The sequence below is a fragment of the Symsagittifera roscoffensis genome, chromosome 10 (assembly GCF_963678635.1).
Source record: "Symsagittifera roscoffensis chromosome 10, txSymRosc1.1, whole genome shotgun sequence".
Classification (NCBI taxonomy): Eukaryota; Metazoa; Xenacoelomorpha; order Acoela; family Convolutidae; genus Symsagittifera; species Symsagittifera roscoffensis.
Window position 1 is genome coordinate 45,215,826 of NC_087071.1, and position 133,076 is coordinate 45,348,901.

Sequence of the window (133,076 nt, forward strand, 5' to 3'; positions counted from 1 at the left end):
TTTTACAAAAAACAATCACAGGTGAGCTATCATCTAAAATTTGAGCTTAGGACAACTATACTTTTCGACTGATATAAAAAATTTGTGTCAAAAAATTCTAGTTAAGCAGTCGAAAAAAGACGGAATAAAAAACCCGGGTTGACCAAAAAAGCTAGTCATACATTTTTCACATATGGAAAAGTGCCATTCACAGTCAAACACTTTTCATGCAATTCCATAAGTACAGAAAATTGCATGAAAAGTCTATGATTACTGATTTCTCATATCTGGAAATTTTAAGACTAGCATTTTTCCATAAACCAAAAAAGAATTGTGTCGCCTATGGCTGAACAAAAGTGACAAAAACAATGGTTTACTGAAATCTAGAGTCACCAAAGATTTGATCGTCATGCATTTACAATGCACTGGAAACAACCTGAACCGTCTAAGAGTTGTCTTAAACAAATGATATACTGAAAATATCAAACTTCTAAATTTTGGCAAAAGTTTTCAAAGATGACCATTTTTGAAGTTTGAAGTTTGCTTTATTGAGAGATTGATCAAGGCATTAAAAAAAACAAGCCACATAAAATAAATAGGGGTTTTGAGCTTTTTAAAAAAAACTATGCGCAAAAAATGGAAAAAATCCAATGCACAGGACTACATGTGCACACACAAAAAAAAATTTAACATGCAAAAAAAAAATTTTGGAAAATGTTTGCTTGACCACAAAATTTTGAGCTTGAAAAAAATACAAAGAAATATGGTTATTTTCAAAAATACTTGGCAACATTTCTGTTGTCGTCATCAAAAAAAACCTGTTGTTGCCATCATGTATGGAAATTGTATGATAAGCTTTTTTTTTACACAAAATTTAATACATTGATTTTTATGTCCAAACAAAAAAAGTTCTTTAAAAAAATGATGACACCATTTTAGCAAAATAGATGAAATTTGTATTTTAGTATTTTTTCAGAGTAGTATTTTTTCATAGAATTAGTTTATGGAATTGCATGACCAGCATTTTTGGTCTATGGAGATCAACCCGGGAAACCACCCCGAGCACAACTAATTCGATTTTTTTTTGGAGGATTGATAGAGGAGCTGATCAAAATGGTGTAGGCTAAAAGCATTTCAACAATTACGCTTCTTCGGGAAAAATTGTTTTTAAATGGTTCTTTAACAGACAAGAAAACTGAATCCAAACCTATAGCTTTGAAGAAACAGCAAACCGTACAGCTAATTTTTCTCCAAGCAATATGCTATAGACTTGCTTTCAACTTAATCGATATGTTTGTTGAACGACTTGATATCGGTTCACAATCAATTTTACCTGTCAATCGGTTGGCTATAAATTTGGTGTCTATTTTTAAATGATTGGCTTTTGTTTGGCGATCATTTTTTTCTCGATTTGCCACTGTTTGTTAAGCGCTTGTCTTACAATAGTTGGTGTGAGAAAAAAAAGTCGAATGCGCAACCCCTTTTTAAAAAAAACTCTGAAGAAAAACAGAAAAAATAGCTGAAATTCTTTTTTCAGACTCCAGAATCCAGAGTTCTGCCCGCTCATCTTCTGTGTAGATTTTTTGTTTCAAATCAAGGCAAAACTTTTGTTTAAGCATTTCTTATAAGACTTGTACGTCACCGGCAAATCACTGTATCCATAAACCGATATATCAAAAGCCCTGAAAAATATTTTCAATTCTCGTAAAAATTTATTGTTCCGAATTTTTTTATGTCATTCAAAAGGTATTGTTGTCCTGAGCTTAAATTTGAAAAGAATCTTTATCTGTGATCATTTTTCGTAGAGTCATGAGGGTTTCAAGATTGCCATTTTGGCCATTTTGACTAACTTGGGATAATTAACAAGCGATATCATTCGCGCTTTTAACGCGTAAGCGGAGATTTAATCCGTCTTATAAATCGTTCCAAATTGGTTGAACGAAGCTTATTTACCATAATTGATTTGTTAAAAGTAACAAGATCTCTCATTTTGCCCGCTCATCTTCTGTGTAGATTTTTTGTTTCAAATCAAGGCAAAACTTTCGTTTAAGCATTTCTTATAAGACTTGTACGTCACCGGCAAATCACTGTATCCATAAACCGATATATCAAAAGCCCCGAAAAAAAATTTTCAATTCTCACAAAGATTTATTGTTCCGAATTTTTTAATATCATTCAAAAGGTATTGTTGTCCTGAGCTTAAATTTGAAAAGAATCTTTACCTGTGATCGTTTTGCGTAGAGTCATGAGTGTTTAAAGATTGCCATTTTGGCCATTTTGACCAATTTGGAACAATTAACGCGCGATATCATTCGCGCTTTTAACGCGTAAGCGGAGATTTAATCCGTCTTATAAATCGTTCCAAATTGGTTGAACGAAGCTTATTTACCATAATTGATTTGTTAAAAGTACTAAGATCTCTCATTTTGCCCGCTCATCTTCTGTGTAGATTTTTTGTTTCAAATCAAGGCAAAACTTTCGTTTAAGCATTTCTTATAAGACTTGTACGTCACCGGCAAATCACTGTATCCATAAACCGATATATCAAAAGCCCCGAAAAATATTTTCAATTCTCGTAAAAATTTATTGTTCCGAATTTTTTTATATCATTCAAAAGGTATTGTTGTCTTGAGCTTAAATTTGAAAAGAATCTTTATCTGTGATCATTTTTCGTAGAGTCATGAGGGTTTAAAGATTGCCATTTTGGCCATTTTGACTAACTTGGGATAATTCACAAGCGATATCATTCGCGCTTTTAACGCGTAAGCGGAGATTTAATCCGTCTTATAAATCGTTCCAAATTGGTTGAACGAAGCTTATTTACCATAATTGATTTGTTAAAAGTACTAAGATCTCTCATTTTGCCCGCTCATCTTCTGTGTAGATTTTTTGTTTCAAATCAAGGCAAAACTTTCGTTTAAGCATTTCTTATAAGACTTGTACGTCACCGGCAAATCACTGTATCCATAAACCGATATATCAAAAGCCCCGAAAAATATTTTCAATTCTCGTAAAAATTTATTGTTCCGAATTTTTTTATATCATTCAAAAGGTATTGTTGTCTTGAGCTTAAATTTGAAAAGAATCTTTATCTGTGATCATTTTTCGTAGAGTCATGAGGGTTTAAAGATTGCCATTTTGGCCATTTTGACTAACTTGGGATAATTCACAAGCGATATCATTCGCGCTTTTAACGCGTAAGCGGAGATTTAATCCGTCTTATAAATCGTTCCAAATTGGTTGAACGAAGCTTATTTACCATAATTGATTTGTTAAAAGTAACAAGAACTCTCATTTTGCCCGCTCATCTTCTGTGTAGATTTTTTGTTTCAAATCAAGGCAAAACTTTCGTTTAAGCATTTCTTTACAAACTGAGAAAATTAAAAATTTGAAATGTGGAGAAAAAAGTGAAGCTCTTTTCCACCCCCCCCCCCCCACCCCCCCCCCACCCCTTCTTTCAATATACCAATTTTAATGTTAGTTTAATGTGTTATTACGGCTAAATCTGTGATATTATGATGCAAAGCATGAATAGAAAAATCTGTTTAAAGTTGTCAGTTTGTTCACCATGCCAAATTTCAAGGCATTATGACATTGTTAACTAAGCTTTTCAAAACTGAATTTGAAAGAAATCGAACTGGAAAAGAACCAAAAGTGGAAAAAAAGCCAAGAGATATTTTTATTTGCTAATCTGACTCGTCTTTTTTGCTGCAGTTTAGAATATCAAAAGTCACTTTTACAGACACTTTTGTGAATCCAAAATCAGAAAAAAATCAAAGGGGGATTGAAAAAGAGAAATGGTTTCTGCAAGTTTTCCTATCACGCTTAATCTTCAAAGAGAAGAGCAGCTATCCTTGGCTGAATTATTTAATTCAGAAAATGAAACAGTTCTATGAACTCAGTTATGCTTTCAAAAAACGAAACAGGGGCTTGGAATGTTTGAACTAAGAAGCGTTTTGTAAAAAACAAGGAATCATTAAAGGAAAACGGGCTTTCAGAAGCAAACAGCGCTCGAACTTAAAGTTTCTGAAAAAAAAGCTTTGAAAGGAAAGTTCATTTTAAAAACATAAAACGGCTCTTGACATGAAAGTTAAAGTCAAAAAAATCAGATCAGTTACAAATAAAAATTCAATTTCAAAATTAAACAGTCTTTAAAGTGAAAATTTAATTTTTTAATGAAACTGCTCAGGAAATGAAAGTCAGTTTTAAGAACATAAAACGGCCTTTTATATGAAAGTAAGTTTCCTGAAAAAAATTTGCTTTCAAGAGTAATGGTTTTCAAAACATAAAATGATTTTTTTCATGAACAAAACGACAAAATTTCCTTAAAAAAGCCTTGAAATAATTAAACTCTTTTTAATCGCATTTTCAAGATTAATGGTTTTCAGAACATAAAATGATTTTTTTTCATGAACAAAACGACAAAATTTCCTTAAAAATGCCTTGAAAAAATTAAACTCTTTTTAATCACGTTTGTAAACACGTTTTAATCTCATGAATTGATGACTTGGTTGTACAGGAAATACCGAGTCAAAAATTTGTAATTTTTATTTTAAGGGTGATATGCTTCGAATTTAATCATTTGAAACTGATGCTTAAAGACTTCGCATCATAAGTGCCTTCAAAAAATAACCTTAAACTGCTGGCTAAAAAAAATTGGGTGGTGTTAATTTTTAAAGTTCATTTAAAGTCAGAATCTCTGAGAGCGTTTTTAAGCCTTTTGTTTACTTAGGTACTTAAGTTCAAAAACTAATTGCAATTTTTACCAATAAGTATAAAAAATCAGCAGCAAAATTTGAGTTGTATAGAGAATAAACTGACCAGAGGTTATGATAACATTGTGCTCCATTTAAAAATAGAAACAAAAACTTTTGGTAATCGTATTTTTGTTGACTCATACTTGTTCGTGAATTGGTCTTTTAACGAGAGAAGCTTTTTTTTGCAACTCAAGGTCGATTGAGACTTTTTTTGTGCTCGTAAAGTTCACGTGGTACTTTTTTGCTGCCAAAATAATGGTAGCGTTTTGTTGGAATTGAAACTTGAGGCGAAGTGAGGGTTCATTGTCACACACTGTCATTGACCTGTCAGTTGATTGAAAACATTGTAGGACAATCTCAAAGGGAAAGCCTTAACTTTACCATTATCCCTATGCTTAGTGCTTTGTCTTGGGGTTCTTGCGAAAATAAGTAGGATTGAAATGCTCTTCGAAAGAAAAAAGTAGTCTATTTAGCATAAAGCTAAGTAATAAATGGATCAAATAGTACGCCACAAATTTACTTAGAATAACTATCGAACTCTCCCAAATTGGTCAAATTGGCAATCTGTAAACCCCCATAATTTTACAAAAAACAATCACAGGTGAGCTATCATCTAAAATTTGAGCTTAGGACAACTATACTTTTCGACTGATATAAAAAATTTGTGTCAAAAAATTCTAGTTAAGCAGTCGAAAAAAGACGGAATAAAAAACCCGGGTTGACCAAAAAAGCTAGTCATACATTTTTCACATATGGAAAAGTGCCATTCACAGTCAAACACTTTTCATGCAATTCCATAAGTACAGAAAATTGCATGAAAAGTCTATGATTACTGATTTCTCATATCTGGAAATTTTAAGACTAGCATTTTTCCATAAACCAAAAAAGAATTGTGTCGCCTATGGCTGAACAAAAGTGACAAAAACAATGGTTTACTGAAATCTAGAGTCACCAAAGATTTGATCGTCATGCATTTACAATGCACTGGAAACAACCTGAACCGTCTAAGAGTTGTCTTAAACAAATGATATACTGAAAATATCAAACTTCTAAATTTTGGCAAAAGTTTTCAAAGATGACCATTTTTGAAGTTTGAAGTTTGCTTTATTGAGAGATTGATCAAGGCATTAAAAAAAACAAGCCACATAAAATAAATAGGGGTTTTGAGCTTTTTAAAAAAAACTATGCGCAAAAAATGGAAAAAATCCAATGCACAGGACTACATGTGCACACACAAAAAAAAATTTAACATGCAAAAAAAAAATTTTGGAAAATGTTTGCTTGACCACAAAATTTTGAGCTTGAAAAAAATACAAAGAAATATGGTTATTTTCAAAAATACTTGGCAACATTTCTGTTGTCGTCATCAAAAAAAACCTGTTGTTGCCATCATGTATGGAAATTGTATGATAAGCTTTTTTTTTACACAAAATTTAATACATTGATTTTTATGTCCAAACAAAAAAAGTTCTTTAAAAAAATGATGACACCATTTTAGCAAAATAGATGAAATTTGTATTTTAGTATTTTTTCAGAGTAGTATTTTTTCATAGAATTAGTTTATGGAATTGCATGACCAGCATTTTTGGTCTATGGAGATCAACCCGGGAAACCACCCCGAGCACAACTAATTCGATTTTTTTTTGGAGGATTGATAGAGGAGCTGATCAAAATGGTGTAGGCTAAAAGCATTTCAACAATTACGCTTCTTCGGGAAAAATTGTTTTTAAATGGTTCTTTAACAGACAAGAAAACTGAATCCAAACCTATAGCTTTGAAGAAACAGCAAATCGTACAGCTAATTTTTCTCCAAGCAATATGCTATAGACTTGCTTTCAACTTAATCGATATGTTTGTTGAACGACTTGATATCGGTTCACAATCAATTTTACCTGTCAATCGGTTGGCTATAAATTTGGTGTCTATTTTTAAATGATTGGCTTTTGTTTGGCGATCATTTTTTTCTCGATTTGCCACTGTTTGTTAAGCGCTTGTCTTACAATAGTTGGTGTGAGAAAAAAAAGTCGAATGCGCAACCCCTTTTTAAAAAAAACTCTGAAGAAAAACAGAAAAAATAGCTGAAATTCTTTTTTCAGACTCCAGAATCCAGAGTTCTGCCCGCTCATCTTCTGTGTAGATTTTTTGTTTCAAATCAAGGCAAAACTTTTGTTTAAGCATTTCTTATAAGACTTGTACGTCACCGGCAAATCACTGTATCCATAAACCGATATATCAAAAGCCCTGAAAAATATTTTCAATTCTCGTAAAAATTTATTGTTCCGAATTTTTTTATGTCATTCAAAAGGTATTGTTGTCCTGAGCTTAAATTTGAAAAGAATCTTTATCTGTGATCATTTTTCGTAGAGTCATGAGGGTTTCAAGATTGCCATTTTGGCCATTTTGACTAACTTGGGATAATTAACAAGCGATATCATTCGCGCTTTTAACGCGTAAGCGGAGATTTAATCCGTCTTATAAATCGTTCCAAATTGGTTGAACGAAGCTTATTTACCATAATTGATTTGTTAAAAGTAACAAGATCTCTCATTTTGCCCGCTCATCTTCTGTGTAGATTTTTTGTTTCAAATCAAGGCAAAACTTTCGTTTAAGCATTTCTTATAAGACTTGTACGTCACCGGCAAATCACTGTATCCATAAACCGATATATCAAAAGCCCCGAAAAAAATTTTCAATTCTCACAAAGATTTATTGTTCCGAATTTTTTAATATCATTCAAAAGGTATTGTTGTCCTGAGCTTAAATTTGAAAAGAATCTTTACCTGTGATCGTTTTGCGTAGAGTCATGAGTGTTTAAAGATTGCCATTTTGGCCATTTTGACCAATTTGGAACAATTAACGCGCGATATCATTCGCGCTTTTAACGCGTAAGCGGAGATTTAATCCGTCTTATAAATCGTTCCAAATTGGTTGAACGAAGCTTATTTACCATAATTGATTTGTTAAAAGTACTAAGATCTCTCATTTTGCCCGCTCATCTTCTGTGTAGATTTTTTGTTTCAAATCAAGGCAAAACTTTCGTTTAAGCATTTCTTATAAGACTTGTACGTCACCGGCAAATCACTGTATCCATAAACCGATATATCAAAAGCCCCGAAAAATATTTTCAATTCTCGTAAAAATTTATTGTTCCGAATTTTTTTATATCATTCAAAAGGTATTGTTGTCTTGAGCTTAAATTTGAAAAGAATCTTTATCTGTGATCATTTTTCGTAGAGTCATGAGGGTTTAAAGATTGCCATTTTGGCCATTTTGACTAACTTGGGATAATTCACAAGCGATATCATTCGCGCTTTTAACGCGTAAGCGGAGATTTAATCCGTCTTATAAATCGTTCCAAATTGGTTGAACGAAGCTTATTTACCATAATTGATTTGTTAAAAGTAACAAGATCTCTCATTTTGCCCGCTCATCTTCTGTGTAGATTTTTTGTTTCAAATCAAGGCAAAACTTTCGTTTAAGCATTTCTTATAAGACTTGTACGTCACCGGCAAATCACTGTATCCATAAACCGATATATCAAAAGCCCCGAAAAATATTTTCAATTCTCGTAAAAATTTATTGTTCTGAATTTTTTATATCATTCAAAAGGTATTGTTGTCTTGAGCTTAAATTTGAAAAGAATCTTTATCTGTGATCATTTTTCGTAGAGTCATGAGGGTTTAAAGATTGCCATTTTGGCCATTTTGACCAACTTGGGACAATTAACAAGCGATATCATTCGCGCTTTTAACGCGTAAGCGGAGATTTAATCCGTCTTATAAATCGTTCCAAATTGGTTGAACGAAGCTTATTTAACATAATTGATTTGTTAAAAGTAACAAGATCTCTCATTTTGCCCGCTCATCTTCTGTGTAGATTTTTTGTTTCAAATCAAGGCAAAACTTTTGTTTAAGCATTTCTTATAAGACTTGTACGTCACCGGCAAATCACTGTATCCATAAACCGATATATCAAACGCCCCGAAAAAAATTTTCAATTCTCGCAAAGATTTATTGTTCCGAATTTTTTTATATCATTCGAAAGGTATTGTTGTCCTGAGCTTAAATTTGAAAAAATCTTTACCTGTGATCGTTTTTCGTAGAGTCATGAGTGTTTAAAGATTGCCATTTTGGCCATTTTGACCAATTTGGGACAATTAACGCGCGATATCATTCGCGCTTTTAACGCGTAAGCGGAGATTTAATCCGTCTTATAAATCGTTCCAAATTGGTTGAACGAAGCTTATTTACCATAATTGATTTGTTAAAATTAACAAAATCTCTCATTTTGCCCGCTCATCTTCTGTGTAAATTTTTTGTTTCAAATCAAGGCAAAACTTTCGTTTAAGCATTTCTTATAAGACTTGTACGTCACCGGCAAATCACTGTATCCATAAACCGATATATCAAAAGCCCCGAAAAATATTTTCAATTCTCGCAAAGATTTTTTGTTCCAAGTTTTTTTATATCATTCAAAAGGTATTGTTGTCCTGAGCTTAAAAAAGAATCTTTACCTGTGATCATTTTTCGTAGAGTCATGAGGGTTTAAAGATTGCCATTTTGGCCATTTTGACCAATTTGGGACAATTAACGCGCGATATCATTCGCGCTTTTAACGCGTAAGCGGAGATTTAATCCGTCTTATAAATCGTTCCAAATTGGTTGAACGAAGCTTATTCACCATAATTGATTTGTTAAAATTAACAAAATCTCTCATTTTGCCCGCTCATCTTCTGTGTAAATTTTTTGTTTCAAATCAAGGCAAAACTTTCGTTTAAGCATTTCTTATAAAACTTGTACGTCACCGGCAAATCACTGTATCCATAAACCGATATATCAAAAGCCCCGAAAAAAATTTTCAATTCTCGCAAAGATTTTTTGTTCCAAAGTTTTTTATATCATTCAAAAGGTATTGTTGTCCTGAGCTTAAATTTGAAAAGAATCTTTACCTGTGATCATTTTTCGTAGAGTCATGAGGGTTTAAAGATTGCCATTTTGGCCATTTTGACCAATTTGGGACAATTAACGCGCGATATCATTCGCGCTTTTAACGCGTAAGCGGAGATTTAATCCGTCTTATAAATCGTTCCAAATTGGTTGAACGAAGCTTATTTACCATAATTGATTTGTTAAAATTAACAAAATCTCTCATTTTGCCCGCTCATCTTCTGTGTAAATTTTTTGTTTCAAATCAAGGCAAAACTTTCGTTTAAGCATTTCTTATAAGACTTGTACGTCACCGGCAAATCACTGTATCCATAAACCGATATATCAAAAGCCCCGAAAAATATTTTCAATTCTCGCAAAGATTTATTGTTCCGAATTTTTTATATCATTCAAAAGGTATTGTTGTCCTGAGCTTAAATTTGAAAAGAATCTTTATCTGTGATCATTTTTCGTAGAGTCATGAGGGTTTAAAGATTGCCATTTTGGCCATTTTGACCAATTTGGGACAATTAACGCGCGATATCATTCGCGCTTTTAACGCGTAAGCGGAGATTTAGTCCGTCTTATAAATCGTTCCAAATTGGTTGAACGAAGCTTATTTACCATAATTGATTTGTTAAAAGTAACAAAATCTCTCGTTTTGCCCGCTCATCTTCTGTGTAGATTTTTTGTTTCAAATCAAGGCAAAACTTTCGTTGAAGCATTTCTTATAAGACTTGTACGTCACCGGCAAATCACTGTATCCATAAACCGATATATCAAAAGCCCCGAAAAATATTTTCAATTCTCGCAAAGATTTATTGTTCCGAATTTTTTTATATCATTCAAAGGTATTGTTGTCCTGAGCTTAAATTTGAAAAGAATCTTTACCTGTGATCATTTTTCGTAGAGTCATGAGGGTTTAAAGGTTGCCATTTTGGCCATTTTGACCAATTTGGGACAATTAACGAGCGATATCATTCGCGCTTTTAACGCGTAAGCGGAGATTTAATCCGTCTTATAAATCGTTCCAAAGTGGTTGCACGAAGCTTATTTACTATAATTGAAGTGTTAAAAGTAACAAAATCTCTCATTTTGTACTTTCTATGGCGTGTGGGGGGATGATTTTCATTAAAATTTTCGAATTTTAGAAGAAAAAAAATTTCGTTTTATTTTATTTCATTTCATTTTTTCATGCTTTTACTGCTGCTCCATAAACCTTAAAAGGCAGTCGGAACATTCAGGGCTTCGCCCTGATACGAGCAGTCTTGTTCGTCTTTGAAATGAATCAGTTTTTTAAACCTCATGAAAGTATGTGAACTAAAGTGTGAAATATGATTTAGACCCTTCCAAGATGTGAAAATCTACACTCCTTTTGACTTCGACGTCAAATCGTACAACGAACTGCACAAAACACTTCTTCAAACTCGCAACAAAATGTATGGACCCACAACAGGCTCATTCTCTCAATCTGCAGGCTACAAAAAGGGCTACTATCATTCAAAAGGTATTGTTGTCCTGAGCTTAAATTTGAAAAGAAACTTTACCTGTGATCATTTTTCGTAGAGTCATGAGGGTTTAAAGATTGCTATTTTGGCCATTTTGACCAATTTGGGACAATTAACGCGCGATATAATTCGCGCTATTAACGCGTGAGCGGAGATTTAATCCGTCTTATAAATCGTTCCAAATTGGTTGAAAGAAGCTTATTTGCCATAATTGATTAGTTACAAGGAGCGAATTCTATCCTTTTGTACTTTATATGGCGTGTGGGGGTTGATTTTTATATAAAAAAAATTCAAATTTTAGAAGGAAAAAATTTTCATTTTGTTTTATTACATTTAACTTTTTAATGTTATTACTGCCTCATAAACCTTAAAAGGCAGTCGGAACATTCAGGGCTTCGCCCTGATACGAGCAGTCTTGTTTAAAAGTTTATTTCTAATAAGCATGAAATCATTTCATTTAAGGTCAACCAGCCAAAATGTTAGAGTTATACTTTGCCACTTAATACACTCCGGTTGTTAATGAGTCTAAGAGCATGCTTGTTTAAAAACCTACTTTTTTGTGACAAACATGTAAATTTGTTCACATAATCCATAGGTTAAAGAATAGTATATGCTTTTTGATAAATGTTTACAAATCAACTAACAAGATTAATTCAACCCAGTCTGGCCTCGGATGCTTACATGTTTTTTCAGTTGTGGTTTATTCAATTATGCTAATTTTACTCGGTTCAGAAGTGATTCACAAGAAGTAACCCTCTTCTAATTTGATTAGACAGTATACTCTATGTATTATGATTTTGAATTATGTATTGATTAGGATGACTAAAAAATTCTTGATTGGAATTATCTCATAAAATGATTTCAACCAAAGATTTCGCTTCAGATTTTGGCTAAAAACAGCAATGACAATATTGGGGAAAAGCACGAAATAATTAAGTTTTATTTTTAGGACAAAACCATTAAATGAAGGCGCCGACCAGACCAATGATTAAAAAATTATTGCGTTTTTGGAGGCAGCAAATAAGACTGCCGGTTAAAGACTATATTTAGTTCCGAATTAATTTGTTTCCCGACCTCAAACCAATTATGTTTTGCTTTGTAAAAGTTCAAGTCAAATTGAAATGGCGCCAACTCCTGAATTTTTTCATTTAAAAGTCTAAAAATTAAGAACTAACCCCGTATTGGAGGCTATATCAAGAAAAAAGAAGTAGTTTATAATCTATAGATAATGTTTCAATTCTTCACAATGTTTTCAGAAAATGTTTATCAAAAAATTTCAATGCATTTTAAAAACGACATGATACTACTTTGATTTGAAAATCCAATCAAAATGATCGCCTGCTTCTAAATTAGTGTCGAAAACATAGGTTTTAAAGCTGATGCACTTTGTGAGCTCAGGTGTAATAACGGTCAAGGACCAGTTGCCTTATAACTATTTATCTACTGCTGTTATTAAAAAATAATACTTCACTTTACTTTAAAAGAAAAATGACTGCAGGGAAAAAGCCTGACTTTCCCATCTGATTTATTTATGCCTGAAAAAAATTGTTGGTTAAAAAACAAAAATTTCAAAAAAAAATTTAATTAAAATTTTTTAAACTTTTTTTACCACACGCAAAATACAAATGATATATTTTGAGTATTTTAACACCACATTTGACTTTATTAGCTTGCCTCAATTCAATTTGGATCGTTTTCAACCCAGACCAATTCATCGCCTTCACAAAACATATGCATTGTAAAAAAAGTAATTTCGGGCGCATTAGTAATCCCAAATTGGCTTCAAAAATAGGAGCTGTTTTCAAGCCGCAAAGACTGCACTTTATTAAAGACGGAATATTAATGCTAATTAAAAACTTCAAAAAGAAACTCAACTGCATCAAGAAACTGCGTCTACAATTTCATGATATATTCAGTGACTTAAAACACTGTACTGACATAGGGACGAAAATTGTTTGGAATAAGATAGTCTCATCGGTCCACACGTCCATTTTCAAAACCACTGGCAAATAAGAAGATAACGTCGTCTGAAATTTCTCAGGCGGCGAGGAGACGGAAAAAAGAGAGAATGTATTGAAAAAAACAAGACTGCTCCTATCAGGGCGAAGCCCTGATGTTCTCAATGTCTTTTGAGGTTTATGGAGCAGTAAAAACAAAAAAAATTAAATGTAATAAAATAAAATGAAATTTCTTTTTTCTAAAATTTGAAATTTTCTATAAAAATTAACTCCCCACACGCAAGATAAAGTACAAAAGGATAGATTTCGCTCCTTGTAACAAATCAATTATGGCGAATAATCTCCCTTCAACCAATTTGGAACTAATTATATGATTAAATTCCCGCTTACGCGTTAATGGCGCGAATTATATCGCGCGTTAATTGTCCCAAATTGGCCAAAATGGCAAACTTTAAACCCCATAGCTTTACGAAAAATGGTCACAGGTGAAATATCTTTTTAAATTTAAGCTCAGGACAACAATAGCTTTCAAATGATGTGAAAAAAATTCCGTCAAAAATGGCTAGTTAAAAAGTCGAAATTTGTCTGAAGAAAAAAAAACCCACCCGAGCACAAATATTCCGTTACTTTCGTATCGAAAGTCGGAACAAGAACATCTAAAACTGCTGCTTAGGTTGAACTGATCTATAATCTGATCCATTGAATTGATTCAAAACCCAGCATGAATTTGTACCTAAATTAAAAAGATCACAAATGTAGTAGATCGACATTAAGTATAATTAAAATATAGGTTTTATGTTTCTACAATCTCCTCATTGACAATGTTTTAAAAATTTTTGACAATAAAATTTCTCAAGAGCGGGGGCGGATCTAGGATTTTAATGAGGGGTAGGGAGGATTTTCTAAAACATTTGAGCACTCGCAGAACACCAAAAAGACCCTATTTTGACCAAAAATTTTGCGCCGCAAGCAAATACGTGAAAAAACAGTTAAAAAAAAAACGTTATTGAGCAATTTTTGGAAAATTTTGACCAAGAAAAAACTGTTTTTTGGCCTGCGCTCTCATTCAAAATTGGTATATATTGGCGCCAAGGCACGTTACAAAAGTTTTATGGTTGATCCGCCTAAAATGAATGTGATAAAATAAAACCAAACTTAGTGCTGTAACGGGTGGTTTCATTAGGTTACGCACGTAGGCCAAAAAATATTAAAAAAACTGTTTACTTCATATAAAATTTGTCATTAAAATCGGAGTTTGTGAGCTTATTCTTCTAGTAAAGCCGTTAGTGTGAGGGAAAAGTAGAAAGAAAAATTATTTCGAGCTGACATTTATGAGGTTCTCAAAAAAATTTAGTTAAAACTTTGGCATCAAAAATCTAGAGAGAGGACTTAGTAGAACCATTCAATTGAATACGCTTGATTGCACCTTGACTATCAAAAAAATATAACTCTGTTTAATTGGTTTTTTTTATTATCTGAAAAAAAAGAAGTTCTTTAAGAACGATTTGTTTTTTCCGCGCATGTTTTCTCCGCCCGAAATTTATGTTAAAACAAAAAACTCTGAACTTCTTGCTTTGGATTTTCATTTGCAAAAAAATTGCTGCTCTTTACGAGAAATTCTAAAACAAAACAATTGACTACATAAAAATCAACCTGGGTCCAAATTTGTTATGATTGCCCATAAATTCATTGGGTCTTGTCTAATTATAGTGAAGAAAAATGAATATCACCTGATACTTTGTTCTTCAATTCCATCTGACACCCTCGTTATGATTTTATGATCTATCAGTTATCTCAACTACTGTTATTTTATGGATAATATTGGATTATAATTGGTTCTCGTGGCAAAAATGATGCCATTATAAACTATTCTATTTGCAATATGTGACTACGCAATCGATGGATATCCTTTGTAATGCAATTCTTTCTAATAATCTTAATCGATTATCATCCAACAATTTTCATCAAAAAGAGTAACAAAACTGCTCATATCAGGGCGAAGCCCTGAATGTTCCGACTGCTTTTGAACGTCTATGGAGCAGTAAAAACATAAAAAAATTGAATGTTTTAAAATTAAATGAAACATTTTTTTCTCTAAATTTGTGTTTTTTTTGAAAAAACCCCCACCCGCCATATAAAGTACAAAAGGATAAATTTTGCTACTTTTAACAAATCAATTATGGCAAATAAGCTTCTTTCAACCAATTTGGGAAGATATATAAGACGGATTAAATCTCCGCTTACGCGTTAATAGCGCGAAACATTGCGCGTGTTAATTGTCCCAAATTGGACAAAATGGCGATCGTTAAACCTCCATAACTGTACAAAAAATGATCACAGGTAAAATCTTCTTTCAAATTTAAGCTCAGGACAACAATATTTTTGATTGTTATTTAAAAATGTGTCAAAAATGTCTAGTTAAAAAGTCGAAGTTATCTGTAGAAAAATCGGAACAATTGTTCCAACGAAAGTCGGAACAATAATGTATTTTTGTATGTACAAAATTTTTGTCTGTACTTAGTTAAGGTTGGAAAGTATTTTGTCAAATTTTTGTCTTAGTTATGGCCCACTCACATTCGTATATTTTTTGCCAAACGGTAGTTTTAAAAATATTAACAGTCTCCCAAGTGTTCAATTTGACGTTGACTGTTTTCATTTTTCAAAGTTAGCACCTTCCCCAAACTTAAACCCTCTCCTGGAACACGTACGCCCCACCACCCCAAACGCACAATAACCCCACCTTTCACTCAATTATACCCCAACGTCCCCTTTACACATACTTACCCCTTTAACACAAATGAAAGGTTATAAAGGGGAAGGGACCGGGGTTGGGGTTTTGGGGTTAGGTGGAGAGGGGTACGCGTGAGAAAGAAATAATTAGGTCAATTTGTCTGGCTCACCTTATTTTGAATTACTTTTGTATTAAATTAGAATATTTTTTTCATGCTTTGCTTTACTAGAAACTCCGTACATAACCCTCAATGATTGTACCAAATGGGCAAGTTTCAACATTCGTAGTTTGTGAAAAATTACCAGGGATAAAACAGTTTTTAATTTTTCTTTTCAGCACGTCAAGTCAAAATCCAATATCAATGTCTTTAAACTTTCCGTCGAAAAACGCTAAAAACAAAGCCGACATTTGTCTGGTGAAAAAACCGCTCAGAGCACAAATAATTCAAAAATGGGATTAACAAAGTGTATATATTAACAACGAGCAACAAAGTGAAAATCTAATTTTTAAAAGATTTATACGAATCAAGTCAAGCGTGTTTATTCAATTTTTTCAATTTTTTTAATCTTCACGTTTTTAGTTATGATGCAATTAAGTATTTGAAAAAATTCAAAACCTCTAGACAGTTTTTAAAAAATCTGAAGAACTGTAATTATTTTTAATAATTTTCCAAAACATTTCACTAGCGAAAAAAACTCAAAGTTTTTAAAATCTGTTATAATAACTACTTCGGCTAGAAAAATGTGCTCGAATACTCCAAACAAAATTTTCATGAATACTTTTTGTTGCGAAAAAATTAGAATGCATAACCATTAATTGAAAAATGTTATAATTGAGGTAAAACTTCTTATTTTTCTGTACCTTGGTTGCTTCAGCAAACTTGACCTTTGAAAGCAATGTCAATTTGAATTTAACATTAAAATTGTACAGAAAACATTGACGTCTACAGAAACCATGTAACCTAAAATCAATTTTCATATTTTTGCTTTTTACAATTATTATTATTTTTAATGGGCTAAAAGCTACAACCAAACTTCCTGCTTTTTTCAATTAAAATCAATACCAATCCCAAAAAAAATTGTTTGCTTTCACGAAAAAAGTGTTTCAAACTAATGGAAGAGACGTAAGTAAATAACCAATCAACAAAATTTTGAATTTTGTTAAGGCCAAATTTTAGGTAACAGGAAGCTGTCAAATGTAACATCTATTTTTATGCAGAGATTCAGTCTGTACTTTCAATACTTACTTGCTGAATTTTTTGAGTTCAAATAAAACAGTCAAAGTATGAACCAACTAACAAAAACGCAAACTATAGGAATGAGTTAAAAAATTATGTCATATGAAGGAGATTTCCAAGTCTTTTGTATCAAATACATAAGTTTTACATAACTACAATCATAACTATTACGTATTATCCGCTAGCTTATATGGTAACTGGTTTATGCTTCGTCTAGTTTATATACCAACTGTTTTTCTTGAACAGTTTAGAAATTTTAAATTAGATTTAGTTTCAGCTGACATGATCCGATTTTTTTTTCTCAGTTAAAACATTTGAAGCGACCAAAAAATGAGACCATTTTCTTAATGGAATTTTCTGCTTGACCACTATACAGACTCTATTTTTTCAATTTAGGCAGCTTTCGAGTTTTTGAAGAAATAAAAAAGGGGTGTCGTTTTAGGGCAATTTTGGAGTGTTTTGATCCAGAAGAAGAGACACTTTGGGTGGCCAGGGGTTGAAGCTGCAAAATTGTAAGAGAAATTTTTAATCAAAAAATGCAGTTTTTCTGTACAACGAAATCGTTATAAAGTATAAAGAAGTGTTTTTGGAAACAATTGATTATAATGACCTTAAATCCATGGAGTGTTCCAAAATTACCACAATGATCAGTTAACTGGAGGCAAAAAAAATCTGTGAAACCAATATCTAACTATAAAAATTTGATAAGTGCATAACAGAACGCAATAAGATTTCCGCACTGATTTTTGTTTCGGTGATTGTAAAAAATTTTATAGTTAAATATTTCTGTTATTCACAAAATAAATTAGGTATCTACGATTAAAAATCTGATTGTTGCAAGCCTTTATTTGAGTTGGTATGAAAAATACGCCGACTTAAAAATTCATAAGTTTATGAATTTTACAAAAAAAAATAAAGACAGGAAGACTAAAAGTTAGGAGGTTAACACTTTTTGAGGTTTTCTGAGGCGGTTTCGATTTTTGAGTTTTTGAGTTCAGTCTTGCTACAAAAAAAATTAATACTTTTTTTGAAGAAAACAAAGGGGGAAATCTTGCAATAAGATCCCGCGCAAGATTTTCACAAATTAAAACTGTTCAAAGAAAAAATTTTGTTTTCCAAAACAATGTCAAAGTTCGATTTTTGATAATTTTGCGAAAAATTTAGAGCAAGCAATTAGTTAGCAAGAAAAGTTATGAAGACCTCTGCTCCTTGTACAATATCTTAGTTAACATAATTTCGAAAAAACTTTTGCAGTGCGCGGCAACATATTTATATTACCAAAACTAAGACTAAAACTACTCCCTATCATGTTCAAAGCGCCCCGCTCCATCCCCCGGTCAAAATACGGTCTTGCTAATATTTTGGGAGAATTCGGAGCTCCGCAAATCATTTTTTTGACATAAAATCTAGCCCCCCTCCCCCTCCAAAAATTTTAGATCTGCATTTGGCTGGAATAGTACAGAATGCATTGGGCTTTCTGGAAAATGGTCCAATAACAAATAGAACCCTTTAGATATAAGAAGATTATGATCGTTTTTTATTCGATTATAATGGTTTTTCATTCTCTCGTCAATTTTTGTTCAACAAGATGACGAGATTGTGTTTCTTTTTTCCGCTTAAATCTTTTGAATTTTTTCCGCATACTTTCGAAAATTTTATACAACATTTTTGAATGAGAAACCACAAAAATTTTTCCTAGCTGAATTTTTCCTGGGTGTAAATACTCCTAGGTGATGTTCGGCTGTGTCATCTCGTTTTAACCAAAATTGAACTTTAAAATCGCTCTGGTTTTTTGTTATATTATCCCTAATCTGCTTTGCTTTCGAATAGATATTTTCGCATGAATATTTTAAACTTAAACACAATTTCTTGAAATACTTTTAATTCAAACTAGTATTTTACCTAAACTTCAAGTAATCATGATAGCCGTTTGCGGTTATGCATAGATTAAGGGTTCTACCTTCATTCATTTTTGCTTTCTTCTGAGGCTTCTCGGTTTTAAGTGAAATTTATTCTTACTTCATATAAAAGAGTTTAACCATCACAGATCACAGAAATCTAAATCAAAACTGAAAGTGAAACGGTTGTTAAGATCTCCTTTTGTCATTGCCCCCTTTCAGAATAAAATATTTCTTTCAATTGACTCAATTCAAAAGAAGCAGAGGCTTAGTGGGATATATATGGGCTATGTGACACATTTAATGAAGTCGCGGCAACAAAACAATGAAATATATTGGGTTTTTTGAAGACTACCTTCACTTCAAAATGTTGGAAACTCCAACATAAAAGTGGCTGCCAATTTAGGGATTAAAACGGTTTTGAATTAAAAGAAGAAAAAATTGAACGGAGTTAATTTCACCCTGTCAGATTTATATCAGTTTATTTCAAGTGGAAACCCCGATTTTGACTAAAACAACACTGGGTCTGATAAAAGGATCCGTTCAATTTTTCATCCAATTCGGGTTTATTAAACAAAAAAAACTGTCGATACAAGAAGCTGAAAATTAAGCCTACATATATTGCAGCTTGTTAGCAAAAAAACTCCCCAAGTAAAATTTATAATTTCTTGTTTCGCTCCATTTTTGTAGCTCTAGAAAAAAAAGAACTCGAGCACATGGTTTTAAGAAAAAGTACCGGTTAAGAGGGATAATTTTTTGAACGGTTTTATAGTTTTATTAAGTTCAAAATTAACTACAAGTTTTATACGGTTGTATGACAGCAATGGGCTCTATTCTCAACTGGGTTTGACAGAGACAAGAAAAAAGGAAGCCAGTTTTAGAAACAATTTACGTAATGAGTACTTCGTCCTATACAGATTTTGATAGATAATGTCATTTTAAGGGCAACCCATTTCTGTGATAGGCCAAATAATGTCATCAAGTTTCAAGTTTATGCCCCAAGAAACTTGTTAAAACGAAAACTTTCAAAAACCCTAAATTCTCCCAAGACTTTCAGACGGCTTTTGACATGGCAAGATTTTGTATGTTTTAATCTAATTGGCAGAAAACCTCTCGATCTCTCAAAGGAAAAATTAATATTTCAAGAAATATTGATTTTGTTAACTTAAAATGCGCAACTGAATATCCTATTAAAAGTTGGATTCTTTTTTTTCTAAAATTTAAGAAGTCAAAACTTGCAAAATAAATTTTTCAATGAAAAGTATAACCATTTGAGACCAATTTCACGCTTGATTTGTAGAGCTGCAGTTTAATTTTCATCTACCGCAATAAACTTCGCAGACCTCATTTCTAGATTTAATTCAGGAGTGGTTCAATTTCAGGATGATTGAGATAGTGATTTATGAAAAAGGTGAAATATTGATCTTTTCGTTTGATTTTACTGACGTTTAAATCTGGAGGGATTGAAAAACGTGATGTTATTATGGAGTTTTATGGGGTTCCGCCCTTAAGCGTGAAATCATAGATCAAATGGCGTTCTTCAGGAAATGAACTTTGAATCTCAAACAAAATTGGTGTGAAAAGAAAATACAATTTCCATTTTTATTCCTTCCCTATTTTTTCAAAGAGATTTTATCTTATTTGTTTAGATTATTAGAAGTGTTTAATATGCTCGGTGTAACATTTTTTGGGGAAATTCTGTTATTTCAAGAGTAATTGAGGCAAGTAGTTGTAAAGATAAAGAAAAAAGAAAGTTACTTTTTGAACTTAATTCAGCAAAAAGTCAAACAAACATACATCACTATTTGACGTATGGCAAATTGACTTGACTGCCAAATATAGGAAAACCTTTCAGATATTATTTATGAAAAGCAAATTTTTTTTTAATTGTTCTAAGGACAACTCCTGTTTCATTTTTCTGCATTGCAGGTGTGTAGGCGGCGTCCAAATAAAAAAACTTATCCTAATTCAACTCTCATTGATCGCAAGATTATATCTTATAATTGGCGCTATAAGATTATAATGAAATTGGCAATTATAAGATATATTCTGCTTGTTGAAGGGTGGAGTGGGAGAGGTTTTCTAAGTAATCGTTTTTAATGCGACCATTTCACGAAATGAAAGAAGGGAACTATGACGTGGGGTAAGTTTTTTTCCTCCCAGTTTTGGCCTATCAAAGAAAACTCAACCTGAGTGGTAACTCAAATTGAATCCTTATCGGTCTTAATTTGGAATCCAAAAATAAATTCAAGAAAATATCTCAGTGTTGTCAGAAACAGCCCTCTACTTTTTCGTTTTTCAATTAAGACATCGCAAAAGATAGGAATGGCACACATAATTCTCATAGTAAGACTCTTGTGGTTTTTATATTAATTACACTAATTATACCTTTCGTTTTGCAGGTTTTTACCTGACTCTTTTTTTGAATTTATGAACTTGTGTGCAATTTCGACGCTATAATCGCAGCAACCGGTTAATTTTTTCTTCTTTTAAAAATGGTTTTTAGCCTTTTTTAAAATTTATAACAGCTGCGAAAAAAAATTGGAAATATTTATGACTTTTTGGCTTGCTTGTTTGTTTGGCTGCTTGACATCGATTTTTTTTTTCGGCTTTTGAAAACTACTGAATTTTTAATTTATCGTCATTGTTGACAATCCAATCTAAAAACGGTCAGTTGTACTCAGTTTTGTTTCATCTTTATTTCATCATCCAGAAAATCGGATGCAGCTGTGTAATTTTACAAATCTTGATTTGGGTCAGTCAGAAAGTAATCGCCATTCGTCTGGGCGCTTTTTTGTTTTTTTTTGATACTTATGCCTAACTCATTCTATCATGAAAGGGCGACTAATGGCATGTTTATTGTTTACATATAAGGTCTAATCGACTTCTACATAAAAAAAACGACATTCTTGGTCACGACATATTTATTGTTCCAAACATTTGAAAAATTTGTAGGAAACTTAAATTTAGTGCTTTAATTTTTTTTGTTCTCCACGCAAAATCAGGTACCAAAAATAATCATCGGAATAGGTCGATTATCAGTTTATGGACAGTCGAAACATTAAAAGGTGTTGCCCCAATACGAGCAGTGTTGTTGTTTAGAATTTTGAAGAAAGTAAGGAGTTCATGTGCTCGGGATTGTTTTTTTTTCTGAGCACTTCTCAAAATATTTCCTTCGGGGGATCGCTCCATGGATCTTCGTGTTCCGAGAAAGGGCGCGCTCATAATCAGCTGTGAAACGCAAACTAATAGACTAACGTGACTAGAATTACACTAATTGGTCTCCTTAATTCCATACACGATTCTTATTATTCAGCTTAAAATACATAGTTTGTCAAAACTTCCTTAAGCAAAAAATATTCGAGACAAATTTATGGACAGACGCAACATTCAGGCGTTGCCCTGATTTGAGCAGTTTTGCTTAAATAGACGTCAGATTTTTACAAAAATAGCGAGATTTTATTTTCTCATAAAAATATATCATGACCGCTATTTGATATGCCATTATAAGTCATAAAACCTCGTCTTTTGGAACACTTTAATTAGTTGGCATTCAGTTCAACTATAGTTTATAACCGCTGTGACCGGTCTTAGTATTTTACGACCAGAAATCGTGATTTTTACTTTGAAAACAAGATTAAGCGAATCAAAATAAGCTCAACATTTATGAGCAAAAATCTTCAAAATCTTCAGTTGTAAAGGGACACGTTAAGTCAGGCTGATAAATTGAGAGTATATTTGTTTGAAACTTTTTCCATTGACCAGTAGATAATCTGATAAAAGGAAGTCTATGGTACTCTTTCAGATATTGCAACTTTAATAACGCTGGTTTATGGTACAAAAAGCATTAATGTATGATTAGGTAATTTCTGATTCTAGAGAAGATGTAGGCTCTTTTCCACTCTGCTACATGTTTCAATTTTTTTCTTAGTTGTAATACGCGTGATTGGCGCTAAAAACGTGATGTTACGCTGTAAGGTATGAAAAACAAATTTGTTCACAAAAAATTAGAATCTCGTTCAGTTTTGAAATCATTATTTTACTTTGTAAAGCAAATTTTTTTACCTTTTGAAACGTTTTGTTTGCCTAGAAAAGTGTTTGCAATAATTGAGCAAATTTTTTCCAACATTCAAGTAAATTTCTTGTTGTTTTATTTAAATATGAATGAATTTGACACCTATCTGTCATTTTTTTTTGTTGCTGAACACGGTCAATCTACTGTAACTTAGCATGTAATATCTCCGTTTAACAGTGGTATAATTAAGTGCAAGCTAGCGAAAACAAAAACTTTTTTCAAGTCAAACAAGAATAGCACTTTCATCTGTTGAAGAAAAGAATAACTCAATTAATCTGGTAAAGCTAATGAACTTTCATACGCCTTCGTACTGAGAGGCATCGCGAGGGACCATCGACTATGAAAGCTCAAAGTCAAGTTATTGACAACCGCCCGTCCTGGTTAAAGCCAGCTGAAAACGGATCTGATGATCCAATTCTGATCTCCGAGGCAGTTGTAAGTTTACTGAAAGGTCATTTTGTGAACTTTTGTACTTTACTGCCAGGAAACAATTTATTGTGATTATTATGATTATTAAGCCCTTCGGTATTAATAAAATAAACAACAGAAGAACATAAAGAAATAAATAAAAATTTCTCACCAAAAACATTTTTCGATAGTTTGGTTTTAGGGTTTTCTTTGTAATTTTTAGTAGCTTTTGAAAGGCATGGAAACAAAAAAAAATCCAGCTTTAAAACCCATAATTTGGATTGAGATGAACTGACTTAGTTTTATAAGTAGCTCTTAGAAAATCAAGTGTTATATAATATAGCACCAGCAAAAATAACAAAACAAAATCCAAAAAAAACTACAGATATGTGAAAATTCAGATAAGAAAAAAAAATCAAATTTTCAAAAAAAAACTATTCATATTCATGAAAGCGTTTTTTTCTTCAGTTCTACCTGGGTAGCGAGAACTTAATGAAGATCATCTTCAAAATAGCCTAATTTGGCTCACATAAAAAATAAGAAGATGTGAAATATCCTCTAATTTGCTCATCTAGTCAAACTAACTGTACTGTGGACCGCGGGAAAAAATTCCGAAAAAGTTTCATTTGTACTAAAATAGCTTTTTGTAGTGAAAACTTTAGAACCCAATTCACGTTTTAAGGGCTCAAACCAACAAAATCTGCAAAACCCTCGTTTTAATAAAATTGGAGTGGTTCCAAGGCCTGGTGTTGATGTGGGAAAAACAACCGTCAATCATAGAAATATAACTTGACAGTTTTTTGGAATCACTTTTAAAATTATTCTGCGGAATGGAGCAAAAGCATTCTATTCAAATATTGCTCTAAACAGTTTGGAACAATCAAAGCTCAGAAAAAAAAATAAAGACGGTAAAACAAGTCAGGTTGTTTCCCAATTTCCGACTTCAGCGGAATATTTTACAAAAAAAAGCATTATAGCCACATGAAGCATCAATTCCCGTACCCAACGGAGGGTTTTTTTAAGATAGAAAATTTATAAAGATTAACTAGCCTAGTTTTCTCTGTTTTTCTGTGTAGGAGTGATCTATATCTGTTCTATATTAGAAACAAACAGTTTCTGGAAAGAAATAACCAGAAATCAGTTTACTGCTCAAGCGCAGCGAGATAAACATGCTTCGAGTATACACAATAACAGTGGCAATAAAATGCAAATTAATACTTGTGATAACTATCAATCTTCATCTTGCCTGTAATCTAGAAGTGAGACCTCATCGAATTGAACGAATCTCTCGAATGAAATTGATACTGCGAAAACAAAAACTGAAAAAAAAATTTAAAAGATTTTTACAATGAAAAATGAAATATCTTTCGATACAGACACGTTTTATCAAAACAATTTTGATTACTGCATCACAAAAGTTTTTGATAATTTAAGAACAACAAATTTGAACATTAAAAACTGTTTTCTCTTAAAAAAAGTATTGTTTCTTGAAAAACAGTTCTATTAAAATGCGTTTCTCTGAGCATCCAAAAATTAAACAAAATGTGAATAAAAATTTGTTGTGCGCGCAGTAAATTGATATCGATGTATCGGTAATTGAAGATATCAGTAAATCGAATTATGATATAATTACGTAACATTTAATTAACTTTTATTTTTAACCAGTTGTGTCATTTTAAGTTCTAACTCAGCTTAGAATAAACAAAGAATGACTGCAATATTTCAAATCATTAACTGTGTAATTAACGTACAACAATGTTGCACGTAATTCCTGCCAAATTTAACTAAAAGCTATCAATAGCATTAATTACAGTGGCAAATTATCCCGCACTACAAAACCTTTTCAAAATGAAACAAGACTGCTCGTATCAGGGAGAAGCCCTGAATGTTCCGACTGCCTTTTAAGACTTATGAAGCAAAAATAACTTTAAAAAATTAATTGAAATAAAATAAAATGTAATTTTTTTTTAATTTGAATTTTTTTAAATGAAAATCATCCCCCCACACGCCATATAAAGTACAAAAGGATAGATTTCGTTCCTTGAAACAAACCAATTATGGTAAATAAGCTTCTTTCAACCAATTTGGAACGATATCTAAGACGGATTGAATCTCGGCTTACGCGTTAATAGCTCGAATTATATCGCGCGTTAATTGTCCCAAATTGGTCAAAATGGCCGAAATGGCAACCTTTAAACCCCCATAACTTTACGAAAAATGATCACAGGTGAAATATCTTTTCAAATTTAAGCCCAGGACAACAATACCTTTTGAGTGATAAAAAAAAAATTCCGTCAAAAATGGCTAGTTAAAAAGTCGAAATTTGTCTGAAGAAAAAAAAACCCACCCCGAGCACAAATATTCCGTTACTTTCGTATCGAAAGTCGGAACAACAAGACTGCTCGTATCAGGGAAGCCCCAAATGTTCCGACTGCCCTTTAAGGTTTATGGAGCAGTACTAACATTTAAAAAATCAATGAAATAAAACAAAATGAAATAAAAAATTTCTAAAATTTAAATTTTTTATGAAAATCATCCCCCCACACGCCATATAAACTACAAAAGAATAGATTTCGCTCCTTGTAACAAACCAATTATGGCAAAAAAGCTTCTTTTAACCAATTTGGAACGATTTCTAAGACTGATTAAATCTCCGCTCACGCGTTAATAGCGCGAATTATATCGCGCGTTAATTGTCCCAAATTGGCCAAAATGGCAATCTTTGAACCCGCATAACTTTACAAAAAGTGATGACAGGTGAAATATCTTTTCAAATTTGAGCTCAGGACAACAATACTTTTCGAATGACATGAAAAATTCCGTCAAAAATTGCTAGTTAAAAAGTCGAAATTTGTCTGAAGAAAAAAAAACCCACCCCGAGCACAAATATTCCGTTACTTTCGTATCGAAAGTCGGAACAATGACGCAAGCTAATTGGTCTTATTAACTTCATTTTTGACTCAAAATTTGAAATCTAAAATTTGATATTATCAGCGTAAAAGCAGTTGAAGGGCATTCGGATCATTCAGGGCTCTGACTTGATACAAGCAGCCTTGTTTTCGCTTAGTTGAGAATATTTAATAACCATTAAATTAACCAAATTAGGGAAATTAATACGAGTGGTATTACTTCACCAGTTGTCTAGTCAAGCACATAAAATCGAGGGAAGATAGTCTGATTCAATATCACTTCAAATTGAATTGAATGGCTGTCTTGTCCAATTATTATGCATAAAAATTCATGTTTTGCACTTGACATTGCATTTGAGGGGCTTTACGATAACAAAGTTTATTTCGAAATTTTTATCAACCTTTTTTTAATCAAAAGTTTCATTTTTGCGCTAATATATGAATTACCGATTAAAGAGTTTAAGAATACAAAAAATTAATACATAAGAGATTGATTAATCCAAGCTACCGTTGGCGTCAAGGCAAAGGTTTTTTATTTGGCGTATTTTAGACTCTTTTGCGTATTTTTTAGAATGCCAATCGGTCTGATTTGTTTGCGTTATTGACTTTTGCAGGTGACTGAAATAGCGATTTATCAATAAAATTTGTTTTTCTACCCCTTTTTCACTCTGCGGTGATCAACATGCATCCCAAAGTTTGACATCCATCAATTTTATTTGATTTTGATTGAAGGGTTCATTTGAGAGCTGTCTATCAAATCTGAAAGAAAATATTATGTTCACTGAAAACACAAAAAGAGCATTTTTTGCGCTCTCCGGAACACTGAGGTTTTTTTTGTTTTTTTTTCGGAAAGTTAAATAAAAAAATCTTCGACATGCCATGATTCACCAAAACGTTAATTTAAAACTTTTCCGACTTTAGTTGACATACTAATCTGCAGGTTTTTCTTCAGTTTCGATTCTTTTCAGTTCTTTTGAAATGGAATAACACAAAACAACAGGGAAAAAGTAAAAACCTAATAGCAACAAGACTGCTCGTATCAGGGCGAAGCCCTGAATGTTCCGACTGCCTTTTAAGGTTTATGGAGCAGTAATAACATTAAAAAATTAAATGTAAGAAAAAATAAAATGACTTTTTTTTTCTAAAATTTGAAATTTTTTATGAAAATCATCCCCCCACACGCCATACAAAGTACAAAAGGATAGATTTTGCTCCTTGTAACAAATCAATTATGGCAAGTAAGCTTCTTCAACCACCAACTTGGAACGATTTCTAAGGCTGATTAAATCTCGGCTTACGCTTTAATAGCGCGAAATATATCGCGCGTTAACTGTCCCAAATTGATCGAAATGGCAATGTTTAAACCCCCATAACTTTACGAAAAATAATCACAGGTAAAATATCTTTTCAAATTTGAGCTCAGGACAACAATACCTTTCGAATGATATAAAAAATTACCGTCAAAAATGGCTAAATAAAAAGTCGAAATTTGTCTGAAGAAAAAAAACCCGCCCCGAGCACAAATATTCCGTTACTTTCGTGTCGAAGGTCGGAACAATAAGTTTTTTCTACCGATTGAAAAATCAAACTCAGTGTGACCAATTTTGTTCTTCAACTGATTCGTGCTAATAGTTATTAATGGTTAATTGTTGAGTCAAGTTGAAACCCGAACGTCTAACTTCAAAAAAGAAGTTAATCTTTTTAAGCACTTTTTAAACTTCAATTAAATAAACAAAAGAGCAACCATGTAACTAAAACAAGTCAAAAAATAAATTGAGTACATTAGATAATTAGATTTTGTATTCGTCAAAATTGTATTCACTAGTTTGTTTCAACGGTTACTTGCTACTTTACGGATCAATTTTTATAATGCTTTTGTTTCCGGGCAGTTAATTGACCATGAAGCGCCAGGCATAATTGAAATCAAGCGTAATCTAACGGGTATGTTTTTTCAAGCTGATTTTTCTTGATCTTTTGAGTTCTTTCAGCTATTTTAGTCAAGTGATGGTCCATAAAATTGCAATGCTTATATTGTTTTTGAAATAAATCACTCAACTTGAAAAAAGGGGATACTCAATATTAGTGTGAAAGAACAAATGTTCGCTTAATCCCAATATACCCCGAGCTAAATATCAAACAATTATAGACCCAATTTAGTAGAAATTTGTTGAAAGGGTTGGGAAATTTCACTTTTGACACGCAAGACCAATGAATCCCACTATAATATCTGATTCTTTTTGAATCCACCCACCTTTGAGTTTCAAGTTTGAATTTTTTTTCTGTTGTCAGAATGCCACAAAAAACTTTTCATCGAGAGCAAACTAACTTGTGATAACAAAATTGTTCTCAATATTTACCAAAAAAAACACGCACGAATACAAAGCTCCCCTCCATTTAATAGTCGGAACAATTAGCACTAGAGCTTCTTTTGTAGTGAAAAGTTTGACTAACTCTTTTGGATAAAAGTTTGACTTTTTTAATCTACTTTCAATCCGCCCCTTTCATGAAAATACGGCTACAATAGGCTACCTTTTTAGGCGGAAAAAAGGCCGATTGATTTTCTTGCTTCTGGTTTTTAATTTGAAATCAGATTAAACCCGGTATTAAACCCGGAAGTGCCATTAAACTGAATTGGAGTGATTTGTCATCTCTATCATTTCGCCCAAATGTTAAAAATAATAAAAATAATTTTAATTACTTATAACTTTGAAAATTCAGATTTCATTGCTAGTGGTACTGATTGTTACACTTTGTTCTGATGGTCGAAGAAAGTGCGTAAAAGTATACACGCTCGGGGTGGTTCTTTATTTTTCCAGACCAATTTCGATGATCAAAGAACAACTTTGACAGGTTAATACTTTTAAAGCGTAAAGACTATCAATACCCTTAGGTCAATCTTTGAAATTGTTGAATTAGGCCATTTTCTAAGATTTGACCAATTTATGTCAAATTTATGACTATATTTATTTGTCTATAATACCGGCCAGGTATATACAAATTATCTGCTCTTTGATAACCACTTGAATTTATTTGAAAAAGGCTGTAAGCATTCCCTTAAAGTTCCTTAATTAGTTACAAAGTACAATCACTTAAATCATGATTTGTTTGTGCTGGGGTGGAAAAAAAACAAAATTATTCAAAAATTTCAGAAAAATTCAACTTTTACAATGCACAATTTACAATGCATGGAAACCGGAACGTTCACGGCGTTGTCAAAAAACAAAACTGTCATATGGCAGAGACAACAATGTATTTCAGATGGTATACATATTTTTTGTCAAACGTTTCAAATATTTTATCTAAGAACTACATATATCTTTCAGCAAAAGATGCTTTTTCTAAGATAAAAAAAGCTCATTATCATTTTGCCGTACTATACAAACAAGACTACTCGTATATCGAAGCGAAGCCTTGAAAGTTTCGGCTGCACTTTGAAGCCGTTTCTTTCTTTTTTAACACATTACACGCTAAGTGTTTTTTTGAACCCCCGGTCACTCAACCATGGAGGAAGCGAAATGTCATCCCTTTCGCCGTAGCCAATCATGCCTTGAGGAGGCGGATGAAACTGGGAACCACGATTGACACTCTATGTATAGTCCAACGAGGTGTATTTTAGCGTCTCGTTTCCTACTAAGAGGGCCAGATGATTTTAGTTCAACTTTAAACGGCTTAATCCGTCGCTTACGCCAGTTATATGAAGCCAAAATATCATGAATTGGCCTTATTAGAAGAATTGTGCACCGTAAATTTACGAACAATACCACAGCTGAGTTTTTTAATGAGTTTGAGCTCGGGACAACAATATATTTCAGATAGTATACATATTTTTTGTCAAACGTTTAGTTAAAAGAAGTTAACAAAACAATTAAAAAACAACCACAAGCATAAATATACCACCCTATAACAAAACTAAAACATCGAAGGTAGCTATATCACGACAAAACACAGAAAATATCGACTGCCACACATTCGTTATTAAATCATTTTTTAATAAGAAACTCTTTAAAAAAAAAGTTTTGAAAAAGCCAAGTATGAAAATTGAAGTAGTAAGACATTAATACAAACAATTAGCTTGCATCAAATCAATTCAGAACAACTTTGTAGTGCAGATAAAAATTGCTTCGTATAATTAATTCGTGTATTGTTTTCTGGATCATAAACAATATCTTCAAAGAGCGCATGCATTAATTCAGAGCATGGTCAAATGGACTTTTTTTCAAATTCTCAAAACGATAGAGAAAACAAGACTGCTCGTATCAGGGGGAAGCCCTGAATATTCCGACTGCATTCTAAGGTCTATGGAGCAGTAATAACATGAAAAAAAAATTAAATATAAAAAAATTGATTTTTTTCAAAATTGAGATTTTTTGTGGAAATCATCCCCCACATGCCATATAAGTTCAACATGATAGATTTAGCTCCTAGTAACAAGCCAATTAAGGCAAATAAGCTTCCTTCGACCAATTTGCAACGATTTGTAAGCCGGATTTATCGAGCGTTAATTGTCCCAAATTGGCCAAAATGCCAATCTTTAAACCCCCATAACTTTACGAAATATGATCACAGGTAAAATATTTCTTCAATTTAAAGCTCAAGACAACAATAACTGTCGAATGATATAAAAACAATTTCATCAAAATTGGCTAGTTAAAAAATCGAAAGTTGAAAAAATCGAAAAAACCCACCCCGAGCACAAATTTTCCGTTACTTTCGTTACGAAAGTCGGAACAATAATCGGAGATAAAACAGGGTATCCAGAACCCCGCTTTTCTGACCTGAGCAGATCACGTATACCAGCATCGGTCCGCCTACACTACATTTCACTATTCCTGCTAAATACTCATAAACGTAATAAACTTACACCGACTTGTCTTAAACGTGATAAATTTACATCGACAAATTATTGTTTTTTTTTGCTACACAAAACGCTTCTATCACATTAAAAACATCCTCTGTCGATTCATTTAGAAAAAATTATTTCTACAAAAAAGATCATACTCGATTTGTGATGGGTTATAAGAATACTACTTCTTAAGCAAAATCAGCTTTAAATCGATCGTAATCGCAATTAACTGATTATTCCCGGGTTGAAACCACATTAAAAACTAGCAATAAAAACTTGACAAAACTGTTCGTATATCATGGCAAAGCCTTGTATGTTCCGACTGCCCCTTAATCTATGTCGAATCGATTTTGAGAAAACAAATTATTCAAAAACTATAATTTGTTGACCATATCAAAGATCAAGTGTTAAAATTTGAGTCGTACGAAATTAATACGATCGAATAGCTAGCCTCAATTTGAAACGATTTTGTTGTGCGGGATAGTTCGCCACGCATAAATAATTCACGTTACGCTCCAGCAAAATGAATAAATTTTACAAAGCGGGCATAAATTAGTCCAAAACATGGTCAATTTGGTAATTTTCAAACCCCCAGAACCCTACAAAAAATAATTGGAGATAACAATTGACTGAAAAAAAAACCATACCGAGCATAAATAAACAATAAAGTCGGAACAATAAAAACAGCGATCGTTGCTGATGAATAGTTTATGTTCATTGGCACAAAAGCAAAATTATCGATGAAAAGTCGCTAGTTTTCAATTTTTAGCGATGAAAGGACAATAACTAAACTATCAAAATAAGCAACAACATTAAACACAACAGCTACATCTGCGCTACGCCGGCTTTATCTAGATAGATTTAGTAGTGGTTATAAACTCACACTTTTATTTGAAAACTGCAAGAATGAGTTTTTTCGGAATCTTTACTGGACAAGCTCTGAGATATTCTCTATGAATCTCCAAGTTTTACATGAATCAGGGCTGGAAAATAGTGATCACTGGGATACTACCAAAAAAGCGATAGTTAACGGCGGGACTTCTACCCGGGCCATCATTTTTCTTAAATAAATCTAATATTTTAAACACAGTTCAGTATATTCAACAGTTGAACGTGGCATTCGCTAAACGAACGTTGTTGTAGGTATTTCATTTTCTATAAGCTGCCATTATTATATATTCCCATGCCACATTATGACTCAATCCTCAATCACCATTTTTCCTCTTCCGCACCCATTACTGAAGTGTCAGTTTAGCAATGGTACTTAACAAGATCAGCTTCTCAAACTCCTGAATGCTATCAAAAGGACGTTTGGGCATTTGGCCATTTGGAGACGTAACGTAGCCCTCAGCGAAAAAAGATACCCCCCTCCCCCATAATAGTAAAGTCCTAGAATGGGGGTTATGATTGTTTATTACTGGAAAAGACACGAACCTTGTTGTTTAAAAACAGATCAACCATTTTTGGCTGCTCTTTCTCCCACCCCCCCCCCCCTCCTGCAATTTTTTCATAGTTTCAACTTTACATCAGGAAGTCCAATTGTCATCCCCGAGGTCCAATGATTGTCAAACCTTCGTTCTTTGTTTTCAAAAAAACAAACAGGAATGCCCGTATCAGGGCGAAGCCCTGAATGTTGCGACTGCCTTTTAAGGTGTATGGAGCAGTAATAACATTTAAAAAAAATAAATTTAAAAAAAGTAAAATGAAAAATTTTTTTTCTAAAATTTGAGTTTTTTTTTAAATCATCCCCCCACACACCCTCAGAAGTACAAAAGGATAGATTTCGCTCCTTGTAACAAATCAATTATGGCAAATCAGCTTCTTTCAACCAATTTGGAACAATTTCTAAGACAGATTAAATCTCCGCTTACGCGTTACGAGCGCGAAATATATCGCGCGTTAATTGTCCCAAATTGGGCAAAATGGCAATCTTTAAACCCCCATAACATTAACGAAAAATGATCGCAGGTGAAATATTTTTTCAAATTTAAGCTCAAGACAACAATATTTTTTGAATGATATAAAAAATTCCGTCAAAAATGGCTAGTTAAAAAGTCGAAACTTGTCTGAAGAAAAAAAAATCCACTCCGAGCACAAATATTCCGTTACTTTCGTATCGAAATTCGGAACAAAAAAACATCGTCAGACCAATGAAAAGTTTCTTAGTGTTGCTGTCTTTTAAGCAATCTTATTGATCTCGATATGTTTCCCAGTTAGTTTAGCCGAGCTTATTTTTGAAGCAGGCTTTGGAACAGGTTAAATATAGAACCAAGCTACTTGTAGCAGACTGCCCGCAGACGTGTCTGAAGTTAATTTGGCCAACTAATTTTGATATAATTCAAAAAAGAGATAAAATTTTCCCTCGGAAGAGAGAGTAAACAGCGGACATCGTCTTCAAAATTCAATTAAATAATTGAAATAGACCGTCGCGACACTGTCATTTCAGTTCCGGACACAGACTTCAAAGACAATGAAATTGAGAGCCGTCTGATGATTGCAACTTGGTCTGATATGCAATTGTCTCGTTTTTGATTACAATTTAATGGTCATTCAGTATGTTAATGCTTTATCCGCGTCCAGACAATTCAGCCAGAGACTATTCAGCCGATTTGAAATTCAGACATTTCAGCCAAAAGTATGCAGACAATTCAGCCAGAGACAATTCAGCCAATAATAGTCACCGCCGCAGTCGCGCCAACGTGTTGCGAGCTTGCCAACATAGGGTAGGACTCTATACGAAATTTAGAGCCGGTTATTGCCGCGAAGCGGCGACGCGCGCATAGCGCGCTCACCGGCGACCTTAAACCGAGAAATATCTCCAACTCCGATTTTTTTTTCGAATCTAGTGTTTTGTATAACTGGCTGAATTGTCTGAATTTCAAATTGGCTGAATTGTCTTTGGCCGAATTGTCTGTGCGCTGTTCTATCACCCAGTTGCTACAAGTACAATAGTTTTTCCTACAAAAGTTTGATTGAAAACGGATTAATTTTACTGTTAAAACAAAAAATATATCTAGATTTTTGCAACAAAGAGCGGATTTGAAATCGATCTGCCAATTATCTTTGGGGAAAAACGCTTTTTATGCTTCTTGCTTGCCAAAATTGGAAAAAAAGCGGATAACTGTTAGTAATATCTCATTAAAAAGAAAAAAATCTAATTTTATCTTCATTAAGAGGCTAATTTCTTTCAACTAATCTCTTTCAGCTTTCAACTAATCGAGCTGAATTTCCTGCAAAATGTCAAAGTTAATCTTGAATCTTAAAAAAATCAGATGCATGAAACATTCACTGCAAACTGTGCAAAGTCTTCATGGTTAAATAATCACGTTTTGTTTCCTGTGGCTTAAAAAAACTCATTCAAAATTGAGCAGAGTCGGCAAAAATCAAACGGAGAAGGAAATTTATAAATCGAGACTTGTTCCTTTTAAAATTTGCTCAAAATGATTGTTTCACAGAATTTCTTTCCTCGCTTATCTGTTGATTGTGAAATATTTATGAATTCACAAGAAGCAACTACAGAATTGGTAATTGGTGAAAAGGTTAGCCGTTCGTTTGAAATTGAAAAGCTGTGATAGTGAAATTATTATCTTCAATCAAATTGTATTTCACGCCCTTTCAAAAGTATAAGCGACAATTTTTTATCAGACGAGAAAAACGGCCTTCAAAAGTATTAGGATTTGACCCCCTGACCGCTCTTAGAGTGGTAATTTTGTTACTTATTTATGAAATCCGTTTTCGGTTGGCCTATTTCAAGTTTTTAGGATGGCTTCTTTGGTGCCAATATAAATTAAACCTAAGAGAAACGCAACCCGTTCGAAAAAAAAACATGCACTGCTTACTTAAATCACAGGCTCACTAAAAATTTCGATTCCTTTTTAAAAGTCTGCCCTCCAATGGAGAAAATCCTAGATCCGCCCTGATAAAAGTGGCAAAAATTTCCTTCAAAAATCATCAAATCAAAAAAATGATACCAGTGGTTGCTAAAATTTTTTCCATACGTATGAATTTCACTGAGCAATTTTTTCCCATACCTTTTTTATAATTGTTATATATGAGTATTCCAAAAAAAGTCGATGTCACAATTCTCATAAAAAACTTCATTTTCAGTTTCTTTTTAGATCGGATTTTGAGTGGAACACTGTTTCAAACAAACTTGCATACATCTGTCATAGATGTCTATAACATGGACATACGTTGCATCTAGTATATTGATTGAAAAGGTTATTAACCTCTTGAAGAAACGGGATAATAAATTACAGAGTTGACTTCCATTCAGATATATGGGACACTTTCTTCTCTCAGAAATCATTAGGTTATTAAAAAATCGATAACTTCGGTTTCTAGCATGGGCATTGTTAACTTGCAGAATACCTTCTAAAAAAGTACTCAAATTAGTTTGAGTACCTTCTTAATTTTAGAACTTCTTTTGAAAAGCAGCTCATCTTTGTTGTCATATGTAATTATTTCATCAAAAGCAGTTATTGCCCGCAGTTGATGAAATTGTTAAAATCACTCAAGCAAATTTGGCTTTGAAAGCGTTTTTTAGTGTCTCTCTCAAAACCAAGTTGCAAAGTCATTTTAGTAGCTTTGTTGTTTGTTAGGGTCTATCGGACTTCTCGATTATAACTTTTGTCTAGCAGTTATTCCTCAAACAAAAAAAAATCAGGGCTCAGTAAATAAGTCCATAAAATCAGTGGCTTTAATCTTAAAAAGTTGAATTTTTAAACATTTTTTTTGAGATTCGCCGGGAATACTAATCTCTTGAAACTAAACTCCACATGACACCATGATTTTTTAATCTATCTCTGGAAAGCTTCTTCTTTGAACATCATCACTGATAGATTTTTTTGGATGTCAAATGTTTTTTTTTGTTGAAGACAAACAAATATAAATTAACTCGAGTACATATTTTGGAGCTTTTGCAAAATTTAAATGAAAAATTTCTACGATATCTTTTTTAACTGGGTAGCAGTGTTTGGTAACTTTTCGAGATTATTGAATCTTTTTTTATAATTCAAACCAGGGGCGGATCTAGGATTTTCTCGAGGGGGTGGGGCGGATTTTCAAAAAAAATTTGTCGATCGACCTTTTTTTTAGGTCGACCAAATTGATTTTTCGAGCTCTCTCAAAGCAGTAAAAAGACGCTGGTTTGGCCAAACTTTCTGCGGCGCAGGCAGAATTTTGAAAAAAAAACAGGCCGAAAAATTCGTTTTTAGGCAGTTTTTGGAAAAGTTTGACCAAAAAATCGCGTTTTTTCGGCGCGCGCCTTTAGCAAAAATTTTGAGTACGTCTCCAAAAGTGGATATCTCAAAGTAGTACAAAGGGGGGACCCTTTGGGTCGGCAGACAGTCGAATCCCTGAGGGGGGCGTCCCTGATTCAAACTAGATTGTTTGTTTTCTTAGATTTCATGTTACTGCTGTGATGCTACATTTTGATATAATCAGAAATTGGATAGAAATAGTTTTAGCGTCAGCTTTTTTGGTTGCCAATTTATACGCTATTTAATTTAATTACCATGTTTTTTCATTTGTCGCCTTTTAGAGGAGAAACGTTAAATGAATTGATACGACAATTAATATTGACAACACATTGCAGAGACAGACCAGTCAGCAAACAAATGTCAGAATAGTCCGATCATTTCTTTGATTAGTTTGATCATTACAAAGCATACTAGTTCAGTTTAAAAAGCTATACTTTTTTGCCTAATTGCATGTTACCTGATGCAAGTAACAGAATCTTGTCTAGTTATGGCTTCTTTGATATTGCACTACTGTAGGGTGATCTCCGAATAATTTTCTTTTTTTTAAATTTTGTTTGATAGAAAAACTTATTTAAAAAATGGGTTTTGCTCTGTTGTTTCATATCTTTTTCTGGCTTATTATCAAGTAACTGAGGTGTTTTCTCCAAAAAAAATGGAAAAAATGCTTATACTTTTGAAGAATAACTACTTAAAATGCTTTTGTTTGGGCAATTTTTCCCCAGAGAAAATTCAATTTTTTAAACTTTGGTGGGAAAGTTTTCCAACAAAAAGATATTTTCTTTTTTTGTCTCTGTTTTTTTTCAAATTTATAAATTTTTATTCAAAAGCGTCATCTGATACCTTAAAACGCAGGGAGTAAATTCAAGGGCTCAAACTGATATGAGCAGTTTTGCTTGAAGTTAAAAAGACAATGCATGTTCTGATTTTAATCATAGGTATCATGTTTGAAAACAATTAAAATGGAATTAAAAACAATTTTTTTGGGAGTTTTTAGTCGTTGTTGGCTGACGAACAATACTGCCACTCAGAAAAACTTTGATTTAAAAATTTTATAAGGCTACTTTTTCATTTTTTTTCAAATCGCAACTTGATGTTTGTTCTGGTTTCTTTTTGAGGAAATTGTCTATGAAATAGTTTCAATTTTTAGTAACAGCAGATGCAGAGCAACAAATGGTAGTTTATATAGTTTCATTTCGGGCGGGGAAAATAATACGTGTTGTAGAAAAATGAGTAAAAACGCTTTTATTAATTTAACTACTATTTGAAGTGCTTCTTGTGTCAACGAAATCGGAAAATAGAGCTAGAAAGAGCCATTTAAATGGCAGTAATTAATGGAACCGGCAGATTAGTGGAAATATTTAAGTTGTTTTATAAGCACAAGACAAATTTTGTAAAAAGAAAAATGTTTTCGTCTCACTCATTGATAAATTTTAGCATTTAAGATAGAATGTTTCTTTGGATTTGAAACTTGAAAAAAAAAATCTAGAAGTTTATAAGCGATATTGCATCATGGTATTTTCATGTTAGTTTATGGATTCAACCGTTTGTATTTGAAAACTCCCAGATACAAAGGATCCAACAACAGTCTTAGACCCAGAAAAATAATTTGTGTTATTTTTATGAGTAAATTTGTAGAGCCAGTAAGCACTTATTTAAGAGCTCAATGTTTAAAAATATACAAAAAATATTCAGTAAAAAAACTTGGATTTAAATGATTTTGCAAAACTAGAATAACCAATCTTATAGAAATTCAAATTTGTAATTTTGACATAAAAAAACGTTCTTTCATGACTACCCGGGTTGACTAAAAATGCTTATCATACAATTCACATAAATGGGAAATTTCTTTTCATTTCATTCCATACAATTCCATACGTACAGAAAATTGTATGAAATCGTTATAATAAACACTTTCCCATAAATGGAAATTGTATGATAGGTGTTTTTTCCAAAAACCAAAAAGTTGTTTGTTTCTAATTTTATTTTCTAAAAAATTTTGGGTTCTGTTTGCAACTGAACACAAGTGACAAAGACCTTCGTTACTCAAAGAACCAAAAGTTGGACGGTCTTGCATTTACAATACATAGAAAAATATCTGAATTGTCTTCAATCTGTCTTTCACAAACGATACAACAAAAGTAACAAGCTTTTAATTTTGGCAAAATTTTTCAATGATGATTATTCGAAGTTTTTGAATTTTCAAACAATGAGACAATGATTAAGGCATACATAAACACGCCATACAAAAAAAATAGGATTTTTCAGCAGTTAAAAAAAATTAAGTGAAAAGAAAAAAAACAGTATTATCGTATCCAGGACTACATTATGCACATGGAAAATTTTCGGAAAATGTTTGTTTGCGTACGAAATTCAATTTGCGGTTGAAAATAAAACCAAAAAATTTTTGGGGCAAATTTTCAAAATTACTTTTGTCGTCATCAAACAAATGCCAGTCATACAATTTCCATATATGGAAATTGTATGGTAAGCATTTTCTCCATACACTTGATGTATGGGTTTATATGATAATGATTTTTGTTATATGGAATTTTATGACCAGCATTTTTAGTGTATGGAGGTCAACTCGGGTAATAACAGAATTTTTTTGCGTTTTAGAATTTCCACTCTCTTTGAACTGTATCTATCAATTATAGAGCAAAATCAAGATCTAATGCGAAGCAAACTTAAGAAATTATCATATTTTTTGTGGTATTAAAAAACTTTACAACTGTAGCATAAAAAACACGTACTAAAAATAGTCTAAGATTGAAAAAAGCAATGAATGGATTTATACCAAACATAGAACAACAAAAAAATCTGAATAATAAAACTAAAAGTTAGTCAGACTTCTGAATAATTGAAATAAAAATTGAAAAAACCAAAACAAAAAACAGAGTTTTTATCTTATATAGGATAGTAATCAATCTGAAAACAAAACTAAACATTAATTGGAAATCTGAATAATGCGATGTTTTTCTGATATAATTAGAAAAGTTCAAAAAAATTGCATATTTTGAAAATCGAATTGAAATTTTTAAAATGTTTTGCAGTTGATTTTATTTCTACTGGCTGTTTAAGATTAAGTCATTTTTCTCACTAACTATTTGAATTGAGATGATTAAATTTGAAAACAACGTTTAAAAAAGAGCTCAAGAGTTTGTTCAGGTTGAAGAAAATCTTTTTCTTGAAAAACTGAATTTCTAATGCATAGTTTCGCAAGCAATTGGAAATCTTTGTTTTTGGGGAATTTCAAAATCGTAGAAAAGACAATAGTTTGTTGTGGTTCTGCAAATTAAATGTTTCGCGCCGTTTTCGTAACTGACTGCCGGGTACAAACTTTGATATTTAAAGTTAATTTAGTTCTGATAAATGATTATTTTCATAAGCTTTCACATAATTTCCATGAAATGTGAGATGCTCTCTTTTTTGTTTTTAGTGTTCTGATCTGTTATCACTGTTGAAAGAAAAACATAGTAGCCTAAGTTTTCAGCTGTTAACTTTATGCTAACATTAAAATTTCCTTACGCCAGGTTACTTACTATTTTGGTAAGTTCTTTTTTACTATTAGTAACTGTCTTAAGCGACATATATATGATTCAATTTACAAAATAACTTACTCGATTGTAGCAACAATTGTTGCTACAATCGAGTAAGTTATTTTGTAAATTGAATCATATATATGTCGCTTAAGACAGTTACTAATAGTAAAAAAGAACTTACCAAAATAGTAAGTAACCTGGCGTAAGGAAATTTTAATGTTAGCATAAAGTTAACAGCTGAAAACTTAGGCTACTATGTTTTTCTTTCAACAGTGATAACAGATCAGAACACTAAAAACAAAAAAGAGAGCATCTCACATTTCATGGAAATTATGTGAAAGCTTATGAAAATAATCATTTATCAGAACTAAATTAACTTTAAATATCAAAGTTTGTACCCGGCAGTCAGTTACGAAAACGGCGCGAAACATTTAATTTGCAGAACCACAACAAACTATTGTCTTTTCTACGATTTTGAAATTCCCCAAAAACAAAGATTTCCATTGCTTGCGAAACTATGCATTAGAAATTCAGTTTTTCAAGAAAAAGATTTTCTTCAACCGAGTAATCAATCATTCTACTGGCGTTTTTATTAATTGAAACACGAAAAATTTTCAAAAAAAATACACGTCGTCAATTTCTGCGTACCCTATTAAGCAAAAATAACAAAATCACAGTATAGGTGAGGTCAAAATGGCTAAAACGTTTCTCTGATACAAGCAGTTTGGCTCTTGTAACTTCTAATTTTAAGAATACTTGATTGAACAATTACTTTAGATGGTTTCACTCGAAGTCACAAATTGTTTTATAAAATGGGCATACAACTTTACCTCAATGTAATTAGCGTACGTTTCAGAAACGTCTGTGAGGATTCTGTACAAATAACATTACATTTTGCACAACATAAATGTTTCAATCCTTCCTGAGTTTTGTTTTCCTGTCGCTGAAAACAAAAACTAAATTTTGTTTCTGCTCTATTTCAATTTTAAAATCAAATTCTCGGCCAGGTTTTTGAGCTCTAGAAAAGCATATTGTGTAGAAAAAAAAACAGAATAACTCAAGTTATAAGTTATATTGTTCCTAACGAAAACATATGGACTGACCAGATCCAAGCACAGAAACCCGCACTGAACATATTCATTAAAATCAGATATGACTTTCTATAATTTTTGGGTTTTTTCAGGTATGTCACAGATCCGACGCATGTCTACTGTTAAGCATGCGCATGTCTTAAACAGTCCTGCAGTAGGTTCGATAATTTTTTGCCAAAATCTTATCAAACTGAAATCAAAGTTGATCCAGATCTGATTCATTTCTAATTCAGACCAGCCTCAAACCTGCTGAGACCTAGAAAAAATAATTTCTGACAATAAAACACATTCATTCTTATTTAAAAGAGTATGTGAAAAGTTTCAAAAATGATATTTTGGTCAATGTTTTTGTTCAGATTTTTGAAAAAAGTGACGACGTTTTTGTTTTTGCTCGGCGTGATTTAATAAGATTCTTATATTATGGTGGAAGTTGAAAACTTAAGTGAGAGTTTCAATCATTTCAAAATAAATCGAGGCAAGCGATATGCTCTATTTCTTTATTATGCAAAAAGAAATTTATAAACTATCAGCTAAAATAGCGTAGGGAATTCAACCAAAAAAGTTGATTGAACTGAAACAATTTCTCTACTGAATTGATTTACAGACTGATCTGATTGTGTCTCTAATGTCAGCAAAAGTTAAAAACTTTCATTTGTTTTTTTTTCTATTTGGTGAGAAGCTATTCAATTGGTTATAGAGCCACAAGATTTGGTTGATGAAAGCAAAAATTTTTGATAAACAAAATGAAATTCTGATAAAACTTCAATCTGAAATGTCAAACCTGCTAAATAAATCTGAAAAGCAAGGAAAAGTGAGGAGAGATCAGAGGCGCGCCTCGAACCACCTACCTTTCGACTGAGAGACATGGATAATACTCGGCTACTTGCCTGCAATATTAGAAAAAAACTTAACAACCCAAAATTTAGTTTAAAAAAGTCATACCTGGTGGTTCAAAGTCTTCGTCTTGCTCTTCAATTGTAGTCGAAGTTACTGGAATATTACTCGTAATGTACAAGCTTTTAATTGAATATAAGCAAACTAAAACTGAAACTATTATCAGCCCAGTATAAAAAAGAGCAATCACGCCACTGACTATTGCGTTGATCCAGGTTGAATTGTTTCTAGAACTTTCTAGAATTGGCGACTCTTTTTCCGGTTCTGTCGAATTGACGAAACTTTTTCGACGCTCAGAAAAATCCGACGACATAATCAAACGACGATCAGCTGAACTTGTCGGAGTATCGACGAGCGAACTAGATTCGGTCAGGTGATGTAGTTGCAAAGTGTCTGGCTTCAGACTGTCTGCTTTGGTGCCGCTGTTGTCCATATCTAAACTTCTGTCACACAACTCGAGGAAACGTGCTCAAAAATAAATCATACGGCAGAAAGATAAATTAAATAAAAATAGCGATTTTTATAGAAAAATAAAAACAACATTAAAAGACTTTATTGCTATTCAAGATGTAGCAATAATTAGAGTCCGTTTTTTATTATAATAAGCTAAAACGAAAGAAAATTTTTGCTTATCGATTTTTTTATACTATCTAAATTACGATATGATTTCGAAAAGATAATTTAAAAGTCAACGCACACTTTGTTAACTATGGTTATCGAGGGTTGAAAGTTTCCCCGTTGAAGGCGAAGTTGCAATACGATTTCGAAACTCAAAGTTAGTGTTCTAAAAATAGGAAACTTTATCCCAGGAAAAAGTATAACAAATTTGACCAAAAACGTTGTGATAAATGACGGAATAGATTAAATTTGTATCAAAGTTGTTGTTGCTTGAAGTTCTAAGAAGAGAAATTATGACGAGAAAAAGTATAAACAGGGAAATGGGTCGTAATTTATAATCAAATAATAATTGAGAATTACTTCATTGCCAGGTAAAACTAATGAATGTTGGTTAGTAATTTGACATCTGATTGAAATTTTTTCATTTGCAATTGCAATTCAGGCCGGCAACAAGAAATATTAAAAAACGGTCTGCACCAATAATAAAATTTTCAGCTAATTTTTTTCCTTTTTTTTGCGAAAGGGGTAAAAATATATGTTCCTACTGCAATTTGATAGAATGAAAAGAGTAATAAAAAAGAAGCGACGTGAAATTTATTTTTTTAACGAGTGAACAAAAATTTCACTTTTGCTTCGCTGTTTTTTTCCGGTTAAATTACAAAGTAAACACCATTGAATACATAATGTATTAAGTAGACGCTCTTTGAAGCTCGGAGTAGAAAATATTACCACAATTACCTGCCAAGATTTGCTTTAAAAGCTACTAACTTGTAATTTTCAGCTTTAAAAAATGACATTACGTGATTTTTCAGCAAATAGTATATCACCTAATCCTTTTAGCCAATGAAATTTTGCATAAAATAAAACAAAATAAAATCCTTCAAACTATCTTCGAATTAATTGATTTTTCATATGTTTAGCAGATCAATATCTCTAAAATTTCCAGAACAAAATTTCCTATCTCGGGATCAGAAAACATAGACCACCAAAAATTTATTGAAGCTCTTGAAAGAGATTTCATTGGGCAAGTTTTAAATTTTGTATATTTAATTTAGATAGAAGTGTGTTGTTCAAATTGGATTGAAAAATTATTTGTTTGATATCAAAACGATAAAAACTCAGCTGATAATTTTGAAATTTATAGAAAACTAAGTTGCTTAAAATTGTGCGACGACAGAATTTTAACTGTTTGTTTTGTTTAGCTTTGTTTAGGGGTTGATAAATGTTTCTGCTTACGGGACAGTCTGCTTAGAGGGCTATCTGTTTACTTATGTGTAACTGTTTTGCATTTGGAAATGGATAGCTCATAATTGGTGGCTATAAATCTGAACCTTCTGAAAGAGACACAAAATTTGTTTATAAATAAACTCACTTGACCATTCCAGGCTTTATAAATTCCCCGGATTTTTTCCAAATATCTATCCGGAAAACCAAAGTTAAACCAATTTTTAATAGTGACAGTGAACTTCAAGGAGAGCTTAGACCCCTGGGTCTTAAAGTTTAGCAGAGTTAGTATTCTTGTAAATTTCCGAATCCAAAAAGCCAAGTGAACTTGTGACTATGAAAGTCGCAAGATTAAGGATAAAAATAACTGGAAGCCGATGACCCTCCTATTATAAAAGGCTAATCTTAGTAAGTCCATTTGCATACAGACCCCGATATCCTATACTCTTTGGTCATAAAAAAAATAGTTAAAAATTGTATTCAATTCTTAGTGTTTTCTTTGATAAAAAAGTAAAACAGTCAAAAGCTTGCAAACCAAACAAAAATATTATGAAAACTGCTTTTTGTTTTTTTTGAGAGGCATGACAAAAATCCTACAAAAATTTGCGGTAAATTGATGAAATCGAGGGAAACCTAAAAAGACTGGAACAAGTGTTCACAAAAACGCTTCAAAACTTGAAATAAAACATGAAAAGGATTGAAAAAACCGACATGTAACAACTGTGCTTTTTTTGTTAACTTTTGTAAATAGAGTCAAAAAACCTGTGCTTTGACATTAGTTTTGGACGAAAGCGGAAATAGACACCGACAAATTTTTCAGTTCAGTTTCAAGTATCATATTTTTTCTATTTTCTGTCTACTTTGCGGCCTTTTTAGACGCCAATCTGACCAATGTGGCCACTGTGACTTCAAAAGCCGGTCTAAAGATGAAGCAAAAAAACAGTATTAGGAATTATTATATTTTAGCTTTTCGTCTCTTTTTGGCAGATTTATGAGGCTTTTTGTCGGAAGTTTCGGATTCAGATCAAATATTCATAAGGGAAAATTAGTATGCAAGCTATTCAGCTTTTTATCAGAGAAAAACTAACTGCTGTAAACTGCTTAGAAAAACATATACTTTTATTGGATTTTTTTTCAACTTAGAGTTTTTGCTTCACCTGCAGGAAACGAGCACGGATCATGGTGCGCTTCGAACTACCGATTGTTAGACTTAGAGGCAAAGATATTAGCCACTTCTCCAGCGTTTGTCTCCCAATTGGTTCCGGTACTTGAAGGGCTGAAATAAGTAAAGTTTGTTACAGTTAAAACAAATAGATTGAAACTTCAAACAAGACTAATCGTATCAGGGCGAAGCCCTGAATGTTCCGACTGTCTTTAAGTTTTATGTAGCAGTAATAACATAAACAACATAAAAATAAATGAAATAAAATTAAAAGAAATTTTTTTTCTCTGAAATTTGAAATTTTTTTTCTATGAAAATCATCCCCCACACGCCATATTAAGTACAAAACAATAGATTTCGCTACTTGTAACCAATCAATTATGGCAAATAAGCTTCTTTAAACCAGTTTTGAACAATTTCTAAGACGGATTAAATCTCCGCTTACGCGTTAATAGCGCGAATTATATCGCGCGTTAATTGTCCCAAATTGGGCAAAATGGCAATCTTTAAACCCCCATAGCTTTCCGAAAAATGGTCACAGGTGAAATATTTTTTGAAATTTAAGCTCAGGACAACTATACCTTTTGAATGATATAAAAAAATTCTGTCAAAAATGGCTAGTTAAAAATTCGAAATTTGTCTGAAGAAAAAAAACCCACCCCGAGCACAAATATTCCATTACTTTCGTACCGAAAGTCGGAACAAAAAATTAGTTATTAACCAACTTTAAAGTACACGTTCAGCATTATGGTCAGCCATCTTTTATGTGTCTGGTTCAAAACCTTGTTTAAATTCTAGTTTTGCCAGACCACCTCAAACCTATACTTGGCGTGCTTCAAAGGAGTGAAAATATAAGAAGAATTTATCAACAATTAACTATGCTGCACAACTTTTTATGAACCTGGAACTCTATTTCCATTTCATTGGCAAACTTTTGAGTCATATAGTTGCTATTTTGAAAAAGTACACACTTCTAACCGAGATGTGTACTGGAACCTCAATAGAGTTCTAGACAATAACTGAGTTGCAGATATATCATACACAGTCAAACTTAAATCTAGTTAAAATTAAATAATCTTAATCTTCAGAAAAGCTCAAACTCAAAGCTTACTACCAGTCAATATGTCTGAAAAATTTTAATTGAGTGAAATTTAGAGGGCAAAAAACGTAATTCATGGCACACAGAAAGGAACTTTTCTGGATGCAATGAGTTCAAATCGATCAAGGTTAGGTAGTCTGTACAATTTGCGTCTGTAGGTTATTGAAATTCAGAGACCAGTTTTTAAACTTTTTCCAAAATATAAGTCGATTTCACTTGCAAAGTTTCCGTGGATTCCGCGCACAAATACCTGTAACGATACATTTGTCGGCACATTAGTTTTTATCGCGGAATCCGCAACGAGCTAGTATAGCTAGCTAATCCGCATTCCGCGAATGTAATGGACTCTGCAAATTATGAGCGTACTCGCAAGTTTGAGCGAATTTCGCATTACTGTAGCGTATAAGGAATTATGTAATAATGATGTAAGCCGATTCCACTGTAAGCCGATTCCGCAAACTTGTATTTTATAATGTAATGAATCTATATTTTTACTTTGTGGATTCAAAAACATTGTTTTCGATTCCACAAATTTTTTAACAGGATCCACAAAATTACCTGTTTTGGAGCAACTTTGATTAATGAAATGTTTTAGCTTTTTAGGGAATCCAAAACAACAAAGAAGACCAGATAAAAATGGCAATGTTTTCGGATACCCCAACAAATATGTTTTCGGCCTGTTGCGAAAACCACTAGCAACTCAAAAATTATACAATTTGGCTTCTTAATGTACTTGTGCCAGCAGCACCGAAATTTTCCGATTACATTGGTTGAAAAAAAAAGATCAAAATAAGTAACGATTTCGATTTTTTTTTCTGAGAAGTCAAATAAAATAAAAAACTCACAACTGATTGGTAAGCAATAGCGTATATACACTTGGAGATCAGTCGTGAGTCAAAAAATTTAACAATTTTTAATTAAACTACTTAAAAAAAAGTTTTCTCGACACTGAAAAACACAAAAATCATCTTCTTTTTTAATAAAAAGTGCTTGAGGTTGAGGCTAAGTCAAATCAATCAACTGAAGCGATTATTCATAAAAGAACAACATAAATCACAAATATACAGGTATTTACAAAATTTTTTGCTTACTGATGTTTGTCCATTTTTTGGTTAGATACAGATAATTAAACAGATAACTGTTTTCTTTTCTCCAACAGGCTCGGGCTCCTCGAAGTCTAGTACAGTACGGACCGAGTGATTATTTACATCTTCATATCGATTATTTTCAGCAATGATAGTCAGCTGGGCCTTTTCTGTCGGTTTATCACAGTCTTGTAGGTTTTCGCTTCAAGAGTTGATCTACAGAAAACTCCGACCGTCGTAGCTGCGAACTGGGTGATTGAGCCATCTAAAAAAGAAGAACAAACCACGCCAAAAATAAGAACAAAAAAGAACACTATAAAAATCAGAAAAACTATAGCAAGTATAAGGCTTATACGACGCCTTCGGCATATACGAATGTTAAAGACCATGTGCGCTTTTCAGAATGATAAAATACGCGAGATGATCTTCACAAAAGAAAAATACCGCTTCATTCACAAAATTTTGAAAAGTGCGAGTCATTCAACTTCATAATATGAAATTTGCAAAACCCGCTTATTTATTTTTTTTGTTGTTTTTGTGTTGCTCATAATTACAACAAGAAACCAGCACATGCCAGCTTTTGTCACAAAAACTATACTAAGGAAGCTGACCGTGGTTTAACCATTTAGTTTGCGTTCTTAATTGCAATAGCTCTTTGTAACAGCAATAAAAAACTCGAACACACAAATTAAACAGACACATACCATTTTCAATCAAGGTCATTTACAGTGAACTAGTTTCTGTTATTTTGAAACGATTATGACCAAGTAAACTATTTAGGTATTTTTAATCGCTTGAGAAACCATGAACTCTAAGAATTAATAAATGATTTTTTTGAGAATTGGTAAAATCTCAATTCTCCAATTGTTTTAAGACAAATTATTTATAAATTCCCAGAGCACTGATGTTTCATCATTCCTTATCTTGTTAGCCTGCTAGTTTGTGTTTTGACTAAATTAAGATTGAACAAACTATTGATGATTTTTAAAAAATTTTCTATGCTAAGATTTCCACGAGATTACGATTTTCGACAAGAAGAAAAAAAAGTGTATCAAAATTGTTTAGCTGAAATTTTAAGTCTAACATCAATGTTCTTTTTTGTTGCTGCGGGCTCCCCACGAAAAGAAAAAATAAGCCCTAAAATATATATGAGTCGAGAGGCAAAAAATTCACAAAATGTAAAATAGCTTCAAAAATGGGCATTTTGATAGTGAAGGAGTCATTCTAACTTGATTTTGATTTTATACGCATTGAAGTCGTTTTTAACCCTTCATAAATTCCCCGAAACATTACATTGTACTAATCTCCGACTCTGCAGAAAAAGCAATTTTTTTTCTGTAACATTCACCCGGAAAATACGGCGGAAAACGTAACTTAACCCCATAGCAGTTGGTTAGCGTCAAATTTAAATTTCATCCGTTCTCATCCGTCTCTAATAAAGACAATTCAAGGTAATCCTTTTTAAGTTGAATCAAAGAAAATCTGTCTGTTTAAAGGCTAGCAGCTGAACGATACAGCTTAACTGGTTGCTTGCAAAAATAACTAGCTTATGGCTGGATGTCAGTATTCTCAGACTACGAGGTCACTTCTAAGAACAGGACTAGTTCGTTATCATTAATATGTTCTTGTCGAGCAAAGATATGCCATATTTTTTGGAGATGGATTATTCTTAATTCCTCACATCCTGAAAAGGAAAGTGGATGGCGCTCAAAAAAAGCTAAAAATCCGAACAACTAAAAAATTTTTAACTCCTCACATCCTAAAAATGAAAGAGGATAATGCTCAAATGAAGCCGATGAGCTAAAAGTTATTTCAGTTCTAGAATAAGGTCCAGCGATAGACCCTTCCTGTTTTGTGAAAGATCTTTTATGCCAACAAACCTAAAAATCATACGGTAAATCATCAACTTTTTTCTTAGACGTTAAGAGTCAGTCAGATCAATTAGCTTGTTGCTCTGACATGAATTTCTTTTGAGTTTCTACCCGTTTGTATGAAATTGGTATCATAAAGATTCGTACTTAGTCTGGGCATTATTTTTTCTTCTAATACGGAATAGTTGGGCTCGGTTTCTCTTTGTTCAAAAAAGTTTGGCTAATTAGCTAATTTTTGAGGAAATTAAAAAAACTAATTTGAATGATTGTGATGTCCGTGAGTTAACAGCATTCAAAAAAATTTCACCTGTGGTTATTTTTTTGAAAGTTATGAGGTTTTGATTTTGAGACTACTTCGCGCAGTTAACGATTACTTTGCAGGCAATTCCAAAAAAAAATCAGGTAAATTTATTGCTCACATAATGGGTTACCAAATAAAAACCACTCCTCGAACTTGACATTACAGGTGATGATTTGCAAAAAAAACTATTCATTTTGCATTACAGTTTTTAAATCAAAAACTGCTTGTCATCTTTTTTTCCTTCCTAACTTTTTATTAAATTTTTTCTCAGAAATTTTTATCGCGAATATTGGAGGAAAAAAGTCACGATATCTGTGGTTTTTATAGTCTGTACTGTTACAATTTTGTTTTTAAACTAATTTAAGGCAACTTTTAGTTCGAATCATGAAAAAATAATTCAATGAAAAGTTCTATTCCGCGGGTAACTACAGTAATTAGCACGCAATTTTTGAGGAATTCAGAAAAAACTAGTTGAATGATTTTGATGCCCGTGAGCTTAAAGCATTCAAAAAAAATATTTCAACTGTGGTTAATTTTTGAAAATCTAAGAGGTTTTGATTTTGAGACTACTTCGCCCAGTTAACGATTACTTTGCAGGCAATTCCAAAAAAAATCAGGAAAAATTTTTGCTCAAATAACGGGTTACCAAATAAAAAACACTCCTCGAACTTGACATTACAGGTGATGATTTGCAAAAAACTATTAATTTTGAACTACACAATTTTTTTTATTCTAAATATACTTTCATCTTTTTTTCCTTCCTAACTTTTTATTAAATTTTTTCTCAGAAATTTTTATCGCGAATATTGGAGGAAAAAAGTCACGATATCTGTGGTTTTTATAGTCTGTACTGTTACAATTTTGTTTTTAAACTAATTTAAGGCAACTTTTAGTTCGAATCATGAAAAAATAATTCAATGAAAAGTTCTATTCCGCGGGTAACTACAGTAATTAGCACGCAATTTTTGAGGAATTCAGAAAAAACTAGTTGAATGATTTTGATGCCCGTGAGCTTAAAGCATTCAAAAAAAAATATTTCAACTGTGGTTAATTTTTGAAAATCTAAGAGGTTTTGATTTTGAGACTACTTCGCCCAGTTAACGATTACTTTGCAGGCAATTCCAAAAAAAAGCAAGGAAAAATTTTTGCTCAAATAACGGGTTACCAAATAAAAAACACTCCTCGAACTTGACATTACAGGTGATGATTTGCAAAAAACTATTAATTTTGAACTACACATTTTTTTTATTCTAAATATACTTTTCATCTTTTTTCCTTCCTAACTTTTTATCAAATTTTTTCTCAGAAATTTTTATCGCGAATATTTGAGGAAAAAAGTCACGACATCTGTGGTTTTTATAGTCTGTACCGTTACAATTTTGTTTTTAAATTAATTTAAGGCAAGCTTTAGCTCGAATCATGAAAAAAATAATTCAAAGAAAAGTTCTCTTCCGCAGGTAACTACAGTTTAATGCCAAAGGACAACCTATACAAGTTTCCAAGCACTTGTACGCTTATCGAACGTTCATCATCACCATTTTTTTCCAAAATAACCGGTTGTTGAATCGAAAAAGGATGGTTGACCGAGCAAAAAGTTGATGAAATTCCCGATGTCCGTTGTTTTGGCGAGACTGTTATGATGTTTGATTTCTAGAACTTTTTTGATGAAAATATTCCGGTGGAATAAAGAAAGTCGTTCAAAATCTGCTGCAGTTCGAAGTTTTTTCATAGAAAAACACAAGGAGAAAACTTATAGAATATTGTCAGTTCATTCCTTTGATGTATTATAATGAAACTTCAATTAGCAAATCTTTAGAATTTGAACTGTAAAATTTTCGCGTTTACAAAATGTACAAGCTCCAGTTATAATATTGAAAACAAAATTAAGAAAACTTAAACCTCGTTTAGAAAAAAAAGGTTTTTTTTTAAGAGAAGAAAAAAAAGATTTTTAAGTTTAATTTTTCAAGTAAATCATTTTCAGCTAGCTGTATAACAGTTGTGGTCCAGTATCTACACTCGTTAATCAAATTACACATCCCAACTTTGTTTACTTTTTGAAATTTTTCGAAAAAATAAAAGTTTTGTTACTGTAGCATATAAATAACTTTTGTTTGGCATGGATTTACAAAACAGAACATGTGATGCTTCGCGGCTGATTTTCAACTATTCGATTACAACCAATGGTTTACGTAAAAAGTAGCAGAATACCCATACCGGTTATAAATATTAAACAGTTGAAAAAAATCTAGCACCGTCAAAATTTTAAGTTTACAAGAAAAAGTGCTTTTAATTCAACCTTTAATTCAACCTTTCATTTTCAATATAAATCCTTGTTGAATCAAAAAAGGATGGTTGAACCAGTGAAAAGTTGATAAAATTCCCGATGTCCTTTTTTTGACGAGACTGTTATGATGTTTGAATTCTAGATCTTTTTTGATGAAAAATTTCCGGTGGAATAAAGTTCAACGGGTTGGTTGACTTGTTCAACGACATGGTTGAAAAATTTCCGGTGGAATAAAGTTCAAACTAAGTTCAACCTTCATCTCAAATTTGATTACTCTAAAGTTTTCAGCAAGAGTGATTGGCTCTTTCGACCCACCACCTTTGAATTTCAATATTAAAATACTACTTAAGAATTGTCATTATGTAAAAAAATTTGCCAACGCGAACAAACTAACTATTGTGAACATATTTATTCTTCATACCTTACATAGTAACATCAAACTTTCAGCCATCATTACACGTAGGAGAATCATTGAAACAAAAAACTTGAAATGGGAGTGGAAAACAGAAAAGAGCCCATTAATTATACAAAGCCATATTTAGAAAAAAAACATGAATCAAATTAATCAAAAAAATGCACATGCTCAACTCTCAAAAAAGAACTGCATATTAGGCGTAGAAAACATGTTTTTTATCCCTTCTCGGCCCTTTTAAAAATAGTTGGATCATTTTTGTAAGCTCAAATAAATTACAACACTCCCCTTTTTCATCTGCACATTCAAGTAACTTTTTATGGTCGAGTGAGACCACACACATACATGCATACGCAAATGTCTATTTTTTTTAAATATAGTTGATTTTTGAAAAATGATAACAATCAAAGCGAGTGTTTTTTTTCTCACGATCCCAATAACTATAAACACTTTGGATCTCTTTTCAGTCTGCTTGCGATCGGCCCTTATAGCTTCTCAGTTCTGGTTGCCAAGTTTCCTTAAAGAACACCCTTTTAGGGGCAGATTTAGGGGGAGACCTCTCAGCGGTTGGACCCCCTGCCGACCCAAAGGGTGCCCCCTTTTGTACTATTTTGAGATATCCATATCTGGTGACGGACCCTAAAATTTTTCTAAAGGCGCCTTCGGCACCAATATATATTAACTTTGAGGGGAGCGCGCGCCGAAAAAGCGTAATTTTTTAATCAAAATTTTCCACAAAATGCCTAAAAATGCCTTTTTTTGGCCAGTTTTTTTTGCCTGAGGTGCAGAAAATTTGACCAAAACAGGGTCTTTTTGTAATGCTATGGGAGATTTCGAAAATCAATTTGGTCGACCTAAAAAAAAGGTCGACAACAAAATTTTCGAAATCTTTTTAGAAATTCCCCTCCCCCCTCGAGAAAATTCTAGATCTGCACCTGCTCTATTTAATTTTTTTCACAGAAATAATTGACGACTGGTTAAACAAAGCTCTTAAAGCAAAAACAACAAAGCTCAGTTCATTTTTTCTCTCAACCTGCCCAAAAAAAGTTGGCTGACTTACTCCAATTGTATTCAACATTGATTTGCGGACCAACAAAGCCTTGAAAATCATATTTTGTTTTTGTAATTAACCTTGTAAAAACACTCGCTACCTTACAAAAATCATTGTTAGAGAGAAGTGAAAAAGAAAAAGAAACCGAAATTATTAATTTGTATTTTTGATAGATCAGCGCCAGCCAAATTGGAAAAAAAAATTTAATCGAAATGATACTTAAATTTTTTTAATATAGACTTTTTAGTTATACTCTTATAGGTCACTGACAAGTTTGCTCCACATTTATAACGAATATATGACCCGATCACTCCCCTTAGAGACCTCCTTAGAGACCTCCTATTGATATTTTTTACAACCTCCAATTCACCCTTTCAACTGTGAAGATTTTTATTTTCCAAATGCATCATCTCATCCTTCTCCATACCCTCAAGAAAACTCTCCATACCCTCAAGAGTAAGATCTGCCCTTATTCTAAAATTACCTTTTGGGGCGTTTTTTTTTCCGATCGTTTCTCTACAATTTAGATCCAGCATATTTTTATACAACATTTTAGAATTATTTTCAATCTCATAGACAGATGGATGTCCCAAATAGGATAGCTGGATAAACAAAAACGCCATCCATTGTTCAATTTATCCTATCAAAAGTGACATGATACTGCCATTTCTAGATTGAAAATTGAATAATACCTTCATTTTTTTCACACATTGTACTCAAAACTGCTACATTTTGCAATGTTCTTTTTGATAAACTCCTGAAAGTTTTGATATGATTTTTCGAAATTGAAAAGTTGTGCCTGACGAAGTAGTTACTGAAAGAAAAAGATAAACAGGTAGTATCCAGAAGCTGAGAATTGGCTGAACTATTGATATACACAAGCTTAGGTAAAACTTTATATTAATTGGCTTTGAAATTATTTTTTGTTAAACATTTTGACCCAAAAATTTGGTTCTCTCGTTTTTAGATTTTTGACTAGCTTTTATAGAAAAATTTGTCTCTAAAAACATGTCAGTGCTCTAGGATCAATAAAACTTGCGAACCTTAGTGCCGATATACATTTAATAGATATGCATTTATTAGATGTTATCATAAGTCAAAATTAAAGTTGTTAGAACACTTCGTCCAAAAAAAAACAAAAACCAAAAACCAATTCTCAATTAATATGAAAAAATTATAAAAACATCCGTATTAACAGCTGTTCTGAATTGAAATCAGAAACACAATTCTTAAACTTTTACCTTATGCTAGCTTGAAGTTATGTGTTTGCTCGGTTGATAAAATATCACCAAAAGCAAACATTACGGCTTATGTTGTCTCTTTCTGATTGGTTTAACCAACAGATAGAATGTTGAAAATATGAAAATCTACGGTGTATAAGCCAAGCGAAAATATACCAAATCATAATCAGATACTCACAACCACTCTCATACTGAGACTCCCAACCATCCTAATCATCACAATCTCAAATCTCCATCTCGATAACTATCAATCTAAACCCCAACTTCCCTTGATATACAAATGATGTGTGTCCTCTATATTTGAAATAATATACCTATTTACGAGTGAAAGAAACTTTGTCTGTTGAATAAGAATAGGAAAGTCTTAGCAACATTCAGAAAGACCCCTTGTTCTAACTAGCTGCGATTTGGTCGATCGCAAAAAGTTAAGTCAAGTTAGTTTGGAATACAGCTTTTGAAGAAATAAATTTTTAAGACAGACCTTGTTTTTGGTTGTACGACTCAATTTTGCTAAGTTTAGGTGAGTATTTGACCAGGCCATTGTTCGCAAATAAGAGATGAATGATGGCTGTGACATCATATTTTGAAACGCAAAAAACACCTCTTATTTGTTTTAAAAGAATGTTCTGTATCGCGCGTTGATTATTCCAAACTCGCGAAATAAGCAATTTTTCAACAAACCTAAACATGGGAAAAATATCAGAGGCACTTTTTTTCAAGCTCAAGACAGCAATGTTTTTCAGATGCCATGAAAGCAGTCCGTCAAAAAAGCTGAAAAAAAAATAAAGTCAAAAATTGACTATTCAAAAAAATACACGCCAAACACATTATAATCCGCATTTTCCTCGAAAACCAGAACAAAAAAAAAGAGTTTTTTTGGTTTACTCCGAACATCAAACAAAACAATTCGGAAAGCACTATAATCAAAAATTCGAATGAAAAGAAATTGTTAATGGTATTTTGAAACATCTGTACTTTAAAAACTGTTTTAGATCAATTGAGGTTTTTATGATTGAGTAGAACTGCATATGACATCAAACTGAAAATAACTTGCTGATTTGTTTATGAATTTACCAAAACTATGGACGTGTTAATTGAAAGTTGAATATTCACATTTTGACTAGCGTCCTTTCACCTTTCGTTGTCATTATTCTGTTGCTACTTATTTTAGCAAAAAAATATACAAAAGCCAAATGGACCGCAAATTTAGTTATTTGAATCTAATTTTGATTGAAAGTGGTTTGTATTAGTTTAATTTGAGTTAGTTTAATTTGAGTTTAATTTGAGTTTGCTCTTATTAGTTAAGCTGAAAAACGCAAACAAAAGCTTTCAACACTATTCCAATCAATTTCAATTTCACATTACTAACTTTTTCATTTTCGAATTGAATATACTCATACACAAGTCTACGGAAAACTCTATAGAAATCTGTGATACATAGAATTAGTTCTTTCATTTTAGGTTTTTGTGCCTATTTTTATGAAGTTGTTTTTAGTAAAAAACTATCAGAAAAAATTGTGGTGCATTAAAAACTACGATAATGCAAAATTTAGTACGGCAGATTTACATTTACTAGTAGTAATCATTTGCCAAAATAACAGTGGTCGAAACAATTTTGAAAACAAAGATCGGCTCTTTTTCAGTTATCCCACCCCCCACCTCACGCCAGCTTCAACTTATTAGTGAAACGAGTGGTTTTATGAGGTTGAGTATGAAAATCAAATTTGTTTTTCGTGGTCTTATTAGTCTGTATGTAAATTTTCATAACAATCGGACAATGTAGTCAACAAATTTACATGTAAAAATTTGCAGGTGGGGGGGAAAGGAAAAAGAGCCCAAAGATCAATTGTAATAAAAACTAAAATTCAATTCCCGGGTTGAACAAAAGTGACTATATTAAAAATTTTCATATCAAAATTTTTAAACAATTTTACAAAATTGAACATTAGGCTCTAAGAATGTTTAAAATATTGGGTATTTTCTTAACAGAAAAGTGTAAGATTATAAAATTTCCTATATTTTCTTTTTAAGTTTTTGAAAAATTCTTGCTGTCATTCTTAACTTTTTTGAACTAGTTTTTTTGTCAATTTCTAAAACTCCTGTCAATATTCACCTGAATGTCACACACAACACGTCCACAAAACACTTTGATATTATTAGCAGAAGATTTTTTTTGATGTCTCCAAAATTTTCACGTATAATTAAATACGAATATTCTAATTTACTACGATAAGGCTTAATACGTATAACTAGGAGATTCAATGAAAAAACAATAAATTTTTGCTTGAAAGAATAAAAAAAAACATTGTAAGTTTTTTATATGCATGAGTTTGGAACAAAAACAAATTGTTTCTAAAAACGACTTTTACCTTTTATTACTGCATAAATTCAGATTCAAAGCAATTTTGGCTTTGTTCTTGATTTTTAGGGAAAAAAAAAGTTTTCATAAAAGAAAGATCTCCTAAAATTTTTTGTATAAGAAAGTTGTAAGATAGTGGAAATTCCCTACAAATTTTATGAGAAAGTCTAACACATGGTATTTTTTGTGGAATGATCAGCCGGGAATCTCAATTAACTTTGAAACATAATGAAAACATCTTATAAGACAGCTTTTCAAGAAAAAAGGATTTCAGAAAGTTCTTTGTTTAGGCAGTACGATAGCGTGTGACTCAGTTTTGACTTTTATTAGGTTTTGGTTCCGTTAGTTTTCACAACTGATAGAAGTTGGATGAAGTGTATCAGTTAACTTCACATAAGCTTCAAACTTACGATGTACAGAAGGATCTTAAAAGTTTAAAAATGAAGCTGAAATACGTTTGATATGGTCTAGTTAGTCTGCATGCCAATTTTTGTAACAATCGGACAACGTGATCAGAAAGTTTACAATATAATTTTGTAGAAGGGGGAAAGTAAAAAGCGAAGTTTTCAATTTTTAAAATTAAGCGTTTCACGAAATAATATGGAGTAAAAAAACGGATGCTTTGTAGATGGCACAGAATGTGCCCGCCACTTTTATTGGAGATGAAATTCAAACAAAAGAATGTTGAACAAAGTTGAAGTCATAACAAAAAAATGTTTTAGGCTTCAGTATTTTATGTAAAAAAAAGAAAAAGCTTGGAATGAAGCAAGTTCGCACTAAGAGAACCGTGATTGATGCTCCGATTAAGAAAGACCAATTTTCTCTCTCTAAATGTAGCCCCCAGTAATTTATAGCCCCCCATTAGATAGGATAAGCCACATAAAACGAATAAACTTGCCCAAAAGAATAGTTTGTCCATGTTTATCTATTTGCTCATAATTCGTACAGCACTTTTAATTCAACGCTAAGAGAAAAATTTTTGATGCGTTTTGTATTAAAGCACTTATGATTGATAATACAATTGTTAATTCAAAATCTGTATTGTTAATTTTTTATTATGATGATGGGATAAATTGTGTAAATTCCCAGCAATAAATTTTCAAAAAAATTATGATTTGAGAAAAAAAATTGTTCTACAGCTTTTCAGCCTTGTTAAAATTGCTTAAATCAGACAATTTTTTGTTCGTTTTCTGTCGTTTTTCGGTTTGATTCAACCGATAAAAAGCAAGTGGACCTTCCATGCTTTGGGTTTTGTAAAAAAAAACTGATATTTGCATCGATCACTTTCCTCTGAAAACCTTCAATTCATATTGGGTAAAAAATAAAATGTATCAACACTATAAGGTAAATTATGATAAAAACTTGAAGTGGCATTTAACTTTTTGTTTGGTATCGTTTTGTTGGGATCTAAGAACAACCCACTCGGGTCCATAAATCAGAAAATTATACAATTTCTCACAATTTTGCACGGTTTGCAGGATTTTTCAAAACTATCGAACCACCTTCAGAACACAAGTTGAACTTGCCAAAAACACTTGAAAAGCACTTGTGAAAACAGATTTATATCAATGCGTTTCTATAAGTTATATTCATGCGTTTATATGCGTTTCTATAAATTTAAATCAGTTATATTCATTGCGTGTGAACTGAATGAAAAACGCAAACCATAATTTTTATATTGAAAAAACTACAATTAACATTCTTTGATTGCTAATGAGTTTAAGTCCGGGGTGGCTCGCTCATAGAGTAATTTCAGATAAAGTACATCGTCTGTTCGTCACGCTATCTTATTTTCGGCCGGATAGATTCGTGCAACTTCTTAGTCTAATACGAATCTTGATCTTACTCTTATATATCTTAGTTTCAATAGATCTATTGTAAATGGTATTTTCGAGTTAGATATCAGGAACTGTTTTGAAGGAGAACGACTGTCTTTAAATTATATTTATTTTGTTCTGTTGCTGAAACTATCAATAATTTCAGCTTTACAAAAATTTGTAAGTGTTAGTTATGGATCATGATTGGTTAGTTAGAAATTTTTTATGGAGATAGTTATCAATAATGTAATTGGAAAGAAATACTAGTTTTAAACTGGTTCCACTATGCGACGGTAAAATTTTTTCATTGTAAAACGTCCATTGCTATAAAAATAGCAAAGCTTCAACATGGATAGGTTCTTTAAGAAACACAAAATGTTGTTGTTTAAATCATAACAAATATTTTAAGTTGTTATTACCTTGAACACATTGTTTTTCACGGCATGAAATTATGAATAACTCAAAAAAAATGTTTAAGTGCACATAGTTTTTGCAATTTGTGTGGTAAAACAACTAGCGTCAAACCATTCTCGTGTCTGGGAATTTTATGACTACCTTCTTCCATAATGTAGTTGTATGGCCACATATTGCAATTGTATGACTCGCATTGTTAGCATGCTAAAGGAGAGTGTTTGTTTGTTTGTTTGCAAGGTAACCTAGATTCATTTTTCCTCACAATAAGAACTCAAAATGTGTCTTTTGTCCGAATAAGTATTTTTTTGACTAAATGTGGTTGAAAAAATTGTTTATGAAAATTAACAGGTCATAAACAACTACAAAAAGGCTACGACTATTAAATATCCTAAACTAATAGCATGTCATAATGGCGTTAAATTTTTGGAAGGTAAACAGCCAATGTAATATATATGACTGAGTTTCTTGACTGGTTTTCTTAGTTTTAGGCTATCAAACCCGAGGAACGCTTTTTCCAGACTAGGTCCGTGGTATAATTCGAGTCCAATTCGACTCTGGGGCAGAACCCATGAAAGCATATATGAAGGAGGCTTAAGCATAGTGGTAATGCGTTCCCCTTGTAAACATGGGATCGTGTAATCTGTAATTTGATCGTGTAGCGCCTGACGTAACCCTGCCATAGCATTGAAAGAGTGTGAGGATGAGCTCATCCAGTTGACCATTAGTTTCAGGTCTAACACAGCCTGACAGATATCAACTGCAGCAGTGATACCACGTAAGAAGTTCTAGAAGCAAAAAAAACGACCTTGAGTCGCAAAAAAGAGCTTCGCTCAACGGAATAATTAAGGCTGGAATTTGGGGAAGAAAACTGGCTATGTTTAGACATGTGAGTATCCTTTCATAGATCCTCTGCAAATCGCAGAAGCCACAATTAATAATTCATATTATAGACACAGATTGCAATCCGGGCAGCCAAAAATGTCATGAATTTTTTTGTCGAAACTCGTAACTAACTACTGCTTACACCTGGTTTAAAACAGGCATTATTGAACTTAAATTAAACTCAATGTTTATAAATTTCACATGCGGTAACCATAATTGCACTTTTGTTGATATCAATAAATTTAATAGCATGCGATTAAAATTCTTTTTGAAAATGATTAGCATTCGAATATTTAGTAACAAAATTAATTTAAAATGGCAAAAGTTTGAACCGATGCATTTTTTAAAACAACATTCTTCTATAGCGTTTTTCAAGTGTTACGATTTAAATTTTTTTCGAACAATGCTCAAAGACAAGCCAATCTGCATTTGATTCCAACGCAAATTTCACTTTTTGATGCTCATTTACGTTCAAAAAAAGGTCGGTTGTCAAACTTTTGAAATGATTTTCTTAAATTAATTTTAAGTTCAATGTGAAAGGATGAGATTGTTTTGACTCCGATTGAGTTTGATGCTCAATTCTGTGAGTTTTGCACGGTTTGCATTGTTGCACGGATGCACTTGCACGGCTGACAGCACTGTGAGTTTAGCTGTACATGTTGAGTTGCACCCACTGAAAAAAAAAACAAGTTGCAAAACCAAAAAGAAAGGATAATATCTGAGCTCAGAATAAGTTCCGCAGTCAAAAATTACAATGATGAATGATGATTATAATCATCTGGATTTTCGAAATGTTTAGTTAAATTGACATACGGCATATCAGTTTTCCTTAATTATTTTTGGACAACTTTTTTAAGCTTTCAATAATTTAGTGAAAGTTAATGAAAATAATTCGATTTGAAAAAATTAAATGACATAAAAAAAATCAGATAAAGTTGGTACTTACATGTTTCAAGTCGACTTCACCTTTGCCTTTCCCATTTTTGTTTGCATCAAATCGCTCTAAGCAAACAAGCTCAGTTTCATCAAGAAATTTTATCTTTTAATCATTTCAGCTACAATTGAATCGTTCTAGAAGCATAAAAAACATAATGACATAGATTTTTTTCCACTATAGCCCCCACTCAGAAATTATATTTGACTGTTCCAACTATTTTACAAGAAAATGGCGGAATATTTGTGACCGATTTTTTTTTCTACAGAAAAAGTCCGACTTTCAAACTAGCATTTTTGACGGATTTTTTAGAAATGCTTCTAAAAGTATTGTTGCCAAGAGCTCAAAATTCAAAAGATGTTTCATATTTGATTACTTTTTTTTAAATTATGGGGGTTCAGAGATTGCCAATTTGTTCAATTTGGGAAAATTAACGCGCTATATATTTTGTGCTATCAACGCGTACGAGGAGAATGAATCAGTTGTTTTACAAATCATTCCAAATTGGATTAAGGCATGCTCTTTCTCCTATTCAACACTTTGCTTTATAAAAATCATATCACTTGTACTTTACATAACTTGTGAGGGGATGACTTAAATCGTTTTATAAAATAAACTGCTTTAAATAGAAGACAGCATTTAAACAAGTATTATGATGAATTTTTTCTCATATGCATTGTATTTAGGTAAAATTGAGTTAAAAATTTCGCTTAAAACCGCGTCAGCTCGCAAGAAAAAAGACAAATAGCAAAACTTAAGGAAAGCAACAACTCGCAGGCTTTGCAAACGAAACTAAATTTTAAATATTTCGGATTAAATTGAGTATATTGAGATTTGTCGTTAAATCCAAGTTGAATCACAATGCAAGCTTTGTATTACTTTTGACCCGACTTTCGGGTGCTTTATTTCTGCTGACTAATTTCGACTTTTAACTAGCATTTTTTGACAATTTTATTTTCAATTCAATCCATATAAATTTTTGTCTTGCGCTCAAAAATAAAAAAATATTTCACTTGTGATCAATTTTTGTAAGTTTATGGTGTTTAAAAAATTGCCAGTTTGGGTATTTTGGGATAATTAACGCGCGATACTTTTCATTCTATTAACGTGTGAAAGGGAATTGAACCCATAAAAGAAATTGTTCCAAATTGGATTGAGGCATACTCTTTGGTAAATTTATCAGTTTGCTTTATGCAAAACATATCTTTTTGACGTGTGAGGGCATGATTTTCAAAAAAAACCATCAAATCTAAATTTGAATACTTGAAAGTTTCAATTTTTGAAAATTTCATCAATTAATTCAATTTGGATTACTCCACAGAAAAAATGCATTCGGAACTTTCAAGGCTTTGCCTTGATACGAGTTTTGTTCGTACAGAATCATAACTCATTTTGGAAAGAGTTCTGATTTGGATTTTACGCGTTATATATCGAACAAAGTTAGCTGTTAAATTTCCCAAATTGGCCAAAATGGCAGTTTTTGAACCAAAATTTTGTCGCAATTCGATTTTGGTTTTGAGTTTCGGCTCACTTTACGAATGTTTTTTAAACTGTGAGAGATATTTATATCAAAAACTGTTAAAAAAAAGTCAAAATTGTCTTGAGAAAACAAACATCTTCAAAAGTAAGACCAAAAAAATACATTCCTGAGCCAGGGTCAACATTGCAATGAAATTCAAGTTCAGGAAGAACCTAGCTATAAAATCAAAAAGTTTTCCTTTTCTTTCTGATTTTCTATCACCGTCGTAAAAATTCTTTCTAATTTTCTATACCTTCGTAGTCAAAAAGACTCATTTAATCATGCTGATATGTTTAGAGCATCAGTAATTATTTGAAATAGGCTTTTTCACAAAAATCATACAAAAGGACTCTGAAAAAAGCGAAATTTCTGAATTTAGACAAATCGATGAGCCGTAAGCAAGATTGTGAGGCTCTTTTTCCTTGTCCCACCTGCGAATTTTATCTAGTAAATTAATTTTCACTTAGTCCGATCATAACCATAACAGTCATGTGGACCTCTTGTGCTGCTAGAAACACATTTGGTTGTCGTATCTAAATTTATTAAACCACTCGTTATACCTTGTACAGTGTACGATTATTCCAAAAAATTTATCCTTATTGGAGGTGGGGCAAAAACACTAATTCGTTTAAAATTGAGCGAGTTGAATCGAAAACAGGAAGATGATTTGAATTTTTTCAACTGTCTCTTTCTTGATATGATGATCGACGCGCTAGCGATACGCAGTAGTTTTCGCACGTTTATTATAAGAAAAAAACTAAAATTTTAATTAAAAATTGAAAAAACTAGAAGAAATTGTATCTTTTTCTGGAGCTCACCGAAAGTGGATCTAAGTTTGCATGCAATCATGACGAAGTCGTTGAAGTCTATCTGGTTCTGTCTGTTCGCATATCTGGTCACCACACAAGAGAAGGTCATGCTGTCCAGCGAGTAGCCCAGGTACTTCAGGGCATCCTGAAACACAACAACCAAAACAATTATTATATTTTAAATAACTTTAACTATTAAATGATGTAACAATAGAATTACAGCGCTGTGCATTTATGGATTAAGTTTAGGAGAAGCAATCAGGCTGTGTACTCGATATTTAGAAATTTTGACTATCGAAAAAGAGCTGGTTTAATTCGCAAAATACGAAATTTGATATGAACAAATACCTGGAAATCGTAATTTTTTTTTGAAAATACTCTTTGAAAAAGTAGAAACTTCTTAAAAATGGTAATAATTGTGGTTTCTGTGATCGACAGAGAAATTTTGAAAGGCTGTTCAGCCTGTCTAAGCATAAAATCCATTTCCATGATCATGAAAACAGTACCAAAAAGTGGACAAACCTGCAGCTCAAATGAGGAGAAAGATCCGCTCTTGTCTTGGTCGTATTCTATGAAGACCTTCTTACACATGCAAATGTACACCCACAGCTCAGAGAACTCCTGGAAGCCCAGTTTGCCAGACATGTCACTCTAATTAACATAATCAGCATAATTAGTATTACATAATTGATCTCAAAAAAAGAACAGACTCGATTAATATTTACACAACTCAAAACAGTAAAAAATCCCATCTTGGTAGATAAAAATGACATATGCACAAGTTTTGACAAAAAAACCGCAGTAAGAAAATAGAGTCGCATCTGGCTTTCAAGAGAGATCAGAAAAAAAGTTGAAAAAAAAAACAAATAATAAATTGACTTGTCCAGAAATTGAACTCTCATCAAACAAAACTGACAGAATTTTTGAGGAAACATGCAAAATTCTTGTAGAGAAATAACAAAAAAGACAATTGTCAATTTTATAGTATTTATTGAAGCATACAGTTACACATAAAACAAGGATCGACTGATACTGCGCAATTAGCACAGAATGTTCCCACCATAATATTAAAAAAAAATTCAAATTAGTGTCGCTTATACTGCGTGGTGTGATAAAAGGATTTGTACAAAAAACTAGAACTCAGGCATATTCGATAGTCTTAGTTAAAAAGTCAAGTTGGTCAACAGTTGTTGTAAGAACAATGACTAGAAACACAAAAAAAAACAGAAAATAATCCGAAAAAAAATTTCAAAATTTGAAATTTTTGAAAAGCAAACTGGCGTTAAAAATCTTCAGAACTAACTATACTCGAATAAACTCTAATAAAGTAATCACGGCTTATATTAAACATAATTTGCTATCGTAAGCCAAACGCTACCAAAACAAACTTTACTTGCTCGTTTTGTCCCGCACCGAAGTTTCTTGGATAACAATCGGTGATAATGGAAAAATGTTGAATAAATTGTTGTCTATATAACCGATTATAATGGATTATATTTCGTTCAATAAAATTTTTTTGAAACATTACGAGGTCAAATTGTGTATTTTGTGAACTGTAAGCGATTCCTCTTTTTCTTCTTTTGTTGTTTTAACATATTTGAAGACTTGTCTCTGGAATCCAGAATCATACAAATGCAAAACTGTACGCCTATCCAGTGCACAATTTGGCCTCGTAATGAAAAAAAATACTCGATTATAATCGATTAAAAATGGATTTTATTGCATCGAAATTATTAACAATAAAATTCACATCTAATCAGTTATAATCAATTTTTTTTTTAATTATAAAAGAGACAGGCAATAAAAATGCATTTTAATCGATTACTATCCATAGAACTTCAGTGCTGAATTCTCGAAACTGGGTTTACTTTTTTCAAAAGTTTTTCATGTTGATCGAATCAGGACTGAAAAGTTCTTAGTAAGATATATCACTCGAAATAATCCGATGATTAATTCTGGTGCCTCATTTTGAGTAAAAAACAAAAAAAACTATAACACACCCAAAAACAAACATAATTCATTGACCGGAACAAAAATTTCGTGTTCTGGTTATGGGTAACTTTTGGAATTTCGTAAGTTTTTCCCCACTTGTGCAACAAGGGGGAGATTCGTTACTAGGTACAAAATTCACATATGCTTAACCATTGAGCTAGTTCAAATTAGGGGTGGCAGTTCGTTACTAGCAACCAAAGGGGGTAATCGTGAAATAAATATTCAATTTATGAAATGGTATCGACTGAAATCGTTGTGAGAAATCCATGAAAGAATTATTAATTATGTAATTCCATGAATAAAAAAAACAGTTATGTAATTCAATGAATGAATAAAATAATTATGTAATTCCATGAATGGATGAAACAATTACGTAATTGATTGAATGAATAAAATAATTATGTAATTCCATGGATGAACAAAATAATTATGTAATTGTGTGAATGAATGAATGAATGTGTGTAATAACGTGGTAGTGTATATGGCACTGACGTCATAGATGGCGACCATAGTCCTGCAGGCGTCGATGGAGAAGTTGCCAGTCTTCACTTCCTTCAGAGCATCGGTGGAGTTCATCATCTCTTCCAGCTCGAAAGCATCCACCTCCATGTCCTAAACATATGTTGACAGTTACACTCACAACAACACAGGGAGAAATATTTACCCACACAGATAGACAGTAAGAGTTATAGTTTACTAACCTTAAACTTACTCAGGGGCGGATCTAGGATTTCCTCGAGGGGGGGGGGGGGGTTTCAAAAAATTTTCGAAAATTTTGATGACCCTTTTTTTAGGTCGACCAATTGATTTTCCAAGCTCTCCTAAAGTCGTAAAGCACTAAAAAGACGCAGGCAAAATTTTTTAAAAACAGGTGGAAAAGCCGTTTTTGGGCACTTTTTGGAAATTTTTGACAAAAAAAATCGCTTTTTTTGGCGCGCTCTCCACCCTCAGTATTAGTATATATTGGCGCTCAAGGCGCGTTTAGAAAATTTTTAGGGTCCGTCACCAAACATGGATATTGGAAAATAGTACAAAGGGGGACCCTTTGGGTCGGCAAGGGGTCGAATCCCTGAGAGGTCGAATCCCTTCCGCCCCCCCCCCCCTAAATCAGCCCCTGAACTTACTAATTAAAAAATGAAGACAGTTATTTAAAAATTGTTACCTTCTTTATAAAACCATGAATTTAATAATTTACAACAAAAGTAAAAAAAAACCTTCACAGGAGAATGGCAGAAAAAAATATCATTCAAAAGCTTTACACTAAATGTGTGAAATTGGACAGTTTTGGACAGCTCAGAAGTTTTCAATTGGTGGCATTTTTTTGCAATCGACTTGTCAGCAAAAAAACATAGAATCAGATCTTAGGTAACACTATACACTAGTTTTTATGAAGTTTTTATAAAAGTTTCAAGAACAACAACTTTCTGAAACATTTTCTCCCCTTTGGGCACGGGAGGGGGTCACTTGTGGGGCTGTTGGGGGGATTGACTTGCCTCTCCTGCAATTTGAGCGAACTTCTTCTTCAAATCATCGTATTGTCCCTTCTCAGTCGAGGTCAGAGGCTAAAAAAGTTAATTAAACTAAAATATGGGAAAGCTGGAAGCTGTTATATAGCAAAATGTGGACAAATCAACAGATATACACCTCGTTAGCCAATCAGAATTGAGAAAATAAAAGAATTTGTACGTTTGCTTTCTAATCTTGATTCTGATTGGCTTACGATGTCTATTTTTGACCACACTCCGCTGGAAGCAGTGGCGTCCGCATGAATTATTTGATGTGGACGAGGGGGTGTTTTGTAAACATTTTTCCTAGCCTATTGTTTGGTCTTATTTTTTATGAGCTTTTTTGAAAACTAAAGATGCAATTTTAGTCCTTTCAGCACGCTGTTGGCTGAAACATAAATTTTATTTTTTTGTACAAAACTACCTTCAGTTAATTATACAATTTTCGGTATAACCGTTGATTACAGTGATGTATCTCTTAGTTTATTTTATTGAAACAAACTTAGTAGCTCAAATATTGAATGAACTTTCAAGCTAGCAACACACAAAAAAACAGAAAATCACAAAGTGAAACGAGCTATGCTCAAACGTTTTTTTTATAGCTACTGCAAGCGATTCGTTTGAGCCAATTTTTTACACCTTTTTGAAGGCTTTTTTATCCATTAAAAGACCAAACTGTTATCAAGTGGGACAGCTGCATAATATGTTGATGGTAGGTAGAATAATTGACAGAAGAAAATGATTCGATGGTTTCTACTATAACACTTTTCTTTTTTTTCTACATGGAAAGGAGACTGGTCGATCTATGAAATTCTGCTCACTTTAGTCGAAGCTCGAAGCCGAGCAGCACATAATTGGGTCTGTTCAACGCAATTTTGACGATTCGTTGCAGAATATACTGGCTCATATTAAATTTGAAATTTAGATCTTAGCTAAAAGATAATTTGAAATTAAAATCTAAAAAAGATGGTTTTATAAAAAAAATATGACGTGATTTACGAAACAGCATTTGTGATGTCATCATCATCATTACGCCGAAGTTATTGCCAATCAGCCAAGTCATTGATTCGGGGATATTTTCACGGTCTAAGGACCGAATGGGTGAAGGAACGAAAACAAACAAAGTCGAAAGTCAATTTTCAAAATGAATCAATTGCAGTTCAATTAAGAGGAACTAAATGAAGCAATATTTGGCTTCTTAATAGCGAAACCTTTGAAAAAGTTGTTCCAATTTGCCGGCTGACAGTGACAATTTGAAAAAGTTGCAGATATCTGCCGTTTTAATATATTCGGCCAAAACTAATATCAAGTCCCTGGAAATGTTTACTTTATTTGAGATTTTCATGCTTTCTTTTCAAGCTTAATAATACTGGAATCTTATTGGCTGACTTTTAGTTTCGCCTATTCGTTTTTCCCCTATCAGGGATTGCACCCATTGGTTTGACAACTTCAATTAATTAGTTGTAATAATAGCTGGTTTCCGTTCGAATTCTACCTGTAATACTGTTAACACGGGTTGACCTCCATGGACCGAAAAGGCTAGTCATAAAACTCCATGAACTAAATTTATCAAAAAATTACTAAACATACAATTTTTTTGCATTTTGCTCACATTGAGTCATCGAAATTTAGAAGAATTTTTTCTTGTTTTGGCATATAAGTCGGTGTATTGTCATAAATAAAATTCGATGCAAATAATCGGTGCATATAAGTAGATGTATCGTCATGTTAATCATAAAATTTGTGGAAACTCTATGACTAGCAATTTTTTGACGGCGACAGCAAAATTTTTTTGGAATAGTTTCAGAATTGCCCCAATTTGTTTTTTTTTTAAATTTTGGAAACACAAAAAATGAACTTTTTTCCGTTTCTCTGAATAAAATGTTTCAAAACGCTTGAAACGCCTATTTACTTTGCTTGACACACTTTTCATGCCTTGATCGATGCTTGATCAAATAAAAAAAATTGAACTCATTTTCGAAAACTTTTCACAAAAGTTAAAAGTTTGATACTTTCCTTATATCATTTGTGTGAGACAAATGTAAGACAATTCAGGCCATTTCCAAAACATTCGAGTTGCGAGAGGGTCAGACCTAAGCCGACTCTAATTTTGAGTAACCAAGGTTTTTGTCATTTGTGTTCGGACTCTACTTTTGAGTCACCAAGTTCTTTGTCATATTTGTTCGGCATTTGGTTTAAGGGAAAATGCTTTAATAATTTAGTCATACAATTTCCATATATGAAAAATGATTAACGATAGACCTTTCTTGCAATTTTCTGTACTTATGAAATTGCATGAAAAGTGTATGACTAGCATTTTTCCACATTTGAAAATTTTATGACTTGTATTTTCGGTCAACCCGGAAGTTAGTTTATTCCGCTTGTTTTATCTCAAACTTTTCGGATGTCTTCAAAGTTTTGTGCACCGCATCACTTGCAGCTTTGTCGAACTCAAAAATTGAATAGCAAAGTCCAAAAAAAGGTTTGGATAAAATAAATTGCAAAAACAAAACTTTTATAAGAGTTTCGTACAATTTTTTTTCCATCATTTTCGACCTTTTTTCCTAAATGAATTTAGCACGGGTATTTTAGGTTTAGCTTCAACTCAATCATTTATTGAAATCCAGAAAGAAAAGTTTATTTGTAATTTGGAAAAATTTAAATAAAAATCATGCGCATAGCTGCAAAATTAGTTCGCGTTAAACTGTACAAAAAAAACTCAAATTGAAAAAAAAAAGAACTGAACACGTTTCATTAACCTTCATTACAGTTGTTTCTCTCAGGGGCTGAAAAATATATAAGAAGTTTTGTATTCATAGCATCTTAGCATCATTGACCTTCATTAATGTTGTTTCTCTCAAATACTGAAAAATTCATGGGAAGTTTTGTTTAAATTAGCATCCATTTCAGGTTAACTTTTCAATTATTTTGAAAGTTTTCGACATCTAACCCATATTTCTTTTAATTAAACAGCCTAGACCCATGAGTTAGATTAGCCAATGTTTCAAAATCTATCATTAGCTTCAACCGACAGTAGTTAAGTCCGTGCTCTGAACGTCTGCACTGTTTTTTTCACTTTTGTTAAAATTGATTCTAACTACCCGGGTCGACCAAAACTTCTTATCATACAATTTCCATATAAGAGAAACTTCTTGTCATACAATTTCATACAATTCCATACGTAGAGAAAATTGTATGAAATCTCTATGACAAGCGTTTTTCCATATATGAGAATTGTATGATAGAAGTTTTTCCCATAAACCAAAAAGTTGATTTTTTGTTTCAAAATTCAATTTTTGAAAAAAATTGGGTTATGTTTGTAATCGAACACAAGTGACAAAGACCATGGTTTACTGAAAGCACCAAAGTTTGGACAATAATTTATTTACAATGCATAGAAAACGACCTGAACTGTCTTAGAGCTGTCTTTCACAAATGATATAACGAAAGTAACAAACTTTTAAAATTTGGCAAAATTTTTCAATGAAGATTTTTTTGAAAATTTGAATGTTTAAATTACCAGACATTGATTAAGGCATACATAAACATGCCATGCAAAGGAAATAGGAGTTTTCAGCGTTTTTGAAAAAAAAATAATTAAGCGAAAAGGACAAAAAAACATTAGTGCATCCAGGACTACGTTATGCACACAAAAAGTAAAGTTTTGCATGCAAAAATTTTTTTTTTTAGAAAATGATTGTTTGCGTACAAAAATTGATTTGCGGTTGAAAAAATTTGTTAGTCATAAAGTTTCCATATATGGGAATTTTATGATAAGCATTTTCGGTGTATGGAGGTCAACCAGGGTAGCCCCTAATTGTTCTTACCGTACATGGTCTATGACTCTAACTTTATCGAATAATTTGAATCGAATTAAAAAACTTGGAATGGAAAGAAAATGACAGAATTGCCTAGCTTTTAGGTAGTTTTGAACTGCTTCATGTTTCGTTTAAGATTCAATAGCAAAAATTGGAATGAAAAAAAAATGACAGAATCCAATTATTTTTAGGTAGTTTGAAATTGCTTCATGTTTCGCTTATACTTAATAGGCCGTCGAAATTCACATAACGGGCATAAAATAATGAAGCTCGCAGTTTTTTCCAGGAAATCTTCTTTTTCATGCTAATGACTTGTCTGTGAATTCCAGTTAAACTAAATGCACAATTCTCTGCTCTAACATTTCCAGAACTTGACTTTGTAATGATATAGCCCTCGTATGATATTAGACAAACCTAGTAACCAAAATTATTAGACCCATCAGAACACTGTTGTCATTTTAATTTTATGGGTTTTTATAAATTTCAGGGTAGATAGCTATAACTTAATAGAACCTGAACTTTAAAACTTAGAAGAGCCATAATAGTGTTTTTGTATTCACTGTAACACTCATTTTTTTTCACTTCGCCAGCGTATTCCTATAGCCAAACAAAAAGGAAAAGTGAACTAAATGAGTTTGTACAGATTTTAATGCCCAGTAACCGAACAGAAAGCTATCCCATATCCTAAAAAGACAATTGATTTTTACCTTCAAAGTCTCATTTCCCGATAGCTAAATTGACCATTTGATGATAAAGTCTTTTTATAAATTAAACAAAATTATGGCCAATGGATTCGAAATAAATTAAAATTTTGTTTTTTTTACCTTTGTAGTTGGTTTGTAGTCCGTCGGCTGGTCCAAAGCTCTAAAAAATTTTAAAATTTAAAATTCAAAAGAAAACTAAATATATTCTAAAATTAGGGGTTTCAACTACTGTTCTTAAAATATACATGTTAAACTGGTGGGAAATTGTCTTCTTATTGTAGTTTTTAAAGGAGAGGTACCTGTATTTGATGAGATGAAACTCTCTTTGGGTCACCATCCAGGCAATTATAATAGATTTTAGTTGATGATTTATTGAAGCTGGTAAATTCAAACTTCATTTAAATAAACCTAAATAAAGTCAGGAAGAATATCGAAAATTTGATTTTTTCGAAATTAGCCTTGAAATTATAATTTGAAATCTTGAGGGTGTATTCTTGAATTTTAGCCTTGAAATTCTAATTTGAATTCTTTAGGGTGTATTCTTGTAATATTTGAATTTGAATTTTTCACGAAGCCCACAAATATCGAGCTCGGAGAACTTTGCCAAAGTTGTGCAAGACCTTGCCAACTTGGATACTTTCTTGCGTTCTTGGTAAGTGTTTAAAAACCTACTTTTAAAAAGCTAAGGGACATTTTTTTGTTCTGGAAATCTTTGCTCTTTTTTATTCAATTAGTGTACAAACTGTGATTCAATCTTCTTCTCCGTGTAAATTCTCAACATGAAGTTTCCCTGTTCATTCGCTTCGAAAGTTGATGGCACGATGACGTAATCGCCAGGCTTCAGCTTGTATCTGCCCACAATCTACAGACAAAGAGACAAAAAGACAAAAAGATGCAAAAAAGTCTTACCACTAATATTAATAGATGCAATTTAAAATAATGATTTTTTTTTAAAATTATTGAAGATATTGATCAACTTTTTGTCCAAATGTTAAAAAAAAAACATTTTTCTGGGATTTGCATCAGCAAAAAAGCTGGATGTGGATCTTAAAATTCCTCGGGAGCGTATTATTGGGTTATAGAAAAAAAGGGCTGAAAATTTTGGTCGGCTTCTTTCTAGGTCGAGTAGGTTGGTTATCCGATCTTCGAGAACACTGTGAAGAGCCTACTTTGACAGTCCGTTTTTGGGAATACTTTTTAAAATTTTTACCGTTAAACCTCGTTTTGTTTTTCATTTTTTTAATTGTGTGTTTTGGCCCCGAAAGAGCTTTTTCCAACTGTTTTAATATTGGCTGACCAAAAACGGATGCCAAAAAAACTACCAAACGGCGGACAATTTGGACCCCCCCCCCCCCAGTCCCTCTCTATTTGGGTACTGTTGGGTACCTCTCTGCTGTTGATGTAGGAGGGACTCTTCTCTGTCATCTTGCGGGTGAGGAAGAACTTCTTCTCGAGGTCAGTGCCTGCCACGTACCCACTCTTCTTCTTGTACTCCTCCGAGATCTAATTTCAGTTTCCCTTTTTAAAGTCTACGATTTGTCACTTTTCTTTTAGAAGTACACTTGTATCGTAGATTGCAAAATCAAATTGTTACGAAGTTTTTCCCTCAAATTTATCCCAAGCTTGATAGAAACTTATATATATTTTTTAGTAAAATAGTAATTTTTAGAGCTTGCGTCTCGTAGATGGCAAAACTAATGTTGTGACCATTTTAGACTAAAATTATCGGCCACGAACATTTTGCATTATCATTTAGCATTTTTAAAAAAATTATCGGTGTTTTCAGGATACTTTTAGAGAAGGTGGAATCCCTCATACGCGAAGGACCGAATGCGCGAAAACAAAAATCAGCAAATCAGATTTCAGTAATCTAAAATTTGGAAAGAAAGTAAACATTTCCAGGGACTGAATATTGATATTCGCCGAATATAAAAGGGCAGAAATATGCAAAATTTTCAAATTGTCATTGACCGCCGCCGATTTGGAACAATTTTTATATTTCAAGGGTTTCGGTATGAAAGAAGCAAAGTATTGCTTCATTTAGTTCATTTTAATTGAATGGCAATAGCTTCTTTTTAAATTTTGACTTTCGGCTAATTTTGTTTTCGGTCTTTCGCTCACGAGTTTTTCGCTCATTCGGTCCTTCGCGCATGAGAATAGCCCCCTTTAGAGAAGAGTATTAAGTTGTATTCAGAACTTGCCTCGTAGATGGCGAATCCGATAGTGAGCGGCTTCTTGCCCAGACTGCGTCCAGTTCTAGTACCCTTCTGGTACAGGGCAACTATCAGAGTGCAGCCTTCATCTTTGTCGTCATCATCTGCCTCATCCAGACGCACAAACACCTGGGGGTTCTTGTGGAACGTTTCTAAACAGAGTCATAATTTATTTCAAACAATGTGAATAATAAGTATGTACTATACTTCACCGAACATATGAAATTGAATCTAACTGAAAGTGTGTGAGGGGCTACATATTTACATGTCAATCAATTTAGTTGCTATCCGTTTATTACTTATCTCTGAGAGTTCTCATATTATAATTAAGTATGATTTGGTACCTGCCTGTCAATCAGTCTAGATCTGTCTAGCTGTTATGTGTTGACCTCTAGTTCAGTGTCTTATTTATGCGAACTAGAAATCAGTTGAATTAACACTTAACAGGAACGGTTTAACTATCCCTTGTTATGGCCCGGTCAACAGATGGTGGGGGAAAAACCCCCTTGGAATTGTGGCATTCTGGCCTCCGAATCAGGCGGAACCACAACTCTTATGGGAGCATTGGAAGCAGAGATTTCATTGGGCAATGGTGGCGAAACATGGATTAGTTGCGTCGCAATTTTATTTCCGTCAACATTAACTGAAGCGCAGATCAATGACCTGGGAGAAATTGGTGGCAAACCAAGGGAAGAAGGTGAACGTACATTGATATCGAATCTGTACCTCTGTTTGGGACACGAGGGACAGCGGGCCTTGCATAATCAGCATCCACACTTGAATATGGAAACAATACGATACCCGAGATTTTTGGATACCTGTGTGGCCCTTTTCCAAAAGGAGCGAAATGAGACGTATGAGATGCACCAGATGTTGTCCAGGAAACAAAAGGAGGGAGAAAGTTTGGAATCGTTCTATGCAGAACTCAGCGGAATGGCGGCGAGATGCAATTTGGGTACCCAAGAGCGGAAAATGGTGAGAGACATATTTATATTCAATATGAGGAACAGAGACGCGCAGAACGAGCTGTGTCGGTAAACTAAGACTCCGGAGGAAGCATTAAGAATCGCAATGTCGTATGAAAGAGGAGACAAGTACGCCAAGACCTACAAGGGCGTCGCATCTGGCTCCACGGGAACGGCCTATCCATCGCCAGGGGGTTCTTTGCAGATCAAAACCGAACCAATCAGCAATATTCGTGGATCCAGGGGACGAGGAATGCCAAGGGGATGGGGCCAATACCCAAATCGGGGGGGGGGGGGGGGTCGAACACAAGAGCGAATGCCAGAACGAAGATGTTACAATTGCGATCAGCCAAACTTCACTCCAGAACACCGACAGCGATGCCCAGCAAGAGCCGCCGTCACATGCAACTTTTGCAAAAAGGTCGGGCACTTTGAGAGAACTTGTCGGGGAAAACGACAGTCACGGAGGGGACACAGCCAGTTGGATTAATCCAAGGGGATGAGCCATTTGATGAAGAGGATATTCCCTCGGATGACGTTGGGTCACAAGTTGCGGCCAATTCAGTAGGTTTTGTTAAACGAGAACACCACAGTTGGTCATCGGAGAGTTCAGACGACTACATGGTTATGGCCATTAGACGTAAGAAAGAGACACTATTGAAAGTTGCCGGACCTAAAATATATCTTAATGGACACCCAATGAACATCTGGATCGACAGTGGATCGCTAATTTCCATATTAACACTGGATGACTTGAGGAAAACAGTGGGACGAGCGGGAATCAATTTGAAACAAGATGACATTGAAGACGACGAATTTTGGGACTACAGCAACAATCGGATCAAAATGTTAGGACGAATGTAGCTTGAATTGGCGTCCAACGGCTGGAAGACGAAAGCAGAAGTCCGAGTTATTGGAGGGACCAGACCATCAATCGTGGGACGTGACTTGATGGGGAAACTCGGACTCCATTTGATGCATGGGGGCAGTGATGAACATCTAGGGGACGGAAGACAGTTCATGTGAGAAGGAGTACGTTGGAGAATCGGAGGATGAGAAGAGAAATTTTTCAAAAATCTTGTACCAGTGCAGCAGAAGGGACGGAGAGTGCCGGTAACGCTCCAAGAAAAGGTGGACAAAAAGATTGATAAGCTACTAACTCAGGGACATATAGAAAAGTTGAAAGAATGTTCGGATCGATATTTTGCTTCTCCGATCGTCATCACCGTAAAAAAAGACGGGTCCGTGAAATTAGCGTTGGAATCTCGAGAACTTAATAAACAAGTTCATAAAAACAAATACCAAATGCCAAACATAGAAGAAATTGTAGAGATACAATAGGACAACTTATTTCCTAGAAAAAACAAGGGGAAGTGTATTTTACCACAATGGATCTAACGTACGCGTATGGGCAGCTACCACTTAGTGAGGAAACAAGCGTACATTGCAATTTTTCTTTGGTGGGCGGACGATCGACAGGAACATACCGATTTCGAACAGGATTTTACGGTTTAACGTGCATCGGGTGATGGACTCAATTTTGAACGAATACCCACAAGCGAACGCGTTTATTGATGATATTTTGGTAACAACCAAGGGAACGGAAGTGGAACACATCTGCTCGGTTGAAAAGATACCCAGGAAATTAAATCGCAAAAACATCTCGTTAAAATTACCAAAATGCGAGTTTGCGAAACGAGAATGTGAGTGGCTCGGTCATCGTATAACTGAAACGGGGGTAACGCCTCTTAAACATAAGACATCGCCAATTGACGCATTAACGAATCCTAAAATAGTTACTCAACTGAAATCATTTATGGGCTCAATTCACAGCCTGCATAAATATTTACCAGCTATAGCTGAAATGCCAGCTCCCTTAAGGCCACTTCTCAGCAAGAAGAATGAATATAACTGGACCACGGAATGTGAAAATGCCTTTCAAAGCATTAAATTGGGGGTCGCAAACATTGTTGAACTAAAACATTTTGAAAGTCATAAAGACATTAGAGTTGTCTGCGATGCAAGCCATAATGGCCTTGGAGCAGTTTTGGAGCAGTTGGGTACAGAAGGGTGGCGCCGAATCTCATTCGCATCGCGGTTCTTAAACGCAGCCGAGAAAAAATATTCCACAAACGAGCTCGAAATGCTGGCAGTGGTATAGGGGGCCGAATATTTCAGAAACTACATTTTGAGAAGATCTTTTGCAGTTATCACGGACCATAAGGCCCTTATTTCATTACTTAACGGGAATACAAAGAAAAACAAAACTCTATTTTCAAGATTGACACGTTGGCTAGACAGACTTATTCCATTTGACTTTGTAATAGAACACGTACCGGGCGCAAAAATCGGACTAGCGGGTTATTTTTCAAGACACCATAGCGAACCTCCTAAACCGATAAGTCAGTATGATAACTTGTTCACCGTTGCAAAAATTGCTTCAATTCGAAAATCCCTTGGTTTTACAAACAATTTAAAATCCCTTGGTGAACGAAATCATCAGGCTAATAAAAGAACTGGTTCTAAACAGTCTAGACAGTTCTCATCCAATCAGAATCGAGCACAGAAAACATGCTTACAATCAACGACGGTTGAGGGCGGAAAGTCATGTGTGAAGACATCGACCAATAGGAAGCGAGCAATTTGCATACTGCCTACGTCAACGAAATCCAAGGGACATTCAGTGTGCTCTATATATCGTTCCCTTGGAAGAAGGTTAAATCAGCCTAAACTAAAGAATTTAAATGAAATGGACGTGTAAATAAAATAACTTCTCAAACTAATTCTCAAACTAACTATCCAAATAGATTACATTCGCAAACCAACTCTCCACTTAGATTAGTTGAAAACCTCCTAAGTAGTGATGAAATAACTGTTATTAACCCAGAGATTGTTGCCATTACGAAGAACACACGAGATTCAAAGATTAACACAGTACTTTCTATTCCTTCGAAGTTTCCGGGCGAGCTTTTTCCTACTGTTAACCCTAATCAGCAAGTTATGTCCATCATTCTGCGTGATTGCAAAGTTCTTAAGAAATCCCAAGCGTTACCAGAACCTTTTAATTTGTAATTTGTTGCCTCTAACATACCAGCGGATGTGAATTTACTACGAGTCAAGGAAACATTGGAGAAGAGGGTTATTTTAAGGGAGGAGCTACTGAAGATTGGAAAATACTGGGCCCAATACGCAAACGACTTGTCACTACGACATGATTGTGTTTGGCTAGACGGACGGCTGGTCATTTCCTTGCCGTTACAAGTCCCAATTGAATCAAGAATACACTAGTACCATCATGGAAAACGGAACATGTTTTAAACAGCTTGTGATGTTTGGTACCCCTACATGTACCGGAGTTTGGCAGCAAAGGTCACGTACTGTCAGCAGTGCACGGACGCGGGTAAGAACCTAAAAACGTTGTTACCCAAGGGAGACGTGGGCAAGGTCCGTGAAACAAGGGAACCAAATGAATGTATACAGTTGGATTTCTGGAGGCCAATAAGCTATTTAAATGAAAGTAAAAAATACGTCTTAGTTGCTACGGACCGTTTTTCGAGGTGGCCATCAGCGATGGTTACTACAACCAAAACTTCAGATAAAGTCTTAAAATTTCTCGATAAGTACATAACTCAGCATGGCGTACCTCGGAAAATCCACGTCGATCAGGGATCATGTTTTACATCCAATAAATTTGAAAGATTCTGTAACAACGAGGACATTGAGTTAGTGTACTCCCCAGTGAATGATCATCGGGGTACGGGTTCAGTGGAGAGAACGATAGGAAGTTTAAAGAATTTTGTCCTCACTTATGCATCTGAAAAAGAGCATAAGTCTCTAGAAGTTATGGTCGATAAAGCATTAGGCGCGTTACGGTTTTCCAAAAAAGCAACGACTAAACTAACACTTTTTAAAGCTCACCACGGCCGGCAGGCGAACACCGTGTTACGAAACCTTACGAAAAAACCGAGCCTTAAAAATCTGAATTGGAAGAACGTCTTAAAACAAAAGTGTTTGTGTTTAGACGAAGGTGACCCTGAAATGAGCTCAATCGAATTTCCACAGCACTCAAACTGGGATGTACGATCGGACTTGACATATGCTCCGGCACTAAGGAAGGCACCGCTCATTCTGGACAGCGACCTGCAGATGGAAATAGGCCAAGGGGAGGCATCGGGGGTTGACCCGAAAATCCAAGGGAGTAGAGACGCAGGCGGCTCCAAAATCCAAGGGAGGGGAGGTGGAGACGACCTTTATCAGCGTACCACCAGCAGGACCCTAAACCGGTATAAACTCTTAAAATCTCATGTAATCTCCGAGTCTAAACATGCACTCAAGCTGAAAAACGGATCTGTTCTTAGGAAAAGTGCAGTGGCAGTGAAGCCAAAGATTATTCCCCCAAAGAAACGGAAGCCGGCCACGCTCAAGGAAATGTTATCGAGTGCAAAGAAGGAGGCAATCGAGAGCCCGAAATCTAAGTGGCCAAGACCCAAACGGCAAGTACCTGTAGCCACATTTCAGTCGGACAGTTGAGATAGCGAAGATTACCGGCCACTCAAAATTACCGGCTGTTATGTGTTGACCTCTAGTTCAGTGTCTTATTTATGCGAACTAGAAATCAGTTGAATTAACACTTAACAGGAACGGTTTAACTATCCCTTGTTATGGCCCGGTCAACAGATGGTGGGGGAAAAAACCCCCTTGGAATTGTGGCATTCTGGCCTCCGAATCAGGCGGAACCACAACTCTTATGGGAGCATTGGAAGCAGAGATTTCATTGGGCAATGGTGGCGAAACATGGATTAGTTGCGTCGCAATTTTATTTCCGTCAACATTAACTGAAGCGCAGATCAATGACCTGGGAGAAATTGGTGGCAAACCAAGGGAAGAAGGTGAACGTACATTGATATCGAATCTGTACTTCTGTTTGGGACACGAGGGACAGCGGGCCTTGCATAATCAGCATCCACACTTGAATATGGAAACAATACGATACCCGAGATTTTTGGATACCTGTGTGGCCCTTTTCCAAAAGGAGCGAAATGAGACGTATGAGATGCACCAGATGTTGTCCAGGAAACAAAAGGAGGGAGAAAGTTTGGAATCGTTCTATGCAGAACTCAGCGGAATGGCGGCGAGATGCAATTTGGGTACCCAAGAGCGGAAAATGGTGAGAGACATATTTATATTCAATATGAGGAACAGAGACGCGCAGAACGAGCTGTGTCGGTAAACTAAGACTCCGGAGGAAGCATTAAGAATCGCAATGTCGTATGAAAGAGGAGACAAGTACGCCAAGACCTACAAGGGCGTCGCATCTGGCTCCACGGGAACGGCCTATCCATCGCCAGGGGGTTCTTTGCAGATCAAAACCGAACCAATCAGCAATATTCGTGGATCCAGGGGACGAGGAATGCCAAGGGGATGGGGCCAATACCCAAATCGGGGGGGGGGTCGAACACAAGAGCGAATGACAGAACGGAGATGTTACAATTGCGATCAGCCAAACTTCACTCCAGAACACCGATAGCGATGCCCAGCAAGAGCCGCCGTCACATGCAACTTTTGCAAAAAGGTCGGGCACTTTGAGAGAACTTGTCGGGGAAAACGACAGTCACGGAGGGGACACAGCCAGTTGGATTAATCCAAGGGGATGAGCCATTTGATGAAGAGGATATTCCCTCGGATGACGTTGGGTCACAAGTTGCGGCCAATTCAGTAGGTTTTGTTAAACGAGAACACTACAGTTGGTCATCGGAGAGTTCAGACGACTACATGGTTATGGCCATTAGACGTAAGAAAGAGACACTATTGAAAGTTGCCGGACCTAAAATATATCTTAATGGACACCCAATGAACATCTGGATCGACAGTGGATCGCTAATTTCCATATTAACACTGGATGACTTGAGGAAAACAGTGGGACGAGCGGGAATCAATTTGAAACAAGATGACATTGAAGACGACGAATTTTGGGACTACAGCAACAATCGGATCAAAATGTTAGGACGAATGTAGCTTGAATTGGCGTCCAACGGCTGGAAGACGAAAGCAGAAGTCCGAGTTATTGGAGGGACCAGACCATCAATCGTGGGACGTGACTTGATGGGGAAACTCGGACTCCATTTGATGCATGGGGGCAGTGATGAACATCTAGGGGACGGAAGACAGTTCATGTGAGAAGGAGTACGTTGGAGAATCGGAGGATGAGAAGAGGAATTTTTCAAAAATCTTGTACCAGTGCAGCAGAAGGGACGGAGAGTGCCGGTAACGCTCCAAGAAAAGGTGGACAAAAAGATTGATAAGCTACTAACTCAGGGACATATAGAAAAGTTGAAAGAATGTTCGGATCGATATTTTGCTTCTCCGATCGTCATCACCGTAAAAAAAGACGGGTCCGTGAAATTAGCGTTGGAATCTCGAGAACTTAATAAACAAGTTCATAAAAACAAATACCAAATGCCAAACATAGAAGAAATTGTAGAGATACAATAGGACAACTTATTTCCGAGAAAAAACAAGGGGAAGTGTATTTTACCACAATGGATCTAACGTACGCGTATGGGCAACTACCACTTAGTGAGGAAACAAGCGTACATTGCAATTTTTCTTTGGTGGGCGGACGATCGACAGGAACTTACCGATTTCGAACAGGATTTTACGGTTTAACGTGCATCGGGTGATGGACTCAATTTTGAACGAATACCCACAAGCGAACGCGTTTATTGATGATATTTTGGTAACAACCAAGGGAACGGAAGTGGAACACATCTGCTCGGTTGAAAAGATACCCAGGAAATTAAATCGCAAAAACATCTCGTTAAAATTACCAAAATGCGAGTTTGCGAAACGAGAATGTGAGTGGCTCGGTCATCGTATAACTGAAACGGGGGTAACGCCTCTTAAACATAAGACATCGCCAATTGACGCATTAACGAATCCTAAAATAGTTACTCAATTGAAATCATTTATGGGCTCAATTCACAGCCTGCATAAATATTTACCAGCTATAGCTGAAATGCCAGCTCCCTTAAGGCCACTTCTCAGCAAGAAGAATGAATATAACTGGACCACGGAATGTGAAAATGCCTTTCAAAGCATTAAATTGGGGGTCGCAAACATTGTTGAACTAAAACATTTTGATATTCATAAAGACATTAGAGTTGTCTGCGATGCAAGCCATAATGGCCTTGGAGCAGTTTTGGAGCAGTTGGGTACAGAAGGGTGGCGCCGAATCTCATTCGCATCGCGGTTCTTAAACGCAGCCGAGAAAAAATATTCCACAAACGAGCTCGAAATGCTGGCAGTGGTATAGGGGGCCGAATATTTCAGAAACTACATTTTGAGAAGATCTTTTGCAGTTATCACGGACCATAAGGCCCTTTTTTCATTACTTAACGGGAATACGAAGAAAAACAAAACTCTATTTTCAAGATTGACACGTTGGCTAGACAGACTTATTCCATTTGATTTTGTAATAGAACACAAACCGGGCGCAAAAATCGGACTAGCGGGTTATTTTTCAAGACACCATAGCGAACCTCCTAAACCGATAAGTCAGTATGATAACTTGTTCATCGTTGCAAAAATTGCTTCAATTCGAAAATCCCTTGGTTTTACAAACAATTTAAAATCCCTTGGTGAATGAAATCATCAGGCTAATAAAAGAACTGGTTCTAAACAGTCTAGACAGTTCTCATCCAATCAGAATCGAGCACAGAAAGCATGCTTACAATCAACGACGGTTGAGGGCGGAAAGTCATGTGTGAAGACATCGACCAATAGGAAGCGAGCAATTTGCATACTGCCTACGTCAACGAAATCCAAGGGACATTCAGTGTGCTCTATATATCGTTCCCTTGGAAGAAGGTTAAATCAGCCTAAACTAAAGAATTTAAATAAAATGGACGTGTAAATAAAGTAACTTCTCAAACTAATTCTCAAACTAACTCTCCAAATAGATTACATTCGCAAACCAACTCTCCACTTAGATTAGTTGAAAACCTCCTAAGTAGTGATGAAATAACTGTTATTAACCCAGAGATTGTTGCCATTACGAAGAACACACGAGATTCAAAGATTAACACAGTACTTTCTATTCCTTCGAAGTTTCCGGGCGAGCTTTTTCCTACTGTTAACCCTAATCAGCAAGTTATGTCCATCATTCTGCGTGATTGCAAAGTTCTTAAGAAATCCCAAGCGTTACCAGAACCTTTTAATTTGTAATTTGTTGCCTCTAACATACCAGCGGATGTGAATTTACTACGAGTCAAGGAAACATTGGAGAAGAGGGTTATTTTAAGGGAGGAGCTACTGAAGATTGGAAAATACTGGGCCCAATACGCAAACGACTTGTCACTACGACATGATTGTGTTTGGCTAGACGGACGGCTGGTCATTTCCTTGCCGTTACAAGTCCCAATTGAATCAAGAATACACTAGTATCATCATGGAAAACGGAACATGTTTTAAACAGCTTGTGATGTTTGGTACCCCTACATGTACCGGAGTTTGGCAGCAAAGGCCACGTACTGTCAGCAGTGCACGGACGCGGGTAAGAACCTAAAAACGTTGTTACCCAAGGGAGACGTGGGCAAGGTCCGTGAAACAAGGGAACCAAATGAATGTATACAGTTGGATTTCTGGAGGCCAATAAGCTATTTAAATGAAAGTAAAAAATACGTCTTAGTTGCTACGGACCGTTTTTCGAGGTGGCCATCAGCGATGGTTACTACAAGCAATAATTCAGATAAAGTCTTAAAATTTCTCGATAAGTACATAACTCAGCATGGCGTACCTCGGAAAATCCACGTCGATCAGGGATCATGTTTTACATCCAATAAATTTGAAAGATTCTGTAACAACGAGGACATTGAGTTAGTGTACTCCCCAGTGAATGATCATCGGGGTACGGGTTCAGTGGAGAGAACGATAGGAAGTTTAAAGAATTTTGTCCTCACTTATGCATCTGAAAAAGAGCATAAGTCTCTAGAAGTTATGGTCGATAAAGCATTAGGCGCGTTACGGTTTTCCAAAAAAGCAACGACTAAACTAACACTTTTTGAAGCTCACCACGGCCGGCAGGCGAACACCGTGTTACGAAACCTTACGAAAAAACCGAGCCTTAAAAATCTGAATTGGAAGAACGTCTTAAAACAAAAGTGTTTGTGTTTAGACGAAGGTGACCCTGAAATGAGCTCAATCGAATTTCCACAGCACTCAAACTGGGATGTACGATCGGACGTGACATATGCTCCGGCACTAAGGAAGGCACCGCTCATTCTGGACAGCGACCTGCAGATGGAAATAGGCCAAGGGGAGGCATCGGGGGTTGACCCGAAAATCCAAGGGAGTAGAGACGCAGGCGGCTCCAAAATCCAAGGGAGGGGAGGTGGAGACGACCTTTATCAGCGTACCACCAGCAGGACCCTAAACCGGTATAAACTCTTAAAATCTCATGTAATCTCCGAGTCTAAACATGCACTCAAGCTGAAAAACGGATCTGTTCTTAGGAAAAGTGCAGTGGCAGTGAAGCCAAAGATTATTCCCCCAAAGAAACGGAAGCCGGCCACGCTCAAGGAAATGTTATCGAGTGCAAAGAAGGAGGCAATCGAGAGCCCGAAATCTAAGTGGCCAAGACCCAAACGGCAAGTACCTGTAGCCACATTTCAGTCGGACAGTTGAGATAGCGAAGATTACCGGCCACTCAAAATTACACCAGCTCGGCTACCAGTTGAAGTTATGGCGAGACAAGAGGCGATTGCGGCGGGACAAGGCCCAAGTAGTAAAACTTTAATAGTAGAACATGAAGCAGGTACAAGGGCGAAGCCTAAAGCAACGAACACTAAACAAGCGAAACGAGGGAAGGGGAGTCAGGACAGACCGACCTTAGTTGCCAGAGAATGCCTTGCGAATAGTAGTCAGGAAGAAGAATCGGGCAGTCAAAGTGAAAGCTCGGGAACAAGAAAGAGTACCAGAAGAAGGAAGCCAGTAGATAAAATGGGAGGAATCATGATAGACATTATCCAAGGGGCGGAAAAGAAAGGAAAACATCCAGGGGAAGGAAACAAGTGAACTTTAAACTTAAACTCTTTCAAAACTCTTTACCCAGGGAGAGGGATGGCCATAAGCTTAAAACTCAAAGTTTGTTGTTGATATGTTAGTGCGGCGGCAGGTGTTAATTACTATATTAAATTTAATTACTATGTATTTAAATTTTACATCTGTACGGAAATGTGAGGGGCTACATATTTACATGTCAATCAATTTAGTTGCTATTCATTTATTAGTTATCTCTGAGAGTTCTCATATTATAATTAAGTGTGATTTGGTACCTGCCTGTCAATCAGTCTAGATCTGTCTAGCTGTTATGTGTTGACCTATCCCTTGGTTTTACTATCCTCAACGGTTTTACTATCCCTTGTTAAGTATTTGACGAAGATGTTTCATTTCGCATTGAAGTATAACAGTGTATCTGTTACATCATGTTGAACATATGATTTCGAATATGCGATGGACTCAACGCGCAATGGAATTCGCAGCAAATGGATTGTCGCATCCTTCTTGCACTGAGGGTAGTAGCAGATTTACGGAACTCGCGCCCCTCCCTTCCTTAGGGATTCAACCCCCTGTTTATTTTGCTACTTTTTGACTCCTGTGGTACTTTTTTAAGACCTCTGTTTTGGCTGGCTGACCCTAAAAGTTTCGAAAAGGCTTGCTGACCCTGAGCGTTTTCTAATTTATACTATTTTCGAGGAGTCAAAACTGTCGAGAAAAGTCCTAAAACGCCTTTTTTTTGGCCTGTTGATTTTTAGAAATTTTTGAAAAGGCCGAAACAGGTTCTTTTTAGTGATTTGGGAGAGCTCGAAAAATCAAAGGGTTTCTCGAAACACATGTTTTGAAATATACCTATAAGCAAAGCCTCGAATTCACAATTTTTTAAATTCCACGCATGTAAATTGAATTCTAGCCATTATTCTAGGCTACCAGTGTTCGTTTGATTGCTCACTTAACTTGTAGGTACGCTAAACAAAAAAACTGAGATCACTGAGTCTGATTTCATATCCTTAAGTTATTATAATCGCAGACAGATTACTGCTCGATAACTCCATATATGTCCCTTGATATGTCCTGTAATTTGTCTTCAACTCGGCAACTTGTTGATCCGGCTTTTGAAGAAAGTGACGCAAAATTTGTTTTGACTGATACGAGCAGTCTTGTTTTGACTTTATAAGTTCACATAGACTACAAACATTAATATCGGCGAAACTTTCCAAAAGTAAAAACAAGACTGCTCGTATCAGTCAAAACAGATATTCCGTCACTAAAGCGATAGAGATGTATACAATCAGTAGCTTATGGCATAAGGATTAAATTGGAAGACAAATTTTGAGACAGACCATTTAAGAGTGAACCTGCTGCCATATCCCGAGATTGTTTTAATCCAATTTATTCCCGAAATCAATTGATCTGTGGTGAAGTAATCTGAGACTAAAACAACGTTGTGAAGTTTTGAATCATAGCTCAATGGACACAATAGACCGTGGTTGAAGGAAAAGAATGCCAGAAAGCAGGAGAGGATCTAGGATTTTCTCATGGAGGGGAGGGGGAAAGGTTTTTGAACAAATTTCCGATCTTTTTTTCAATTTTTTGACATTTTTTTCTCTTTTTTTTTTACAAAATTGGTTGACCAAATTGGTTTTCCAGGCATCCCAGAACGCTATAACGACCCTATTTTGACCAAAAAGTTTAGCGCAGCAGTCAAAATTTTGAAAAAAAAAAACGTCTAAAATACGTTTTTGTGCAAATTGCGTTATTTCTGTCTCCTCTAGTAGGTCAGGAATGGTTAACTTGTAAAGACAATGCATCTTACAAATGTCTATCAAGATCTTGCACAATAGCTTCCTTTCATGATAGCTTTTTTCCAGCAAAAATTTTAGAGATAAGGTTTTTTTGTGGGAAAAATAGCTTCTGTGGAAGAAAAAGGCATTACAAGCAGGGGCGGATTTAAGGGCGAGGGTTGGGGGAGGGGGGCTAACTCAGGGATTCAACGCCCTGCCAACTCAAAAGGTTCCCTTTTGTACTATTTTGAGATATCCATTTTTGGTGACGTACGCTAATTTTTTTCTGAAGGAGCCTTCGGCGCCGATATATACTAAATTTTAAGGGGGAGCGCGCGCCGGAAAAAAAACGCAATTTTTTGCTCGAAATTAGTCTAAAAAGTGACTAAAAGCGCCTTATCGGCGTGTTTTTTTCAAACATTGCCTGCAGCGCAGAAAAATTTAATATTTTTTTTGCCAAAACAGGGTCTGTTTAGTGCTTTGAGAGAGCTTGGAAAATCATCTTGTTCGACCTAAAAATTAGTGTCTCAAATTTTTTGAACTTTTTTTAAACCCGCCCCTCTTCGGGAAAATCCTAGATCTGCCCGTGATTACAAGTAACGTTTAAGTTTTTGAATATGTTAAAAAAAGAAAAAAGAATAAATTATATACGCAAAGCAGAACGCGAATAATTATCATCATTACGAGGCCAAACTGTGCACTGGATAGGCGCACAATTTTGTGTCTGTATGTTACTAGACTCCAGAGAAAAGTCCTTAATAAGTTCAAAAATGTAAGTGGATTCCAACTTACAAAAATTCGGTGGATTCCGCGTACACATACCTCAAGCGTAAACTTTGCCGGCACATTGATTTTGTTGCGGATTTCGCAACGAGCGAGTATAGGTAGTTGTTCCGGATTCCACAAAAGGCAAGCGGATTCCGCAAATATAAGTGATTTTTGCTTACAATTTGCGGATTCCGCTTACAATTTGCGGAATCCACTTACAGTTGCGGATTCCGCGACAACTTAAGTTTACTAAACACTTAAATTATTATTTGCACATGGATTCCACAAACTGGTTCCGGATTCCACACATTTTATTGCGGATAAAAAGAAAAGTTGCCAGTTTTTGGAGCAATTTTGAGTAAGATAATGTTATAGTCATTTGTCCGTGGAATCCAAAACAGCAGACAAGATCAAAGAAAAATAGCAATGTTGTGGAATTCGCGACAAATCTAATTTTTGCCTGTTGCGGAATCCGCTTACAATTCAGAAAATGCACAGTTTGGTCTTGTAATGATCGTTTTTTTTATTAGTATCTCAGTTTTTTTTAGAATCTAAGTATCTAAAAAAGATCGCAAGCTAATTGGCTAAATGGATCAAAAATATGGCATAATTATATCCAATTTTTTTCAACCGCTAGAAATGCGACACTAGACGAGTTATGCCAAAAAAAAACTAGAAAATCGGATTTCGAACATTTTGTTTCGAAATGTACAAATTATAGCCACAATCTGAAACTTTCTACATTATAAAAGCTACAATTTGTGAATGAATATGGTTTTTTTCTGACCTTACTCGTAAAACTTTAACTTTAACTTAAAAGCCTTTGTGACTTTACTCAAATAGGATCTTTATAGTCTGTTTCTGGCTGTCAGAAAAAACTTGTACGAAAATTATTAAATTGGTTATTCTGTGAAAAACATTCAATCAGTGAAACTAATATTATCACTAAGCTTAGGTTTGGTAGTCCAGCAGTTTCAAAAGATTTTTAATAGGACCCTTTGTGGTTTTCAAGCATCTTCGAGCACATTCGAAAGCTAAATTGACAAACTATTTGCTTGCCGAAACATCCTGCGACGCTTTCAAAGTTTTGCATAAGACAGAAAGACCTTGTCGGAGAATATTGTCGGGCAAAACTGTGTTTGATTGCTTTAAATTTTCTGGGGGCGTGCAGAAAGTGTTATGGTTATTCAGGCATAAATTACTGAAAGAGATTACCTTTAGACTTCCAAGTCCTTTTAGAGTGTCGCAAAATAGTAAAAACGACAATTCCTTAAGTACACCCCCCTCAATCGTCTAATGCGTAATAGTATAGAATGACTGACCCTTATTGTTCCTGCACCCCCCTGCAGTTGAGCCTTTGATCCATGCCTTGTGCTCCACTGTGGTGACCCACTTCTTCTTGGCCAGTTCAGCCGCAGACTCCCCCGTCACTGCATCCGGGCTCATGTTGCAGATCTCAATCTGGACAGAACAACCAGACGGCACAAAGTTATAATCAGATAAATTATATATTATTATAAATTATATGTTATATATGATCAAAATTATTATATAAAATTATAATAATTATAGAAAAGATCTGTAGAAAAAGCTGTGCAACTTTTGAGTCTTTTTCTGTTACACGTCCGAAAATATCAAAATGTTGATTGAGCTTCTGTTTTTATTGAAAACGCTGGGATGAACCGTAGAACCGATTTCAGCATCGACTGTATCATCCCCCTGTTAAAGTCGTATCTGTATAAGATCAAAAAGGTTGTTGATAAGTTGTATTGTAGACAAACTGTTAGGCATCAAATCGAAATCTTACTGCACTCTTTTATTTCAGATCCCATCGGACATTAGAGATCGCAAGGTCACGACAGCAGGCCCCCAGACAGAAAGAACAAGTTGATAGCACTTACATAAACTCAAACTGGTTTCTATCTCGAACAAATGATAGCACTTACATAAACTCAAAACTGGTACCTATCTCATTCGGGCAACCACAAATAAATTTTAGAGCGTAGATATATAATTTATCAACTCACTGTTACTTTTTCTATTGGATCATGGTACTAGTTAAGTTTTAGTTTACATTGAGTTTTCAGGCATACCTGCCAAACCTCTCTTAAGGTTTTCTTTCTCCTTTTTTTTCAGTGGTGCAGTACTCCACTATACGTTGTTTCGTCGATCATCTCGCGTTCTCCATGTCGACCCGATCCTTCTCGGCTCTGCGCTTATACTTTGTGGGTTCACTTGGGCCCGGGTACTATGTACATTTCTACTCGGTCCTGGGGTGCACGCATCGCTTCTATTCTCAATTAGGCTTTCTTCGGCCGCCGATCTAAAAGAAACACCACTCCGCCTTAGTAACGAACCTCTTTTCATCTGCACCGTATGCTTAGTCAATTTTTCAATTATTAATGGCAAACGTTTATACCTTCTTGGGTCCTTTGGATCCGTTTTTCCAGTCCTTTGGTTAACGGTCGTTGAGCTGGTCTTGTGCTTTTTGAGCCATCTTAGAGCTTTAGGTGATCTTATTTCCTTGGGGTCAACTACTTCCTGAGCCTTGGGATCCGCTACCACCTCGTTATCCTAAAATATTAGAGCTTTCCTATTTTGTGGAGCGTACACCAAATCGCTTCTCTTCTCCCAATCTAGGGTGAGTTCTACTTCCGGGAGATTTCCCGCCTTGTCTAAACAAGATAACTTTTGATTAACAACATTGTTCCAATTCAAGTTTTTCAATGACGGTTTTTTCGTTAAACTTCGCAGAACCGTATTTGCTTCTCGTCCATGGTAGGCTTCAAAAGGCGTTAATTGCGTTAATTTAGTTTTAGAGTGTGGCACGAAAGGTAACGCGCTGAGCGCACGGGATATCATTGCTCCAAACTTGTAGTTCTTATTTTCTTGAAGATAAGTTAACACGTAGTTTTTTATCGATTATCGACCCAATAGTTCGTTCGACCATTCCTGTCGCGCGATGATTCCTAACCGGAGATTTAATAAGTTCTATACCTTCGTAGTTACAGAAGTTTTGAATTTCATTTGAGAAAAACCCAGTAGCCTGATCCATATGCAATTTCCTTGCGTGTCCATGAGTATTTATGTACTTCCTTAGGAACTACAATACATTTTTGGATTTGTTGCTTGAACAAACATACGCCGGCGGCCAATGCAAGAAAGTATCTACTGCTACAAGTATATACTTTTTGCCACCCCCTTACATAATTTACTGGCCCCCAGAAATCTAATTGGACTAAATCATTCGGTTCCTTAGCCCGTGATGGTTATAGTGTAGACGATTTAGTATTGCTGATGACAGATCCTTCGGTATTGCTAACCGGCCGTCCATCCACAGGCAATTCTCACGTACTGCAAAATCGTTGTAGTGTTGGGCGTAGTATTGTCCTAGTCGTGTTATTATCTCCTTTGCTCGTGGGTTTTTGTCTCTGATGTTATCCCTGATGGTCTTCATAATTGGGTCTTTTTCAATGTTTGCTTCTATCATTTTTAAACTCAAAACTTCCGGGTGTTCAATCTTTTTCACTATTTTACTGTCTGATGGCACTATAGAATAGATCCATTTGTCGTTCTGTACAAGTGGGTAGGATAAACCGGGGAACTGGTGTGGGAAAGAGATGATCGTATTTAATTTTATAGAATTAGTCTGTTTTATATCAAGTTTTTCGGGTGGTATCATTTCAATATCGGAATCCGAACTAACACTAGTAGGTTGATTTAAGCGGTTCAGTACAATGTTTAGGTTCACATTTCCAGAATTAGTCGATGTGTTGACGATGGCCGAAGTTGGAGGATCATTTTTTTCGCGCAAATTACTCATGTTTTTATCGTTTAAGTTACTCAAATTATTCAGAGTCAAGGTTTTGCTACTGTAATTTTTTAAAGTAAATTGCTTGTCACTGTAATTTTGTAAGATGGAAGGCTTGCAACTGTAACTTTTCAACGTAGGAGGCTTGCTATTGTAATTATTCGAAATGAAAGGATTGCGATTGTAATTAAGCAAAATTGAAGGCTTGCAACTGTAATTTAAGCAATGAGAACAACGTCTGAACCTCTTTCTTCGGTATTTGCATATTTCCGCCGGTATGCAAATATCTCGACGCTGATTGGTTAACCGCCGATTGCATGTAAACACGCCCTCTATTGAGCGTTCGTGCTCACGGTGAATATTTGCATATTCATCTTTTCTTTCATTCTCATTGGATGGAACTGATTTCGTTGTGTCGAAACATGACTGTTCGCCCCTACCGTTGGTTGGTTTTGGCTTAGTTTTATTCACTTTCTGACCCCTAGTTTATCATTCTTATGTTCGCTACTGTAAAATTTTCATCGTAATGACTTGTCTCGGGTGCCTCTGCGGACGGAAACCGAGACAAATAGTCAGCCATCCCCATTTTCGACCCTTGTCTATGTTCAACTTTAAAGTCGTATGTCACAAGTCGATCATACCATCGAGTTAATCGACTGAAGAACGTTTTATTTCCTTTCGGTGACGAATTCAACAATGTAAGTAGCGCTTTATGATCAGATATGACTGAAATACCGGCCGTATATATAATTTCGAAAATGTTCTGTGGCCCACACTACCGCGAGTAATTCTAATTCATTCGTAGAGTTTTTTTTCTCAGCCGGATTAAGGTAACGGGATGTAAACGAAATCGGATGCCACCCGGATGCGCAATACTGTTCTAACACGGCCCCTAAGCCATCGTGACTAGCGTCACAAATAATTCTAGTTTCACGGTGAATGTCGAAATGTCGTAATTCGACCATATTTTCCACCAGCGATTTTAATTGTTGAAACGCATTTTCGCAAACAGGCGCCCAGACAAAATCGTTAATTTGACTCAGTAGTGGCCTTAAAGGTGCGCTTATTTCTGCGAGTTGGGTAAAAATTTGTGTAAACTGTGTAGTGAATCCATTAAAGATTTCAATTGCTTTCGAGATTTTGGAGTTTTCAGGTCAACTATTGCTTGTGTTTTTCTTACTAGAGGCGTGATGCCATTTTCCCCAATCCGATATCCGAGCCATTCCCACTCTGTTTTTGCAAATTCACATTTTCGTAATTTTAACGCGACATTGGAGACATCCAGCTTTTTCAATTTCTTTTCCACCAACGCAATGCGTTCGATATTAGTTCCTTTTGAAGCAATTTAATTATCATCTATGAACGGGTCAGCTTGAGGGAATTCCTTAAATAAATTATCAATTACTTTTTGGAATTCCGCCGGCATTGACGTAAGCCCGTAAAATCCGTTTTTAAAACGATAAGTTCCCGTGGATTTCCCACCGACTAGTGAGAAATTGCATTGCTCGCTTGTTTTTTGTTCTAAGGCGGCTTTTCCGTACGCATATGTGAAATCCAACGTTGTAAAATATACATTCCCTGCTTTTTTCTCCGCGATAATCTGACTTACTCCGTCTACTAGTTCGTCAATATTTGGCATTTGGAACGTAATTTTTCTGTACCTGCTTGTTCAATTCTCTTGATTCCAGCGCTAATTTTATACTTCAATCTTTTTTACTGTAAACACGATAGGGGAGACGAAATACTTATCTGAGCACTCTTGTAATTTTACGATATGCCCTTCATTTATCAGCCTATGAACTTCTTTATCCACCTTTTTTTTGTAGACTGATAGGCACCCTGCGCCCTTTTTGTTGTATAGGCCTCAAATTTTTGAAAAATTCAACTCTTACTTTCGCGTTCCGGATCTTCACTATTCTAGTAAATAAATTTGGGTACAATTTAGAGAAGTATGTTTGCAATTCGTCATATTCCTCCTCCTCTTGACTGCTCCCTTCCCCTGTGATTCCCATCATTTTCTTCCCTTGAACTAACTCGAGGCCCAGGGTGCCCATCAGATCGCGCCCCAGAATTTACTGATGATTTCCGGATATCACTGACACTTGTGCTGGTGGTGCCCAGCCGTTTAATGACATCATCACGGCTACCTTCCCCAGTATGTTTATTCGGTTGTTATTGTAATCCAAAAATTCATCTTTTGAAGGCTGTGGTTGAATATTTGCCTTACCTAACGCTGTTTTCAGGTCCGTTATGCTGAAAATCGTCACTGGGGATCCACTATCTATCCACAACCACATCTTCTTTCCTGACACCTCAACCTGAACGCGGGCCCCAGGGATCTTCAGTTCAGTCTCATTCTTCTTCCTTTTTATTGAAATTACCATGTAATCGTCCGATCCTGACGTCATGGATTCATTTTTCCTGCTCCCCTGCTGGTTCACCCACGACACTAGATCTTCATTCAAGTCATTTACGTTCTGCGTACTCTGATGATGCTCATTTTCATCTCTAACCAAGCCGACTCGTCCTCGTCCTCTCCATTGGTTATTACCTCTCCTAATTCCTCGACATGTTCGTTCAAAATCTCCCAATTTTCGGCACGAGTTGCATGTTGCTCCCTTTGCAGGACAACTCGCGATGTGGCTAAAGGTAAATTTTGGTGCGTCGCAATTGTAACACCTACGGTTATTGCCGCTTCCCCCACTACTACTTGATCCTTGGGTGTATTCTCCACGTCCCCCACGTCCTCGAACTCGGAAAAATCCTTGTCCCCTTCTTATGTTATTTACCGGTTCCTGTTTTATTGAAATTGCCGGAGCTGTTGAAACTGGTTTTCCCGGATATGATTTGTATGCGCGCTCGCACGTTCATATGATAAGGCGATCCGGTAGACTTCCTCAGGTAACTTTGTTGATCGTGATAATTCTCGTTGGCAATCCGATTCCCGCATATTCATAATGAAAATATCACGAACATTTTCGGCCGCATTTGCAAAGTCACATCTACCTGCTAAGGCGCTTAGTTCCGCGTGGAATTTTTCGAACGTTTAGTTCTCACGTTGTTTTCGTCCGTAGAAAAGTCCCCGTTTATGAGTTACATTCCGCTCACGTTGGAAAACACTTTGCATCTCATCAAGGACCCGTGGGTACCGTACCGTTTTAATATTAACCGTCGGTTTTCGTGCTTTAAATATCCGTTGCGTCTCGTCTCCGATACAAAGATTTAGATTAGACTTTAACTTCTTTTCCGAATCGAGACGGTTTTTCCCCTTGACTTCTTCAGGCAACGCCGTGATAGCCGCCGCATTTAGAGTATTCGCAAAGTAGAAACCATCGGGATCAATGTCGTATTTTGCTATCATCCCCCAGTGAAATTTAATTATCCACTCCTCCCAGTAAACTGGAGGTTCCCGTGTTCGTGTTTCCCAAAATGCCATTATGTTTAGTGGATTTTCCCCCTCCTTTTTCTCTGCTGACTGCGCCATGTCAAAGTCGTATCTGTATAAGATCAAAAAGGTTGTTGATAAGTTGTATTGTAGACAAACTGTTAGGCATCAAATCGAAATCTTACTGCACTCTTTTATTTCAGATCCCATCGGACATTAGAGATCGCAAGGTCACGACAGCAGGTCCCCAGACAGAAAGAACAAGTTGATAGCACTTACATAAATTCAAACTGGTTTCTATCTCGAACAATTGATAGCACTTACATAAACTCAAACTGATCCCTATCTCACCCCCTAATCGATTTAGGGGGGAAGAAATATGAAATTTTTGCAGGAAAGCTTTAAAAAAGAATGTTATATCAGCTGCATAACAGAACTAACAATCGAAACATAATTTAATTGTCAATTTATCTAATTTGAAGCCCATCAAAATACAGGAGGAAATTGTACAGTTGATCCCAGTTTCAAGTTTACTAGCCCGTGTTGACAAAAATGCTAATCATTCAAATTTCCTAAATGAAAAAATGCTAATCATACAATTTTTAACTTGAGCGGACAGCACAGTTTTTTCATTCTCCTTGTTATTTGCTATGCTCTTAATTTTTGTTGCAAAACTAAACTCTTTTTAGAAGTCTCGATAAAATGCGGTGGAGCCATGTATTGGCTTTACTTTGACAGGTATTGACTTTACCTTGACGTCGTCTCGACACGATTTCACCTCATTTTCAACTTAACTCTAACTAAGTTCGTCACTTAGGTTTCCTGACCAGAAACAGGTATTTAAACAGATAATTAAGCATAGGACTTTAAAATTCAAAGGGTCTTGGAGAAAAACTTCGTTAAACATTTTTGATAATTATTACAAAACCGGGCAACAATGGTGCCATTGGCTATACAAAAAATGGACAATTAGGTTTAAAAAATAATAATTTTCCAACCGCAAAATTTTTTTTACTTTTTCTTTAGTGCTTCCTATAAATCAAGTATTGCTTAAAAAAACTTAAATTTATAGTCCAAAAAAAGTAGAAAAAATTTTTGAATTTATTTTACTAAAACATTTTTTATATCTTATTTATTTTTGAAGCCAACTGTTTACAATTATGCCTAAATGGCTAAATTTCCACCCGTTTGTTTAGTTTTTTCATCACATCATGGACATAAAACGACAATAAATTGAAGATAAAAAAATTTTGTAGTTTAAATGAATAAGGTCGGAATATTCTGTGCTTTTATTCAGCTTAAATTACAATATAGATACAAAATATAAAATTGCAAGACCTTTTTCCATAAAATTTACTTGAGCTCGAAAGCGAGTTAGCAATCCAAATTGAGAAAAAAAATTAAATTTTACCCCTATTTCGTATTTTTTTCTATGGAAAAATGTATATCATCAATTTTCAAATCTGAATTTGCACGATAAATTTTTTTGTTCCAAAAATTGTTTGGCGCCATAGTTTCCCTCATGTTACAAAAACTGCAATAAGTTTGTTTTATTTGAGTTTAAAACCAATTTAAAATGTTTTTCAGAAATTGATAGAAAAATGTTCATCATACAACTTTTTTCTTTGAAAATCGTATGATAAGCATTTTTTTCGTAGACTTCATAAATGCATTTGTATGGATGGGCCGATCTAGGATTTTCTTGAGGGGGCGGATTTTAAAAAAAATTGCAAAAACTTTGTCCTTTTTTTTAAGTCGACCTAATTCATTTTCCAGCTCTCTCAAATCACTAAATAGACCTTACTTTCCATCTCTCCTAAATCATTTAGATGACCCTGTTTTAGCTCTTTTTTGAACAGATTTGAACGAAAGTTTGTGTTTACTACCCCCTCACTACCCCCTCAAAAATAGTACATATTGACGCCAAAGGAGCCTTTAGAAAAACTCTAGAGTCACTCAGGGTTCGAAAATGGGCAGTCGGGGGGGGGGGGGGGGGGGGGTCCCTGAATATGTGCTGTCCGCTCAATCTACTGTTACGAATTGTCACCTCACGGATTGTATGATAGGCATGGACGTCAACCCTGGTATTTTTAAATCCTTTTTCAGACAACTTTACAAACTAACGGTGGTGTAGTGTTGTTTGAAGTCCTTGAAGCTCATCCAGAACTCCCCGTCGTCTTCCTTCTTCAACTCCAGCGCCTGTCTCTCTTTATCGGAAAGTCCTTTCATCTCAGGAGAACTGAACAAATTAAACTCAATGAGTCATCATTCAGTGTGCAGGTAATTATTCATAGCTTATTACTAGATAAAAAGTTGATTATCTTTCGACGGTTCATTTTGATAGTGATTTTTTCACTCAATTCAAGGTGTAAAAACCCATTCAAAAGTTTATTTTGTGTCAAAAAAAAATGTGTCAAAACGATAAAGATTTTCAAGATTATCAGTAATACCAAAAATTTGGAGTTAACTATACTTTTTACCTCTTGTTAGATTTCAGTATGAAATCACATCGTTCAGGTACGTAGTATCAAAAAAAATACTGATTTTCTGTCGAAAATTTCAAATTATCTTTATGGCTACCCGCAATGACAAAAATGGATTAGGATCGATTTTAGTATAAAAAAAAGTACGTTGATTAAATTTAGATCAATTTTAGTATGAAAAAAGTACGTTGATTAGTTTTAGATCGATTTTAGTATGAAAAAGTACGAAGATAAAACAAAAAAGATGAAGATTGATTTGGATCGATTTACAATCGATTTAAATTGATCTTAAATCCCAGCTAAAAAAAATTGATCCGAATCGATTCTAAATCATCTTAAATGCATTTTTCCAGTCTGAATTTGTTATTAATTTTAAGGGGATTAAAACGGATTTAAATCGATTTAAACCGATTTTTTTTAGTTGAGATTTATCAGTTTCTGTACGTTCACAAATTAAAGTTTCTTTTTTTTTCAAGATAGCGCGCGAATGAAATGGGTACCCTACTTCATTCTTTCAGTTTTTGAAACCCAAATTATAGAATTAAAGTGATCGAAATTGTTATCGAAATAAAGGGCTGGTATGTTATGACTCTTATGGCCGGCGTCTGCACGTGGAATTGGGATCAAAGTGATCAACAAGTGGAATCAGATTCCAAAGAGGAGGGCAGTGCTGGTGCAGAGATACATCAACAAGCCTTTCCTCATCAACGGCTCAAAGTTCAATCTCAGGATCTACTGTTTCGTCAGCTCCTACGATCTCCTCCGCGTCTATGTCTACAACAACGGTCTCGCCAGATTCTACTCCATGAAGTTAGCATGCAAAATTATATACTGAAGCGAATCTGATAGTCATATTGGATACCATTTCAATGACAACAATATGGGCACTTTTCTACAGTTTACTTCAACAAATGATTTAGCCAGTGGGTTAAATCGGTCTCTCAAGTCCATTCAAATCAATTAACAATCACACATGCCAATAAATTTTCAAGCTATTGTATCAGCTGAACTATAGTTTTTATTCAAATGAAAAAAAAACTAAAAGCGGCAATTGAAAACTTTCGATTATCATGTAGTCCTAGAAAAAATTCAATTGACAGTTAATTTTTTTTCTTTAGAGTGTTCGTGCAGGTGCTCTAGTTCTGTGAAGAATATGAGCAACAAGTTACATCCATAGCGTATTGTATCATAAAAAAGACCAAATGAAAAGACCAAAAAATCGATAAATTTCTTTAATTTTCTTGCATATTTTGAGTTCAAAAACTGATCTATATTGACCCTTTTCTTGATTCGTTTTAGAAGTTTTGCCCAAAATCTGATTCATTATCAAATCTTTCTATGATAAAACTGCATATTAACGAGATCAAATTTTAATTTATTCTGACCTTTTTCTTGTTTGTTACATAGGATTTTGCAAAATCTGTTTTACAACAATTTTCTATAATTTTGTTGCCTTTTTGCGAGCTTGAAACTGATTTATGTGGATCATTGTATTGAATTCTATAACATCTGGCAGGAGTGTTTACATTTAAAAAATCGAGAATAAAAGTTTCTAACAATTTTTTAATGGGTGTTTTTTCGCCTTGTTAGCAGAAAAAAATCTATTTTAGTGTGTCGGAAAATCCATCAAAATCGATTTAAATCGATTTTTTAGACACTTAAATTGATTTAAAATTTTCAAAAAGATCGATTTAAATCTATTTAAAATGGATTTAAGAGAGATTCTGATGGATTTAAGTGAGATTCGGATGGATTTTAGTGAGTCGGAAAATCCATCGAAATCGATTTGAATCGATTTTTTAGACACTTAAATCGTTTTAAAATTTTAAAAAAGATCGATTTAAATCGATTTAAAATGGATTTAAGAGAGATTCTGATGGATTTAAGTGAGATTCGGATGGATTTTAGTGAGTCGGAAAATCCATCGAAATCGATTTGAATCGATTTTTTAGACACTTAAATCGATTTAAAATTTTCAAAAAGATCGAATTAAATCGATTTAAAATCTATTTAAGATCGTGAAATGTAGGTGGTTAATCGTCTTGGATCGATTCAAAATCAATTTAAAATCAATTTAAATCGACCGGAAACCATTTCTGTCAGTGCGGGTATGCTGCAAGATAGAAAAAGGGTGAAAAAAGTATGCTTGAATTAATAGGGATTTTGATTGCAATTGCATGCGTCCATAGCTTAAATGGTCTATAGTATGGATGGAAAGTATGGCCTCACTCGTCACTCCATGGCCCATTCCACTCGCTGTTGCCCCAAGGGTTCCTGATGCGGACCATGTGCATCTCCTGGCCACGCAGCGTCACCTGCAAAAACAACAAGAAGAAGAAGATTAAGAAGAAGAAGAAGAAGAAGAAGAAGAAGAAGAAAAAGAAGAAGCAGAAGAAAAAGAAGAAGCAGAAGAAGAAGAAGAAGAAGAAGAAGAAGAAGAAGAAGAAGAAGTGGCTATCTTGTTTTATACAAAAAGTATGATTGACCTTCTTGACAGCAGTGACTGAGTACGCATGTCCGGCTATGAGTCCACTCTGCAGCTCCGCCTCCACCACCCCCGGCTGAGGGGGGATGGAGCAGCCGATCATGCTGTCCCGCTCAAATGCATGCTCCATCAGCTGAAACCAAAGCAAGCTCCTTATTTACTACTATCTCTGGATCTACTCAACAATCTCCCCATCTATGGTATCTACTTAAGAATCTCCACCCCTATTAATAAATTCAGCAAATAAGCTCTAGAGCTTTGTATTGAGAATTATAATTTTGCAGCATTTTGATTGGTCGAAAATTCGATTATTTAATCTACTTAACAATCTCCCCTTCCCCTTTCTGAAAAGGGAGGGAGATTGTTAAGTAGATCCCTATCTCTTTCCCCGACTATGGTACCGGGTCTTTTCTGCCATTCGGCTCAAATTATCAAACTATTAATTGAGCTTCTGTTTTCATTGAAAACGCTGAAAGCTGAAAATTTGTTTCGCTGATAGTAAATTCAGCTAATCAGATTCGTGCATCATGATCAAATATCGAAACAACAAAAAGTCTTTTTAGGACTGTATAACAGAAAAATCCATGGCGTCTAGTCAGTGGAGTGCGCAGGATTCGAGAAAGGTTGGTTTTTTGAAAAAAAATCAAAGGTTTTGTCGACTTTTTGTATAGGGTTGACCTATATAAGTATATCGAGCAAAAAAGGCACAAAAAATTAGGTTTGATCAACAAAAAATAAATGACAAAAAATAGTACCAAAGGGAGATAGCTAATACCTAATAGTAATAAAGCCTCCCCCCCCCCCCCCAAAGCATGCTTAGAAACAATCAAGTTTTAAAAGCCTGAAGCAATTTTAGCTTCGAGCTGCTCTCAGAAGATACTGCTGTCGTGCTTTGTGTTCACCATGTTCTTATTTTCTCAAAAGTTCACTAGTGAACCGGTGACAAAAAGCTATAGAAAATATGAAAATTTATTATAACCCGACCCTCTTAGATTTACGTTGCTAAAAACCGTTTTCGATAAACAAAACCGATTACAGAACTCAATTCAGCCTTGATTAGTAAATCAAAATTAATTGGTTGTAATTGCACACAAAAAAAGTTAAGACAACATTATCTTATAAAAACCATAAACACCTTAACAATTAAGGTAGATTTGCACTACCTTAAATTCACCTTAGCTTACCTATAAAGACCTTAAAGTTTTGGAAAATTTGGTTGTATTGGAAAGTAATTGGCTGTATTGATAAAAGTGACCTTAAACAGGTGTTTTGGGGCGTCATTCAACTCGTATGGCTCAGTAAGTCCCCCCGTGAAGTCCTCCATCGCCTCTGCCATGTTGCCCCCCTTCAGAGCCTCAAAGGTACCGAAGATCCTAAAAGTAGAAAAAAATAAGCATAGGAGGTTTTTGCAATCCGTATTTTGAATCGGCTTGGATCATATACTAAAAAAAATTTATGCAAATTATTATTTTTTATGTTTGTGAAGGTTGCCGCCGTTTACAAACACGAAGAAATAATAATAACTGCTGATTTTTTTCTTCCTGAATTGAGTAGTTCGTCTCGACCCAGTACGGGTGTTTTCAATCAAATCAGCCAAACTCGCACGCTTTCGAGCGACTTGATCAAAATAAAACTTGTTTGTCTCAACCAAACTATTTTTAAACCGATTTGACCAAAGAAAAAAATTCACCTGTAATCGACTACTTGAGGCTATGATTAGACTAAATTGATCCCAATTTGCTATATATCTATTAGAGAATCGCTCAGGTGCTGCATGGATATGAGATCAGCTAAGCTGACTCGTTACTAGCTTTGTTCATTGCTAAAAAAAATTTTTTGGTCTAACCATCTTCGACTAAAATTGTACAAAAATAACAGATTTTATGTTATTATTCCACCAAACATATTGAGTTTACGTGAAAGAATATGGATAAAAAGCGTTGAACCAGAAAAATGACAAAACTACAGAACATTTGGATTTCGAAAAAATTGTGGTACTGAAAATTTTTTGGAGTTCGAGGAGCATCTGGTTATTGAGGAGCTTGTGGTAATGACGAAAAGGTAGAACAGGAAGAGCTTGTGGTATCGAGCAAAAATCTTGTAAAAATCGAAGTTTCCTGAAAAGCTTGTAGAACTCTAGCTTGATGTAACTCTGTGGATCCCTTCGTAACTATCAGTATATCATCTAAGTATGCATATGTGTTCGTGCAGTTTGTCAAAATTAGATCAATGGCTTTTTTGAAATTCGGCTGGCATATCCGTCAGGCCGTAAAATCCCGTTTGGAATTGATACGTTCCTGTCGCATTGCCACAGATTAAACTGAAATTGCATTGTTCGCGCGTTTTCTGATCCAGCGGGATTTGAGAGTATGCGTACTGAAGGTCAAGTTTTGAAAAGAAAGTCTCTTTTGTTTTGTCTGATTTGACCACTTGTGCCAATTTATCCAGAAAAATTATTCCAACGCAAATTTAAGTGTTTGATCCTTTTTTACTGTGATGACAATTGGACTGATGAATTGTCTATCTGAGCTTTTGTCCAGTTTGATAATGTGTTTCTGATCAATTAGTTTGTTTAATTCTTCCTACACACTTCTTGGAGATGTATCGGAATGCGTCGACGTTTTTGTTGAATCGGAACAAATTTTTTAATGAACTGTGTTTTTATTGTGTGATTTTTGGATTTTCCGATCCGTACGCACAGTTGTGCGAAATTGTCTTTGACCCATTTTTTAATTGCTGGATCAGACTCTTCTTGTTCTCGTATAGCATGTACGTTTTGTTTTTGTTGTTCTTGGATTAGTTTGATACCGATCTGCGGTAACGGGTTCCTTCCGATAATGTTTGCTTTTTTATCATCTACTACGATGAATGGAGCTGAATGAATTTTCCATCCTCCTAACTCGATAGTAATAATCAATCTTCCCTTTGGAACGACCATTTCACCATGCAGCATGCTAAATTTTGTGCGGTGTCTCCTGTTGGAATATTTTTGAACAGTGCCTTTTTGTCGTGTTTTTGAATTCTCCGTGCGGTTTTTTCGTTTACGAACGACATCGGGCTTCCCAAATCGGCAATAGCAAACAATTGTTCTGAATTTGTTTTTAATTTGACTATGTGTCCATTTAGATCTTCCTCAGCTAGTGTTCTTGTGTTTTTAATCTCGAATGACTCCGTGATTTCCATCACCGAAAAGTTATCTATTTGATTATCGTCCCAATCGTTGCTGGAAGAAATTTCAGCAAATGCCACTGGATCGTTTTCCGTTTCGAGGCTTTCAGTCTCTAGCTCCTACTGTTGATCTGTTTGTGTATCTTCTAGATAGTTTACCTGCTTGAATTGGCATACTTTAGCAAAAAAAAGCCCCGTTTGGCGCATTTGGCACAATTTTTATCTTTTGCGGGGCAGGACTGTATATGTTTTTGATTATACTGATTTCCGCATTTATAACACTGTTTTTGACTACTTGTGTTGGTAGCTCTTTGTTGTCCTCTGGTATTTTGTGACCAGCGTTGAAATGGTCGCCCTCGAGCGCCTCGCCCTCTTCGTGTGTTTTGAATGTTAGAGTAGTTAGCGCGACCCCGTTGTTTATTTAGTTGACCGGTTCTTCCTTTGGCGTAATCTGATGTCTTCCGAACGGGTTGGTTTTCATAGTACGACTACGTTCAATTCCTTTTTCTCTACGTATTGCATATTCATATGCGTCTTGTGGGCTCCTGTTTTGTGCCAATAATTCATCGGCTATTTTGTCATTGTTCATGCGAGCTTTGAACATGTCCCGAACCCATTCATCCTCGCAATCCTCGCAATCAGCTCGTGACGCTAGCTCCACGAGGTCCGAATGGAATTTTTCTAAGCTCTCTATTTTCTTATGTTTTCGACAGATAAGATTGTACCTTTCAAAAGCGAATATTCTAGTTGTAACAAAAATATCCTCGAGGGTTGTCATCAGCTCTTGTGTGCAGACATTATGTAATTCCAAATTGGGTCTTATCTGTTGTCTTTGTTTTTGTCCTTCCGCTCCTAAATGTAAGAATATGTAGCTGCGCACTTTTGCGTCGGCTTCGTCCCATCTGAGTGAATTACAGAGTACTCCTTTCTCCCGTGCTTTTATCGCGTGGTTTTCCCAACCAACTCTTTGCTCTTCACTTCTGACCTCTCTGTTCTTCCTTTGTGCCTCGGTTTCTCCCGTGATTTCAACCTCGTACACCGGCTCTGATGGTTCGACTAATGTTGGTCGGGCTCTCAATAGATTTCGACTCCTATCCCATCCTTCGCGAATATAGCCATTTCCATTATTGCTGCCCACTTAGACCACTCTAGTGGTGGTTCGACAGATGCCTTCTCCCGGGTTCATGTTGAGTGGGTCTTTGGAACGTCCTGCTGACTGCGCCATGTCATACCTCAACGTATGATCTTCTAATGCCAGAATCCGAATGGATCGACAAACATATTCTAATGCTAAGCGAGATAAAAACAACTAGTTTGAACCAATGTTACTTCATGGTCTGACCGTTCATTCGGTCTTTATTTGAGAGAAGGTCTCTCAAGGTCGGTTGACCAGCCATATGTATGGTTATATCATACATCAACATACAACATATGCATGAATATATATAACTAAGTTTTGTCGGTCCATTCCGGATGACAATACATTAGAAAAATGCTCAGGTGCTGCATAGACATAAGATCAGCTAAGTTACTAGTTTTTCTTCATTGCTATAAAAGTAGTTAATCTAACCATCTTCGACTAAAATTATAAAAAATTAAAGGCTTTTATGCTATTACTCCGCCAAACATATTGCGTTTAGCTTGAAAGAATATGGATAAAAAGCGTTGAACCAGAAAACGACAAGACGTACTGAAAAAGCTTGTGGAACTCGCAGAAATTGTGGTACTGAAAAAACTTTTGGAACTCGAGGAGCATCTGGTTATTGAAGACCTTATGGTAATGGCGAACAAGTAGAACTCGAGGACCTTGCGGTATCGAGGAAGAATCTTGTAAAAATCGTGGAGCTTGTAGAAATCGAAGGTTCCTGAAAAGTTTGTAATACTCGAGAAGCTTGTACAGTTCGAAGAGCGTATAGAGCTGGTAAATCTGACTTTCTAGTCACAGGAAGTTCTGTCGAACAAGAAGGGAACATATATATCCATATTGCGAGAAGACATCTAGGAGTAACCTTGGAATGACGCTGTGACAAACAGAGATATGTCAACTTTTGAGACAGGAATTAGCCTAGAAAAACCCAAGAAGTTCGGAAGTGTATTCTGGTATGTTCATCGGATCTACTTAACAATCGCCCTCCCTTTGGTACCTACTTAAGAATTGCCACCCCTATTAATAAAAGAAGTAAATTAGCACTGAGCTTCCTATTGAGAATTATAATTTTGCAACATTCTGATTGGTCGAAAACGCTCTATTTTAATCTACTTAATAACTGCCCCCCTTTCTTAAAAGGGGTGGGGGGCAATTGTTAAGTAGTTCCCGTTCATCAGCAGTGAGATGATTAGATTCACGAAAACAAGCAAAAGCACAGGTAGAGACTAATGAATCACATGACTTGAGCCAGAGACAAGAGGTAGTTAGTAGAAGCATTGAAGGAGCCACTGGTTCAATGGAACTGGTGGATATGGAGGAACGACAGAGGGCGATTCGGGATCACGAAGTGAAAGGATACCTATTTCAGGAACAGTCTACTCCCGCGGCCAGCTACTAGAGAAAAACCCCTGGTAGAGACTTTAGAACGAGAAGCCTGGGCTTACGATAGAAATTGAAATTCAATGAAAGAAAACTGAAAACTTTGCGATACTCGCGAAATCTCCCAACTGTATTTACTGTTTGAAACTTTTGTTTTCAAAAAAATTGTTAAAAAAATTGGTATTTTTTTCAATACCATTGAAAATGAAAAAAAAATGGTCAAAATGCATGTATACTAATGAAATGTGTATGAATACCTAAATTTTAGAATAAAGTTAAATAAGTTTACACAAAAAAAAAGAAATTTTAAAAATTTTGATCCATGTGTATAATTAGCAATTATGTTTGGGAGGAAAATTGAAAAAAAACGAAAACAAGAATCCATAATTCCCGAACCTTTTTCTTCTTTCATTGTTTTTCCTGAATCAATCATCATCAAAGAGGAGCCATAATAAATAAATTTTCATACAAAAAACTAACTTGTTAACTCAAAACAGATTGAGGGTTAATAGGCCTCAAATGGTATGAATTGGAATATTACACAAACATTTGGGCTCAAGTTATACATCTTAAGTTGTCAGATTTGCGTGATCTTTTGAAAATGATGGAAGTTTTTTGGTTTTACAAAACATTAGATCGCTAAAGAAAAACATCGTTCAGCTTCAAGTTTATCTGAAAAACATAGATTGGGAAACAATAGTTATTGCACTAATAGAAAAATGTTAAGTTGGAACAAAGAATAAAACTATACCTACCAAACTATCAACAAATTTTTACAAATTACATTAACTCAGAAGATGACAATAGTTGAGCGAAATTTCTGAAAACTCAGAGAATTATTCAAAAACTTGAAGAAACAAAACAATTCTATCAAAAACGTGATGTAAATTTAAAAAGAGAGATTTTTTGAAAACATTCAGAAAAGTATCAACTGAAAGCAAAACTGAAGAAAATTTTCTATTCTAAGACCAGAAGAAAATAAAGGTTTTTTTTTCTGCCAATATAGGACAACAAAAAATCATCTCAAAAAACTCATCAGAAGCAATTTCGCCAAATTTTTGTCTTTTGAAAAAAAGCTATAAAAAGTCGGCTCAACTCTCATAAATTTCATGATTTTTTTATTGATAAAATTTTTTCATACGAAAAACAAGGGGCAATAAATATTACTCTGACCACACTAATTCAAAACAAAACTTTTACAGGCTATCTTTGTTTAGCCATAATAAAACCAATTCATGAAATTAGAACAAAAAAAGATCCAGATAATTTTATGCCAATACCTTTGTTTACCAGTTTTAAGCAAATTTTATCGAAAATCTACTCAACAAACTCATTATAGACTTTTTAGATGAACACGGTATTTTGACTTAAGACCAATTTGGGTTCAGACAAGGTTTTCAACAATAGATGCATTGGTAATATTCATGGAGGCTATCCAAAATGGTTGAGAATTGAGCCCCAATGGAACACATTCAATTTTCATAGGTCTCAAAAAAGTATTTGATAGTGTTTCACTGGAAACACCTATATAAAAAGCTGAAAAATGTGGACTAAGATATCCAATTGTTGAAATCATTTTTTAATAAGAAGATAACAACTAAAAAAAATTGGATCTAAACGTCAAAATTGAAAACTATTCACTGTGGAATTCCGCACGGGTCAGTCCTCAGGCCCCTTTTATTGTTTTTAATAATAAATTATTTACTAACGATTACAAATTTAATGATGAGATATTTATACGCTGATAAATCAGCGCTGAAGCAAAAACAACTTGCACCACTACCATGAGAATTTGTCTCAAACAGAATTTTGGTTGAAAATCAGTCGGCTGACTTTGAACCTAGACACGTTTTAATACCTATGGGGTTAGAAATTATGTTGTTTAATTAAGGCACCACTTGACTGGGCCTATCCGGTCTTTTGATGTCCTTGCACATCATAACCATGTAAATTGATAAATGTCTTTTGAATAATCTCGGGCATGAAACAATTTAAAATTATTGTTATCATCATTTTTGTTTTTATGATTTTTATTAATCAGCTACAGGAAAATGGAATAGAATTTTCAATAAAATTTGAATAATCGATGACGATGAATCATCAGAACCCAAATGAGTATAATAGATAGGATTTCAAAAATGCTGCTTTTAGATGTCAGACTCAATTTTTTTGTGTCGACACGTCGCTAAAGTGGTCAAACATGGACTAAATTCTTCTTGCATATTATCAAATATTTCATTAAACTATGATTATTGACTTAAATTTTCTTGTCCTCCGATATAGATTGTTCAATAAAGTCAAGACATCGTGTTTGACTATGCATGAAAGTTGTGATTGACTACATTTCTTCACTTTTTTTCGTCGAAATTTGGGCGTTCTGTTCGAACTTGTTTCAACATTGCCTTTGAGCAGGATAGAGATTTGTGTTCGAGTTTTTTTCGCAATTGTTTTTGATATAATTCAATTTTGCGTTCGACAATGTTTTGACATTGTGTTCAATTATGTATAATAATTTGTTTAATATTGTCGAGAATGCGTGGGTAATCAGTGCTCGACGGAAGGGTTGCTTTTTTTTACCTGGGATTTTAGTATGACCAGTGTCTGCGTGTTGGACCAAATCGGTGGACAGTTAATTAGAACACCTCAACCCGTGCTATTACGGGCCCAGTCAAAAGCGCTTCTCCCATTATAATAGCAAGGAGTTAAATACCTCGAACTTTGGTGCTTTCTTAGCTAATAAAACATCTTAAAAAAATATATATCAACTCAGGGGCAGATTTAGGGGGGGACGCCCTTCCTCCTCAGGGATTCGACCCCCCTGCCGACGACCCAAAGGGTCCCCCCTTTGTACTATTTTGAGATATCCATTTTTGGTGATGAATCCCAAAAATTTTCTAAGGGCGCCTTTGGCGCCAATATATAGTAGTTTTGACGGGGGAGCGCGCGCCGAAAAAACGCGATGGGATTTCAAAAAATTTTGTCGGCCTTTTTTTAGACCGACAAAAGTGATTTTCCGAGATCTCCCAAAGCACTAAAAGGACCCTGTTTTGGCCCAAATTTCTGCGCAGCAGGCAAAATTTTGAAAAAACAGGCCAAAAAAGGCGTTTTTAGGCACTTTTTTGGAACATTTTGACCAAAAAAAATGCGTTTTTTTTCGGCGCGTGCTCCCCTCTCAAAATTATTAAGAACTGGCACCGAAGGCGCCTTTAGAACTTTTTTAAGGTCCGTCGCCAAAAATGAATATCTCAAGATAGTACAAAGAGGGGGACCGTTTTGGGTCGGCAGGGGGTCAAATCTCTGAGGAGAAGAGGCGTCCGCCCCCCGCCCCGGCCCCCTAAATCCTCCCCTGTGCAGAACCTAACAATACAAAGTCATAAAACTATTCTTAGAAAAATATATTAAAGGTTGATCGGTCTGGTCTTACTTTGCGTATGCTTTCTCCACCAGTGCAGTCCAGAACTCGTTCACAGATTTCGAGTGGGTGAAGACTAGTTTGCCATTGTGAGTGGGCAACTGATCATCCACAATCACTTCCATCCACTCCCCTGCAGAAAAATTTTATATTTTTCAGCTATCGAAGGAAATGATTTTAGTCTTTTTTTAAATAGTTGACTTGATTTTCATTTGAAAAATAAATCATAATAATTTTTGTAAAGAATTTTGTTTTTGTAAACATTTTTCTATATTTGTTGCATATTTGTTAACTAAAAATTAACACAAAATTGATTCCAAACGATATGTGTAGTTACACAGCTACTAATAAAAACCTTATGAAAACGAGTCTGTAGCGTTTAGGAGAACAGCAGTAGGTCAGAATGTCTGGTCTTTTTTCAGATGTCTTTTTGAGCGGATAACAAAACAACAACACATTTTACGTTGATTTTGTATAATAATTATGAGTAATATAATAGTCATAATACAAAGCTGATCTAAATTATCCGAACAAAACGAACAAGAATTGAAACTTCAAATGCGTTTTTCTAAAATTTTCAAGGTTAGACAAAAATTGAAGAGAACAAAAAGTTGCTTACAATTTCACCAGAAATAAAATTGTGCTTTTTTCGAAATATTATGAACTATGCTGAAACTACCCAAATAACTGATGGGAAAGATATATGCACAGAAATCTCTTACACAGTCCAACAAAGTTCCAAAAAAAACTATTTTTTTCCAAAAATCTGTATAAGAATGAATGCTTTGTTTGATAGCCAAAAAAGTTCATGTTTACTATGTAAAATTGAAACCTTCAGCTAAAAACAAAACTCAGACATTTTTCGTTTGTTAGCATCTACTAACTTTATCATCAATCGACAAGGTAGTTTCAGCGTTATTTTTGATTAAGTAAAAAACCAAAATGGCAAAACTTTGGCGTAAAGTGTTGATTAACAGTTTTGAGAAAAAAGCACTATATCAAATCTGGTGAGCTTTGATGCAAACTTTTTTCTCTTCATTTTGTCTTATATTAACCCAGTTTGAGAAAAACGCGTAGGAAATTCCAAATGTTGTTCATTATGTCCTGTTTATTTAAATCAGCCTTGTGATGGTAAAAAACAACAGGACCGCTCATATCAGGGCAAAGCCTTGAATGTTCTGACTGCCTTCAAAGTCTATGGAACAGTAATAACAGGAAAAAATTAAATGCATTACAAAAACTGAATTTTTTTTAATTTTGAGATTTTTTTTCATCACCCTACACGCCATATAAAATACAGAGTGATAGGTTTCGCTCCTGGTAACAAATCAATTATGGCAAATAAGCTTCTTTCAACGAATTTGGAACGATTTTGAAGGCGCATTGAATCTCCGCTTACGCGGTAATAGCACGAATTATATCGCGCGTCAATTGTCTCAAAATTGCAAACTTTAAACCTCCATAACTTTATGAAAAATAATCACAGGTGAAATACTTTTTCAAATTAAAGCTCAGGACAACAATACCTTTTGAAACATAAAACAAATTTCATCAAAAAAGCTAGTAAAAAAACGAATTTTGTGTGAAGAAAAAAAACAACCCGGAGCTTTCGTATTCCGTTACTTTCGTTACAAAAGTCGGAACAAAAAAACTAATTTTCAATTTAATACTGACAAAAAGTCATAATTGTAAACGGTTATCCATGAAAATATCACCAAGTTGGATGATTATCAGATAGGTTTATCAGCCTCACTTGTTTCTTTTCGGTCTGAAGATTGAAAGTAAGATTAGTCCAATTTCTGATTTTTTAGAACATCTGTTTAGATACGATTTATCATAACATCTCAAAAGATTTAGTTTTAGTTTTTTGTTTAATTTTTAACAAAGCTAGTTTTTTTGAGCTTTTTTGAGCTTTTGTCGATACCAAAGAAAACTGGAGTTGGGAAGTTTACAAATAAACAATCGAATTTTTCCGTACAAGAGAAATCTGAAAACGGAGTAGAATGTATCTCATGACTATCTCTCAGGCTAATGTTTAATGGTTGTGAATGCAGTTAATAGCTATAAATTTTGGTACATTAGCCTGAAAACAATTTGTTCTGATTATTATGATTAATGTTATGTTGATGATTTCGATTATTATGATTATTATGATGACTAATATTTTCACCTGCTCTCCAGAAGTAGAAGTGGAATGCGCCACAGTAGTTGGCCTTGTCGAATCCCTGGTCGGAGGGCACCACTCTGCTCAACAGTTTCGGTCTCATCGACAGACAGGAGAGGGAGGCGAGCAGCCAACAGTCGCCTGAAGACAATTAACACTGAGAGAAAAAGGGAAACAAATCAGTTTCAAGGAAATTAATCAGATTTTTTTCAGTTTCAGCCTCAACAAAATAGAACAGTAATATGGCTTTCAAATATTCAAACGGCGCTGTGATTTTGAGTTAAACTGGGGTGATAATTTATAAACAAGAATACGAATAGCCAATTGCTGTTCAATTGGCACAGAATGTTCCGACCAAACTGATTTAAGAGAAGAAATTCGAGAAAAAAAATTCTAATGAAAATGTTTTTGTTTTTGTCTAAATTTCCTTTTAATTTTTTCTAGAAAAAAAAAGGAAAAAAAATATCAATCAAAACTTCAATAGTTTCATCCTTAAGAAAAAAAAACACACAGATAGCCTCAAAAATTGGACAATTAAAATAGCGCGTATATCACAGTTTTCTTAAATATCATAGCAGATAGTAAATAGTTGAAAATAAAGATACTTCTCGAACTAATTTTCTTGCATCACTTTGCAGCTTACCTAGGTATCCCTGTTCTATGTCGGATCTGTCTGCGCCTGCATCGAAAAGCTGTGGATTGGGTGCAATGTCCTAAACACAAACTTGACTTTTTTTCATCAGACATAATTATGAAAAAATGGAAGATTAAGAAAAATTAAATAAATAATGAACAAAACATTTGCAGAAATGCAGGTAGACTTTTTAACGCCCAATGTTTTCGTGATTAGGTGTTTTCCTGAATGCAGCAACTTCTATTTCATTTTGAACTTTTTTTGTTTTCTGAACCAAATGATTTATTTTAAGCAAGAATTGGGCAGTACGATAATCCCCACAAAATTGCTCTAATTTTGATCATCTTTGGGCATTTTTAGAGTAGTTTTCATCGAAAGTTAGGCATTTTGAAGCACTCGGTTATCTATATCTAATAGCTTAAAATGGTTATGTTATATCTAAAATTATGAACAATTATCTAGCCTTGGGTCGCATCCACTTGAACTCCATGGGGGGTGTCTCTTCGAAGTAGAGTGATGCGTCATTGGCTGGGAAGTCCTTGTCCACGAACAAATCCCCCGTCTTCTTGTGGTTCTTCTTGATCTCATCTAACAGAGCAGAGTCCTGCTTGTTGCTAGATCCATGAGCAGGCGCCATTTTTAAATGAAATCAGAAATTATCTGAAAAGTAGAGAAATTCACATTAGTCATATATATTTTTTACGCTATCATTGGGCCGTCAAAATGGGTAATGAATGTTAGTCTGTGCTCGCGGATTTTAGTAGGGGTTCATTATTGATTTTTTCACTTGTGTTTCACTTGTCTACTATTGTGTTCCCTGTTATATCATCAAAACAAGAAGTGAAAAATAAAAGAACGTTTTCTTAAGTGTTCTAGAGTTTTATACTATTCTTTTTTCTTTAAAAAAAGAACATTTTTTTTAATTTGTACCTTTTTTTGTGGTTTAATGAGAATATCTGGACAAAAGTCTAGAAATTAGACATATTCAGAAAGCATTGAAAATTACGTCTGATCCTGAAAATTTTTTTGATTTAAAAGAAACTTATTCTTAAGAAGACGCCAAAAGAAAATTTTGAAATTGCTGTTTTGAAATTTCATAGCTTAACTTCATATCAAGACTGAAAATCAAAAAACATAAACCAATTTTTTTTTTCACAATATAATTTTTTGAAAATTTGTGGACGTTTTTAAATGGCCGTCTAATCACGACTGAAAAGGTTTTTGATTGATATTTAACTTAACCCGTTTCGATTACTTTTTTGATACATGATTTTGTATGGAAAAAAGAACTAAAAGATATGCCATGACAAAAATTTTCAAAAATTTTTCATTTCAAATGTCGTAACAATAACAAAGTGTTACACTATAATACGCTTTTCAATGTCAAAACTAATCAAGCAAAAGGCTAATTTTTTTTGTTTCGTTGTTTGTTTTTTTTTGCGTTCAAGCAATCAAAAAAAGAAAAAGGCAAAAAAAGCATGGAAATGTTTTTGAGGGGCTGAGCATTGGGTCGCCATAGTTAGCAGTTTAGCTCTTTTGCTGGTCCTTCGCGTATTAAAAAAAAAATTTGATGGCAGTAAGAAAACAAAAAAATGTATTTGTGTTTTATTTTTTTTTCAAAAATGCAAAAACCATGAAAAACACGTATTAGCGTGTGAAAAATTGCTTTTACAAAACTTCTTTTTAATTTTAGTAGATTCATGAAAAGTTACTGCGTCATCCTAAATTTTCAGAAAAAAAAGAAAAATTGATCTTCAATGAAGATCAGCGTATTTTGCTTAAGGACAAGCTGATCAATCTATAAAAAAAATTTTTGCATCAATCTGAAAAAAAAAGAGTGCAGAGTTTTTACAAGTTTGTGAATTTTAACTCCGAGCAGTCAAGTTTTTTGTTCTAGTTTTTTGTAGATGTATTAATGAACGGCGATTGATTTTGTTAAATTTTTAAATTAACTTTATTAATGAGAAGTACAATTTGCTGAAATAATTTATAACTTTATGAGGTATAATCAAACAAAGACTGAATTCTGACCCCATAATTTGTGTGTTTTGGTTATTCAGACCAATTTTTGATGGTCAGATGAAAAAAACTGTTAATTTTTGGGAAATGAAGGCCAAAAAAAATTTAATTGGCCACCTAATAGTTTTTTGAAGTAATTAAAATTAGCCTAACAAACTAACCCACAGTTGTACGATGTTCCAGACATTGTTTGAATAAAAACATGGTCTAAGACTACAGAATTTGTTCTTCCAGAAACCACAAAAGTTTAAATTGAAATTGATCACAAAAAAGTTAATTGTTGTTTCTATTAGTTTCTATTAATTATCGCAAGGGTAATTTTTTAAACAAAGCTGTTAAAGCCGTTAATTAATTTTATCAAAAGGTTAGACCACTTGATTAGAAGTAAAAATTTCGGCCAATAAGATTTGACCATAGTACATGCAACCTTACGGTTTGGTTTTGCCAATTAACTTTAGGGCGGATATTGATCTATTATGGGGCGGGGGATTGTTCACATGGACCAAATAGAATTAAGCGTTATATAATAAAGTTTTTGTTGTGATATTTTGTTCCATTTGGCAGCCAGCTTCAAGGGGTCTAGTTTTTTCAATTTACATTTGTAGCAAGAAAGTAGATTTTTTTTGAATGGGTTGGATTTTATAAAAAAAATGTTTCAGCATGAATTACCAGCAAAAAAGTTTTTTTTTTGAAAATTGAATAGATTTTTTTTATATTAAACAGGTTACAATCCCAAAGCAATGTTACAATTATTTGATTTTTTGGTACCCAGATTGAGTCGACATACCTAAGAATCGGCCAGAATGAGACAAACAAACACAGTACTTTATTCAAAGAGGTTCGATATATAAATCGACAGATGTTGATACAATAGTCCAGCAGATAATGTTGATACAAAACTAGTTTTTGGTTCAATATTTTGTTCAAAGAAAAAACGCTGCTATTCGATGAAAAAAATCAAAATATGTCACTTTTTGGTCCAATGATTACTCATCACTAACGTGCAAAAAATCTTGAAAAATGGTTATAACTATAAATTATAAAAGCTTTAACTGAATTACGTTAACTTTGGTCGATACACAAGTCGAGCAGCTCAACCGAGAAAAAAGAAAAAGGCTTTGCATGATAGACGCAGAGAAAAACTTCAGTAAGAAAAAATTGTTTTGCTATTAAATCCTGCTAACAGAGTTGCCCAAAAATTAGGAAAGAAAATAATTTACTATTTCACAGCAAACAATCAAGCGCGACGCGTAAAAAAGTATCTTCATTTTGATTTTCTAAAATTTGCTGAAACAAGAGGTCAAAAATTGTGTTTTATTTTGCCGCGTTCTGCACCCCCGAAGTTAGACTTTTTAGCGCCAAAATTGCTCCTAGAAAAAAGTTGGTTCAGTCAGCCCAATATGGATCTCAAAAATGGGTCATATTTGTGAGAAAAGGTGCGTCTTCGTGCCTCTATAAATCTGCCCTCATGAATGTAACTTTTTTGTATGGGTTTCTTAAATCAAACAATGAACAATAACGAACTTTTCAATAACAAAATTTTAAATTCTATGCAATGAACTAAAAACAATCCAGTGAATTGGAAACGATCCGGATTTGGAAACAAATTTAAAGAGTCGAACTGTTGAAAAACTGAGCCAGTTTGTTCTTTTGCTCTTCAAAAATGACATATTGTCTTTTGAATTTGCCGCAAAGTCATAGAAAAACGTGTGTCGCTAAAATTTCCAGTGTCGATAACTTCGAGTATTATAAAGGGAAAAGCTTAGATAACTATAAGCTAATGGTTGGAAAAATGATAAATCATTCAAGCAAATTACTCAAAAGCCAGTTTTGTTGGATAAATAACTATTTTCATTAGCAGCAAAACAGCTTTAAACTTTGGGTAGTTCGAACGGAAAGTAGACATTGCATTGAGGGTTAAACTGAGACTAGAAAATGGACAATATTACGCGGAGTAAATTTACGCAAAGGGGTTTGCTTCTGGTAGCTAAAATACTCGTATTGGGTTTGTTTCTTGTAACTAAAACAGAAAGTTGTAGAAATCAGCCGGAGCTTTGGGGAATAGTTGTTTATGTCGAACCTGAATTCTTTAATGTCATTGTAGTGGAAAACGAGCAGTACCCTTGATAGCACCAAGAAATCAAAAGCATAAACCCAGAAAACAGATGGTTCAAAGAAGAATTTCTCGGAATTTCGTGGGTGCGCTATTACAGTGACAGAAAGGTTAAGTGGGTGAAAAATTTCAACCAATCAAAGTCATTCAAACTGTCCTAAATTGACTGATTGTTTAAACTTATTTTCGTCGACTTTTTGAAAGCTAATTCTGATTGGCTGACGTAATTTTTTTTAAAAGTCCTTTCGGCATGATGGAATCCACCCTCTTAGAAGATTTCTTGAAGACATAATTGTTGGTAACTTCTTGAAATGAGAAATAATTTAGGAGAGTGGGTGATATATTGCAATAGGTGGCAGATAGAAATGAAACTTGCTTTTCTGCACTAATTTATTTGCAATCGGTGCAGATGTTTTTGGTAGGTGAAGCGTTGAATTTGGGTTTGTTTTTATTTCCACGCAAATCCATGTACTACAAAATATAAAATAAATGTTCGATGGAATTGAGTCATATATCTTAAGCTCGCTCAGTTGTGATTCATGCTACACTTCCGAAACTTTCCAAAACCCTTTCAGTGTGGTTAAAGCAAAACAGTTTTGAGTGTTGGTCGTTTACAAAAGACAAAAAAAATTTATACACACAAAACTCAAAGCCTTCAAAAAGTGCGACCCTCAACTTCAAGCTCGGAAAATGTATGAACATGTCATAACCAGACATCAAAACGCAGCATTGACCATCTTCCATCAGTTTTATTCTTTCGAGACTCCAAAAAGCTTTTTTTTACAGTTTGAGCAAAATAAATATACTTTGATAAACATGTTGAGCTCAAACAATGAAAGTTAGTATAGTTCTAGTTCCACAAATAAAAAATAACTGATTGAATAAAGCTGCCGCTGGAAATTAGACTGGAAAATATCCAGCGGGTTTGAATCGATCAAATATGGGCACAACAAAATTGAGTTTCAACATAAAATACCAACTGGCAGTCTGAAAACTATTTACTGTTATTATCGCAGTTTGGAGTGACAAGCCAGATAGATTAATTTTGGAGCCAATTCAAAAGTCCATAATACTTTAGCCGTTAAAAAAGAACCCAATTTCAACCGCTCCTCCGTCAATATGCTCGAAAATAACCCCAAGCAAGCCCATTTGATTCACATGGGTTTCACCATATGTCACACGCATATTCAATCGCTTTTGAAACAAGTCGTTAAAATCTTTTTACTGTTTGAAACGCGATTTGGACATTGATTGAATAAATGCAGCAACCAGGCTTTTGAGATACCAGATGGTTATATCTATAGACAAGTTTATTACCAATTATATAGGAATTTAGTCTGAATTGAGGCTTGTTTACAGAACAGAGTCAAAACATTTGGAGTCAAACCTTCCCAGCCGCTTTCATGGCAAATGGCAAATGTCAACACTCGCTGATAAGACCCCAAGCGGAAACTCCAATGGCATTCAGAGGGTACTTTAGCAAAGAATTTTGCAAAACTCAGGGAAAATCGATCTTATGGAACTGATTGGATTGAGATACGTTCAATATGAACACGTGTTAGTGATAACAATTTGGATAAGAATAATTAGTTGAAGTCTCCAATTCGGTTTCTCTTAGTTTTTTTAAGCATACTTCGTCATATTTTTTTTGGAAATTTGAGCTTTAAAAATCAAAAGTAAAGTCAAAGAAGCAGTTTTTGCCAATATTTCTGACCATTGAGAGCAATTGATAAATTATTGTTATTGAAATTTAACTTGTTATTAAAATATTAACTTTTTCATGTTGTTTCATTTGCTTGCATAACCAGCGAAAAGAAAAGATTTTTCTGCGATCGCGATTTTTCTTAGAGTTAGGTGACAATTCTGCGATCGATTCGCGAAACAGGGTAAAAGTCTGAGACTAATGAACCCTTGATATAATCCCCATAAACCAGGATCAAAGTTACAATGTTCCAAACAACACAGAATAAAGTTCGTTTGTATTTTCTGAATTGAGTTTTACTTTCCGCGAACTCTTAAACCCGCGTTTTTGGTATTACGTGCAGTTTTGTTGTACGTTTACCTACCTACAAATATCAGTCTGACCGCTGTTTTGTGGTTGTTAAGAGTCTGCAGTATTCCAAACAAAACAGAGCTTTCAAATGCAGAGAAAAAATCATGATTGCATCTTTGATTTTTTAAAACATTTTATTATTTGACAACCATTATTTTTCAAAGTTTTGGCCGTGAATTGGCTTTTGAGAATGTGTGACATCCTTGACTTTTACAAGAGCCTAATCAATTGAGAAAATGGACGATATCTATTTTAAAATTATAAAACGCTTGCTCGGGTATTGGCAAAGCAACGAAAAAACTAAATCACCACTGCTCAGGGTCGGATCGAGGGGCAAGGGGGGAAGGGAGCGTCGGCCTTTTTTTAGGTGCATCAAATTGATTTTTCGAGCTCTTCTGAAGAACCAAAAAGACCTTGTTATGGTCATATTTTCTGCGCCGCAGGCAAAAGTTTGAAAAAAAAGGCCCAAAAAGACGTTTTTAGGCATTTTTTGGGAAATTTTGACCGAAAAATTGCGTTTTTTCAGTTCACACTCCCCCCTCTAAATTAGTATATATTGGCGCCCAAGGCGCATTTAGAAAACTTTCAGGGTCCGTTAGCCAAAAGTGGATATTCAAAATAGTACAAAGGGGGACCTTTTAAAAAATCAGGATAAATCAGGATAATCAGGATGATCCCTCCCTGTTAAAAAATCAGGATTATGATATATGTGGAAAATTAGACGATAATAATGTGGCTGTACTTGAAACAGGACTAGTTTAAGACTTGTTAAGATGAGGTTTCTCTACTAAACTAACAAGTAGACTTTTAAACTAAGACTAGATTAAAAGATGTCGATTAAGAGAACTAAGATAGATAAAAGTTAGAATCGGCTAGGAACATAAATTGAGAATTAGTTTCAAAAAACGTACGCTGACTAAAAATTAGTTCTGCCAAAAGCCGATGCACTTTTGGCAGGTATAAATCTAATTCAAAATTAGAACATGAGCAACATGAAGGCTAAAAGATCCTCTTTGACATTCCCCTCGAAAACTTAATATACGGCAGCTTGTGTTGTAAGAAGTTTCATTTATTTTTCACCCACGGACGACGCACGAAAGGCCAAACAGCGAAACTGCAGCGAGAAAACATCTACTCCCAAGATGGCGCCCGTTGGGAAAAATTAGCACTCGGTGAAATAAGGGTCCACGTAGACAGGGTACAAAGCTGGAGGGTTTTAATAAACTAACTAAAATGATTTAGTTGGTATAAGCACCAAACATTGTGTTTAATCTTTTAACAAAATAATCGAAGATAAGCATCAAACATAAGCCAAGGTGTTTAGCCCCGGTTTCAAACAAAAATTTTTGAGTAGTAATAAACAAAAAAAAAATTTTCAAAGAAAAGTTGAGTTATTTCGCTGAATGTAAGTTCATGTTTGTCAGTAGGAGTTTATACTCATTCAAGTGTCATTGGGCAGCATAGGAGATCCATAGCCGCAAAAAATGGGGGTTTGTTCAGCCAATCGGGGTTGTTAACTAGGTGTGTTTCAACGACGGCCGACGGTTCAGTGGGTAAGCCCGATGGGTCGTATTCGCTCTTCCGTACTTCCAGATTGAAATGCACTTTCTCGGAAGGTGAGGTGGGTGAATTAATTTTAGAATCTCATTTTACCTTCTAGTTCTAATCCGCATCTTCTAGAATTATCAGTGGTCAAAGGTCGTATTGGAGAACAATTGGGGGTGGTTAGGTCCACGACGGTTACTGGTGGGGTTTCTATTTCTATAGCAACTGCTTCTAGAGATGAGGTGGGCAGAAGGGTCTTTAGACAAGTTGAGAAATGTTCAAACGGTCTGTCATCTGAAGTTCCTACGAATCTCGTAAACACCCTTTCTCCCAAAAAAGATGGAGGCTGTCTAGCTCGAATAGGTCTCGTATTATGTCTGATGTGGGGTTCAGTCATTTATCCTGGAGGCGGCTATTTAATGGGCGAAGATGCTTCCCTATTGGCTATTTCTGTGGGTTTTTGGGTCGGGCAGGTTCGGGTTTTATTTAACTACGTTATTTACGAGTTATTTAAAAGTTTTTAAGAGTTATTGTATGGTCCGATTCCCTTACTATCTCTTCTTTAAGCTCCTGATAGTACGGTTTATCCTCGTTTCTCTCTTGAGCTTATGACGAGGAGGATCCGTCGTCCAAATGCCCATCCTCTATATCGTCAGGAGCGTCCCAAACATGTGGTCTGGCGCGTCATATTAGTTTTCTTCCTTTATCTATGCATAATAGAGTTTTGTTTCAATTCAAATTTTTTGCAGATAGAAGTTTTACAAGGTTGGGTCAGATAGTAGTTGGTGATCTACCGATTTGTGTTTCAAAAGGAAAGCAAAATATTTATTGTTGAGTTAAAGTCCTTAAACATTTTTTGATTTTCAATAGAGTTATTTCTAACGAGAGTTTTGGTTTTTCATGTACAATGACCTTAATTCGTTCTTTAATTGTTCTAATCAGTCGTTCAACAGACATATAGCTTTATGGTCGCCCACTGGGCTGAATAAAACGTTAACATTTTGTTCTTGGCAAACTTCTCGGACCTATTTAGAAATAAATCTCCAATCTTGATCCGTTCTAAATGTTCTAGGTAATCCATGAAGGGTTTTGTTATTTCTAAGAAAGTTTATGACAGATTTTGCAGATGTACTAGATGTTATTTGCGCTGAGGGGAGTTTTTTAGAATCAATCTACGCACACGAGTATGTTTTTTTATCGTTCCTCAAGTTAAGGGTAGCGGTCTGGTAAACTCAAGCGCCATTTCTTGATTTGGTTCTGCGACCGATGGAAGCTTTCCGAGGTCTCAGTGTTTTGATAGAGGTTTCCAACTTTTTCCTGCACTCGATACAAATTTCTCCGTGAATTTGGATTTCGCGGTAGATTTTCGGCCACCAGATGTAGAGGGATGCCAGACTTTTCATTGCCACTTGGCCAGGGTGTGCTTCATAATGTTCCTCAAACATGCCGATATTACACGTCTCCCGTTGAAGTAAACACATCCCCGTTCACGGGAAAATTGATGATATCAGGTTTTTATAAAAATTTCCCGTTTGCAGTCCAGGTTATCTGATTTTTTCCGGTCTTCTTCGATAGCGTTTACAATATTTTTCAAAGCACGGATTTGTTTAGTCAGTACCGCCATGAATTTAGAATCAAACATTTCAGGCCAAGAGAATGGAAATAGTTTGCTTAATAGATTTAGGGCTCTATGAACTCGTAACGTCTCCTCCCACGATATTGAAGTTGCATTGGTTACTCGCTTTGTTTCGACAGTAGTATCTGATATATATATATTTCAGGTCGATAGACGAAAACCAGATTTTGTTTTCTTCATGACCACTGATTGTTAGGGCAAAGTTGTCGATTAGTTCGAAAAAATTAGTCATTTGTTATCTATTGCGAAATCTTTGTTTATTTAAAAGTTTTTAGTTCAACGCCAACTCAGTTAACCCGTCCTTTGTTTGCTGTTATGACGATAGGTGATAAAAAACAGACTTCTGAAAGTCTGGACAATTTTTCTATGTCTCTCTCGCTAATTGACTGGTCAATAAATAGTTTCACTTCAGGAGTAGGTGTAATGATATAGGCTTGCCTTTAACTTGTTTTGGTTTTAATGATTCGTTGAAGCATGTATTTACTATAAAATTTTTTGATCCGCCTGTTCTTTTTAAAAGTTCGGGAAATGGATTAGATATATACAGTTTGAACTCGCGTTGGGATTGTAAATCGAAATGTTGGCAAGGCTGGCTGTCAGACTCAAATTTTATCTGATTTTCTTCTATCCCGACGGGTGTCATTCTCAGGTTAGTCCGTGTGTCTGATACTATTTGGTAGTATATCATTGCCCAGTAAGTATCCTTCTGCCGCTTCGGTGATGAACGGTTGTTGATCTTCGGCATCAATTCCCTTCGATTGTGTCCTCACTATGCATTTTTTGATGATGTTCATCGTACTTCCGAAGCCTTGGTAGGCCTTTTTTGTGATCTCATCAACTGCTTCAACCCTTAGAAATCTAACTCTTAACTTGCATTCGTGAAGTAAATTCTTTTTCATGAACGATACCGGACTAGCTGAGTCAATTTCCATTTCAGTTAGGAGAAGAATAAAATTGCCCATTGATACTAGTAATGTCTTTTTCAGTTCAAGTCCTTCGGGTGTAACTACTATTCTAATTAATCGTCCGATTTTCTCCTTAAAAGCGTCCACTTGTTTATCATTATCTACAGTTGAGGCTAAAAAGTCTTCTAAATGTACTTCGAACTCGGAGTTTTGCGGTGGGCTGTTTTGGCGGGTTTCTTGTTCGGGTAGTTTTGGGTGTTTTTCAACTACTTTAGTTTGTTTTGTTGCTGAATTTCTGCAATGTTAAGTGAAATGGCCTTCACGACCGCAGATGGTGCAATTTTTTTCTCTTGCTGGACAAGATGTAAGGTGTCCCCTCTTGAATTGTTGCCCACAATTTCTACATTTATTACTTTCTACAATGTTCAAGGTTGGTTCGCTTTTTACTTAATGTGGCTTTTATAGAGAAGTATATACAGGGATTTTTATGTACTGTTTATGTATTTTCGAGCCTTTCTCGTGGACTAAGACATAGGCTAAAACACTTTCTGGGGTCAGATATTCAACGCCCAGCTTTTTCTGGATTTCCACATTCCTCATATTGGTAATAAAGATATCTCTGACTAGTTCTGTCTGTAAGTCGCCCCTTTGCAGTTGTTTGCCAATTCTGAAAGGACCTCATGCATTTTTTTATAACTCATGATCTTTCTGTCTTCGGTCGAAGAATTTGTATTTTTCGTAAGTCAAGCTTGCAGATATCGTGAAAGTAGTTTTAGTAATTCCCTAAATTAATATCGAGTATTATTTTACCACGGTTTTTGTGTGCAACACATTTTTCCCCTTCTTTGACAAATGCTAGGTAACCTTGTAATGATTTTAACTTCTTGTCGACGTCGCCAAGTTGTAGGCCATTAAATTTTGCGTTGTCTTCCGCTTTCCTTCTTCTCAATATTTCATTGTAAGTTTGATTATCGGAAGGCTGCAACGTTTCTGGCTTAGGGTAAGTTATTTCGGATCTCAAAGGTGGGTTAATCACATTTTCGATATCCACGGAAACTTTAGCGATGATTGTCAACTGGAATTTTTCCAGTCTTGATGGTTCTCGCTTGATGCGTTGTTCCAAAAGAACTCTAGGCCTCGTAAATTCAAATCGTTTGACTGCGCCATGTTGAAAAATCAAAATAACCCAGGTAACTGGAATATTAGGCGATGATAATGTGGGAGTCTTTAAACTAGGACTAGTTTAAGACTTGTTAAGATGAGGGTTATCTGCTAAACTAACTAGAAGACTTTTAAACTGAGACTAAATTGAAAGACAGCGATTAAGATATTAAAGTAAACTCTCTCTAAGCTAAATAGAGTGAGAATTTTATGGAAAATTGATAAAAAAAATGCAGTGGCTTGAACATGATTGGCTAAAATAGAGAAGATATATATTCTCGCATTCTGCCTGATTTAGTACTATTGAAGATCATATAATAACACATTCAACTCTAAACTTATTTATACATGTGAAAATATCCAAATTATTCTAACGAGTGAGCATTGTCAAAGGCTGTCTGTCACAACAAATTTCAGAGTGCTACGATGAAAATTGAATCGGTTGAGAAGTTAAATTGAGGATTAGTTTCATAGAACGTACTTTGACTAAAGATCAGTTGTGCCAAAAGCCGATGCGTTTTTGGCAGGTATAAATCCAATTCAAGATTAGAACATGGGCAACATGAAGGTTAAAAGATCCCCTTTGACATTCCGCTCGAAAACTTAATATACGGCAGCTTGTGTTATAAAAAGTTTCATTTACTTTTCACCCACGGATGACGCCCAAAAGGCAAGGTAGCGATACTGCAGTGAAAAAAGATCTACCCCCAAGATGGCGCCCGTTGGGCAAAATTAGCACTCGGTGAAATTAGGGTCCACGTAGACGGGATACAAAGCTGGAGGGTTTTTAATAACCTAATTAAAATGATTAAGTTGGTATAAGCACCAAACATTGTGTTTAATCTTAAAACAAAATAATCCAAGATAAGCATCAAACATAAGCCAAGATGTTTAGCCCCGGTTACAAACAAAATTTTTGAGTATAAATAAAAAAAGTTTTTATCAAAGATAGATTTCATGCGTTTAAACTTCCTGGTACGTCAAGCAAGAAGATAGAGAGTTATGAATAAAAAAACGACAACTAAAAGTATTAAAAAAAGTTAGATGATACTGAATCGTGGTTCATCTTGTAGTAGGCCAGCACTAAAGGTATCATACTCTTACAAACACGTTATTAAAAACCCTGCGTTTTTCTGAAGCCAGTTTTGTTTTGTATGTTCCCTAAAAAGGGGTTCGGGGAAGTTTGGATTAGAAAGGCTCGCGTTAGAAATATGGTTCCGTAAAAATCCACGTTCTAGAAATGTGGTTCCCTAAAGAATTTCGATCTAGAAATGTGGTTCCGTACAAAATTTCGATCTAGAAAGGTGGTTCCGTAAAAAATTTCGATCTAGAAATGTGGTTCCGTAAAAAATTTCGATCTAGAAAGGTGGTTCTGTAAAATGTGGTTCCGAAATGTGGTTCCGTGAACATAAGCATCATGAAGATTGAAAGATCCCCTTTTACATCCAGCTCGAAAACTTAATATACGGCAGCTTGTGTTATAAGAAGTTTCATTTACTTTTCAACCACGGATGACGCCCAAAAGGCAAGGTAGCGATACTGCAGTGAAAAAAGATCTACCCCCAAGATGGCGCCCGTTGGGCAAAATTAGCACTCGGTGAAATTAGGGTCCACATAGACGGGGTACAAAGCTGGAGGGTTTTAATAAACTAATTTAAATGATGAAGTTGGTATAAGCACCAAACATTGTGTTTAATGTTAAAACAAAATAGTCCAAGATAAGCATCAAACATAAGCCAAGGTGTTTAGCCCCGGTTAAAGTTAAAATTTTTGAGTAGTAATAAAAAAAAGTATTTATCAAAGATAGATTTCATGCGTTTCGACTTCCTGGTACGTCAAGCAAGAAGATAGGGAGTTATGAATAAAAAAACGACAGCTAAAAGAAAAAAAAAGTCTGATGATAATGAATCGTGGTTCTTCTTGTGGTAGGCCAGCACTAAAGTTATCATACCCTTACAAACACGTTAATAAAAATCCTGCGTTTTTCTGAATCCGGTTTTGTTTTGTATGTTCCCTAAAAAGGGGTTCGGGGAAGTTTGGATTAGAAAGGCTCGCGTTAGAAATATGGTTCCGTAAAAATCCACGCTCTAGAAATGTGGTTCCCTAAAGAATTTCGATCTAGAAATGTGGTTCCGTAAAAATTTTCGATCTAGAAATGTGGTTCCGTAAAAATTTTCGATCTAGAAATGTGGTTCCGTAAAAATTTTCGATCTAGAAATGTGGTTCCGTAAAAATTTTCGATCTAGAAATGTGGTTCCGTAAAAATTTTCGATCTAGAAATGTGGTTCCGTAAAAATCTTTGTTCTAGAAATGTGGTTCGATCTAAAAAATAATTGCACGAAACTTTATTAATTTACCCCTCACGCACTAGCGGAGTTGGGGGAGGGGGTGTTGGAGGGCGAATGCCTTCCGCTTCTAGTGATTCGACCCCCAGAGGACCCAATGGGTCCCTCTTTGGTACTCTATTGTAATAAGAGAAACGAACTATGCTTAGACAGGCTGGATGGCCTTTCATAGATCCTTCTCTGCGACAATTAACATTATTAGGATTATTATTTTGAGATATCCAGTTAAAGCTATTCAACTCAATTTTTGCTAACAGTCATTTTCTAACAGTCATTATAAAAATGTCGAACAGCTTTTGAAAATCTCCCCTCGAGAAAATCCTAGATCCACTTTTGACATCATGTACACCAAAAATTTGCTAAGTAATTTCAACAAGAACGACTCCAATAAAGATGCAATTCAATTTTTTCTACAGCATATTTTTCAAGTTGCCTTTTTCAGTTACTTTTTAACCAAACACCGGGCGAAGAGGAGCTAAATATTGGTTGAACTTAGCAAGAGAAAAAATGACCTGGATGAATAGTATGAGTAAAGCAAACAAGTGTGTAATTATGAAGTATGAACTGCGTAAAGGAGATAAGATTATTTTGGAATACTTTTTTTTCTGTTCGGAATTACACTACGATATGTTCCATCTGGAATTTTGCGAGAAATCCTTGGGTAATTTTGGGTTGAAATGTTTGGCTCCTCTGTCTGAGTTTTAGATGAGTGGGAAAGACTTGGTGGAAGCGACCGAAGATGCCACCGGAGTAGTGATAATAGATTGTTCGCACGGAACTCCAATTGGTAATGCAGCATGTGCAGAGTTCTCCATACAGCCCAACATCACTTACGCTTTATGCGAGACCTGGTGACCGGGTTACCGTAAAAAGCTGTCTGGTTTTTTCCTCCTATGAGACCATCTCGAGGAGTTTAAAGCCGCCGCAAATTGCTATAATCTCCACCGGAGTTCGCCAGAAGAGCTGGTTGGGCACTTGAGACGTCCAACGAAGAGTTTTTAGGCGGGAGACAGAAACTTGTACTTTCACTTCGGAATTCAGGTCCGTGACGAGAAAAATTGACTTGGTCATGACATAGCTGATAGACACTCTTGATCTATGGCGGTTCTGGAATGCAGGTGCACATCGGATTGTTTATGACTCGTTTCGGACGGTGAAAACTGATCACCTATTTGACTGGGATTAATTGACCTAAATCTTGCGGACAGATGTTTTTTCCGACTCACCTTATTAGTTTAAGTAGAGTAGGTTTTGTCACTAACATTAACAATAGTGCCTTCAGATGGTTTGAAATTTTCTAAACCCAGTTTCCGGATTGTTGATAATAAGATTACCCAATTTTTGTTTAGCTCCAGCCGAGGATGGCAACTGCTCAGTTGACTTTTGCTTCCTAAAACTGAATGTGCCTTATGACTTTAAACACCTCAGGAATGCGGTCAAAAATTGGTTCCCCTCTTTTATCATCTTAAGAGTCTTGATAACTTCATCGGGAGTTCTTAGGCATTGATGCCTCCTCCTTAGCGTTTTTTCAAGGCCGGGCATTTTAAATTCAAAATTTAAAAATAATCATCTTTGAAAAATTTTGCCATAATTTTGATGATTTGAGTACATGTAAGAAAATTTGGATCTTGTTAACGAAAGTGACTATCCCCTTGTGATAGGAGAGGGAATTGTACAACTCCGATTCAAGACAATTCTGTTATCGAAGAGTTAATTTAATCTTTGAATATAGTTTTCTTTCTATGGTTCCATGAACCAGCTCGAATAACGTATCATTCTGTACGTGAGCTTCAGATAGATAATACTGAAGTCAAATGATGATGAACATCCAATGACCTTGGTAATAAGATAATAACGATATAACTGCATAATTATACTTAACAATATAGGTCCCAAGGTCAGTGATCAAAGAGAACAACAATTACTAATGCACTTGCAGTAAGTGCCGTACCACACTCCCCCTGGGATAGCTAAATTTTATATACTGCATTATAAAATTTTATAAATTACTAGTAGTTTTACACTCAGTTCTAATTAGTTTTGACAGTTCAACACATTCTTCTCTTTTGTCTGTCTGTCATTCTTTTTCTCACTTCTGCGGGCTGTCGTTATTGAAATTTAATGGAACTTGCCATGATGCGTTCCAGCTTTTTGAAACATCTAACGCCTCACTCCCAAATTTTCGCCTAAACAAATGTTTTTCCAAAAGTCCCAGTTTGCTTTCCTCTGGTTTGTTTACATCTGAACGAAAGTTAGCCAATTTGATGCCATATGCCTCAAGAGCTGCCCTGTTGAGGTCTACAAGATCTTTTTCAGACGAAACCAATTTCACTGAGTGTTTGTATGGGTTTCCATACCTATTTGGGCCTTTGTTTTTTGTGGCCCGATCACTTCGCCTGATCGTAGATTCACCATCTCCGGACTCATCCGAAAATTATGAGGGAGCATTAATGTGAATCTCTTCTCCAGCACTGAAGGATTTTAAGATCTCTTCAGCAGCTTTCTGAACCCCCCTTGTCAGAACTTGGTCCGCCAATTTATTCCGATCCTAGGTAGTAAGGTCTCGACTCTGGAACGTTTCCAGTATTTTGTCATCTGTCGTGTGTCTCGTTATGTCTTTACTTTCGTTCGAAGATTCCCACGGGGTGGATGTACTAGGTAGTCCTGTTTCTACAGGTGCTGGTAATATGTCGAGGTCATTATCACGTGACATTGTTGCTTCTGCAGCTGTGTCCACAGCTTTCTTTTTCTTCGACTCTTGGACCGGTTGTCTCTTAGCGCTTTGCTTAGTCCCTTTGTTATTTTTCGAGTTCTGTAACACTGGACCCACGTTGTTTGGTTTCGCGCGCTTTCCTGTAAGATTTATGCCTCCGTTTATTCCTGTGTCTTTTGAAGTAACATAGTATTGACTGTCTTGAAATGGTGTTTCCACATTCTTCAAATTTGAACTTCTTGGTACATCTGATAGATCTTCTGAGTCACTACTCTCTGACTGAATTACTACTTCCTTCTTCTTCGATTTTGTTTTGGTTTCGTCGCCGTGTGGACTTCCATTCGTGTTTACTTTTTTCGTGGACTTTTCTTGCGGCTCACTGATGACTATCTTTGCTTTTGCGATATCGCTCGCACGATAAACTGCTCCAGCAGCTGTTTTCACCGTTTGAGGCGACTCAGACTGCACCTTTCCCTTGAGCGGATTCGTAAGTGCTTTCCCACTTTTCCTATTTTCATCTTTTCTTAAAAGGGTTGTGTGATCATGTCAATGTATCTTCCCGAGGTTTATCTTCAATGAACCCGTACTGCCACGAGTACAAAAGTTCTTTGCGTAGATCTGGATTTAGAGTACTCGTTTCATCTACTATCCTCCTTAGATCATTACTTGAGGTGTCTCTTCTCACCTCGTTCCATCTGGCGTTCGCCTCCAACAACGTCTTTAACGCTGTTGCCCTGCTCCTGTCTCGCGCTGACTCCACTTCGGTTCTGAATAGTGGACTCACCCCCGACTAATTTCCCCTTTCTTAACTATCTTCACGTTGTCTCGCGATTGGTCGATTCTCATCTTTAACTGTGTCGCTGTGAGTGCTGAACGCTCCAGATGCTCTTCATCTAAACAATCAGAATCTATCAAGAATGAGTCTCTAAGGATTTTAAACTCAGTTTTTGGAAGCCGCCCGAAATGTGCCTCGAATGGTGAACATTGTATCGTTTTTTGCTTGATCCTTCGAAGGTCTCAAACTATTGTGCTTAGTGCAAGTTTTATTGATGTTACATTTTCGTCGAATAACATAACTCCCAATCTTAGTTTTATCGTTTGAATTGTTCTTTCCACTAATCCACAACTACGATGATCACCAACGGGACAGAATTTTTGCACAATATTATGATCAAACCAAAAAATTTTCATCCTTTTCCCTTCAAACCCCGAGAATTGGTCCGTTCTGATGGATTCTGGAATCCCATGTGTGTCGATGTAAGTTCTGAGAAATTTAACTGAAGATTTACTCCCAGTCGACTTAGTAATTTTTACCGATGGAAACTTCGAATATCTAACTATGGCAACAAGTAGGTAAAATTTCCTTCCTTTAGTATCTTCTAATGGTCCCGCGTAATCTAATTGTAATTCCTCCCCTGGCTGCGAAAGCAGTGGAAGCGGTTTTGATGCGTTTTTAGGTATAACGTATTTAGCATTCTTACCGTAGCGAGAGCAACTTGGACAATACTCCGCCATGTTCACAATATCTTTGTGCATGTGGGGCCACCACAAGTATCGAAAGACCTCCAGCATTGCCTCCTGACCTGGGTGCCCGCAATGTATTCGTTTAAGTACAGCAGGGCGCAGTTGTCCTGGTACTGCCAATCTTCTGTCCGCAACAATACAGTCGTCCACCACTGACATCTGATGCCACAATGAATTCACTCCCATCAACTCAAAACTGTGCCTATCTTTCCTCTCTATGACTCTTCTTAAACGATCCATCCAGGTGTCTTCAGTGGTGAGTTCCGCTACAAAATACTTGTCAAAAAATTTTGAAAGATTAGGCAAATTATTATCCTCTCGATTCTCGGCTTGCTTGAACTCATTTTGACCGTATTTTTTTCTTTGTTAGCCACTAAGCTCACCTCTGGACTCTCTGATGTCGAATCCGCCGTGAGGTCCACCTCAACAATGTTCGGGACATTTGTAGTTGTGGAATTTTCTTGAGGACTTCCCCATTCTGACGATGCCTCCAGCTGGAGCATGTTTTTCGGTCTGATATTATCCGTTCGCTCAGACCCCACAAGATCCCAGAAGGATCATAACTTTTGTGGTTCCTCCCTTGATAATGACTGCTGGTATTTTTCCTTCCGTCTTAGTGGCGTTACTTTCTTCTATTCAACTTGCGGCATGTCCCAATCTGATCCATCACTCTCGTGTCCCCGTGTCCCCCTTTGTACGGCTCGTGTTCTATGAAAGGTTGTTTCCGTAATTTGTTCCAGCATTTTGTTTCCCCGCCTTGTTCTCGGACTTTGATGTCTTCTTTAACTTCTTCTCCATCGATCTGTATTTCAGTTTCTCGACTGCTTTGCTGCGAATTTTTATTGTTCATTTTTCTTATCAATTTCAATCAAATGTACGCAATGATAATTTTGATCAAACTAATTTGATCGAGATTGCGAAAACGTGAGTTTTGACAGTTTTCGTTCCGGTCGAGCTTTGTTTGGTTTTGAACAAAACGGTTGCTATAGCAACCAGGGGATGACGTGTTCTATAATTCGTTCAACGTGCTTCTTCGATCAGAATGTTCTTGAATTTTTTTTGTCATCAATGAAAGTATTTGTATCGACAAGCCTACTGTTCAAATAGTCGAGAGCTGCATGAAATTGATCAATCGATGCTACCACAAAGTTTTCATCCAATTCTGACTCCGGCCACGGTTCCCCATTAGGTTCTCTGGACAAGTAATCCACTATACCCATATCTTTTCCTGGTATATGAACCACCTTGAATTGGCAAGGCAACAGTCGATCTACCCGTCTCGTAAGCCTAGATTGATAAGTCTTATTAGATTTATGTTCCCTCAACGCTGATGTTAGAGCTTTATGATCTGCTGCTAAAATGAATTCTTTCCCCAGCAAATAATGTTTAAATCTGTCCACTGACCAAACCACTGCCAGCAGTTCGAGTTCATTTGTAGAATATTTTTTTCTTGAACATTAAGATAACGTGATGCAAATGCAATCGGGATCCAATCCTCCCCATCAGTCGATTGTTCCAACGTTGCCCCAAGACCAATATGACTCGCATCGTATTTGACTCTAGTGTCTTTCTGAGGATCATAATAATTTATTTGAGCAATCTTCGCCACCGCTTTTTGTATTTCTTCAAATATGAAAGAATTTTCCCCCCCATTCGAAATTTTTAACAGGTAGTTTGATATCTTTCAATCTCCTCTTTTCATTTTCTTCTTTGAGTAATGGTCTTAGTTGATCCGTTAAACTAGCTGCGTTAGGAATGCGTTATGAATGCTACCCAAAAACGATCTTAATTGTTTCAGTGATTTCGGATGTTATAGAATAAGAATCGCCTCCGTTTTTGTAACTTTTGGTGTTATTCCACTCGGTGTAAGTTTATGACCCAACCAATTAACTTCGGTCTGAAAGAACTCACCTTTGGATAACTTTAGCGCTAGATTTTCATCATCTAGTTTCTTCAATACATCTAGTACCAGTTTCTCGAGTTCTATTTTACCTCCTTTTGAGACAATCAGTATGTCATCCAAAAAACAAAATGTGTTTTTCGCATGGTTCAATGTACAATCCATCGCCTTTTGATATTCTGCGGGCATGTCTGCCAGTCCGTAAAACCCTGCCAAAAATCTGTACGTCCCCGTAGCTTGGCCTCCGACCATGTTAAAATTGCACTGTTTAGCTGTTTCTGCAGTTAAACGAAGTTGGCTGTACGCATACTTTAAATCCAGTACCGTAAAGTATAGCGTGCTCAGTGTTTTTGCCGTTACTATTTGACTAACCTCATCAATTAATTCATCAACATTAGGCATTTGGTATCTATTTCTGTACAATTGTCTATTTATCGGTTTTGCGTCTAACGCCAATTTGATCGAATCGTCCTTTTTCACCGTGATTACAATCGGAGCAATGAAACAATCGCTTGTGCATTTATCTAATTTTGTTATATGACCTTCTGATAACAATTTATCAAGTTCATTCTGCACTTTTCCATGAATGTGAATAGGTATTCTTCTACCTTTCTCTTGTATTGGACATAACGGATATTTGAATTTCTTGTTGACTACATGATGCTTTGATTCTCCCTGTCGATCGAAAAGGGATGAAAATTTTGTATAAAATTGATGTTTCATACCTTCTGACTGCTCGCACAGTAGCACGTCAAATCTAGATCTATTTACAGGAGCTGATTTCTGAGATGTATGAATCCCCAATTTTCCCTGTAGATTCAGACCCAGTATACACCTAGCTCTTCTTTCTGTAACCAGGAAGTAAGCATCCTTAACTTCCCAACCCGCGGAACTTATTATTGCACATACTGCTCCCAGTATCTGAAAAGGGTGTTTTTTGTAAACAACAAATTGCATTGTCAAATTCAATTTTTCGGGCGGAAAAAATTTAATTTCCGATGATCCATCCAATAATTGTTTTGCGGTTGTCCAATTGAGGAAAGATACTGGACTTCCCGTATCAATTGTCATGTTGATCATTTGATTTTAGATTCTAACCAACGCCTTCAACGCTTTGATTTTATGTGATCTTGGATCTCGCCGAATGTCGATCTTCGTGATTTCTTGATTAGTTTCTTTTTCACTCTATTTCCTGAGTTTACTGGCTGTCATTTCCCTTCCACCTGTTTTCTTCTTTGTGTCCACTATCATTGTCTCGAATTCATCGCATGAATCGAAACCTTGAATTACATTGCACTCCTCTTCTGAACTCGATTTCTCTTCACCAATCTCGTTTACTTGATTAGATCTACACATTGTTGCAAAAGGATTCAGTTTATTGCAATTCTTCCAACTCTTTCCCATTGCTGGACAATTCTTCAAATGACCTGGACCGAAAAACTTTCCACAACGAGTGCATGACTTCTGATCTGATTTGAAAATTGTATTTTATTATCAGCCCATCTCTTTTGAGTCTGGGTTTTGTTCTGTCTTTTGTAATTTGAATTTTATTCCCAACTGCCATTATCGGTTCCTGTTTTATCTTGATTTGAGGTGTCCGCAATTGTCCCACTCCGGAGCTTCCGCTCCCGGCCCTTTGAAACGCTCGAGTAGTCTGCTTACTATGCTCAAATTTTATGTCCCGTTTTAGGACTTCATCTGGAGTGAAAGTTTCAAACGTCAGGGTGTCTTGTAATGCAGTATTCCTCATTCTAGATATGAAGAGATCTCTAATCAACTCTTCTTCTAAACCGCCCAGTTCGGCCGTAGCTGCTTGTGCAGTAAGTGCCGCGTGAAATGATTCCAACGACTCACCGGATTCTTGCGCTCGTGTGAAGAGCCTATATCGTTCCTAAGTTATGTTCCTTGTTTTTTCAAATGATGCCTTTGCCATTGCCACCATTTCTCTGAATTCGAGTTTTGACACTTCCGCGTGAAGGTTCTTTTGAACGAATTTCTTTTTCCCCTCAGTACCTAGTACCAGAAACAAACGAGACGTAAGTCTTTTCTGAACCTCATTGTAGAACACATTATGTCCTACCTTAGGTCCACGTTCTCTTCTTTCTTCATTTTCTAGTATCACTTTGTCTCTCCTAAGCTTATCTCTGTTTTCCCAATCTTTTACTGCTTGAGCAGTTTCTGTTTCTCCCGGCGTTT

The 133,076-nt window shown here is 35.0% G+C and overlaps 2 protein-coding genes across 4 annotated transcripts in view; both read right to left on the minus strand.

Moving 5' to 3' along the window:
- The window catches only part of LOC134855622 (proton-activated chloride channel-like), an 83,075-nt gene extending 39,110 nt beyond the window's left edge, over positions 1 to 43,965 (minus strand). The window contains exons 1-2 of one of the 2 annotated variants that reach the window (XM_063872165.1): positions 43,868 to 43,965; positions 42,062 to 43,369 (exon numbers count right to left, since the gene is read on the minus strand). In XM_063872165.1, the coding sequence (XP_063728235.1) occupies positions 42,062 to 42,446 (385 nt within the window). In that variant the 5' untranslated portion in view covers positions 42,447 to 43,369; positions 43,868 to 43,965. Of the gene's footprint in view, positions 1 to 42,061; positions 43,603 to 43,867 lie in introns of those variants that run through there. The other variant, XM_063872164.1, reaches the window with a different exon arrangement.
- Positions 43,966 to 60,274: 16,309 nt separating this feature from the next.
- On the minus strand, positions 60,275 to 111,622 carry LOC134855621 (calpain-B-like). Of its 2 annotated transcripts, XM_063872162.1 has the most exons (20): positions 111,430 to 111,622; positions 110,976 to 111,045; positions 110,339 to 110,473; positions 108,181 to 108,301; positions 100,317 to 100,434; positions 99,063 to 99,194; positions 98,806 to 98,891; positions 96,218 to 96,332; positions 88,220 to 88,358; positions 73,316 to 73,479; positions 72,501 to 72,617; positions 71,858 to 71,976; positions 71,235 to 71,274; positions 71,118 to 71,141; positions 66,581 to 66,649; positions 65,580 to 65,699; positions 63,618 to 63,746; positions 63,105 to 63,240; positions 60,780 to 60,835; positions 60,275 to 60,506 (listed from the first exon to the last, which is right to left on the minus strand). In XM_063872162.1, the coding sequence occupies exons 1-20, from the start codon at positions 111,601 to 111,603 to the stop codon at positions 60,480 to 60,482; spliced, it is 2,091 nt and encodes a 696-aa protein (XP_063728232.1). In that variant the 5' UTR covers positions 111,604 to 111,622; the 3' UTR covers positions 60,275 to 60,479. The 2 variants fall into 2 exon arrangements, with proteins under 2 accessions (XP_063728232.1, XP_063728233.1); XM_063872163.1 differs by lacking the exon at positions 71,118 to 71,141 and having other exon boundaries at positions 60,276 to 60,506.
- Between the last annotated feature and the right edge of the window lie 21,454 nt (positions 111,623 to 133,076).

What these genes read in the sequence shown, in the direction of transcription:
- LOC134855621 (XM_063872162.1), bottom strand. Translation starts at nt 111,603, where the DNA reads ATGGCGCCTGCTCATGGATCTAGCAACAAGCAGGACTCTGCTCTGTTA. An exon ending in CTTCTACTTCTGGAGAGCAG is followed by an intron (nt 108,302 to 110,338) that starts GTGAAAATATTA and finishes ATTTTTCTGCAG; the next exon opens with GGGAGTGGATGGAAGTGATT. An exon ending in CCCCAAAACACCTGTTTAAG is followed by an intron (nt 99,195 to 100,316) that starts GTCACTTTTATC and finishes CTTTGGTTTCAG; the next exon opens with CTGATGGAGCATGCATTTGA.